The 143,831-nt window shown below is 42.8% G+C and overlaps 3 protein-coding genes, 2 long non-coding RNA genes and 1 pseudogene across 12 annotated transcripts; 1 reads left to right on the forward strand and 5 right to left on the reverse strand.

Annotated features, from left to right (window-relative positions):
• Positions 1-8,562: 8,562 nt before the first annotated feature.
• Positions 8,563-41,999, reverse strand: GPAT4 (glycerol-3-phosphate acyltransferase 4). Of its 4 annotated transcripts, none has more exons than XM_036102274.2 (13): positions 41,870-41,999; positions 28,755-29,754; positions 19,745-19,814; positions 19,107-19,365; positions 18,204-18,278; positions 17,222-17,311; positions 16,976-17,069; positions 16,262-16,377; positions 15,368-15,423; positions 15,097-15,182; positions 11,708-11,836; positions 11,541-11,620; positions 8,563-9,597 (listed from the first exon to the last, which is right to left on the reverse strand). In XM_036102274.2, the coding sequence occupies exons 2-13, from the start codon at positions 28,917-28,919 to the stop codon at positions 9,489-9,491; spliced, it is 1,329 nt and encodes a 442-aa protein (XP_035958167.1). In that variant the 5' UTR covers positions 28,920-29,754; positions 41,870-41,999; the 3' UTR covers positions 8,563-9,488. The 4 variants fall into 4 exon arrangements, with proteins under 4 accessions (XP_035958167.1, XP_035958164.1, XP_035958165.1 ...); XM_036102271.2 differs by having other exon boundaries at positions 19,065-19,365; XM_036102272.2 differs by lacking the exon at positions 41,870-41,999 and adding an exon at positions 30,665-30,684 and having other exon boundaries at positions 19,065-19,365.
• Positions 14,286-14,418, reverse strand: LOC118542300 (U4 spliceosomal RNA; annotated as a pseudogene).
• A 3,656-nt stretch (positions 42,000-45,655) lies between the features above and the next one.
• LOC118542266 (uncharacterized) lies at positions 45,656-49,897 on the reverse strand. The gene is made up of 3 exons (XR_004920505.2): positions 49,743-49,897; positions 46,628-46,727; positions 45,656-46,032 (listed from the first exon to the last, which is right to left on the reverse strand). It is a non-coding gene; the product is annotated as an uncharacterized LOC118542266 (long non-coding RNA).
• A 22,214-nt stretch (positions 49,898-72,111) lies between these two features.
• GINS4 (GINS complex subunit 4) lies at positions 72,112-85,459 on the reverse strand. Of its 3 annotated transcripts, none has more exons than XM_036102276.2 (8): positions 85,287-85,459; positions 84,561-84,674; positions 80,318-80,404; positions 79,511-79,549; positions 76,581-76,678; positions 76,326-76,414; positions 73,375-73,465; positions 72,112-73,285 (listed from the first exon to the last, which is right to left on the reverse strand). In XM_036102276.2, exons 2-8 carry the CDS (start codon positions 84,654-84,656, stop codon positions 73,189-73,191), a joined length of 597 nt encoding a protein of 198 aa, XP_035958169.1. In that variant the 5' UTR covers positions 84,657-84,674; positions 85,287-85,459; the 3' UTR covers positions 72,112-73,188. The 3 variants fall into 3 exon arrangements, with proteins under 3 accessions (XP_035958169.1, XP_035958168.1, XP_035958170.1); XM_036102275.2 differs by having other exon boundaries at positions 79,436-79,549; XM_036102277.2 differs by lacking the exon at positions 80,318-80,404 and having other exon boundaries at positions 79,436-79,549.
• A 201-nt stretch (positions 85,460-85,660) lies between these two features.
• On the forward strand, positions 85,661-97,385 carry LOC118542265 (uncharacterized). The gene is made up of 3 exons (XR_004920503.2): positions 85,661-86,042; positions 89,843-90,084; positions 94,596-97,385. It is a non-coding gene; the product is annotated as an uncharacterized LOC118542265 (long non-coding RNA).
• Positions 97,386-98,822: 1,437 nt separating this feature from the next.
• Positions 98,823-116,382, reverse strand: GOLGA7 (golgin A7). 3 transcript variants are annotated; one of them, XM_036102278.2, is made up of 6 exons: positions 116,242-116,382; positions 115,884-116,015; positions 110,553-110,705; positions 103,962-104,063; positions 102,644-102,706; positions 98,823-100,231 (listed from the first exon to the last, which is right to left on the reverse strand). In XM_036102278.2, the coding sequence occupies exons 2-5, from the start codon at positions 115,992-115,994 to the stop codon at positions 102,659-102,661; spliced, it is 414 nt and encodes a 137-aa protein (XP_035958171.1). In that variant the 5' UTR covers positions 115,995-116,015; positions 116,242-116,382; the 3' UTR covers positions 98,823-100,231; positions 102,644-102,658. The 3 variants fall into 3 exon arrangements, with proteins under 3 accessions (XP_035958171.1, XP_035958174.1, XP_035958172.1); XM_036102281.2 differs by having other exon boundaries at positions 102,644-102,711; XM_036102279.1 differs by having other exon boundaries at positions 116,293-116,311.
• Between the last annotated feature and the right edge of the window lie 27,449 nt (positions 116,383-143,831).

The following is a 143,831-nucleotide window of genomic DNA, read 5'->3' on the forward strand; positions in this document are numbered from 1 at the left end:
TTAACAGCAAGAACACGAACAGCAAAAATAAATGGACAACCCTGTTGTTTGCTTACGGGCTGGTCCTTCAGGGGGCCTGCCACATGGGGGTACGTGGACAAAGGGGACCCGCCCTGGGCGAGAGTTCCCCAGCGTTCCTTCCCTCCCAGCCCGGACCGAGAGCTGGCTCCTACCCTTTCCCTCTCTTTACTCCCCGCTTCCCCGCGCAGCTCGGATGGCCAGGTTGTAATGAATGGACCATCCTTAGTGCCAGAATGGGGCTGGATTAAGCGTTTCCTCCCCTCCTCGGCGATTATTGGTTCGGAGTCCTGCTCAGATTCCTGCAGAGAGCAGCGCCTGGCTCTCGTGGGTGGGGAATGACACTTGAGCTCCTTGGAGGGTCTGCCGGTGAGGAAATCTGCGGAGCCCCCTGCAGAGCCCCCCACAGTGCATGGCTTCATACCTGCAGGGCCCAGCACCACCCTCCCCGCCATCCGCCTGGGCTGTGCTGCCCAGAAGGGTCACGCTGTCGGGCTCCTTCTTGCCCTGTTTGGGCTGTGCCGAGCCTGGAGCGTCACGCACAGAAGCCGCTCGGTACCAGTCTAGTGACCCCGTCACTTACAGGAGTCTGCTCCCCTGGCGGCAGTGGGCACCCTCCCTTGTCCTGAGGCTCCTCGGACAGCGGCCCCTCCTTAGAAGCCCTGGCCTGGCCAACCGCATTTGTTGCTCTTCAGGCCCCGACCTTTGACAACCCCCGGGTGTGCAAACGGCGCAAGGCCCCAGGTGGGAAGAGAGCTTCAGGTGATAGATAGGCAGGGCAGGGGAGGGGCGGGCCGGCCGCAACCCCGTGGGCAGGTGTGTTGAGAAGGTGTCCTTGTCAGTAACAACCCCATGGGGGCAGGACACAAACAGCTCATACTCTTTAACCAATAATGCTTTTGTCCCTGCTTCTTCCAGGGAAGGCCCCAGCGCCTGAATAGGGACACGACGACATTGGAAGTGGGGGAAGAAGCTGTTCTCCTTGGTGTAGAGCAGTTTGCCAGCCTCTTTCCCCACAGCCAAGCCAGGAGGCGTGCCGTTCACAAACCCCTCATTAGGGCCTCTCTGAGCAGGCAAACAAACATCATTAATCTTGGCAAAGTGAGTGAAAGCACATTCACCTGTCCAAGCAAGAGAATTAATGTTGTGTCAATAGGAAATTAGTGTTTGCCTCTGGCCTTTACATCATCCCCTTGCTACAAAAAGCCCAGGGCGGACCAGCCCAAACGCAGGACCAGAGTCAGAGGAAAGAAAACAACGCCCCCCCCCCGCCCCCTGTCCCCCTCCCCCCAGGCCCAGGGCCCGGCCCGGGGCGGCTGTGTCGGATGGGATGTCGGGTGACGGGAGAGGCCCGGCTCGGAGGGAGGTCTCTGCTGCAGGGGGAGCGGGGGAGATGTTGCCAGCCTCAGACGAGGGGAGTGGTGCCCGCAGTGCCTTGGGGCCAAGGTTCTCACTGGACTGTGAGCCCCAAGGAGACACGCACCCCTCACCGTGCATGGACAGACGTGGCCTCGGGTGACTGTTTCTCTCCGGTACGCGGGGCTGTGATCTCTCACGCCAGGCGGGCAGCGCACCGTAGCTGCACAGGCTGAATGAGGCCCCGTTACTGGCCAAGGGGCTGCTGCTTATTGAGCACCTGCTAAGGGCCGGACACGGAGTGTGGTGATTGACAGTGCTTCCCTAAGTGTCCTGCAAAGAAGGTCTCAAGGATGATACTGCAGGGCAGAAGATCCAATAGGTTCGCCTCCAGGCCACATACAGGCAAGAGGTGGATTTGAACCCAGGTCTGACCCCGGAGTCAGTGTTTCCCCCCAGGAATGGTCACACACACTTTCACACCAGGAAGGATCAGCCCACTGCAGGTGAGGTCAAGTGTAAAGACCGGGAGTCTCTGAGGAAGCCTTCTGGGTCATTCCGTGTTCCTGCTATCCGCCAGGAGGGCCTCGCTGTTGGGGGGTGGGTCAGAGAGAGGCCGGGCCGGGCCGGCCAACTTGAGAGCGCGAGGGTGTGTGCGTGCCTGTGTGCCCCAGGAAAAGAAACTAAACAAGCCGATCAGATCTCTCATTTCCAGAGCAAAGCACCAATTAAACACAAGGCAGATGTGAGCAAATAAAGCTGTGGCGTCCAGAGAGAAAATCAATACTAGATTATATGCCCTAGCCCAATCAAATGCCAATTAATACAGAGCGGGTGGGGCTGGGTGCTGGGGGAAGATAAGTCCGGCCGGCCAGCATGTAGGGGCTGACCGTGTTTGCCCCCAACGTCCCCACAACTTGGGGCTCCTGCCCTTTTCCTCCTCAGGTGGGGGCTGCCAGCCCTGATTCGCCTGAGGTGTCTGGGGGGCAGCTTGTGTGAGCGCTGCAGGGGGTTTGGGGGGGTGGGTAAGAAGAGCTGCCCTTTAGTCCTGGGAGCAGCTCAGAAGGAAGGAAGAAGGGCACGGAGATGCTCGGGGAGGGCGGCGCCGGGAGGGCACACACAGTTCGGAGCCTGCACACGGGCTGTTGGATGTTTAGTTCGCCACATAAAAAATAAGGCACTTGCTTTTGGAGAGTGATAGAAAGTCAGGCAAAAATGGGAAAACCGGAAATCAAATTTCTACCCCTAAGAAGTGATACTCAAGCCCCTGGTTATTCTGTCTGTGTTTTTATTTAATTCAGAAAGTACAGCCAAGCAGTTAATAAATAATTTTCGGGAGGGGTGATAAAAGATAGATGGCAAAGGCTTTGCAGCAGAGGACCTGGTGACTGTGGGGGTGGGGTTGTCCAGAACATTCTGTGGAAAGGCTTCAGTTCATCACCAGGGTGCCAGGGACAAGGCGGTGTGACACACAGCCACCTGCCAATAGAGAGAGTTTACCAAGTTTAGCAGGCCCCCTGCCGCAGGGAGGTGGCTTTGGCAACATCAGAAGGACAAATCAAAGGTGCCGACGTCCCAGGGAGAGGAAATCTGGCTGTGGGCTGGGTGCCCGGCTGCAGAACAGTTACAGACCATGAATTCCTGCCCTTGTGGGGGTCAGGACACATGGTCGCAGAGCGAGTGTGCCCTTCCACCAAAATTCCCAGCGCTCTTGGGGAAAGGAAACCCAGTTGTGTGGGAAGCAGAAAACAAAAGTGGAAGGAAAGGTGGCAAATCAGCGCTGAAAAGGGCACCTGCTTCCATTTCCCCCACAGGAAGCCTCTCTGGCCAGGGTCCCTCCTGTACCCTGAATACTCCCAGAGGTCCTTTGCAAGTGCGAGCTCTGTGGGCCAAGGACTGTTGCATGCCAAAGAAAACGAAATTTGCTAGCCGAATATTTTTTAGACATTTTGCAAGATGCACGGCCTCCCTGACAATTTTTAATGTACTAACTGCCTGGTCCAGTGAACTGATTAATTGGTGCTGGAGAGATCAATAAAAAACAGAAAATTAAAACAATTTTAAAGTGATTAAGTAGTTTAACACCTGTCTCCCATCACGTCAGCGCAGGAAGAAAAATAAAGCAGGTGTCGAAGGGGCCTCCTGAAGCAAGAGAAAACAGCGCCTGCCTCGGAGAAATGACAAATCACAGCTGGTGGATCAATCGGAGTGCAGGCAGCCCTTCCCCAAGCCCACTGCAGCAGCGGCGGGAACCAGAGACCCCAAGAGGCTGGGCACCTCCCCCGGCCGCTCCTTCAGAGCCAGTCCTCAGCGAGGGAGGAACAGTGCAAACAGGGCAGGAGGGAGCACGGGGAGCCGAGGACCGTCTTGGCCTGGAACTCTGGGTGCGATGAGATGGGAAAGCACCAGCTAACCTTCTCCTGACCTCACTTCCAGCCAGTCAGAGCTGAATCTGTGCTGCATGGAGGGGTTCAAAGGCAATGAATATGCATTTGGGGAGCTGTGGGGTCAAGGGAGGGAAATCCATTGTCCTAGCTCTCTAGGATTACCAAATCCTCCATTCTGGAAGCTTCAGCTCTGCACCCTGACTCCCTCCCAACCTCCACCTTCCCCTGGCCTCTACTGCCTGGCTGTATCTACAGGTGTGCATGTACCCGCTGTGATGGCCCCAAAGTCCCTTGTAACTCCTCTGGGTCAGCCTCACACCCCTAACCCCCAACTAGCTGCCCAGCAGTGAGAGTCACCCCCGTCCCAGAGTTTAATGTATTTGATTCCGAAGCACCAGAAGTAAACTCAGGGAGCTCAAGAAACTCTAAGATGATTCTCCTCCAACTTTCCTCACCAGAGTCCTAAAAACAGAGTGGAAACAATATGGACAGGTCAAGGGAAGTGAGGGGCAATGAACAGAGGCTAGAGGTAAACTCCCCAAGTGAAACATTTCACAGGTCTCCTGTTTTACCTTGAAAGTGGACTTGAATTTTGCACATATCAAGTACAGAATATACTCAATATTACTCGTGTTCTAGAAAGCTAGGTGCATGCTGCCCTGTGGCTCTCCTGCCTGGGCCACCACTACATGCCCCCCTCCCCGGGGGGGGGTTGGGGTGAGGCTCAAGCCTCAGGCACAGGCTCTGAGCTCCTTGGAAGGGGGAGCCCGGCTCCTTGGCCAACCTCCTGCGTGTGGGGGCAGAATGGGCCACGCCCCTGAGAACCCGCATCAGTACTCACCTGCCCGGTGTGTCAAGCGTTTGTTTTCTGCTCCCCAACTTCCTGTTCCCCTTTGAGGTTCCCTTGAAGCTTTCCCCGCCAAGACCAGGACAGAAAAGGAACTCCAAGCAACAACAGAGAAGTCTTGCAGCGGGTTTAAAACATTACATTTTAAAAACATTTAAAAATGTAATTTAAACATTAAATAACCTACAATGTTTAAAAACATTAAAGCCCTCACCTGAACTTCTTACTAGCGGTCCCCACTTTGCACGTCTTCCTGTTAACACCTGTCACACTGACCAGGAAGGGAAAAAGAGTCACAGTAGTAGCCTGGATAGGGCCAGAGTCAAGGAGTTCCACCCGTGAGCTTTAATAAAAACATTTTACTAGCCACATTCTCCCCCTTTCTCCTGCTTCCGTCGGGGCTGGGCGTTCTGCTTCTGTATTCAGTGCTTGGGCCTCTGTATCCATGACAAACCCTGTGGGGTATTATTCGTATTAGCCTCAACGAAAACTTGTCAACCCTTTACAGCAAATTTTAATGCCACTGACCATCTCACAAAAAAAGACCTCCAGTCTTCAGCTATTGGCCCACTTTTAAAAAATCATCCATACAGCCAGATCTCTACATAAAATGTAACATATCTCTTGGCATTTCCTGTCACAAGATGGGACCTGGGAGATTCGGTGGGGATGGAAGCCGAAAGGCCCTGCAGTCCAACTTTTCTCATGGGTCCCCGATGCCTGCTTGTCAAGGGTGCCTAGCCGGGGGGGCAGCAGGTGGGGTGGCCTGCGGGACGGCGCAGGCTCTGTGCTGCCCCCGGGTGCGTGTGCGGGTGCGTGTGCGTGTGCGTTGTGTGCGCGCGCGCACGCGGGGCCCGGCCAAGGTACCTCACCGCTCTCGGAAGCAAACAAAGTTCTTGACACGGCGCCCTCCGGCCCGCCGCTGCTCCCTGCAGAGGAAAGGATCAGACTGACGAAGATAAAGTTTCCCCGGGCTCAAGTTCCAAACTCGGCTGTTTTGTTTCTGTTAAAATGCAATTGTTTTTCTCTGGAGTGTGCGGTGACTGCTCGGCGTCAGGAAGATGTATGAAAGCCTCCACTTCAATTCAGCATCCCTTTTCTCCCAGACAAACACGGTCGGATTTTAATAAATCAAAGAGCCACACTGTTTAATAAAAATTTATTGACTTACAAGTGATTATTTATCAAAAGACCATTAATAGCAGGTACTGAAATGATGTGTTACTGGGTGGTGCTGGGGAGACTAATAGAAAATCAATGCAGCTGGCCGGCCGGAATGCATATGAGAAGCCCCCCGCCCCCCCCCCCACGCCTGGCGCGATTGCACTGGCAAAATACACCAGACGCTACCCCGGCTGCAATGAAAAGTCCCCCCTTTTTATTTATCGTTTACGAATGAAATGATCAATACTTTTAATCTAGAGCAAAATTTATTAACTTTCCCATCGGAGAGAGACATATTGACTGGGGGGGAGAGGGGCTGTTAGCGCCACGGAAGATGGATGGCCGGACGGCCGTCTCCTAGCCGGTCCGAGAGCCAGAGTGCGTGCCGCTGCCCTTCCGGCCCGCAGGTCCCAGGCCACACAGCACGCGTGCGCCCCGGAGGCACACCACGGCGGGCTCGCTGTCGCTGCTGTGGCCCGGACGCGGGGGCACCCACCCCACGGACCACGGGGCTCGGGGGCAGTTCCCCGAAGGAACGGCAGGCTCTCCAGACCCAGAACACCTCTGCGGGTGGGCAGGGTTGGCGCCCGCTGTCGGCGCTGTCGGCGGGGTGCTGCTGCCAAGGGCTGGGCACTCGGGGCACCGCGGGGCGCTCCCTGCCCCCTCACGGCCAGCCTCTTTTCCCCTCGGAAGGGCAGCCGCAGGGAGTAAAGAAGCAAGTGCTCAAGTTGGTTCTCCTGTCCCAAGGCCACCATCTCAAACTGCTCCATCAGGCTGAGCTTGCGGAGCTCTGGCCTGGCTGACGGCCTTCTGCTGAGCTCCCTCTGACCGGGGAACTTTACTAGCCTTTCTGGAAAGCTCCTTCTCTAACTAGCTGGAACAACATACCTCCCGGTTGAATGGAAACAGCTTGCCGAGATCCACACTCAAACCCACACAGCCCCACTTCACCTAAAACACTGAGGGACAGCCTCTACTGGAGTGTCCACTAGCCCTATGTTCTAGAGGGACTAAACCGATACAAACGGACTTACTTCTGAACCAGATGACTTTAGAACCCAGAACTAAAGTTTGAACCAGGGTTTTTTAAATTACGGACATTTGAGGTGGAAAGAGCTCTGGAGGCCATCTAGCCCAAGTCCTTAATTGTGGATCAGGAAATGGAGAAATAAAGTCAAAACAGCAAATGAGCAGCAGGTTTGGAAGTGGGATTAGAAGCTGGCCAGTGCTCATCCCACCAATCGATGCCGTTGGTTTTATTCCCGAATCATCCTCGTTGTTGCGAGGATCCTAAGCATGAGAGTATTCCGTACTTGACATTGCTTTACATTGATCTGTCGTTCCTGCGTGTTGTAAGGCTTTACCACCTAAGACCTGTCCAGTTATCCCAAATCAAGCATCTGACTTAGGGGTAATGCGGGGCCTGCAGGTCCCCAATTAAAAAGGATGGCTGTGTAGTTTGATGAGTCTTCATACTTACGACAAGCACTAAATGAAAATTTTAGAAATTGCTTTTCTGGGGGTGTAATTCACATCTCTTCTCTTAGTAAAACAGTGAAATAATCCTTGCTTAGTGTCCACAAGTATTTCTTTACACAGCAGCTGATTCTAACCCAGGCTCTTGCAATCCTCTGCTAGGTCATCAACAGATAGGCATATTTTTAATACTCTGTTTTGATCTTTTCAGCACACCTGTGAAAATCATGATACAAACGTACTAAACAACAGAGCTTTTTAAAAAAGAACTTCTAAAAAAGGGAACTTGATCTTCAAAACCGATTTTAAAGATCATTCTGGATGGTCTTTAAACACTATAAACATATTGCCTCCTCTAAAGGCTGAAAACCACTGTTTACTCTTCGTAAAACAGTTCATAAGAGGCTGTTCCTTACAGTCAAAACAGGGTTTTTATTGGAAAGAAAAATCGTTTTTCACTGGTTAGCAATAGGGCAGGTAAGAGGAAATGGAAGGCTAGCAAGGGAGGCAAAGGAACCGGAAGCAGTCAGGGCAGGGAAGGCCAAGTGCTATCAAGTCAGTGCCTCAGGAGCAGGGCTGCCCTCCACCTCATCCCTAGGCACAGGCCAGAGGGCAGTCTGGGAGAGGTGACGCTTACCACGGCTGGTGCAAATCCTGAAAGGGGCCACAGCTGTGCCATGCTGGAGCCAGTGGGTGGGAGTGGGGAGGGACGGAGAGATGGGTAAATGGTTGTGGGGGAAGGCAACTCTCTCTTGTTAGGGATGTGAAACTGGTACACCCTCGGAGCCAGAAGTGGTGAGGGTTGCTTGGCTTTGGATCCGCCTTCATGGTGACTGTAGGTGGGCGCAGGGGACCCAGGAAGCCCACAGTTTTCCTCCGGCTGTGTGGAAGCCCACAGTGCACCCAAGAGCCACCTGCCCATCCTGTCCCCTCACTAACCCTTCCAGAGCCTCTGTTCCTACCTTGCCCGCCTATTTCCTTGCTGCTTCCCACTGTCCTTACATCCAGACTGCCCTGCCCTTGTCCCCAACAAATGGTGCCTCTTCACACGCCTCTAATCCCAGGGACCCATCGGTGGAGAAACCCACATTTCAGTCTGTGCTGGAAGTTCTAAGTTAATCAGAGAGATAGGCAAACATCTGATACGAGGAGGAGCTTCTTCTGAACACTACTATTCCTCATTCCAGAAGTCAAGTGGATTCCCTACAGTCTCGGGGCTTTGGTCGAGTCAGAGAACTGTAACTGCGGTACGAAGCGTGTTGCCTAGGGCTACATCCGGGGGACAAAGAGTGAAGGGGAAAACCCCTCAATTAATTGACCATCAAAGACAATTTTATTTACTCAGAAAAACAAACTCAAAGCCCTTTGCAGCAGCTCTGAGTTCAGACCTTTTCCTGCCACGTTTCATGGACCTATACTTGTAACACTGAACAACTTGTCCTTTAAAGTAGCACTTCAATCCCCACAACAACCCTGTGAGGTAGGTATCACCACCCTTCCCCTCCTGATCCAGGTTACAGATGGGGAAACTGAGGCACCAGTTAACAAAGAGCAAGTCACATGGGAGTTCAGGGTTAGCAGTGGAGTTTGAACACAAAATGACTCTTGGTTCCCACCACACCCTAGTCACCGGTCCACCTCGCTTCTTGCCATCCCCTCTGGTGACTGCCCGTGGGCAGGAGCGCAAGAATTAAAACCTCATTTTGCCGCAAGCCCCCGCAGACAGCGGTTTTCCTTTTATCCAGTCTGCAGAGCTCCGAGGCTTCGGGGGGTGATGTTTAGGCTGAAGCAAGTCACACTGCCTCGGCAGTGCCTCTCCTCACAAACGGGGGGACCCTTTCCCCAACAAAGTCCCTGGCATGTGGCATCTGTAACAGACTGACATCCTAATGTCCTGAACACGGGAACGTGGCTGCTTCTCCCCAACCACTCAGCCCCACACACGTACAGGTGGAGAGGTGACTTTAATGGCATTCCTCCAACGGACTTAGTGTAAAAGAGACAAGAAGGCATCTCATCCCGGGCAGCAGCCCCAGCAGCGTCCACTTCAGACGGTGCGCCCAGGGATCTCTGGGGCGGGTCTGAAGAAGCTGGAGTCCTGGGATCCAGAGCGGCCTGAGGAGCCCCGGAGTTGGAAAGGGTGCAGCGGCGGGGGCGGCGGGGGCGCGGGAGCAGCAACTCCAGCTGGCTCGCGGGTCAGGATCTGCAGGTGGCGGCTCCAGCCAGCGCGAGGCGCAGGCTCAGGACCGGCTCCTGTCCTCGTGGTTCCCAACGATCATCTTGCTGTACAGCTTCTGCTGCTCCTCTTTGAACGTGTCCTTCACCTTCTCCCTCTTCAGACCACCATCCCTGATGAGAGAAAGTGTGGTGTAATAGCAAAGACGGCCTCCTACCCACCCTTACATCACAGCACCACGCTGCTCAAAACCCCAGAAGAACCTGTCAGAAACAAAAGCACTCCATGGTTCTCTCCCCCGTGAGGGTGACCTCAGATACTGACCCGGCACTCCCCAATTCCACCGTTTCTACCTTAAATCTCTCACTCTTGCCCTGGGGTCAGAAGTCACTACTCACGTTCAACGTACTTTGTAATCGCTCAAACCTACCTACCAAGGAGTTTACAACGCTTTCTACTCAAACATTCACCCTCACCCGACAACAGATAAAGGAGCTATTCTGGCATCACGAAAGGTGAGCCAAGCTTTAAGAACTACTGAGAATGTAATGCATCTGTAAATCTGATCTGTGAAATAAAGTCTGTTAAGATTCAGACCCAGAGATGCACGCCAACAACGAACACAAGGGGAACTGCGAGTCCTTACTTCTTCCATGCTTGAAGGATGGTGCTGGAGAGAAATCCAAGTCACTCTCAGACTCCTGGGCTGACGACGACCTCTACACTGGGATCTGCTTCTTCAAAGTCCCATTCCTAACTGGCACCCCAACTGCTCGCCTACACCCTAGAATTAGCATCACCTACCTTCAGTGCCTGACGGAAACCCCAGTCCACCTTCAGGCTTTCTGCTACACCTACACTTCCCCCTCTGAGTTATGCAGGTGGAGGTGGCAGGGAAAGTCTGACGAAGCACAACCCCCCCCCCCGCCCCATCACTGGACAGACCTCACAGCGAACGCTCTCCTATGTGCGATGCCCTTTACAATCCACAGCAAAGGTGCCTTTTTAAAGGTAGCCCCGCGGACAGGGAATGTGGAACAGTGGTTAAACATTCCAGCTCTAGCAGCCTGTCAGACCTGGGTTCAAAGTCTGGTGCCCTGATTCCTCTGCAACTCTGAGAAAGTTTCCGGACCCCTTCGAGTTCTGCTGTCTCATCTGTGAAATGGGAGTAACAGTTCTTACACTGCATGGGTTTACTGTGAGGATGGGGTGAGGTCATCCCCGGCAGCGGCACAGTGCCTGGCTCACAATGAGTGCTTGAGGACCATGCCATCACCTGAGGACCCACATGTCAGTTTAAAATGTGAATCCCTACTACATCCTTTTCCCATAATGCCCACTTTAGTCAAGTGCCCCATAGAGCTGACCCTTGTGCTTAAAACGAAGGGTCCTAGAGGGTGGAATGATTTCCCTGAACCAGCACTCCTCCCAAGTCAGCTCCTGTTATTTGGGGTCTAACCATCTCATACTCTAGCGTAAGGGTCCACAACTATGGCCCGTGGGCCCAACCTAGCCTGACACCTGTTCTGAGAACATTTTACTGGAACCCAGGCATGCTCGTGTGTTTCCATATGGTCTCGGGTGCTGTCACATGAGTGGCAGATTGAAGCAGTCACGACAGTGGCCGCATGACCCACAAAGTCTACAGTATTTACTGACTTCACAGAGAGAGCTCGCCAACTCCTGCTCTAGTAGGAACAACTAAATGTAATAAATGAAACTTCTGCCTTTCTAAGGATGGTCCAGTTTTACCAAATATATAAGATTAGAGAGCCCAGTTTAGGCAGCTTCCAGACCAGCATCAGGTCACCCCTACCTAAAGAGACAAGGACTGTCTGGGTGCCCTGGCAGACGGGTACAGACCCCAGAAGGTACAGAGAATCAACTGCTTCAGACCAAGCATGCTGGGCTCTGTGTGCCCAAGGTCAAGGCAGCATGGGACACTTCTGAGCTGGAACTAGGAGAAAGGAGTCACACTGCTCACTCTCCAAGGCTGGCGAGCTTAATTCTCCACACCAGGGAGAGGCGGATTCTTCATAAAAGGAGACAATTCAGCATCTGCTTCAGAAATTCACATCCTGCTAGACTCTGCAGATAAAACCCAGCTCTGACTCACCACAGCAGGTCCACGAGCCCTCCCTGCCTGGCAATGGCAGATTTCACCCTATTTGCAAACTGGACGGCATCTTCATCTGTCTGTAAGAAAGAATAAGTAAGACCACTCAACACAGGCTGGAGTCACACAGAAGGAAGCCAAGACCTCTGCACGGTGTGAGTACCCACCTCTCTGGTCATGGGAGGCAGGTACCAAACGCTGCAGACAATGGCCCAGCTGGTCATCATTCTCAGCAGGTACGTCACCATCCCATACTTGCTGCTGTTCCAGAAGGCATCACCAAATTGAGGGTCATACTGAAAAGCAGTGGAAAACTGGATGGTAAGAAGTCAGTAGTTCTAACAAAACGTGGGTGTCGCCAGCAGCTTTTGTGACCGCGTCACCTAGGGCAGTATCAGTTCCAGAAAGCCGCTCTCAGACCCCTCCACGAACACTTCTGAAGTAATTCTATGCCCGGGCAGTTCTGACCTCTAGCAACATGAACCTCCCAATGGACTCAAGATTCTGCTGTCGATCATCAGGGAGGACTCCCCGAACTGCTTTCCTCAAACAAATGAGCTCCCTCTTTGACCCATTTCACGCCTTCCTCACTCATAGGTGTATGTAATTCTTAACATGTTCAAGCATATCCCAAACCAGAGAGAACAGGGTAAGATACTCTCCTACCACCATTCCCCAGATTTAACCATTAGAACATTCCACCACACATGCTTCGCCTGTCTCCAACACTGCCTCATTCATTCATCCATACTTCTACAGTACCTCACCCAAAGATACCAACTTTTTAATATCATTTCTGGTGCCCCTGACCAAGGAGAAAACAACGACAAAGCTTCTGATATACTTCCGTGATGACAGCACGAACAAAGCTAGCTGTGAGCAGGAGGCTCTGGGCTGATGGCGTCACCAGCGTTCTTCAGAGCACCTGAGGCACGCACGACAGCTCACGAGGCCTCCGCCACGCACGTGCTGCGCTTCCCACCAAGCAGCAGGCTCACCAGATACTTTCTTTTGCCAATGACTCTACTGGAAGCGAAGGCTGCATTTTGTGGGCAACGTGGCTGAAGCTGTGACCCGCAGTCTCACCCACCAGAAGAGAAATCTAAGTGGCAGGTAAGCAGTGGGGGAGAGGTGAGGGAGGAAGTTACGTAAGAAGCAACCAAAGGAACTAAGTCCTCAAAGAGAATGCCCGGAGCGTCCTGCAACTGCTAGCGAATGTCTGAGGGGCTATCACACACACGACCTCAGGCTGTGACTATAAAGCAAAGACGGGGACCAGAGTGTGGAAAAACAAAAGGAGCTGGAATGGCAAGAGTGATCCCGCAGGGGCAAGCTGCTACCGGTGTGAGAAACGCCCTCTCCCTGGAGAAGCTCGAGAGCAGCACCGGCAGGGATGCTGGAGGAGTCGCCCTTGACGGAGTGGGGCTGGGTGTGAACCACAGGATCTTTCAGGCTCCTCAAGCCTAGATTTCATGATTCTCAGAACAGAAACTGTTCACAGCTTCTGATAAGTATGCCTAGCCGTGGACCTGACTACACAGGAAGGAAGACATTTAGATTAAATTACAGACTAAACTAAGAAATTTAAATTTAACTATAGAAAGTTCCATGAGCTTACATTATAATAGCAAAGGGAAATAAGGGAGAAGAATGAGTTTTAAACAGAAACGAATGCTTATGTTTTGAAGAAAATGGTGTTATATTTTATAAAGCACTATATGGATAAAATAGTTGACATCAAATGTGAGAGCCCTTTGTTTAGAGCTGAATCTCTGTTCCATGCTGGGCTGACACTATAGATAGAAAAAGGCCGCAGAAACTCAAAATTGCAATAAATTTCTCAAAATCAAATAATGGCCTAATTTTGGTGGAAATATAGTAAGAGCCTTGAAACTGCTAAGGTTATCCAAATTTGGTTACCAATGAAGGCTTTACACAACTAGCAACGTTGTTGTAGAGCAGTTCTTAATCCTAAGTGGCCTTAAATAAATCTGTGGACAGAATGAAATTATATGTAAAGCTGACATGACTTTTTCTTTGGAGAGGAGCCATAAGTGGCCTAGGGGTCCATGTCTCAAAACTGTTTAAGAACCACTGCTCCACAGCAGGGCTCCCCAAGTGTGGTTCCCAACCAGCCCATCTGGAGCACCCCGGAACAGGTTAGAAATGCAAGTTCAGAAACACCCAGCAATCTGCATTTTCCCAGTCCCTCCAGGGGATGCTGATACAACAAAAAGAACTGATGTTCTGAAGCAAACAGTAAGGAATGGCCTCTTCTAATACTGTTTTTACTGCCCATGTATGGGGAGCACTGGATACTGAAATGCAGGATGGGATGCAGGAGACATAGACACCACTCCCCAGGCTCTCCTCCCATGGCAGACACCGCTAACAGACTGTTCTCTTTCGTGCTGTTCCCAGAGACAGCATCCTCAACAGGTGGCCTGGGCAGCCCTAACCCATGGGTCAGCCAGTTCTCCTCCAGCCACCATGCATCTACCACTGCTGCCCCAGTGCTCGGCCTCCATGGCAAAGGGGAGTGCTGGTAAGCATTCGTCGCCCCAAGAGAGACCCCTCTTCCTGCACTGCACTGGCTGTGCTAAGTGACGCGGATCCTCTCCACAGAGTGCTCTGCAGATAACACGCGGACCCTTGCGAAAGGGTGGAGACTAAATTTTAAATAGAACTGGCACAAATGTACTTGCTGTTCTACCCTGATCCGAGATTTCAATGTAAGCACTAAACACACTGACAACAGCCTGTAGTGTTTAGAAGTAATAATGTGAGTAATAACATTCTTTTAGGAAAAGTTTTCAATTAGCAATAATCGCACCTCGGATAAACCTCATTGGCTACGATACTGCCAATAGAAACAGTACAACGTACGGATTTATAAAACCAGATGGATGTAAAGGCGGAGAGAGGAAACTGACTAACTGAATCCCATCTTCCCAGTGAGTTTGAAGTACAAGTTCCTAAAAGGTAGGGGACAGCCTAGACAAGCTCTTGATATGCATTTCATTTCATCAATAGTTCCTGGTGTTTACCACAACCCAATGATACCACAACCCAAAGAAGTGGAGCTGTTTCTTCCTTCAGTATTAAGGACACATCTGTAGCCATCCATGCTCCCCTCTCCACCAAATGTACACATCCAGCTGGGCCATACCCCCCACTCCCTACAGCAAGCCTCCTCTTCAAGTGGAGCACCTTCCACTCCTGAAAGATTTATGAAGATGTCATAAGCGGGGCACAACATGCAAAGCTTGTGAAAGAGTTTGCCATTTCCTGAATCTGGTGATGGCAGCGAGGTGTGGGCTAGAACGGGCTGGTCCTCATTCAGACACTCCCCTGTCCCTTCTAGCGGGCTGTGAACCGTGAACAATTCCTTTCTCCTCCTCTAGCACACTCTACCCACACTAGCCCAGCCCAAGCTGCTCCACCGGAGGACGGACCCGCTGGCCGGTGACACCACCTTCTTCCTCCCCTTTCTCTCGCTGTGTCCCATTCACGGCAGCTGTGACAATGACCACATGCGCCCTCAGAGGTCTTGTACCTTGATAGCAACAGGGTAAACCGTGGCTCCAATTTCAAAACTTCCCTTTTTGAACATCATCACTGATGTATTATTGATGCAGGTTCCTAAAACACAGGAGAGTAAAATGTGCAATTTCTTTTGGTCCTTTTACCTCAGAGATTAGGAGTTTAAGAACTAAATATATTAAGAAAAAATCTTCTAATGGCTCTTCAAACAGGATAAAACCATCCTGCATGGCCTCCGGACCCTCCCACACAGAAGCTCTCTATAGGGATCGACTCCTTCTTACCCTCTGGGAAGATGAGGATGGGTAGCTTGCTTTTATCCTGCACATGCTCAGTCAGTCTTTGGAAGGGAAAAAGAAAACAAAGGTTCAGACAGCCTTACATCCATCATCATCAAAATGCACTTATAAATAAGCTATGCAGATGTCACACCGGATGGCGTATGAAAGCAAGTTAACAAATATGATGATCTTTTATAAACCCACAGTCAATCTCATAAAGACAAAACTTATACAGACAGGGAGAATCAGATGACTATTTAACTAATCCAGCTGTTCAGTTAAGTATTAAGGTCTATGTAGAGGACACTGCTCAGACTCGGGACGACCTAAAGGATGTGCCTGCCACAGGGCCTTGCTAACAGCACCCTCAATAAACACTTGTTACTGGATTTCTGGGCTTCCTGACACCCGTGTTGGGTTAAACCTACAGTCCACCTGGCTTAGCACTGTCCCTGAGAGATGCAGTAAAGGGAATCCGGGGCAGGTTCACCTGTCCCTGTAGAAGATGGTCTCAGCTGAGTCTTCATTCCTCTCGGTTTCCTGCAAAGCTCTTGCTATTATGTACACCAGCTCTACCTTTTTTCCATTGCCTTAAGTTTGTTTTTATTTGTGATAATGAGTTCACCTTGAGATTTCAAATAGCCTTAAAAGTTCATATGTGGTTTATTACAATAAGTAGAAGGAACGAAAAAGGTTGAGAGATTACTAACTTGACAAATAATACCAAGGTTTCTATACCTTCTTATATTCCATGTCTTAGGGAAAAAAATGTTTTATTATGAAAGCAGTACAGGCTCAGTGTAGAAGACGCTATGATTCTACGGTGGAGGGATAACCACTCCTAAAACGCGTTCATTCTAACTGATCATACAGAGCAACGGCATTTTGTGGATTTACCTTTTAGCCACCAGGTGGCGATCTTTCACTTCAGAACGCTCAAACCAGACGTGTGGGCAGGCCTTCACCATGGCTCTCTGAATCACACCCATGAGTCCCCCGTGCACTTGACCCACCTAATCTCACAGAAAGGAATAACCGGGAGTGAAGCCATCCTCACACAAATCCCCCACTCTGTGGAGACAGCCCCAGATCCCAAAAGGAAAGTACCCCAACCTCTCACCCTCTAACATTTTGACAAGCATAGGTTTCTATTAAGAAACCATTATTAGACTCTCTGAATCTTAAATTTTGCCTTTTATTCAGTGATATCAAAGATACATCATTAAAAACATAGCTGAAAACCCAAAAAAGAAATAATGAAGAAATAATACCTTGTGTAAAAATGCTTTTCCTGGGCAAATTCTCCAATGCCCTTGAACCCAGTCCTTTCAAATCCTCCTTCCCTGTCCTTGGTCTGCCTAAACATCCAAAGTCTAATCTCCAACCACACTCTTAGTTAGTACCCTGCTCAGAATACCCCCTATCAAAGTCCCAAGGATTTCTCAAAGCAACAGAAACAAAGGCGACAATCTAGATTGGAACCCATGTGTAAAAACATGTTTCCACGTTTATATTCCTAAGTAAGGGCTTTCTGAAGGGTCCAGAAGCATCCCAGCCCTGAGCATTCTAAAGCTCTTACTTACCCAAGAAAGCAACAGAAAATGGTCTTACCATGGCATAATAACCATCACTGGCCAAAATGATGACGTCAATTGGAGAGGTGTGATTGGCCACACAGATGCCACCGTTTCTAGGCCTGTTTTCCCTGTGTTTAAAAAGAACGCAAAACAACAAAATCCATGTGAAACAACTGATCTGGAACTCAGCCCTTACCTCACCCACCTCATGGGCTCTGAGAGCCCAGAAGAGCCCTCGCTGGCCAATGCCATTTCCCCGTGTCACGCAAAGTGCCCTCACCTGTCGTGGTAGGTAATGATGGCTGTCAGGGCTCGCACACAGATCCGGTAACACATTAAGTGAACATGTTTACTCAGGAACTCCTTAAACCTGGTAGGACAGGATGAAGATTTTTATTTTTACTTTATACATAGGAAGTCGGGAAAAGTTACGGCCTCTAACAATGTAACTATCACTGCCTACAGCCCTTTACAACTGCAGATGTTTTTATAAGTATTACCGCATATGGTAAAACTCTACGGTGTACAAGTGTCTTTATGCCTATGTAATGAGGAAACAGAGAAATGACGAGAAGTGCTTCTATTTACTGAAGTGACTGGGTTTAGAATTTATAGCCCTCAAATTTCCAGCAAAGGTGAGCCTCCTCGATTCCTTTCCTTTCCAAGGACAGAGAGTCTAACCTCACCAGCCCAGGGAAGAAGAGAGCTAGCCCCAGAACTTCCAGAAGGAACAAATTTCTCCACAAAAAAAGCCCTACCTATATTTCTTTTCCTTTTACCAATTTATCAACACAGCAGAATGCTCAAAACTAAATGACATGCTGCAAAATCTGCTGGCCCTGGGCGCCTGGGTGGTTCAGTCATTGGGCGTTTGCCTTCGGCTCAGGTCATGATCCCGGGGTCCTGGATTTGAGCCCCACATTGGGCTCCCTGCCCTGCGGGGAGCCTGCTTCTCCCTCTCCCACTCCCTCTGCTTGTGTTCCCTCTCTCGCTGTGTCTCTGTCAAATAAATAAAATCTTAAAAAAAAAAAAAATCTGCTGGCCCTGGACTCCACGGTTGTGAGGTTCCTCCCTTGTCTTTAAAATGGGAAGTGCGTGACTGGTGAAAAATACAATCTTAATGCTGACGCCACTGTTATCAATGGGTTATCTTATCTATCTAAGATGCCGTGGGTCTGGCTGTCCCCAAAGGAGTGGTCTGGCTGGAGCTGCCATTGCAGAACTAAGTACCCTCCAGACACGGACTCTCGCAAACCACTCACCTCCCGTTTGGCAGGTATCCCACCACGGTCGTGCCTACCACCAGAAGGCTAATCCCAGTAAAAGCAAGAGCTATCCTGTAAGAAGAAGACATGTGAAAACATAGCAAACAAACCCTTGCACTACGGATAGACTGGAACGTGTGAAGATGAAAGTGAGCGTCACGAAAACCAACCCCAAGACCATCTGATCACCTAGGATCCAGGTAAGAGTTTCATCTAGAAAAGAGAGCAGAAATCATTTTAATTCCAAACTGACAGTGAGCTATGGATTTGGCTCTCAGTAGATGCTATCTCCTCAGCCATCAGGCAGCCAGAATGATGGAAAAGCCTACTGTTGGCTGCTCTGCCCTCAGGCACCTGCTGTCCTGCTGTCTTACCCTTCCCTTTGGCTCCGCACCCTGGCGGAAGCAGAGCTTCTCTAGGGAGCAACAGGAAGTAGAGCCTGAGGTACCGGCAGCCCGCAAGGCGTACTCAGAATAGCACGTGGTACAGAAAAACTGAGAGCTCAATATTGCCTCTGTATTAGAGAGGTAAGCTTGCAGGAAAGCATCAGCCATGCCCAGGGAGGAGTGGCCAGAAAGTACACCTTGTTCCCTGTCCCTGTTTAGGCCATCTAGATGAGTAGTCTGATTTTAAGAAACCCCACGATTTCTGTCTGATATGCAGAGAATCCAAGGGCCTTTAAAAGATAACCCCCAGCGTACCCTTCCAAGAGTCAGATGGACTGGCCGGTGACAGAATCAAACTATGCTCCTTTCTAAAATGGGAAAGCAAAGCAGAGCGACACAGGGAGGCCAACCATGCCCCGGGCTTAGGCAGCCAGCAGCTCAGGCCTTTAATCCCCATCCGGCCTGCCCTCACCTGAGTGGCAGAAGGAAGCAATAGCGAATCAGCACTCCTAACCCCCATAAGACGGTGAGCCGAAGGCTGATGTACTGGAAGTTATAGTTGGTTCTACTCAGCAGGTTCCAGGACTCCAATTCCTCTGCTGAGAATCTCTTTGTCACCTCATCATCCATAATGGTCTCCATTCCTTTCCGGCAAAAGTAGAAAATGTCAGAGAGCTCAAACTCTGGAGTATTATCCAGAGCCCTACTACTACCACTTCGACGAATTTCTTTGATCTCTTCTTCTAGTGAAGTGGGATCTTTTGCAATGATTCCTGCAAAAGAGAATATCCATGTCAAGCAGCATGCTGGGAGGAAGCATGCTAAAAATATTCAGAGTCCAGGGGTGCCTGGGTGGCTCAGTCAGTCAAGCATCCAATTCTTTGGTTTCAGCTCAGGTCATGATCTCAGGGTCCTGGGATCGAACCCCTCATTGGTCTCTGTGCTTAGCATGGAGTCTGCTTGTCGCTCTCCCTCTGGTCCTCCCCCTGCCCGCACTCTCTCTCCCAATAAATAAATAAATAAAAATCATTAAAAAATATTCAGAGTCCATATCCTCCCTTTGATATAGTGAAGAGTATGTGTGGAATTAAAAGCACTTAGGAACATGTTTCAAAGGGACTGTTTGGGATAAGAAGGAAGAGCCAATCTTACCATTGGTATAGGGCTTGTAAAGTTGGTGGTTTTTCTCCTTGGCGCCTCTCTCCATCCTCAAGGTGGCCCACTGTGGGGAGAAACAGCAACACACAGAATGAGATCCTTCTTCATACAGTGAATGACTCCATTTCCATTCTGGGAAAGCCTCAATCCCAAGTCACCTGAGATCGGACTGTAGCTGAGAAAGCACCCACTCTAAAAGGAAAGTCAAAGCCTTCTCCTTCTAGAGCAGTCCCCCTCCTTGATGACAAGGAACAAAAGATGAGTCACCTATAGTAAAGGCCTAGAGACTCAAGAAACTTGGGTAAATTTCTCGGGCCTAGGTTCTCTCTGCCCAAAGCTGTCTTCAGGGTACCTAAGGAATTCACTAGCTGACGGCAGACCTCTCGTGTTTCTTCTTCACTGCCAAAGAGCAGCTATTCACAAACAGCAAAATCAAGCATCCTTTCAGCAACTGCCTACCACCTGATGCTGCCTACCCCCCAAATTATTCCAGAAGCAACAATTTTAGTTTTTGAGTATTTAAATAATATACATGTCTAGACTGTCCATCCACCTCTGAGTAGCCTTGTAATAGGAGGACCCCACAACATGATATAGAAGGGCATAGTGTTAAACAAAAACACACAAAAACACCATATGGAGATTTCAAAAAAAAATCTGGGGCGCCTGGGTGGCTCAGATGGTTAGGCGTCTGCCTTCGGCTCAGGTCATGATCCCGGGGTCCTGGGATCGAGCCCCACATCGGGCTCCCTGCTCTGCGGGAGGCCTGCTTCTCCCTCTCCCACTCCCCCTGCTTGTGTTCCCTCTCTCACTGTGTCTCTCTCTGTCAAATAAATAAAATCTTAAAAAAAAAAAAAATCTAATTGAACACTTATGCTAAGTCCCTTAAGCAACTCATCCCAACACTCTTTTCTATCTACAAAATAGGACTGATGGTACATCAAACTCCTGCTTCATGGGGTTGCTTAGGATCAAATGAGATCATATATGTGACAGAACGTGGGAAACTGCAAAACACCCTAACTGTCCTCACTGTGACTGAAATAATGACTCTAGAAGAGATCTAGAAAAGAAGCCTCTTCCTAGAGTCTCCCTTCCTTAACACCCATCTAACTACACTGAGCCAGGGTCTCTTCCCACTATCCCATAATGAAAGGTGAAAACGAGCTCACTTATCCCTAACGAGCTCACTTATCCCTAACCTCTTATGGGGGTTAGGAGTGCCATTATCACTGCATAAAAAGTTATGTCCAGGGGCGCCTGGGTGGCTCAGTCGTTAAGCATCTGCCTTCGGCTCAGGTCATGATCCCAGGATCCTGGGATCGAGTTCCGCATCGGGCTCCCTGCTCAGCGGCGAGTCTGCTTCTTCCTCTCTCACTACCCCCTGCTTGTGTTCCCTCTCTCGCTGTCTCTCTGTCAAATAAATAAATAAAATCTTAAAAAAAAAAAAAGTTATGTCCATGGCAAGTCAAAGAAATAGAATAGATATTTTAAAAGGTGTCTTTTCAAACTTGTTTCCACAGTTACGTAAGGTGAGAGAGAACCCTATCATTCTGTGATGCAGCAAACCCCACACAGCCCAAAGCATTTGGTGTAGATTCTGTTGGCAGAGCCTCAAGTATCAGCAAGACTGCTCTGGATGGTCCAGCAGAGCCAAAAGCAGGACATGAGTTTAATCAGTGATCTGACCTCATCTGGAAATTTCTTCAAACACCACTGTCTAAGAAAAAAAGACAGCTTAGAGTCACCCACTGAGAAGAGGTCTAAGGCAAGAAAACCCACATAGCCCATTTCCTATACTTCGGATATTTAGCACTGATGTTTTTTGGCTCTATGCATGGATGATCTTTTCTAGAAAAAAATGTAAAAGAAATGCCTACAATGGAGGAAGGTAGACTCCACCTGGGAATTCCATCTAGGGAAGAGGAAAATAGGGGCAAGAGAGCTTATAGCAAGCCTGACATACAAACACAGGCCACTCAACTGGAGTTTGGGGTTTTCCATTCTGGCCAAGACTGCACTGGTACAGCAAGCACAGACAGAATCAGAAGAACGTGGTTCTGTACTGACAATTCTGATACTCAGATGAGGCTGCAATAGGCAGTTAATATATGACATCAAGCCTCTCGAGCACTAGAATTTAAGTCTGTGAGAACTGCTTCACTGCAAAATTCAAGATGGCTGAGGTGTTTTAACTGGAAAGGTACAGGTTAAATGAGACCCTACATCTTCTAGCTCTATCGCAGAGCTGTCATCAACATCGCCCTGCCCTCCTGCTCTGTACATCTAGCTTCGCTTTTTCACACTTCAGGTACATTACAAAATGTTTCTGTGTTTAGGAGAGAACTGTCCAGTCGCAAGGCCAGAGGGACCTGGCTGTTAGCTGGGAAGAGCCTGTTCAGGAGGAGAGCCTGATCAGTGAACCGGATCGCTCTGGCCCTGTGGAGAAGACTGAAGGAAAGGGGCGCTGCACATGAGCAATGTCTCATTAACTCCCCAGCTGGCTTCTCTGAGTGGTTACTTTCAGAAGATCCAGAATAAACGGAGAATCCTAGGTTCAGAGTTCATTCCTATAACCCTCCTCTCCTTCCCCTGACATGCGATGCCATTTACCATGCTATTCAGCATCAGATTACTCAATTATTCTCGTCTCAGCTTCTCCCGGACAGAGAAGAGACCAGTTAAGGGCATTAACGATGCTGCACTCTTAGGTAACATTAAACCAAGGCAGACCTTGGCAGGTGAAAGGCAGGCCCAGCTCCTAGAAAGGCAGAGGGTGCAATGTGTACTTTTGCTAGTTATTCATTCTACTGAACACTGCAATTTAGGAATTAATCACAAGTCACATCTAACAGACTTCGCAACCTAATCTCAGCAGAAACTGCCTCCTTTTCAGTCAGCCCTCACTGCACTGTCCCATGAACTAACCATGTATGCCCAAAGAACGAGACCCTTAGAAAATTCAGGCTCTCATCATCTAGTACTTCTACTCCCCTGCACACACTACCTCTTTGAACAACTCTCTTTTCTCTCCCTGCTTCAGCTATAACCTCTAAGTAGCTACCAGCAGATCCGCAAATCTTCATTTCACTGAAGTGCCAACCTCACATTTCCGAGCGCCTGCTGGTCATCTCCCATGCAAGTCCAACCAGCCCTCACCAGCATGTTGCAAATTAAAGACGGCACACCTCCCAACCCTGAAAGTGCTCCCCTCCCTCTGGCCCTCCCCCTGTGGCACTGGTCACCAAGCTTTCAGGCTTCCCATCTGTCACCAAGTCCTCTCGCTCCTCCCCTGAAAGGGGACTCTTTCACAGCTGCCTCCCGTGTGATGTCATTACCTCCGCTCTCTAGCTTATTCTCTTGCCTGTATTAATGCAAAGGCAATTCAACTGCTCTTTCCTCCCTTCAAGCCACCCAGACACATGCTGCCAGTCTGATCATGTCACTTCCTGGCTCAAAAAAACTTCAATGGCTTTTCAATGCCTAAAGAAACATTTGCTTCTATAATTGACCTCACTCGCTCCGTGCACCCAATGTTTTTGCTCCACTAAGCTATGTACAGTCTCTAAACAAGACTGTACTTTCTCACCCGTGCTTCTAGAATGCCTTTTCCTTTTTAAGATCCAATTCAAATGCCAACTCTTCTATGAAATGTTACCTACCCAATTCCTGCGGAGTTCATCTTTCCCGGTGTATCTGAATTAGCATCCAATTGTGATTTAGTTATTTATGCATATACTTGTCTTTCTTACTAGACTGTAAACACCTTGAGGAACAGGAGCCAGAACCCACCCATGTTCTCACTCCAGCAGAGTCTGATAGAAGGTCTTGCACTTAGTAGGTAGTCGCTAAGGGCTGCAAATTTAACTCCCAGTATTTCTCTCCATCAAGATCTCCGTGTGAAAAGATACAACCTACAACTACTTCCCATCACCTTCCCTGCCAGAGTCATATTCTCACCTTCTTCAGTTCATCCTCTCAGCTCGTCAGGGTTCTGTTAAAGTCACCCTTCTCGCTGGAGTAGGGAGGACATGCCTGGTTGACATGACCGCTTTCACTACAAGCACATGAAGCAGGGGTTACGACTTGCACTCTGTAGATGAGGAAGCACATGGGAAAGTCTGATGACTTAGGTCAAGTTTCAGAGCTCATCGAAGAGCCCTGGATTTCAAGCTAAGGGCCACTGACTCAAAAACTCATGTCCATCCCACTACACACTCCCACTGTACAGCCTCTTCAATTTCCTCACAACTACCACTTTCTAGGACTCTCCAGCGGCATGTTTACAACTGTTGTAACATTTACAACGGTCTCTGACCTGACCTGATCAAGCCCTTGCTGCCCATGAGGCAAAATCACCCAGGTCATTTCTTTCCATCTCTCTATTTCCAGGCTTTCTACTTCCTTCTTTTCCAAATCATTCTCAACTCTGTGGAAAGCCACTCCCAGGACTTCTACTCCAAATAATACCATCATCACTGTATTGAGGGTAAATCTGAAGCACAAACATTAAGAAAACAAAAACACTTTTAAAGAACACTGCTGCCCTCTGCACATGAATATCTGCTGCAACTCAGCATTGACAGGACCTACACCGAGTCAAGTCTTTCAGGACGGGGAACCGAGAAGACAATGACCCACCCATATTCTCCCCTTGGCAGGGATACCGAGGTTCTTCTATATAGGATGCACTAATTATGGGAAACTAGCTGTTAAGCTAGGGCTTGCTTAGTTCTGCCGAAAGCACAAGTATAGGTACTGCATGGACCAAGAGGATATGCAGTTTTAATCATCTTTATGCAGATTACCTATTAAAAATGGCTGACAAAATCCCGAAAGAAAATATGGATACAAAACTATATATACATGCTATTAACACAACCATAAAATATGAATGCAGTGCCAAAGACTGAAAGGTAATGCACGTACAAAAATGTTAAGGTATTAGAAGCTGTGTAAACATGAATGAATGTTTAAAATTCTTTAATATTATATTATTTGTCTGCTTATCTATTGCTACATAGCAAACCACCCCCTAGCTTAGAGGCTTAAAACACCACCACCATTTATTTCGCTCATGAATCTGCAAGTTGCACGAGGTCTGACATTGGCTGCGTGGCTCAAAGGCTAAGGGGATCCTCTTCATACTTGCTCACTCCTGTGTGCGGCAGTCGATGCTGGTTGTCAGGGTCTCCCTGGGGTTGTGAGCTGGAATACCTAACACATGGCCTGGGCTTCCTCACAACATGGTGGCTGGGTGCCAGGGGCAAGCATCCCAAGAGTCAGAAGTTATACTGCCATTTCTAACCTAATCTCACCTATTACACAGTATAATTCATGTCCACTACATTCTTTTTTTTTTTTTTAAAGATTTTTATTTATTTATTCATGAGAGACAGAGAGAGAAAGAGAGAGAGGCAGAGGGAGAAGCAGGCTCCTTGCTAGCAGGGAGCCCGACGCGGGACTCGATCCCAGGACTCTGGGATCATGACCTGAGCTGAAGGCAGACACTTAACCATCTGAGCCACCCAGGCACCCTGTCCACTACATTCTATTTGTTAGAAACAAGTCATAAAGCAGGCCCCCCTATTCACAAGGAAGTCGATCAGACTCTACCTTTTGATAGCAGACCTCAGAATCACTTCGGGAGTTTTAAAAATATACCCATCCAGACCAATTAAGTCGGAATCTCTGGGGAGATTCTAGTGCTCCCAAATAAGTACTTTTATTTTTTTATTTTTTAAGATTTTATTTACTTATTTGAGAGAGAGAGCGAGCGAGCACGAGCAGGGTGAAGGGCAGAGGGAGAAGCAGACTCCCCGCTGAACAGGGAGCCTGATGTGGGACTCGATCCCAGGACTCCGGGATCATGACCTGAGCCGAAGGCAGATGCTTAACTGACTGAGCCACCCAGGTGCCCCCAAATAAGTACTTTTATTGAATTCCCCAGGTAATTCAAATGTGTAGTTGGGGGATAGACCCACAGAATTAAGATGATCTCTGAGCTTTCTACAGCTCCAAAATTATACATAGCAGCCTGATTTAGGAAGGATGAAGAGGCTAAAAAAGGTAAAATAAAAGTCTATTAAAAAACACCCACAAGTGGGGCATCTGGGTGGCTCAGCTGGTTGAGCGTCTGCTTTCGGCTCAGGTCATAATCCCAGGCTTCTGGGATCGAGTCCTGCGTTGGGCTCCTTGCTCAGCAGGGAGCCTGCTTCTCCCTCTGCCTGCCACTCCCCCTGCTTGTGCTCTCTCTCTCTGACCAATAAATAAAATCTTTAAAAAATAAAAAATAAAAGATAAAATAAAATAAAACAAAACCAGTTTGGCCAAATCCAACTTGTGTCTAATACTAATGATGATATATATAGCATTCAGTTCTTACTGTCCATTAAAGGTCAACTCAGAATAGTAATAGAGTCAGAAAAGACCAGACATTCTTGCAGAGCCACCTATAACCTTGCTGGAATGGTATCAGTCCTTTCTAGCCCACCCCTGACTCTAGCTTATAGCCAAGTTGTAATTATCCATGCAGCTCAACAGGACAGCACCCAGAGTACCCAGAACCCTTTTAGTGCCTGATGTACACATCTCTAGGAAATAAGAAGTGTAAATCCAGTTCTTGAAATCCTAAATCTTGGGGTAAAAAACGGGTACATACATAAATATACACACATATACACACATTATTTCCATAATCACTTCTAAATCACTGTGCCTCAAACTAGTGATTTTCAAGATGTGGTTGGCAAAGAAAGACTCTGACGGGCCAATATTACCTATATCATGGATTGGCCCAACAATATATATTTAATGAATTTCAGCTATGTAATTATAATGTACACTGAAAGTCACAAGAATATAATTTAAAAATACAGTCACAATTAGAAGGATTTTAATTGACTATGAACTTTAAAATATTAATTTGGGGGAGATATTCAAAATGGAATAGAGAATATGCATGGATTCTAGGCCTTCTGTGGCCCAAAGTGATCCAAGTTAGAAAATTTTAGTTACTACAGAATAACTCAAAAGGCTGATAACTCTATGATTTCTATGTTTTAAAACAGGATTTCCATAGATCTATGAGTTAACCACTTGCTTCTAAACTTGAATGAAAGCTAGCCATCACTCAGTGTTGTCTCCTAAAAGTTTACTAGCTGTTCTACTGACCCTCTAACTGGTTTTCCACAGTGGCAAAAGGGCATGAGTAGTAAGTTATACAGTCCACAGGAATCCTGGGCTCTAATGAAGATTTTCTTGGACTGAAATTTAAGAAAATTACATTTCCTGATTAATTAAAAGAAATACTACACATAAGCAAAGTAGCTGGTCCAAAGACTGACTAGATTACCACTTCTCAAACTTCAGTGTGCATATGAATCGCCTGGATCTTGCGGCAATGCAGATTCTAATTTAGCAGGTGTGGAGTGGGCCTGAGAGTTCCATTTCTAACCAGCTCTTACGTGACACTCAAGCTGCTGGCATCCATACTACTCCCCGAGTAGGAAGGAACTAGATACCTCAGACCATCCGTAGGGCTCAAAAATCATACTACGGAAAACAGGCACTTAAACACAAACAGGTACACTCTAGCAACACTACTGACAACAGCCACAAGGTGGAAACAGCCCAGCCATGTCCGCCACTGGATGAATGGATAAGCAAATCATGGTACAGACACACAATAGAATACTATTCAGCCATTAAAAAAAGTACTGAAATATGTTATAATGTGGATGAATCTCAAAAATACACTAAATGAAAGAAGGCAGTCATAAGAGAGCACATTTTATATGATTCCACGAATATGGAATATCCAGCATAGGCAAATCCAGAGCTGGAACATAATAAACTCACGGTGGCGGGGTGGGGGAGGGGGGAATGGAGGGCCATTGCTTCATGAGTGTGGGGTTTCCCTCCCCAGTGATGAAAGCGTTAGGGAACTAGGCAGAAGTGATGGCTGTACAACACTGTGAATATAATAAATGCCACTCTTAAACGTGACAAAAATCATATTCTTACAGGAATATTAAATACCCAAACCCAATATTCAATAATACACATAAAAAATATTTCCCACCATAAAGTAACACTTCATACAGCTCAATCTTTCAGAGTCTCTATTTTTTCACTGACAAAATGTAGATACCCTGTCCACTGAAGAATTATAAGGAACCAAAGGAAAATGAATGAATTTATTCTGAACCATAAGATACTATATGAATAAGTAACTTCTCCAATTTTTGACTTCTCAAATTATATATGGTCTCAGCTATGAACAAGAATAACTGAAGATTTGGTGACTACTGAACTCAGATATTGCTAATAAAGTACCAACTCTCTGGATAGATATTAAAAGTCCTGTGGCAAAAATCAACTTCCAGGAACGGTTCCTTTACACTGTGGCCAGTTTTGTTCAGCAGTATAATTAGCTAAGTTCTGACGTATGTTAAGAAATTGATTGTCCTTCTCCTCTGTCTTTAAGAAAATAAAACAATTCACCAAATGCCCTGCCCTGTTAATTTCTTCTGTCTGAAATGCAAGAATCTATTTAAGATATTTAAGTCTAAACAAGAGAAAAGTCTCTCCCAAACTTATTAGTGAGGGAATATGTGAGCAGCAGCTCCGTGTTTCATTATCTGTTACATAAGCAGAGGCAGAGTCTGGCAGTGATTTTTTCTTAAATTCTAAGCCCCTCTCTTTGAAATTATAAATAGGCAAGGTGTGGAGTTATGGAATAGGTTCCCTTGCTCAGAAGAATCAAGCATACAAGGACCTTAGCTCGAAAAGAAAGTCTGCTAAAGGCTTTCACAAGTACACATTTAGGGAAGTTTTTGTTTTTTGTTTTTTTTTTTTTACTAAAAATGCTACTTCCCATTCTCCCAATTTTCTCCATATGCAATAGAGAGATAATAATCTGCCAGGTAAGAAAAACTCTTTACTAATAACAGCATTTCCTCCATCCTCCGTGAAGCAACCATTTGTAAACAGCACAACTTACCGCAAAGATTTTTAACAAAGTTTTCATGTAAAGCTTTCGGATGCCAAAGGAGACTCCAAAAATGGCAGGGACTATGATGAAAACAAGAAGGAGGGTGAAGAGGACAGTCAGGGAGATGCCCAGAAGGTTGACAATCAGGCTATCAAAAGGCAGCAACAGGAACATGGTGGAAGATCCAGGCAAGGCCAGTGCCCTCCACCCCAAGAACAAACCACCGTCTTCAGATGGTCCTGTCAGTTAGCACCGGCCTGGGAAAGAAAGCGAGTCCCCAAAGGATAGCAAACCCCGTTCCAAGTTCACATCATTCGACTGCCTGGGGGCAGGACAGTAAAAAGGGCCACAGGGGGCAGCCCAAAAACGCCAGCTCTCCCCAGAACCGATGGACTTTGGAGGTGAATGTGGCGGGACCAATCTTCAGTACAAGCATCCGAATCCAGGCAGAGTTTCTGTGAAAGTGAGTAGTGAGGGAGGGATCTCTGCTCTGCTACCCTTCTGCTCCTTCCAGAAGTTTTACTTTTTCTTTCCTGCTCAAGAGCATTTAGTAGATAAATCTGTCCTGAAGATCTGTCATTGCCAGAAGTACCAAGAAGAGTTCAACTTGGTGCCAGAACAATCCTGATAACTTCTGTGGAGGGGGGTGACTGCTGGCCTTCACACAGAAGGCTATTGAACTTGAATATGTGGAAATTAAATAATTGTTTTACTTAAAACTCCTTCATAAGCTGAAAACTGTGTTCATTGTAGTGAGTTCACATCTGGCCCCATTCTTCCTCTAGAGAGGTTCCTGGTGCATGCTGCTTCCAGGACCCTCCAACCTGGAGAGCTACAGTCTTTGCCAGCAGGACCCAGGGGCTGGCACAGAATGTCTCATGCTGCCTGCGCTGAGCGTTAACTCCAGACGTGTCTGGCATTGGTTTCCTCTGGACAGTCTTCTCCCTAAGGCCCCCTTCTCAGCGGTGACCTGGGTTTTTGGCAAGAAGTTGCTTACATGCTGCCAAAGCTGGGGGTGGAAACAGAAACACCATCAGTCACACAAATCAAGAGGAGAAACATCAATATGCTTTGGGGGTGAGGGGGACTGTTTTAGAGTAAGCCTAGAGTCAGTGCCAGCTTCTCGAGTCATCAAGGTCAAAGGGAGCAGGCACAGCGACAGGTGTCTGGCAGACGGAGAGGCGGGAGGCAAACGGAGATGTTTCGTATAGCTTTCGATTCCAACGATATCATCTGTGGCCAAGTTTTTGAAGAGAAAATATATGGATATATGCCACATTTTAGAAGTTTGGACAAAAGATCCATCATATACGGATATATGCCACATTTCATTTATACTACAAAAAGTAGATTTCCCTCCTACTTGTCCCCAGATACCCAGCAGATGCAGCCATGTTACCAGCTTCATATTCTCCCCAAGGTGTTCTGCACTTACGTGAGGAAATCCTAACTTACCTTTACTACTCACCCCCTCACCCTGGCAACAATAATGATGCCATATTCTGCACACTGTTCTTCAACTTGCGTTTTGGGTTTGTGTCTCTAGCTTACCATATCTTGGAAGAGTACTCCATCAGCACATGCAGGGCTCCCTCTCTTTATAGGTGCATAGTTTTCAACTTTAAGCCTATACCATAGGGGCGCCAGGGTGGCTCAATCTGAATCGTATTTTCAAATTGGCTTTTTCCAATTAACATAGCCACTCGTGAACTACACTACTTTAAATACCTTACAAAAGTATTTCAATTTTATATTACTTATCTCTAACCACAAGTTACCAATGCAAGTCCTGCACTTGGGAACGTCCTTTCAAATCTCTGGCAAACTCTGCGGCTTCACACCAACCACCTTCTGGCTCCGCTCCTATACATTTATAGAAGGTTGAGAAATTGAACAAATAAGCAGGTTACTACCTTTACCTTAAATTTTGTCCAGTGCCTTTTTAGAACTCGTAGAGCCTCTTCACAGGTTCTTTCATAACCTGTCAACAGTATTATTTCTGTTTTACCAATTAGGAAACAAAGGCAGACAGAGACAGATCCAGTTCTTCAGACTCCTAACCTAGTACTGCTCCCATTACATTCCCACGCATTTAGTGATTAAATCAACAGGACATGCTATTCCGTGGCACTGAGTCACAAATACTAGTTCCTATTTTGGATCCTCCAGTTCTTCCATTTTAACATGATCATCATCACTGCTAACGTTTATTGAATACTAACAACACGAAAGACCCTGAGCTCCCATAACAAACATTTTACATATCTGACCCTCACCTAAGTCTCACAAGCGTATGGTGGAGTTCTTACTACCATTGCTATTTGACACAGGATGAAGAAATCGAGGCTTAGAGAATTAAGTAAGTTACCCAGAATGACACAGCTACTAAGTAGCAGAGTAGGTATGGAGCAGGGGATCTGTCTCACAGCCCATGCTCTTTAACCACTATGCCCTCCTAACTCCCAAACTACCCTGAAATAAATTAACACTTCCTTCATGCCAGGCCTGCTCTACAGAACTTCTTGTGGTCAGAGAAAAACCACAAGGCCAATCTGGATTCATGTATCAGAATTTGGTGTTCTCAGAATCCAAGGTACAAACCTACCCTTTCATTTTTATAAACCGGCCAAACTGACTCTACATGCCAGATTTCTAACAACATCCCAGCAGAGGCTGAGGAAATTAGAAATATTTCTGAGACTTAATTTGCTGAGTCACTGTATTCTTTAAACCTGTTTAATTCCAGCCTAATTCTAGGGCCACATCTCTGTCCCACTCTTCCGTCCCTGTCCCCCTTGTCCAGCATTCCCGTGGAAAAGAAGCAGCAAAATCCCTCCGTCCCACTAGCCATGGTTACCCTGAGTTCCATGGACTCAAGATGACGGACACTGGGGTCACTGTGACTTCCCATCCCAGAGTTTAGATCTCTTTTCTTCGAATCACAATCAACTGAGAATTCCCAAGGTTATTCTGGGTTCATGTCCCCAAAACATTAAACATATTATTGCTATAAACTAATTTCCTCTCTTAGTTCAGGGGTTGGCGAACCATGGCCCATAGGCCAAATCTGGCTTTGGACTGTTTTTCTAAGACTCTTAGCTAGGAATCATTTTTACATCTTTAAAGAATTGTAAAAAACAAAGAATAATTTGTGACAGAGACCATGGCCAGCAAAGCCTAAAATACTTACTATCTGACCCTACAGTTTGCCAACCCATGATCCAGCCACTCCTTTCTCCCCCCAGAGGCACTGAACTCCCCTCTACGGTCCTGCCCCACCCCTTGAGTTCATGTTCATGAGTGCCAGACTCCAGAACAGAGAGAACAGTAACCTAGCCAAACAAGTTATCTGGCCAATGCTAAACAATCCTCACATAAATTCTTAGAAGTAAAGAGAAAAAGCAAGCCAACTGCAGTTATCAGACAGAGTTCCAAACATCTTGCTGGATTAGCCGAGCGGCCATTAAAGCCAGAAGACTGGTGTCTTAGGCGTCCTTAACACAAACTTTGATCTCTGGAAATATTATCAGAAAATTAGTCACAGCAGAGCTCTACCACACCACAATTTCCAGATAACTGCTCATTTAGGAGAGGGTATCACTTTGCTTCAAGTAAATATAACCATGACTCCATAAGCATGAGGTAGTATTTGCTCATTCTCTTAATTTCCACAGCTTTCAGCCAAACTTACGGAGAGTTATTTGGACCAAAGTTCCCCTAACAGCCCAAAGGGTCCAGAGAAAAACCTAAGAACCAAGTAGTTCTCAGCCTTTTAGAAGGGAATATGACAGAGCCCATCACTAAGCTAACTAAACTCTTCAACCCACTGAATGGCACATCTGGGCCTTTAAGCCCCCAAACGACCCAATTTCCAGTGCTCCTCAGTTCTCAGAGTGACGAGTTCATTCATTCAACAAATATTCACTGGGCACATACTATGTGCCACACACTATGTCAGGCGGTATTTAGTAGTGAACAAATATGCCTAGAGACAAGCATTAAGCAAACAAGCATACAAAAATCATAATTTTACACTCTAATGATTGTTAGCAAGAAAAAGAGGATCCTGGAAGAAAAAATAACAGGGAACTCCATTTAAATCAGTTCTGACCCAATCACAAGACAGGCACTATTATGATTCTAACTGCAGAATCAAATACAGTTGACCCTTGAACAGCAGTACAGGTTTAATTGTGCAGGTCCACTTATATATGGATTTTTTTGATAACCACAGTACCATAAATGTATTTTCTCTTCCTTATGATTTTTTAAAAATTTTATTTATTTTGAGGCAGAGTCCGTGCACACACGCACGCACAAACGAGGGAGCAGAGGGGCAGAGGGGGAGGGAGAGGGAAAGGGAGAGAACCTCAAACAGACTCCATGCTCAGGGCAGAGTCCAATGCAGGGCTTGATCTCACAACCCTGAGATCACGACCTGAGCCGAAACTAAGAGTCAGACACTTAACCAACCAAATGAGCCACCCAGGCATCCCTCGTTATGATTTCCTTAGTAACATTTTCTTTTTCTAGCTTACTTTTTTATAAGAACACAGCATATGACACATACACAGAAAATACGTGTTAACCTAATCGACTGTATCCGTAAGACTTCTGGTCAACAGTAGGCGATTAGTTAAGTTTTAGGAAGGTTAAAAGTTACACGTAGATTTTAGACTGTACAGGGAATCGGAGTCTTTAAAGCCCATGTTGTTCAAGGGCCAATTGCATTTCTTTTCAGCTAGCTCTCTGTGACACGTCCTACTTCAGGAGACCATAACTACCAGAATATGTCTAGAGAGATGTCACATACCAACTCAAAGAAAGTATACCATTTCATTAAACATAAATGCTTAGGCAACAAAGGGATAATGCATTTTTTAAGCACACCAAGCACAATGTCTGTCACATATTAGATTTCAATAAATGGTATGTACCATCATTCCATTGGGATCAGAAGAAACCCAGGGTATTGTCTTCAGTTTTTTTCTTTAAAGATTTATTTATCGATTTTAGAGAGAGCACGCGCATGCGCAAAAGAGAGCGAGAGCACGTCCATGAGTGGGGGGCGGGGCAGAGGGAGAGAGAGAGAACCCCAGACTCCCTGCTGAGCCCAGAGTCTAACATGGGGCTCGATCCCAGGACCCTGAGATCATGACCTGAGCCAAAAATCAAGAGTCGGCCGCTCAACTGACTGAGCCACCCAGGGGCCCCTGTCTTCAGTTCTAAATACCAAACTTTAAGAGAGCTAGATAGAGAGGAAAGCATTTCAAAGTATGTCACAAAACCCACAGGCCAAAAAATACTACATGCCTAACAAGCACTAGGTGCTCAGTAAAAAGGTTAGTTGTAAAGCACATCAATGTTAATTAAAACTAGTGAGATGGCAAAAAAAAATTATTTTATAAACCACCATACTGGTGACGATGAGAAAATATTCTCAAATACTGCTGGCTAGAGTATAAAAATGGTACAACCTCTTTAGAGAACAACTCAGTAAAGGCTATCAGAATTTCACTTTTTTAAGATTTTATTTATTTATTTGATGGCAAGAGAGGGAACACAAGCAGGGGGAGTGGGAGAGGGAGAAGCAGGCTTCCTGCTGAGCAGGGAGCCTGATGCAGGTGATCGATCCCAGCACCCTGGGATCATGACCTGAGCTGAAGGCAGATGCTTAACTGACCAAGCCACCCAGGCGCCCCGGCCATCAGAATTTTAAATGCACATAACCTTAGCTCCAGCAATCCTACCTCTAAAAATGTATCCTAAAGATAAACTAGAGGGGTGCTTGGGTGGCCTAGTCAGTTGACCATCCAACTCTTGATTTCGGCTCAGGTCATGATCTCAGGGTCCTGAGATTGAGCCCCCCGTCAGGCTCCATGATGGGCGTGTAGCCTGCTTAAGATTCTCTCTCTCCTTCTCTCTCCGCCCCTCCCTGCTTGCACACACTCTAAAAAAACAAAAAACAAACGAACAAAAAACAGGTAAATTAGAACAGTAGTTTTCAACCAGGGGTCATTTGCCCCCCAACCTCTCCCCTCTCCCCCAACACTCCCCCTACCATTTGGTAATGTTTGTAGACCTTGTTAGCTGTCAGGACTTGGGATGGGGAGCTACTGGCAACGAGTACAAAGACGACAGGGATACTGCTAAACATCCTGTAATACGTAGGTCACCTCTTACGGCAAAGAATTATCCAGCCCCAAATGACAATGGTGCTGAGGCTGAGAAACCCTGTACTGATGCATATACAAGACAATGTACGTGCACGGTTACTGACTGCAGCACTGTTTTGTAATATCCAAAGAAACATCAACGTCCACAATTAACAGAAGATACAATGGAATGCTATTCATCTGTTAAATGAAAAAAGACATTTACTTGTGCACTGATAAAGAAACAATCTACCAGTTAGATGCAGAACAATGTCCACAGTAAATACCAATTAAGAGGAAGGAAAAGGAAAAATATACAGTTTATATGTATTTGCAAAGATACAGATCTCTGGAAAGATACAAGAATGGCTACAGCTGCTGCCTCTAGGAGTGTGAGGGCGAGGTCACTTTATCTTTGCTACCTTTAAAATTTTATTTACCATTTTGAATAGGTAATAGTGCTGGGGGGAACTGAATGTCACGTGTATCAGAGTAGTGGAGTATAAGAAATTTGCTTGAATGGAATGCTGGTGCTTAGGAGAAAGTATACAGTGTTTCCAAGGAAACAGGTTAGCACTCAGAGCTACTAGGTTGAAGTGAACCTGAAGTGCTAAAAAATCAAGACTATACATAGAGCTGACATCAATCCTAGATAAAATAAATGGTTCAAGACAAAGTCAAGATAGAGTAAGCTAAAGGATAACTCAACTCACCAGAAAGACGACAGTAATAGGGTCAGTTTTGGGGTCTTGATCTTAGCTAAGGTCACCCTGACCTTACGTACTTTTCCCCTTGCCTACAAAGGACTAACTTGAGTTGGAACTGGGTAGTAAGAAACCTGGTACCAAGTTCCCCCAGAGCAACATGAAGTCTTCGAAGCTGGAAAAGAAAAAAAGGACAAAGGACACAGGATATTTTGATATTCAGGGGCAATCAGCCTAAAAAAGGACAATTTAACTTTCTGGGGTTTTTAAGACCCAAGAAGTTTCATTACCCAACCTGAATGCTGCTCTGCGAGCTCCATCTCAGAGATGGTGTTTTTACATTTGAGTACTGTATATGTAATTGGAAGCAACTTTCTGGCCTTTTTTTTTTTAATCTTTTTTTGTCTGGCTTATTTCATTCAGCACAATTATTCTGAGAGTCATTCATATTGCGGCACATGTCACGAGTTCATTCCTTTTTACTGCTGAGCTGTAGCCCAAGGTATGGATATACCACATTCGCTTATGCATTCACCTACTGATGAACAACTGGATTGTTCCAGTTTGGGCCTGTTACAAATAAAGCTGCTATCTACAAGTCTTGATATGGACATACATTTTAATTTCTCTTGGGTAAATACCTAGGAGTGGAATGACGGAGTCTAAAGCAGGTGTATGTTTACCTGCCAAACTGTTTTTTTTTTTTTTTTTAAAGATTTTATTTATCTGTCAGAGAGAGAAAGAGCACAAGCAGGGGAATGGCAGGCAGAGGGAGAAGCAGGCTGCCCACTAAACAAGGAGCTCAATGCGGGACTCGATCCCAGGACCCTGGGATCATGAACTGAGCCAAAGGCAGACGCTTAACTGACTGAGCCCCCCAGGCATCCCGCCAAACTGCTTTCTAAACTGGTTGTACCATCATTTTGCATCCTCACCAGCAGTGTATGAAAGTTCCATTTGCTCTACAACCTTACCGCCACTTGATAGGATCAGTCTTTTTTTTTTTTTTAAGATTTTATTTATTTATTTGACTGATAGAGATACAGTGAGAGCGGGAACACAAGCAGGGGAGGTGGGAGAGGGAGAAGCAGGCTTCCCGCGGAGCAGGGAGCCCAATGCGGGGCTTGATCCCAGGACCCTGGGATCATGACCTGAGCCAAAGGCAGATGCTTAACAACTGAGCCACCCAGGCGCCCCAGGATCAGTCTTTTTAATTTTAGACACACTAATCGATGTGAAGTGGTATCTCATAGTTTTGACTTGCATTTCCCCAATGACCAATGATATTGAGCATCTTGTTTGCTTATTCACCATCCATCTATCTTCTTTGGTGAAGTGTTCAAATCCTTACCTATTTTTTATTAGGTTATTTTATTACTTAGTTTTGTTACTGTCTTTTTTTTAAAAAAAATCAAGCTTTTTTCCCCCCAATGACTAAATAGTGTTAAAATGAGAAAGCATTATTACTGGACTACACACTTAAAAATGGTCAAGATGGTTAAAAAAAGAGAGAGAGAAAAGATTGATCCCACAGACCAAAAGAGAGAGAGAGCATTTCATCACAAAGGTACAAAATTTGTGGACCATCAGACTTCTTTGTTCAACTTGCTACAAATTTGAAACAATCCTAATTATGCAAAGAAAAATCACTAAGACATGAAACAAAAAAAACCAATGAATACAACCACAAACTATTTTAACCTCAGAATTATTACTAAGAGCCTAAAATGCTCCTTTATCTTTATGCTCAGCTGACAGTGATTCTGTTGTCCAACATAGCAGCCACTAACCACATATAACTCTTGAGCACTTGAAATGTGGGTAGTCCAAATTGAAATATGCTGTAAATGTAAATAAGATACACAGTGGATTTGAATGTTCTCTGAAAAACTGAATGTAATCCTTAATAATCTATATATTGATTACATGTTGAAGTGATATTCTGGATAATTTGGATTAAATAAAATACATGATTAAAATTATTTTCGTGTGTTTCTTTGTACTTTTTAAAAAGTGGCTCTTACACAGGATGCCTGGGTGGCTCAGCTGGTTAAGTGTCTGCCTTCGGCTCAGGTCATGATCCCAGAGTCCTGGGATCAAGTTCCGCATCAGGCTCCTTGCTCAGTGGGAAGCCTGCTTCTTTCTCTGCCTGCCACTCCCCCTGCTTGTGCTCTGACAAATAAATACTTCGTGAAAAAAAAATTAAAAAAAATAAAAGTGGCTATTACAAAATGTAAAATCATATATATGGTGTGTATTGTATTTCTATTGGACAGCACCGATCAAAAACGTTTATTTTTTATTTATTTTATTTAAGTAGGCTCCACACCCAGCGTGGAGCCCAACACAGGGCTCGAATTCACGATCCTGAGATCAAGACCTGTGCTGAGATCAAGAGCCGGATGCTTAACTGACTGAGCCACCCAGGTGCCCCTGATCAAAAACTTTTAAAGCAGACCCTGAAAATAAAATATGTGTAACTGGTAAAGAAAAAAACATATACATAAATATTTTTTCCCTCCCCATTCCTCTGCTGTGTGAAGAAAATGATACCATAGAGGAACTTAGAATTGGAACTCAGGAGTCTCCTTAGCTAAGAGTTCAGGCACAGCTTTGTTACTATCTGGTCTGTAAGTCATTCAGCTTCCCTGGATTTCAATTTCCTCATCAGTTTTTTGGTATTTTAATTCAAAAGGTCAACAAAAATTTATTATGCTCCTACTTTTTACAAAGCATTATTCTAATATTGCAGATCTTGGGCTTATAGTTTAAAAGGAGGTGCAATGCAAACACAAGGCAAACTAAAAGAGTGCCCAAAGAAAGGAGACAAGGCCCTGTGACTGGGTGGCAGGTGCACAGGTATGCATGTTTTACAGGACAGAGAGTACCTTTAAAGGAGTTAGGAAAAACTGCAAGCTTTATAACATTCCTATTAACTCCAAAATTCGGTGCTTTTAAAAAGCATTCATCATGCTATCCTAAGTATTTTGTAGTTTAGTGATACACGAAATTGATGATATTTGGTCAAGTCCTCCCCTGAGCATAATGATACAGAAAGACGTAAATGCCACTCCATAATGAGGTTCTACTTTACTTGAAAAAACAATTTTGTAGTACAGTTCAACCAGGATCAAATAATCTCAGCTTCTAGCTCCAGAAAGCAAGTGATTTTTAATAAAAGGTAACATTTTGTGACGTGCATACAGATAAGTGGTTTATTCTTCAGCAGAAACCAGTTACTAGGCTAGAATCCTAGCTAACCACCGTACTCTTTCCGATACCACAAACACACAAAAAACCCACACAAGGGGTGGGTGACTCAGTTAAGTGCTGACTTTTGATTTCGGCTCAGGTCATGATCTCAAGGTCCTGAGTGTAAGGCTCTGCACTTGGTATGGAGCCTGCTTAAGATTCTCTCTCCCTCTTCTCCCTCCCTCTACTAAAAAAACAAAACAAAAAAACAAAAAACCCACAAAACCCACACAAAATATAAAAGTTCTCCCTGCACCCATGTCTGTAGGGTAATGATTTACCAAGACACCCCAATGCTGTTATCTCAGCAGTGATTTCCATAAGCTGGATGCATGTGACGACCACTGTATTTAAGGCACAAGCTGACAAAAGTCCATCCTGAAAATAATTTATAAACAACTATGTTACGTCATATAAACCAAACTTAAAAGCAAACTCAATGAACTCTATATACAAAGATTCCTTTGCTCACAGCATTCCTTGGAGGTACAATATCCCCTCCAATTTTAAGGGTGAAGACTGAGGTACAAGTACTGAATTTACCTGTCTTTCCTGAGATAAGGAAACTTAACAGCACAAAATGTGCTAAGAAATACATACTACGGTTTTGTAAAAAACAAAAAAAGAAAAGAAGGCAAACACCTAATCCATGTTACACCCAGCCTAGGATTTTTATCTGTTAATGGCAAGAAAGGATGTTCTATGGAAGGGTACTATCGTTCTCTCTTCTATCAAGAGCAAAACTTCAGGAGTGCATGCCAAATCATCCCAGTTTCCCTTAGTTACTCTTTCTTAAATAGCTGTGAATGTTATCTACATCTGTTAAAGTTTGTAATTATTCAGTCTGGTATTCCCCTTCTAAGGTCACAATTTTCCCATGTTTACTAAAAGCTGTGATTAGAATTTCTCATTTGTCCCATATCTGGCTTAAGAAATATTTTAAGACATATCCCCTAGTTTTATTATTCCAGAATTTGATGGGAAAGTTCCTATTAACCCATCCAAACCTTTCATTGTAAAAGTCTTCATTATAGCCCTCCCACACACTTCCCTTTCCTGAAAGAAACAACTTAAAGGTAGTACTATGGTACAGGAGAAAAAAGACTGAATGTGGAGTTGGGAGAGGTTTCCAGCCTCTTTGGACTCTTATTCCCGGTTGATCTGGACAAATCTCTGAACATCTATGGACCCTGAGGGTGCATTAAAAATGAAAAAGTTGGGGCGCCTGGGTGGCTCAGTCGTTAAGCGTCTGCCTTCGGCTCATGTCATGATCCCAGGGTCCTGGGATCGAGTCCCGCATCGGGCTCCCTGCTCAGCGGGGAGTCTGCTTCTCCCTCTCCCACTCCCCCTGCTTGTGTTCCCTCTCTTGTTGTGTCTCTCTCTGTCAAATAAATAAAATCTTAAAAAAAAAAAAAAAAATGAAAAAGTTAGGGGCGCCTGGGTGGCTCAGTCGTTAAGTGTCTGCTTTTGGCTCAGGTCATGATCCCAGGGTCCTGCTCCCTGCTTCACGGGAAGCCTGCTTCTCCCTCTCCCACTCCCCCTGCTTGTGTTCCCTCTCTCGCTGTCTCTCTCTCTGTCAAATAAATAAAAAAAATTAAAAAAAAAAAAAGTTAGAAAGATGACCTGGAAGTTCTCATCCACATCTGAAGACTTTTTGTTTCAACCTGTCCTCCAGCACTTTGATCATTTTAGGTGTCCTTTTCTGGCCCTTCTCCAATGCTATTACGTATTTCTTAGTTGAAGAACTTCCAACAGTAGACTATGCCCCGAAAAAGTACATTATGATTTTACACAACAGTACGATTTTTATTTTGAATCTCAAGCTACTTTTGACATCAAGGATTTATCCCAGAGCTTAGGGAAGGGGGACATGGATGGGACAGGCTTAACCTGAAGATCAGTTGTTGAGGCTGGATGACGGACACATGCTGGCTCACTAATTTATCTATTTTTCTATGTCTGAAAGTCTCCATAATACAAAGGCCTGGCACGCATAATACAAAAAAACAAACAAACAAAAAAACTCTATCAAAGTGAGAAGAGAATACCAGACTGGCATTATTACAGGACTCATTTCTACAGTCTCTGGCATACGGTAACTGCTTTCACACCATTTCCCTTGGGTTGAGAGAGAATCTACAGGAGATGAAACTAAGCAGAGGCACTCAAAGTTCAGTCAAAATTAAGGAAAATGAACCAGAAAGGAAATGCTGTCAAGAAGGTTATCACTGAGAAGATCCATGGCACTGAGGGCATGAGCAGTGAGAGGCACTTATATCTAGTACAGTATGGAACTTATTTCCACAGAGTAATACCATATATTTCAAACAGTATGTTTTCTCTAACTTTGAAACTGCAGAAGTTAAAACCCTACGTGAAACGAAGTGAGTAAATAAACAAGACCCTCTGGTAGGAGGATGCCTTGCAGGGCGTGAAATCAAAACGGAAAGATAAGGGATTTCGGGGGTTAAGAAATTCTAAAGAAAGAAAAATGGGTTCCTCTGGAGAACAAGCGAGAAAATCTACATCCCAGCGAAGCCAAAGGACATAAGAAAAGAAATTACAGGAGAAGGCGCCTCCTCGTGATCTCTAATACCCCCTCAGCCCTCCCGAGCTCCACTCCTCCACGCTCGGGGAGGACGGGCTGCGGAGCACCTGGGATGCGGGAGAAGCCCGGAGAGCCCATCCGGAGGGGACCGGACCGAGCAGGGAGTGGCGGGAGCCGCCCGACACCGGCCTCCGGGGCGCTGCGGCGGGACCCGAGGGCGGCGCGGCGAGCTCGCCCGGGGAGGGGCGCGGACTGTTCCACTGCGGTCGAGGGGGCGGAACGTTCCGACGGGCCGGGAAACCCCAGGAAGCGGCAATGGTGTCTCCTGACGCCGCAGCGGCGTAGGGACGGGGTTCCCAGACCGCAGGCCGCTCGCGGGGTGCCTGGCCCCGAACCCCCGGGCCCGCTGTCGGCTCCCCTGGGGCCAGTGACCTTCAGGACCGGCGGGAACTCGGTCATACTCACCGACCGCGAGCCTCCGGAGCTCCCAATCCCTCCGTGGACGATCCCTCCCGCCCTTGGCCGCCGCCGCTGGCCGAGGCGTGCGTAAAGACGTGCGCGCGCCCGCCCTTTGTCTACGCCGCTTTGACGTGACCCCTCGCGTCCCATCCCCACCCCTCCCGCCGTTTAATCTCTCGCCCGGCACCCGCGCGCCGGGCGCGCGCCGGGCGGGGACCCCGAAGGGCGGGGCGCCGCGTCACCTGCCCGCGGTCGGAAGCGCCTGGGACGGACCGAGGCGCCCCCTGGCGGGCGAGGAGCCGTTACCGCGGGCTGGCGGAGCGCTACGGAGGCTGATGCTGTGCTTCGAGGGCCCTGGTCCCCTGCCCCTCACCGCGGCGCGCATCCCTCGGGATTCCTGTTCCAATAAGGAGAGCGCTTCCGAAAGAGGGGTCTCCACGTTTCTGAGCTGTGCCCGGGTCCGAATACTGGTTACTTCCCCCAAGGTGCACTCGTGTAGGTTCTAGAGAGGGTGAAATCTGTCCTGATCAGCGAGAAAGGCTTGAGTCACAAAATTATCTTGTCGTCTTGGGGCTGTTGTGAGTATGCGGTGAGATAGGGTTCTGTATGTAAAGAACCTAGCTCAAGGCCTGGCACGCTTAAGAAACATTAGCTGCCATTACATCACCATTACTTCCACCACCATCACCATCACCATCATCGAAACCATCGTCATCATCCCTGAGTGTCATTTGTCTTACTAATGAAGCCGCGGAGTGCAAGGGGTTTGTGTGGACAATCTCCCTGTTCCCTCACAGCTGAAACTTTGCAACGTCCACCTCAACTCGGAAGGGATCTCTCTGCTTAAGTCTAGCTGGTGCCTGCTGGAGTTTGCCTGTGTATTTCTCACCAGCACTTCAGACTTCAAATGCCTAACCCAAGGACCCAAGTTTATCATCTTCTCTCAAATGGATTCTCCTTAGGAAAAAAAATAGCCCTTCTCCTTGTTCTTAAAAGACATTTTTACCTCCAATACCAAGCCCCCCCCCCCCGCCCCAGTTTATTCTGTGTACTAGTGTCGGATTGCCATTCCTTGCTAAATAACTTGATAATAAATCTTCAGGGTAAAGTCCACATTCTTAAGCCTCAAAATCTGACGATAAGAATGACGGCTCTACTCCAAAACACTGGACCACTCATTTCCACTCATCACCACACCTGTTTGGGATTTATCACATATTTTAAACTTAATCATTTATCTATTCATTTAACAAATCTTCACCAAGTCCTTCCCATGCGGCCAGTTTTTGCCGTTGTCCCAATGGCAATACAAAGTTGAATAATTCATGGCCTTGGAAAATCTTCAACTAGATTAAATTCCATAAAGGAAACTGGACATCATACATTTTTGTGTCCTCCTCAGTGCTAGGGCTAGAGTTTTAAAGTGGTCACTACCATCTTAAATGCTTTTGGATTCTGATATCTGGTCTCCTTTCCCGCCTCCAGAACCAGTCAAAACTTAGAAGTAGTCTGTGCTCTGCTTTTGTGTATTTTGTTTATGTTTTCTTACAATTCCCACCATATATTACTGTTCTTTCTATATGATAATTTTGAAATTAAAAAATGTTTCACACATTTTAGAGACTCAACACAAATGACATTGATTGATTCTTTGCCCAGCCAAGTAGTAGACTCAGTTGTTGGGTATCAACACACACACACACACACACACATACACACACACACATTCCTTGACACATTCTCTAAACTTCTTTAGTGCAGGAAGGCAATCCCAAACTTCCTTTTGAAGACGGAGCCAAAAAGAACTGGGTTAATATGGTTCCCTCAGGTTCCAGAATTTTGTTTTCAAAGGTCAATGATATAGGCAAATCTCTGTCATTCCCATTTCTAGGCAGAGGAATACAAATGAGAGAGATAAGATGAGCAAATAATGCTTGAAAAGTTGGACACAAAGTACCTTTATCTATAGAGAAGGCCCACTGCCTATAGCATGACTAGGCTTACATCCAACACTAAATTCCTTGTCACTCCGAATTTGGACTGTCTTTAGATTATTGTTGAGGTATTTCCCCATTTTAGAATGAAAATACTCTTAATACAAAAACTATGTGAGTAATCTTAAAAACCTGATGGATAGTCCATTAAGAAAGGGGGATCTTGGAGCACCTGGGTGGCTTAGTTGGTTGAATGTCTGGCTCTTGATTTGGGCTCAGGTCATGATCTCAGGGTCATGAGATGGAGCCCCGCCTGGGCTCTGCTATCAGCAGGAGTCTGCTTGAAATTCTCTCTCTCCCTCAGCCTCTCCCCTCCCCCAATCCGGGCACACACATTCTGTCTCTCTCAAATGAATAAATAAATCTTTAAAAATATATAAATAAAAAAATTTAAAAGGGGGATCACAGTGTTAACAACCCCCACGTCATTCTGACTTTGAGCTAATTTCCCAAAATGTGCCTCTATAATCATTGTGTTTGCTGTGTGTGTGGCAAATGGGAAGATATTCCTTTTAAAAGATGCTCTTTCCCCCAGTAGAATATTCCCATAAGTGTGCTGCATAACTTCTTTCCCTTCCACAGATACCTTTTCATGTATAAAGCCTTTGACATTAAGAGGTGAACCACAACTATTTACTAAACAACTAGCAATACCAATGCTCATTTCCAAGCACCAAGAGAAAAAGACAAATTAAGCAAAAGGTGTATTCTTTTTATTTATTTATTTTTCTTTTTTAAAGATTTTATTTATTTATTTGAGAGAGAGGGAGCACAAGCAGGGTGAGGGGCAGAGGGAGAGGGAGAAGCAGGCTCCCCGCTGAGCAGGGAGCCCAGGACCCTGGGATCATGACCTGAGCCGAAGGCAGATGCCTAACTGACAGCTACGCAGGCGCCCCGAGGTGTGTTCTTTATAAAAAAATTTTTAATTGTGGCAAAATACACATAAAATTTACCATCTTAACCATTTCTAAGTGTACAGTTCAGTGGTGTTAAGTATATTCACATTATTGTGCAATCAGTCTTTACAAATTTTTTGTCTTGAAAAACCAAAACGTATACCCATTAAACAAAAACTCCCCATTCCTTCTCCCCTCAGCCTAGGCAACCACCATTCTACTTCTGTTTCTGAGTTTAATTACTCATGCCTCATACTCATATCTAAGTGAAATCCTATAATATTTGTCTTTTCGGGACTGGCATATTTCACTTAGTCTAATGCCTTCCAGGTTCATCCATGTTGCAAGGTGTCAGAATTTCCTTCCTTTTGAAGGCTGAATAATGTTGTGTTGTAGGTATATGCCACATTTACTTTACCCACTCATCCACTGATGGGCATTTGAGTTGCTTCCCCCTTTTGGCTGTTATGAATAATGCTGCTGTGAAAATGAATGTACAAACATCTGAGATGCTGCCGTCGGTACATTTGGATCTATTCCCCAAAGTGGGATTGCCAGATCATGTTGTAATTCTGTTTTTAATTTTGGGGGGAACCACCATTTGTGATGCTGGTGTTTGATATAGGAGTCTAAATTTGGGAGGAGAGATCCAGTGATTTAAATCTGAGAGTCATCGGAATATGGCTGATACACATGTTGGATCAGATCAATACAAGAACACTCTGACTTAAGAAGTAGAGACTTTGTAGTTAAGAGCAAAATGAAGAAGACAAGTTTTTCAGTCTGCACCCACACTGTGGTCCTCAACTTGAAAATTCACAGACCCAACTTTGTCAGTTCACAGCAAGATGATCTGTTTCTGGGGACTGATTTATAGTAATCAAATCTGCAGGAGACACTGATAAAGGGGACTTATTTATTAAATTAGGTGGATCATTAAAAATGCAAAATTAACTGGAATAATAGAATCCATAGGTCAGTTCATACCCTTATAGCAGTGTCTACTTGGGAAATCAAATCAGCATCAATAGGTTGATGATAAAGTTCAAAAAAAAAAGAGAAAAGGAAATGTATGTCTCTAAAGGCTCTGGCAATTTGATATACCTTGTGCTTCTATGGGGCTCTAGCTGCTAAACAGCCAAAAACACTTGGCTGAGCAGAACGTCCTCTTGGATGAATATGGCCATACCCTCCTCTTTGCCCAGCTCTCCGTTTTCCAAAATTCACTCCTGCCGGCCATTATCACCTCCATTAAAACAATGGCTGACTTCCTGGGATCCTCAGGGGAGCAAAAGAGAAGTTTCCAATTAGTGGAACAATAATTCAAAAGTCTTGTGGAAATCACATACATAAATAAGGCCATTTAAGCTAACTGAAATGTAATTTCTGGCAAACATCTACTCATCTTTTAGGCACTCACTTTGGGGGTCAGCTCCAAGAAGACATTTTCTCTGATTTCTTCCTAGGTGCTCATTCTCTGTGTGTGTGTGTGTGTATGTGTGTGTGTGTTTTCTTCTTCTTTTTTTCCTTTTTTTTTTTTTTTTTTCCCTCCATGTGTTTCTCACACTGCCTGGTGCCTCTAGAATTATTTTTATCAATCATCTGTATGTATGGCTCCCTTCAATGGACTGTGAATTTTGTTTTATTCATCTTTCTAGCCCCAATATTTAATATGATGTCTGGCACAGTGTAGTTGCTCAGTAAATGTTTGTTGAATGACTCAAAACTACACGATGACTACCAGAAACTTGACAAAGTATGCATGTATTTAATAAAATCATGAATGAACTAGTACTTAATGCATGAAATTTGGTAGACAATACAGGGTGTGTTTGGGAAAGACAGTAAAAGGGGTCACTGAATGGAAAAATTACCTGCATAGGAAAGGTTGTCATAAATTAAACCAGTTTATCTTAGTCTGGACGTTTGAGAGGTCAAGAGTCCTGGGCCACTTTTGTTTTTCTGAGATTATCACTATAAAAAAGAAAAAAAAGGAATTACAGGATTACATAACTGTGGCATATAGTACATGTGTGTATTTCCAAAAGTCACAATTAAACACTGTTACGCTGTTTATAAGATAAGGCTTTATAAAAATATCAAATATTAATTCAATAGTTTTCTGAAATCTCATTGATGAGCTTCTAAGAAAATACCGTTGAGGTCAGGGCCTCAACTTTGTGATCTGGCGCTGAAACATGTGAAACTCAAAGATGACTAACAAGCAGCATCTCTTTTCAATCCTGCTGGTTGTCTCTGTGGTTGCAGGAGTATAATATCCTAAGTCTAGATTCCTCAGCCCCCCCAAACTGTTAGACCTGACCTATGTGGTCTTCCAAGACTTCCCTTCTCCAGTGGTGGGCCCTGACCTCAACTGTATTTTCTTAGAAGCTCATCAATGAGATTTCAGAAAACCCTGGTTTTATGAGAACTATATTACAACACATTCTGGGAATAAGTCACCTTTACAGCTGACTGCTCATTTTTTTTCTGTTCTTACCAGCTTTAATTTCAGAGACTGACTCCCAATCCGGACAGCTTACCCAGTGGGGACCACCCACCCTATTCCCGATCATCTCTTAATGAGTCAAGACTGGAAGCCTGGAGTGGGGGGCGGGGAGGAAACAGTGGCGGTACTGTCGCATCCCTTATCAGACGAGGAAGCTGCAGCTGTGTCCTCTCTGTCCTGGAAGCTTGCTTGTTCGGCTCCTTCTATCTTTACCCTGTTAACCACCTGGCTGTCATACACACAGAGGGAGTCAGCCGGGGGCAGGCCCTCTAAGGGACAAAAATAAATAAAGCGAATGTTGCTTGCTCAACCATTATGATTGCGTGTATTAGCCTACCACTGGCACAAACAAACGTAGCCCAAGAAGTCAAGGATGAGAGGAAATAAAGATTAAAAAACAAAAACAAAAACAACACTTTTGTTAAAAATTTGTCACCTATGAACGATAATCTGAGAGAATGAACAGTCTCTGAAAAGAGGTTAAGATCTTCCAAAGGCTAAGGATCTCAGAACATTATAAATTGAAGCTGGGGGCATACCTGGCATGAATACTCATGCATTATTTCAAACCATATGTCTTGAGTGTCTCAGGGGTGGCCAGCCTATGGGCCAGCAATGTACATAGTTGGGCCTGCCCCAGCCTCTCCCAGGCTCTGAGGGGAGCAAACAGTTCAATAAGCAGTTTCAGTACAGGGGGATAAATACAACAGGGAAAGTGTGGGGGGGGCGGCGCGCAAATAGGAACAAAGGTCTGGCTTCTGGGTTTAGGTAAATTACACTTAAAAGAATGTGCTAAACAGTTAAAAATGTTTGTTTTTTAAGTACATTTATTTGGAGGTAGACAGAGTTTTCCTAGACTCTTATCTGCTGGAAGAGGGGGAAAGGTCAGGTGTTGGTAGACAATACAAGATGAACTCCTGTAACAAACTTTTTTTTTTTTTGGCAAAAGTTGAAGAGGCAAGACGACTTTGAGTTACCAGACAACTAGCCCTTTCTGGATAGAGAGGAAAGTAAAAGAGCACATTTCTGTGCTGCATCTCTATCTTCAATGTAAAGAGCTCCTCCTGACCTCTGCCACACACCCGCCCAACCCTAAGGGACACTCTCTGCCAGGCCTTTTAAAGAATTACATTTAAAAGCTTTATTTACGTTTCTCCTGTTTCACATTCCAAAGGCTTCCTTCCCTGTGAAGGGTAAAAGGTGCCATACCGAGCATCTTCAGGAAGGATATCTCATCCCTTCGGTCAGGAAGTGAGCCTGCTCCCCAGAAAGAAGAATGCAACGCATTCAAGGCTTGGGGACCCCCGAGGAAGGGGGCGTGGCTGGGAGTTGCCCCAGTCCGGTTTCCCCACTATGAATCCCGGAGCAAAAACAGTCTGGGGGAAGCTCCTGGAGAGAGAGGAAACACGCACCACCTGGGTAAGAAAATCAAGCTCTGCCTGTGCAGAAAAAGTAATCCCAGAGGGCTCTCAGCCTGTGGGCCCTCGAGAGAGTTCAATTTCAGTCTGATGAGCAGGACTGTGAACTGGGCACCACGCAACAGTTCTGTCCTTGACTGTTGTTCCCCAAAAGCTGCTGAGCACACCCTAAAGAGATGCAGAACCGGATGGCGTCCTCAGGGCCCAGGGACACTAGTGGCCTCGCCACCTGGAAGCCGAAGCTGTCAGTCTCGCTTCTGCAAGGACCGGCCGTGTGAACACAGGGCGCTTCTGGGAAGGCAGCTATGCTCACCACTATACCACCAACGCTGGGGCGCTTTTTGGAACGAGTCGCTGGCATCAAAGGTCGTGCGCATCTGCACTGCCTTCTGGAAAGCCAGAGTGCGCACCCGCACGGTGCCTCGCAGGCAGCCCCCCGGCCCCGCGCTCTGCTCCCGGCACACGCTCCGGTTCTGCTGGCGCCTCCGGAAACCCCGAGTCCGGCCCAGGGGCCGAGAGGCCCGGGGCGCAGAGGGTTGGGGGGGATGCGGGGCGCGGGAAGCTGGACGGGTGACACGAGCCCTCCTCAGAGTCTCCGCCCACAGGATCCTCAAACAGGTGCACAGATGTCAACGAGAGCCCCTTCGTGTCTGCAAACACCACCTGCTTCTTGGGGCCCTGGGGTTTAGGAGGTCGTGCCAGGCAGGAGCGTAAGGACCGCAGGGGCCGCAGCTGGGCTCCGCCAGACCGCAGGGGCTGCTGCGGGGACGGGCTGTGGCAGAGGCAGAGGTGCATGGGGCGGTGCACAGGAGACGGGCCGGCAGCACTGGGACCTTCGACAAGAGGGCAACGACGTTCTGAGGACAGGGCAGAAGGACCTGGCATTCTCCGCTGCAGCCCAGCCTGCCCCTCCTCCCTGCCCCATCGCGCGCCTCTCCTCCCCTGGGGTCCCCCGCCCGCAAATGTCTGACAAAAGTGGGAAAAAGGAAGCACAGGCAAGCGGTGGCTGTGGGCTGGGCGCCAACGGGGAGCCCGGCAATTGCTGAAGGCGGGCGCACTTACCCCACGCGGCTCCGGGCAGCGGCGCGCGCGGCAGCTCGCCTAGTCTGAGGCCACTCTCGGCAGCCGGAAGTATTTAGGGACTCCTGACCCCCAGCCGGCCAGCCGCAGCGGGGCGCGGGCCCCTGGAGGCAGCCAATCCGAAAGGCCTTTCGCGTCGGAACCACTTGGGGAAGTGAAAGGATGTGACAAGAAGTGTGACTCAGACACTTTGCCCTGGGCCGCCAGCACTCCACCCCTGACCAGACAGCCCTAGGGGTCACTCTGGGGTTATCTGTGGCTGTGGTCGGGGACGAGGAGGGGCAGGGCAATGACACAGACCCAGGCTTCCAGGGAGGGGAGGGTTTCCCGCACTGCGGCTCCTTTCCCCAGGGGAGACAGACTTTTCTCGGCCTCTCCCTTGACAGAGTCGGCTTTGGGGCTTTTCCCTGTGCAGTGACCTGCTGCCCACTTTTGGGGCTGATCTCTCCATCTCACGGTTTCTTCCCAATCACGTTTCGCCACTGCTTTCTTTCTATGTTTCTGTTTCTGTGTTGATGTATTACTCTGTAAGCCGTGTGTGTGTGTGTGTGTGTGTGTGTGTGTGTGTGTGTGTGTGACAACCAAAGAGAGAGGAGGGTCCCTGGATGAGGCACTCATTGACCAATATCGCTCCTACAGGGCCTGGGGCTCGGATCTCTCGTTCAGTCAGTTGTGGCCAGAGCGACAGGGTCACAGGCCACAAAGTACCTCCATAAGGAATCCCACCGGGCCGGCGGGCATGGCGCTCCTGCGCCAGATGTGATCAGATTGCCTCAGGGGCTGTGTTCTTACCTCCCGCATCCTTCTCCGAGTCCCTGCTGCAGACCACTGTATTCTCTCTGTCACTTCAACCGTAATGCACCCCAAGTCCTCAGCCCTTTGCATTTTTCACCTTAGACCTTTTCCTCCGAGATCCTGATCCAATTCTGACAATTATTCAATGACTTTCATATGCTAACTCACACATCTGGATCTAGCTTAGACCTTTCTCTCATCGCACTCCAGGCTCCTAGATAATGGTTCTACTTCTAGATCTGGGCGGTGGTACCAAAGGTGAGTTTCCTGTGTAATTTTCTGTATGTATGTTTTACTTCAATCAATCAAAGGTTTATTTAAAGGAAAAACACGGGCGCCTGGGTGACTCAGTTAAGCGTCTGCCTTCTGCTCAGGTCATGATCCCAGGGTCCCGTGATTGAGTCCCACATCTGGTTCCCTGCTCAGTGGGATGTCTGCTTGTCCCTCTCCCTCTGCCCCTGCCCCCTGCTTGTGCTCATGCTCTCTCTCAAATAAATAAATAAAATCTTAAAAAAGAAATAAGAAAACCAGCAAGGAGGTAAAATTGTTAATTATATAGAGGTTTGGAGATTTTATTCTTACAAAAATGGCCTCAGAATGAATATATATAAAGGCAATATGTATTTTACACTTAATATATATATAGCTGTGAACATCTTTTCATATTATAGATGTGGCTTATTTTTCACCCATGGTGCATGGTATTCTGTCATATGGGTCCACCATACTCTACTATACACATTTAGGTGATTCTAAATATTTTAAAAAGATTATTTAATTTAGAGAGAGAGAGCACGAGCATGAGTGGGGGAGGGGTAGAGGGAGAGGGAGAGAAGCAGACTCTCCATTGAGCTCAGAGCCTGAGGTGGGGCTCAATCTCACAACCCCGAGATCATGACCTGAGCTGAAACCAAGAGTTGGAAGCTTAACCGACTGAGCCACCCAGGCGCCCCATAGGTGATTCTCAAATTTTTTGCCAATAAAATAGTGCAACTAAAACGGTTGGATACTGGGGCACCTGGGTGGCTCTGTCAGTTAAGTGTCTGCCTTCGGCTGCGGTCATGATCCCAGGGTTCTGGGATCGAGCCCCACATTGGGCTCCCTGCTTAGTAGGGAGCCTGCTTCTCCTCCCTCTGCAGCTCCCCTGCTAGTGCTCTCTCTCTGTCAAATAAATAAATAAAATCTTTAAAAAAAAACGAAGCCCCCTAAAAAACTCTTGCATACATACATTTGTGTACATGTGTGAGAATTTCTCCATGACAGATATTTAGAATGAGAACTGTTAGTTCAAAGGGTACCCATATTTAAAACTTTGATAAGTACCACCATATTGCTTCCAGAAAGGCTGTGTAAGTTTATAATTTCACCAATAATCTTCAAGAGTTGCCCTATTTCCATAGCTTCACCATCACTAGAATGATCACACTTTAAAATATTTTCCAATATGATAGGTGAAAAACAGTATCTCATGATTTTTTTTTAAAGATTTTATTTATTTATTTGACAGAGACACAGTGAGAGAAGGAACACAAGCAGGGGGAGTAGGAGAGGGAGAAGCAGGCTTCCTGCGGGGCAGGGAGCCCGATGCGGGGCTTGATCCCAGGACCCTGGGATCATGACCTGAGCTGAAGGCAGATGCTTAAAGACTGAGCCACCCAGGCGCCCCTCTCATGATTGTTTTGATTGTTCCTTTTTAAAATATTTATTTATTTATTTTAGAGAGAGAGAGAAAATGGCGGGGGTGGGGAGGGGCAGAGGGAGAGAGAGAATCTTAAGCAGGTTCCTTACCCAGAGCAGAACCCCATGTGGGGCTCAATCTCACGACCCTGAGATCATGACCTGAGCTGTAATCAAGAGTCAGACACTTAACCGACTGAGCCACCCAGGCGGCCCTGATTATATTTTTAAATGAAAATGGTATGTAGTATTTTTTTCATATATTTTCTGCCATTTCCATTTTCTTCTCAGTGAGATGCATAATCAAATCTCTTGTCAAGTTTTATAGTAAGCCATTTGTGTATATATATATATTTTTAAAGATTTTATTTATTTATTTGACAGAGAGAGAGAGATAGTGAGAGAGGGAACACAAGCAGGGGGAATGGGAGAGGGAGAAGCAGGCTTCCCGCGGAGCAGGGAACCCGATGCGGGGCTCGATCCCAGGACCCTGGGATCATGACCTGAGCCGAAGGCAGACGCTTAACGACTGAGCCACCCAGGTGCCCTGCCATTTGTATATTTTTAAATGAAGTAGTAGTTCTTGGGTTAATAATGTTGGTGCCGTGGGCTACCTTTTTTTTTTTTTTTTGATTTTATTTATTTATTTGAGAGAGACAGAGATAGCGACAGAGATAGCGAGAGAGAGCATGAGGGCGGAGGAGAGGGAGAAGCAGGCTCCCTGCTGAGCAGGGAGCTTGCCAAAGTGGGGCTGGATCCCAGGACCCTGAGATCATGACCTGAGCTGAAGGCAGACACTTAGTGGACTAAGCCATCCAGGCGCCCCCGTGAGAATTATTCTTAAGCATGTTATTGAAATTTCTAAGGGATGATCCTGGGGGAGGATATATTTTTCATGTTGATTTAGAGTTATATTATGGGTCACCTTTCCTTTCTTTCTTATGCACCAATACTCTGGATCCCTACAATGTGGTAAAGGATGTGTTAGGTGCTGAGGTACAAAGGTGAACAGAAATGGCAAGGTTGCTGACCACATGGGGTTTAATTTTTAGCATTCAGAAAATGTGGTCTTTATTACATTTATTTTGGGGGAATTTATTGAGATTTTCTTTGTTGGTCAAAATGTGAACAAATTTTCTTAAAAAAAGTATTTTCTTATTTTGTTAAAATAAAATTCCCTCACTTGAATTCAAATTCTGAGAAACGAGTGTTCAAATCTTCTATGATGATAGTGATTTTCTCAAATTCATATACTCTCTGATAACTATGCTTTATATTATTGCAATACTATCTTGTTTGGTGCATGAAAACTCAGCACTATTGTACCTTCTTAGTGAGTCTATCTTATATCAACGAATGATAACCCTCTTTATCCTATTAAATTTTTTTTGCCTTGCAGTCTACATTGATAATTCTATCTGTACCCCATTTTGCTTCATTAATATCAGTCTGTTATAGCTGTATTTAGTACTTACTAAATCCACTTTTCTGTTATTTTAAGTGTGAGGTTATTTGGGAGGAACAGAAATAGCTAGACTGTGTTTTTCTATATTTCTCTTCTTTTCTTCTTGCTCTTGGTCCTTTTCAATAAGCTCTAGGTTTTCAATTGACCTACATTGCCTAAGAGTTGGTTTTTCTCCATCCTCATTGTCTAATGCCAAGCATCTAGTTCAACGAGATCCTAGCATTGCTTTCAAAGCTAATGTGGACTGAAAGATGAGTTTCTGGCTATTATTCAGACCTCCTTCTATCAGGATTGTGTGTATTTATCCTGTACACCTAAATTTCCCAAATCTGGTAAACACAGAAACACACCATGTGCATGCAGGCATGCAAAAGTCTCAAAGATTTTAAAAACCTTCACCCACAAAAAAAACATTGAGATTTTAAAAACCTTCACCCACAAAAAAACATATTGAACCAAAGTTAGAAGTGGAAAAGATCTACCACAAGATAAGCAACCTTACTACTTAACACAGAACACGGAAACTGGGGAGCTGGGGTGGTGTTTTCTGTAGTGACTACCATCTGAAGAGCACAAGGCTAGAACATATTTCTGTTGGACAGGTGATGTGGGGTCAAGGAAAGATAACTGGTTTTCTGCGTCAGAAGTGCTAGGTTCCAGTCTTGGCCAAATCACTTACTGGTAATTATGAACAGCCATGATAGTCTACAAATGAGATAGGGATCTCTGCCTACATCAATGTACTGTAGAAGAAGACAGCAATAAACGAACAATTTATATATGTATTAATATTTAAGAATTTTCTAAAACCTTTTCACACCTCATCTCACTTTTTCCTTCTGACAACCCTGTTATGTTGGTGTTACTATTCTCCCTATTTTACATATAAGGAAGTGATTTCTCCAATGTTCCTGAGTTGATAAAAATGCAGATTCCGGGGACACCTGGTGGCTTGGTTGGTTAAGCGTCTGCCTTAGGCTCAGGTCATGATCCCAGGGGCCCGGGATTGAGCCCCTTGTTGGGCTCCCTCCTCAGCAGGAAGCCTGCTTCTCCCTCTCCCTCTGCCACTACCCCTGCTTGTGCCCTCTCATTCTGTCAAATAAATAAATAAAATCTTTAAAAAAATGCAGATTCAGGACTTGAGCCTAGTTTTGACTCCAAATCCCAGCATCATTTCATGGTAACCTGTTCCTTGTGAAAACATTTTGATAAACAAAAAGCACCTTGCAAATGTAAGGGTTTAGTGTTAATTTTCTGAAAGAGGCCATGTGTGGGTCTGGGCATAAATCTTCAGAAGACTGCTGGGCTGCTGGCAGACTGAAAACTGCCAGGGAACTTGGGAGATTTTCTGGTCCAAGCCTTTGCAAGCTTTAGGCAAGCAAGTGTTGAAAGCTTTCAGGAACAGAAAAGTATTTATGACTTTTTTTGCATCTCCAAGATCTTAGCTTCTACAAACTTCTTTGGTAGACCAATCCAGTGTTATGACAAAAAGCCTTTTCTTCATGATACCATATAGGTCTCTTCCCTCTTGGTAAAAAATTCTGTCTTTGTCACTTGTCATTTTTCTGATTCTTTTGTTCTTTATATATGTTCCTGAATGTGCCGACTTATACTTTAGAAAAGCGGCTTGATTTTTATGAGTCTCCATTTCTTTTCCATTGTTTTCCTCCTGCTAATCATAATACTAGAGAATTTTGGTCTTTTAACATTCATTTTTTTTAAAAAAAGCTGCTTAATTCCTTCCTTCTTCCTTTCAATTAAATAATTTCCCAGCCATTTCTTCCTGCTTTCTTTATCCCATAAAACTAACTTATCCCTTAAAAACCAAGATCAAATCGGTCATCAGATCTAGTTTATGCCTCTAATTACCACATACAAATTGATGGCTTCATCATTGTTCATCGTGTCCAGACTCCTGTCTGTTCTGTTTAATTCACGAAACTTAAGCAGTTTCATTTAAAAAAAATTTTAATACTAGTATAATTAGCACATAGTGTTATATTAGTTTCAGGTGTACAGTATAGTGATTCAACGATTCTATACATTGTTTAGTGCTCATCAAGATAAGTGTGCTCTTAATCCCCTTCACCTGTTTCACCCATCCACCATCCACTGACCCTCTGGTAAACATCAGTTTGTTCTCTGTAGTTAAAAGTCTGTTTTTTTTTTTTTAAGATTTTATTTATTTATTTGACAGAGAGAGAGACAGGGAGAGAGGGAACACAAGCAGGGGGAGTGGGAGAGGGAGAAGCAGGCTTCCCGCTGAGCAGGGAGCCTGATGCGGGGCTTGATCCCAGGACTCTGGGATCATGACCCGAGCTGAAGGCAGACGCTCAATGACTGAGCCACCCAGGCGTAAAAGTCTGTTTTTTTGTCTCTTTTTTTCCTTTGTTTGTTTTGTTTCCTAAATTCCACATATGAGTGAAAGCATACGGTATTTGTCTTTCTCTGACTCACCATAGATCTATCCATTTTGTTGCAAATGGCAAGATTTCATTCTTTTTTATGGCTGAGTAATATTCCATTGTGTATAGCTATCACGTCTTCTTTATCCATTCCTCTATAGATGGACGCTTGGGATGCTTCCATAATTTGACTGTTGTAAATAATGCTGCAATAAACATAAAGATGCATATATCTTTCCAAATTAGCATTTTCGTATTCTTTGGGAAAACACCCAGTAGTGGAATTATTGGATCATATGGTAGTTCTATTTTTAATTTTTTGAGGAACCTCCACACTGTTTTCCACAGTGGCTGCAGCAGTTTGCATTCCCACCAACAGTGCATGAGGATTCCTTTTTCTCCACATCCTTGCCAACACTTGTTGTTTCTTGTGGTTCTGATTTTAGCCTTTCTTTTTTTTTTAAATTAAGATTTTATTTATTTATTTGACAGAGAGAGACACAGAGAGAGAGGGAACACAAGCAGGGGGAGTGGGAGGGGGAGAAGCAGGCTTCCCTCTGAGCATGGAGCCCGACATGGGGCTCGATCCCAGGACCCCGGAATCATGACCCGAGCCGAAGGCAGATGCCTAACAACTGAGCCAACTAGGGGCCCCTGATTTTCGCCTTCCTAACAGGTGTGAGGTCATATCTCATTCTGTTTTTTATTTGCATTTATGTCTTTGTTGGAAAAATATCTGTTCATGTCTTCTGACCATTTTTAAATTGGATTATTTGGGGTTTTTTGGTGTTGCTTTGTACAAGTTCTTTATACATTTTGAATACTAACCCTTTGTTGGAGATATCATTTGTAAATATCTTCTCCCATTCAGGAGGTTGTCTTTTAGTTTTGATTATTTCCTTTGCTGTGCAGAAATTTTTTATTTTGATGTAGTCCCAATAGTTTATTTTTAAGCAGTTTCATTTTAAAGGTCATTGGAGTCTAAAGCATCTTGATTGGCTGTGAATCACAAGCAGCAAGGAAGTCCCAATTTCCCATTGACAGAGGACACAGCTACATCTTTCTCAGAGACTCCCAGGATGGAAATTCCATGGAACTTTTGTATGCTGTTTTAGTTCAGGCTGCCAAAACGAATACCATAATCTGGGTGGCTTAAAAAACAGACAACTATTTCTCATAGGTCTGGAGGCTGGAAGTCTGAGATCAAGATGCCAGCATGGATGGATTCTAGTGAGAGCCTACTTCTTGGCTTGTAGTTGGTTACCTCCTTGCTCCTTGCAGTGTCCTCCCATGGTGGAAAGGGAGGTATCTCTGATCTCCTCCTCTTCTTATAAGGACACTAATCCCATCATTGAAGTCTCACCCTCATGACCTCATCTAACCTTATTACGTCTCAAAGACCCCACTTCCAAACAGCATCACCTTGGAGGGGTGGGACTTGAACATGTGAATTCACTACGCTGGAGTGGAGTAACCACGAAGCTGTCTGCGTTCTATTTCCTGCTCAGGAGAAACCCCATCTGCAGGAGAGATTAAGGTCAAAAGACATGGAGACGCAGGAGAAAAGATAGAGACTGGTACACACACACACACACACACACACGCACACATATACTGGTACACACACACACACACACACACACACGCACACATATCCTTCTCAACGTACTGTTGGAATCTGTAGACCTAGTTGGTCATTGGAGGCCAGCTGCCATTTTCGGTTACAGGAGCCAGGAAATTCCTTTTCCTGAAGTTAACTCAGGTTGAGTTTCATCACTTGTAACGAGAATCCCTGATCTATGGCACTCTCTTCACACCCTGTAGTCTACACTTGTCCTTTGGTTATCTCATCTGCTCCTTCAACTTCACCCAAGTACTGATGACTTCCATGTTATATTCCATGCCAGACCTCCTGTCTGAGCTGCAGCCAGTCATTTTTCTGCAGGAATTTCCACTTTCATATCCCATGAATACATTAAGCTCCATACGTCCATGACATCATCATTTCCTTCACTCTACTTCCAACTAACAAGATTTTTCTATATTTTCCTATCCCAATTAATGTAATTTTTGTTTTCACAGTTACCCAGATTGGATGTCATTCTAGACTTCTCTCTCTTCTACTGTAATTTCCACTCACCTCCAATCTAAATGGTCATTTCCTTCTTTAGACTTGCTCATTGCTAACCCCCCCCCTTTTTTTTTCAAATCTGCAATGTTATTTTGTACTGCTTCTAGTTCCTCCCTGAAATTTTGGAGTTCATCTTTTATCCCCACGAATATGGCTGTTTTATAGTCTGTGCCTATTAATTCCACCATTTGGAATACCTGACTTTCTGTTATCTGTTGCTTCTATTGATTCTCACACACATTATCTTTTCTCTTTATATGCCTAGTTAATTTTATGTTAGACATTGCATTTGAAAAATTATTTATAGAAATCATTTGAGGCCTAGGATGTTCTCTTTCCTCAGAGATGATTTTTGTTCTGTTCACCAGCATAAATTGGATTGCTTTAATCCAATTTACAAGTTTGAAATTTTCAGGACCATCCACATGATTCAAAGCTGACCTAAAATCTGTGTGTGAGGGCTTGGTTTACTTCTAATTCTCCTTTACTCCCTGAATCCTGATCCCAAAGGAGGATGGTTTACCAGAACTCTCAATCTTCGCAGGCACTGAACTCTAACTTTTGTGCCACTGGTTCCACTAGGCAAGAGGTGCTTAACCTTTTTTGTCCTTTGACAATCTGATGGCTACGGACTCCTTGGAACAATGTTTTGTTTTGTCTTGTTTTTAAGTTTTTTAAGTAGGTGTGGAGCTCAACACAGGGCCCAAGGCCATGACCCTGAGATCAAGACCTGAGCTGAGATCAAAAGTCAGACACCTAACTGACTGAGCCACCCAGGTGCCCCTAAAATCATAAAATATATAGGATTACAAAGGAAACTTATTATATTGAAATAAAGTTATCAAAACACTGATTAAAAATTTGTGATAAGGTAATACATGTGCTTCTCTATTAATGTATTAAATAGCAAGTTCTTGCAGCAGGTCTAATACCAACTGTAATTTCGCATAGTGATGAACGTAAATGACATTTTGAGGTATCTGCAACAACTGTAAATGTTGATGGAAACATTTGATTTCTGTTGATGACAAAGTCACAAGTACTGTGACTATTACTATGGCTTGCAGCCTAGATTAGTAACAGAAGAAAAGTCTAAGCTTCATTTAGTGGTTAAGGAAAAGAAAGATGTAATTTTTTTCTTAACCAAGGTCATAGACCCCCTGAATTGAACGGTCTGTGGACCTCAGATTTAGGATCACTGCATTTGGCTGTTTGGCTTTTGGCGGTGCTATTCAGTCTCTTGGCTAACACCTGGCCTGGCCAAATGCTGAACTCACTTCTCTGGACTTGTTTTCTCCTAGATCTTGGTGCAACAATTCTTCACTACCTCATTAGCAATTTGATGTCTTCAGAAAAATGTTTTTATATTTTATCCAATTTTTAAATGTCTTCAGTGTGGATTGACCCAAATTACTTAGTCTGCCATTACAGGAAGCAGAGCTGCCTGCCCATTGCCATGCCATCCCCACCTTTATGTGCTATGGGGTCCTTATTTCTTCTCACTTGGACTGCCAGCATAGCCACTGATTTCTAACCCTGTGATGTGGCCTCCATTCTCCATAGTCACCAGAAGCATCTTTCTAAATGCAAATCAGATTTTAAAATATAATTCTAATCATTTCAGACCTTAGCTTCAAGTCCTCCAGAAGCTCCCAGGGCTCTCCTATGGGACCCTAAAAGACAGGAAGCTGTCCTCCTCCCACAACCCACTCTTATCCTAACATATTACCCTGCCCAGCTTCTTAGAGTGCCCACAGTGCTGTATGTACCCTATGGCTTTGTGCCTTGCTCATGGTATTTCTACCCAAAATAGCCATCTCCTCTTCCCTCCTTGGCCTGGCTAACTGCTCTAGTGTTTCAAGTCTTGGCTTAGGCCCCCCTTTCCAGGAAGCTTTTGTGATTTCTTGTCCTTGGAGTCCTTCCTGTGTTCTTTTGTACCATTTCTTGCCCATCCCTACTTTTACAAAAACATATTATTCTGTGATTGTGTTCTTGTTGGTCTCCCTCACTGAGTGATACAATTTCTTCCTCTGATGCACGGGTTACATGCAGGTTACGCACCACAGTGTCTGACCTTATGTTTGTTTACCAAACTGAGAGGAGTTGTACTTGGCATACTACTATTTTTTTTAATTTTAATTTTTTAAACTTCACACCTTTTTTTACTATTGAATTTTAGATGAAGCACACAGCATACTGCTATTTTTATTGTGTCATTTATATGATCTAGTCACTCTGTAAAATTCTAGCGTGACAGGACACTACGACTCTTGCCTTCATTACAACTTTTGTTTTTTTTTTTTTTAAAGATTTTATTTATTTGAGAGAGAGAATGAGATAGAGAGAGAGCATGAGAAGGGGGAGGGTCAGAGGGAGAAGCAGACTCCCCGCCAAGCAGGGAGTCCGATGTGGGACTCGATCCTGGGACTCCAGGATCATGACCTGAGCCGAAGGCAGTGGCTTAACCAACTGAGCCACCCAGGCGCCCATTACAACTTTTGTTTTTGTTCCTCACCTAGGAATTCATATTCCATGAAACGCTCATTCCTACGCGTTTTAAAAACTGGGAACACTAGGTTGCTAATACATGTCCAAGTTACTACTATGTACTTATTTATTCTTAATTCTCCTCAAGATTTGACATAGCTTTTTAAATTTAGACAAAACAGTAAAATTGTAGGTATAAAAAGATCAGAAACTATTTAAGGAAAGACTCAGGGCAATGTGATGGGAAGCCATGGTGAGGCAATGGACACAGTAACTGGCTCTGAGCTCCCTGGTAGGAAGCCTAAAAATGGGAACCAGTAGGACTCCTCTGTCTGATACAATGAATCATAGAAGTTTGAAGAGACAAATTTTTACTTGTACTAAATTTTGAGAAAAATTTCTTACATGGATCCTATAAGACAACAGAAGGTAACATAATTGAGACTGTCTTTGACTATAATTTTTGGAAGACATGGAGATGTTATTCACACAGCTATTTCTCTGCTAAAATCAAGGAACTAATACATTCCCATTAGCCCAGGGTAAGTGCTTTCTGGGACCAAGTTTGATACAGAACTAAAAGTTGTGCAACCAAGAGAAAGAGACTGATGATATGGCCGTTAGTATCTCTCTTGTTTTGTTTATTAAACTGTCGACACACCATTGTTGGCAGTCCATTACTCATGACTGAGTTCACTCAAGTGGAGACATGTGATATTGTTGATTGCAGGTCAGAAAGCTTTAGATACAAGGAGATGGCAAAGTTGATGATCTCTTATTGCAGTCTCACTGAGACTGAAGGCCCGCTGCCACGTCTGGAGGTTGAGGGCAGCCATGCCTGCAAACACAGCCAAGTGGGTGCACACATGCCGGGTCTGTTAACGAACGAAATTAGATGAGGCATATGCCATTTCTCCTTATGTTATTTTCATGATCTATTCAGGAAATTAGATTGCCGTCATGCTTAAAACATCTTGTTTGTTCCAGTGTTCCTAATATAAAAGTATTTATACCTTCCTCAGTTCTCCGAAGAATTTTGGTGCGATTTTAATGAACAGAAAATAGTAAAACTGTAAGTATAAAAAGATTGGAAACCATTTAGGGAAAGGGAAAGGGTGATTTAACCAGGAAGCTGGGAGGCAATGTATGAGGATTAAACAAGGTCATTTGTGGAGGGCAGTTTGTACATTGTCCTGGACACAGGTGCACAAAAAATATTAATCTCCTTTACTCCCTTCCTTTTCTGTAGGCAGTGGGTAGCCACTGAAGCTTTTTAAGAGAGACAATGAAATGGTCAGAATCATACTTGAGGAAAATTGCAACTTCAGAGATAACAGGAGCTGCAACTTGAAGTTTAAAAAAATTTACATTTGAGCTGGGAACAACTTTGGGTCCCAAGGAATACCGCACTTACGAGGCTTAAAACATCCTCTCATACACAAAGCTTTGAACCCAAGCAGATAATTTCCTTTCAAACTTCATAGTCCTGGCTCTTAAGACAATCTTTTTCCTGAGTCAAACAATCTCATATTTTCAGATTTACACTTAGGTGGTTCTCTTAGGATTCATTGTAATTCCTCGGGGGCAGAAATAGTCATTTATTTTTTTTTAAATTTTTATTGTTATGTTAATCACCATACATTACATCATTAGTTTTTGGCGTAGTGTTCCATGATTCATTGTTTGTGTATAACACCCAGTGCTCCATGCAGAATGTGCCCTCTTTAATACCCATCATCAAGCTAACCCATCCTCCCACCCCCCTCCCCTCTAGAACCCTCAGTTTGTTTTTCAGAGTCCATCGTCTCTCATGGTTCATCTCATCCCTCCGATTTCCCCCCCTTCATTCTTCCCCTCCTATCATCTTCCTTTTTTTTTTTTTTTAACATATATTGTATTATTTGTTTCAGAGGTACAGGTCTGTGATTCAACAGTCTTGCACAATTCACAGCGCTCACCATAGCACATACCCTCCCCAATGTCTATCACCCAGCCACCCCATCCCTCCCACCCCCCACCACTCCAGCAACCCTCAGTTTGTTTCCTGAGATTAAGAATTCCTCATATTAGTGAGGTCATATGATACATGTCTTTCTCTGATTGACTTATTTCACTCAGCAATAGTCATTTACTTTTATTCTCATAGAACCTAATAGAACTGGGACAAAAAGCAAAGTTTAGGTAATTGTGTGAATTTATTTTGAATAGTTTTCCTTAACAAGTTAGAAGAATTTGTAAGCAAATAAGGTTGCTGTGAAAAAAAAAAGTTGCTGTGAAGATTTACAAATTTATCCTACTGAAGGCATAGAATAGTATGACTCATAGTACATACTTGATCAACATTATTGCCTTCAGAAACTGTAGTACATTCCTTTGAATACCCTGTTAATCTTAAAAAACTAAAACAGTTATTTTACCAGCAAAAATGGGCTTACTCGGGAATAACAGAAAGTTGCAATTTAGGAATATGCAAGCTAGGGTAAAACCATAGGCATGTCCAACAAAGTAAGGAGAGGCATGTTATATTATGGAGAATGAGAAAGCTGGGGGGTGTTGTTTTGAATGAAAGTCTCTTGGAAAAAAGTAAGAGTCCAGGGTGATGACAGTTTCCCACTGGGTGAGCTGCAGGGGTAGTAGAGGTCTTGTGGGAGATGCAATGTACATCTTTCCCTACTGGGACTTGGAATTGATGATTCTTTCCTGTTGGGAACTGTTCTGTTGGTGTTTATAATTGATGTTGCACAGTACTGCTCTCTCTTCTGGCCTCCACTTCAGTGAGGTTTTCCTTTATTAATTTTCACAACACTCAGTAATTATTTTTCAGCCAGGGAAGGGATGTTCAAGTTTTTCGAAACAGCTACATTATTTGAAACCAAGCTGTAAATAAAGGATACTGATTTTGGTTTTTTAAAAATGAAGTTGTTTTGACAAGTGAGAGGATTTTCAGAGCTGGTTTATTAGATACATTAAAAAAAAAAATTGGGGCACCTGGGTGGCTCACTCGTTAAGCGTCTGCCTTCGGCTCAGGTCATGATCCCAGGGTCCTGGGATCGAGCCCCGCACTGGGCTTCCTGCTCCACGGGAAGCCTGCTTCTCCCTCTCCCACTCTCCCGCTTGTGTTCCCTCTCTCACCGTGTCTCTGTCAAATAAATAAATAAAATCTTAAAAAAAAAATAAATTCTCAGAGGATTCTGGGAAGATAGTAGAGTAGGAAGCACCAGGAATCTGTCTCTCTGCCGACACAATTACACTGGCAGAATCTCTTTTTTAACTATTTTGGAACTCTGGGGTCTGTTGAAGGCTTGCAACTTCTAGGGGAACTCTTGGATGGTAAATCACAGTTAATTTTGGTCAGTTTCAGCTCTTAGCTCTGTACCAGCTACCCATCCTTCACTCCTAGCCATGTGGCAGGTGGTTGTACAAATGTTCCTGGAGCAGCTTGCACTCTGCTTGTGGGAGATAGGGTGGGTAAAAAGGACCCAATCCTCTAAATACATGGGGTTCTGTGCTCTGATTGCTGATTGGTGCTGCTGATCACAGAGGTGCAAAGAGGCAGGCAGCCATTACTGGACCTCCCCTCATTGTTGCAATCCTCTTTCCCTCTGGTTGAGATGGACTTACAAGGTATTTAAAGGGCTGGTACCTTTTCTTTTCCTATTTGTTTTTCATTTTTTCCCTATTCAGGAGCCAGACTTAAAGACTAGGACATTCAAAAATAATTGCATATGCAGGGAAAATTAGAAAGTGGCTGTGCATGCCCAGGGAAAGGCTCAGAAAAGACCTGAGAAGACATGAAGTTTATACCTCAGGCCACACCTTGGCACTGAGACAGCCTACAACAAACAAAAAACCAAAACCAATAAACACAAACAATAACAAGAAAACAGCAAACCCTGGAAAAGGGAGTGTCTGATTTACTGTTACCCCATCATTAGTTTCAAAGGTCCAGTGTTCAATGCAAAATCACAAGGTATACAAAGAAACAGGAAATTATGACCTACTCAAAGGAAAAAATATATCAATAGAAACTGTTCCTGAAAAAGACCTAATAGTAATCTAAACAAAGACTTTAAAAACTGTCTTAAAGGTGCTCAAAGAACTAAAAGAAGATGTGTAGAAAGCCAAGAAAATGATGTATGAACAGAATGGAAATATCGAAGATAGAGAAAACTTAAAAAGAAACCAAAAAGAAACTCTGGAGCTGAAAAAATTCAATAACTGAAATGAAAAATTTACTGGCAGATTTAAAGGCAGATTTGAACAGCAGAAGATTCAGTGAATTGAAGACACGCCAATGGAAATTATTGAGGCCAAAGAACAGAAAAAAAAAAAAAAAATTGAAGAAAAGCAAACAAAACCTAAGGGACCTGTGGGACATGACACCATTGAGAGGACCAATGTATGCATCATGGGAGTCCGAGAAAGAAAAGAGAGACAGAAATGGACAGAGAGAACGCATTTGAAGAAATAATGGCTGAAAACTTCCCAAATTTGATGAAAGACATGAATATAAATATCCAAGAAGGTCAACAAACTTCAAGCAAGATGAATTCAAAGAGACTCACACTAAGACTCATTATAATCAAACTTTCAAAAGCCAAAGACAGAGAATCTTGAGAGCTGCAAGAGAGAAGCAAATCATCACATAACAAGGGATCTTCAATAAGATTATAAGTAGATTTTTTATCAGAAGTTTGGAAGCCAGAAGATGGTGGGTCAATATATCCAAAGTGCTAAAAGAAAAGAACTGTCAACAAAAAAACTATGCAACAAAACTGTTCTCCAAAAGTGAGGAAGAAATTATGACACTCCCAGATAAATAACAGCTAAGGGAGTCCGTGACCACTAGACCTGCCCCACAAGAAATGCTCAAGGGAGTCAGCAAGGTGAAATGAAATGCCACTAGTCAGTAAATCAAAACCATATGGAAAGATAAAAATCTAATAAAGGTAAACAAAAGGGCAATTATAAAAGCTAATATTATTGCAACTGTACCTTTTGTTTTCTACATGATTTAGAGACATGTATTTTAAGAAAAAACCCTCAATTTTATAGTGTCAAAGCTAGTATCACTGTAACTTTGGTTTGTAACTACAAATTGTGCTTTCTACATAATTTAGGAGACTAATGAATTTAGATGAATAATAAGTTTATATTTTTAGGAACACAATGTACACAGATGTAATTCTGTGACACCAATAACTGAAAGGGGTGGGGCAGAGCTGCAAATAAGCGAAGTTTTTATGTTACTGAAGTTAAGCTGCTATGAATTAAAATTAGAGTGTTATAACTTTGGGATATTAAATGTAATCCACATGGTGACCACAAAGTAGCTATAGAGTATACACAAAAGGAAATAATAAAGGAATTTAAACATTTTCTGCAAAAAAAAAAAAAAAAAAAAATCAACTAAACACAAAGGAAGAACAGAAATGCAGGAAATAAAGAACAAAATGGCTATAGGGCATATAAAAAACAAACAGCGCAATGACAGAACTAAGTCTCTCCTAATCAGTAATTACTTTAAATTTGTACATAAACTCTTCAATCAATAGATTGGCAGAATGGACAAAAACACATGACCCAACTATATGCTGTCCACAAGAAGCTCACTTGAGGTTCAAGGACACAAACAGGTTGAAAGGATAAGGATGGAAAAATATATTCCAAGTAAATAGTATCCAAGAGAGCACAGGAGGCTATGCTAATATCAGACAAAATAGACTTTAAATCAAAAAAGGTTAGAAGAGACAAAGAAGAACATTATATATCAATAAAAGGTTTAAAACAGCAAGAAGATATAATAATTATTAATATTTATGCATCTAATGACAGACCATCAAAAATATATGAAGCGGGCGCCTGGGTGGCTCAGTTGGTTAAGCAACTGCCTTCGGCTCAGGTCATGATCCTGGAGTCCCGGGATCGAGTCCCACATCGGGCTCCCTGCTCGGCAGGGAGTCTGCTTCTCCCTCTGACCCTCCCCCCTCTCATGTGCTCTCTCTCATTTTCTCTCTCTCAAATAAATAAATAAAATCTTAAAAAAAAAATATATATGAAGCAAAAACTGATAGAACTGAAGGGAGAAATAGACAGTTTTACAATAACCGTTGAAGACTTCAATAGCCCCCTCACAACAATGAACAGGAGAAACAGAAGTTAAGTAAGGAAACAGGGGACTTAACACAATAAAAGCAACTGGATCTAACAGACATATAGAGAACACTCTACCCAACAGCAGCGTACACCTTCTCAAGTGCACATGGAATATTTTCCAGAATAGACCACATTTTAGGCCACAAATTAAGTCTCAATAGATTTAAAAAGATAGATACCATACAAAGCATTTTCTCTGATCACAGCAGGATAGTGAGAAATCCATAAAAAGATGAAAAATTCACAAAATTGTTTAAGTTAAACAATACACTTCTTAACCACCACTGGCTCAAAGAAGAAATTCACAAAGGAAATTAGAAAACAGATGCAAATGAAAATGAGAACACGACATATGAAAACATTATGAGATGTAGCAAGAGCAGAGCTAATGGGAAAATTTATAGCCATAAATGTTTTACATTAAAAAACAAGAAAAATCTCAAATCAACAACCTAACTTTACAACTTTGGAAACTAGGAAAAGAAGAACTAATCCCAAACATGCAAAAAGGAAGAAAATAGTAAGGATTGGAGAAGAGATAAATGAAATATAGAATAGAAAAACAACAGAGCAAATCAATAAAGCCAAAAGTTGGTTCTTCAAAAAGATCAACAAAATTGACAAACCTTTGCCTAGATGGACTGAAAAAAAGAAGACACAGATTACCAAAATCAGAAATAAAAGTGGGGACATTACTACTGATTCCAGAGAGATAAAAAGGATTGTAAGAAAGTACATGAACCAAAATTGGTTAACCCAGAAGAAATGGACACATGCTTAGAAACACAGAACGCTACCAAGACTAAATCACAAAGAAATAGAGAATCTGAACAGATTTATAACGAGTAAGGTGACTGAATATGTAATCAAAAATATTCCATCCAAAAAAAAAAGCCCTGAACTTGATGGCTTCACTGGTGAATCCTACCAAACAATTAAAGAAGAAGTGATACCAATCCTTCTCAAATTTTTCCAAAATATGTAAGAGGAGAGAACACTTCTTCACTCATTCAATGCCAGTATAACCCTGATACCAGAGCCAGACAAAGACACTACAAGAAAAGTGCAGACCAATACCCCTTATGAGCACTGATGCAAAAAGGGCACAATGACCAAGTGGGATTTATTTCTGGGATGCAAGGATGGGTCAATATATGAAACTTGGTCAGTGTAATAGGCCACATCAATAAAAATGAAGGAAAAAAATCACAAGATCATCTCAGTTAATGCAGAAAAAGCATTTGACAAAATTCAACACCCTTTCATGATAAAAACAGTCAACAAAATAGGAAGAGACGTAAACTACCTCCACATAATAAAAGCCACAGCAAACACCATATTCAATGGTGAAAGGCTGAAAGCTTCTCCTCTAAGATCAGGAACTTGACAAGGATGTCCACTTCCACCGCTTGTATTTAACATAGTACTGGAAGTTCTGGTCAGAGTAATTAGGCAAGAAAAAGAAATAAAGGTAGCCAAATTGGAAAGGAAGAAGTGAAATTATCTCTGCTTGCAGATGATATGATCTTAAAAGTAGAAAACCTTAGACTTCACAAGCTGTTAGAATACATAAATTCAGCAAAGTAGCAGGATACAAACACACAAAAATTAGTTACATTTCTATACATGAACAATGAAAAGTTATAAAGATGGTTCCATTTACAATAGCATCATAAAAAATAAAACACTTAGGAGTTAACCAAGGAGGTGAAAGCTTTGTACAATGAAAACTACACAGTATTGCTGTAAGAAATTAAAGACCTAAGTAAATGAAAACACACTCTATGCTCATGGAATAGGAGACTTAATATTGTTAAAATGTCAATACTACCTAAAGTGATCTACAGATTCAGTGCAATCTCTATCAAAATCCCAATGATATTTTTTGCAAAAATAGAAAAAATATATCCTAAAACCCACATGTAAACTCAGGAAAATCTTGAATAACTAGAACAGTCTTGAAAAAACAAAACTGAAGGATTCACACTTTCTTGATGATACACTTACTATGAAGTTACAGTAATCAAAATAGTGTGGTATTGGCATAAAGCCAGACATATAGACCAATGGAACAGAGTACAGCACCCAGAAATAAGCCCTCACATAAATGGTCAAATGATTTTTGACAAGGGTACCAAGACCATTCAATGGGAAAAGGACAGTCTTTTCAACAAATGGTGTGTGTGTGTGTGTGTGTGTGAGGGGGGACTGGATATCCACATGCAAAAAAAAAGTTGAACCCTTACCTAACACCATATATAAAATTTAACTCAAAATAAATCAAGGACCTGAATGTAAGACATAAAACAATAAAACTCTGAGAAGAAAACATAGAACAAAAGCTTCATGACAGTGGATTTCATGATGATTTGTTGGCTATGACACCAAAGGCGCAGATAACAAAAGAAAAAAAATGACAGATTGGACGTCACGAAAATTTGTAAGTTGTGTACATCAAAAGACACTATCCACAGAGTAAAAAGGCAACCCACAGAATGGGAGAAAATGTTTGCAAATCATAAATCTGATAAGGGGTTAATAACCAGAATGTATAGAGAACTCTGACAACTCAACAACAAAAAACCCAGCAACCCGATTAAAAAATGGGTGAAGAACTTGAATAGACATTTCTCCAAAGAAGATAGAGGAATGGCAAGTAAACACATGGAAAGATGCTCAACATCACCAATAATTAGGGAAATGCAAATCAAAACTATGAGATACCACCTCACACACATTTGGATGGTCATTATAAAACAAAAATAGAAAACAGTGGGATGATGTAGAGAAACTGGAGACTGGAACACTTCTGCACTGTTGGTGGGAATGTAAAATGGTACAGTGGCCGCGGAAAACACTAGAACGGTTCCAAAATGTTAAACAGAATTACCATAGGATCCAATTCCACTTCTGGGTTTACAGAATTGAAAGCAGGGTCTCAAAGAGATATTTGTACTTCCATGTTGATGGTATTATTCTTTATTTATTTACTTATTTATTTGAGAGAGCGAGCGAGCGAGTGCATGAGTGAGGGGAAGGTCAAAGAGAGGGAGAAGCACGCTCACTGCTGAGCAGGGAACCCAACGCAGGGCTGGATCCCAAGGCAGATGTTTAACCAACTGAGCCACCCAGGTGCCCCTATATAGTATTATTCTTAATAGCTGAAAAGTGGAGCAACCCATGTTGAACACACCCTGTTCAATGATGGATGAATGAATAAGCAAAGGTGATCTATACATATACAATGCGATATTATTCGCCTTAAAATGGAAAGAAATTCTGGGGCGCCTGGGTGGCTCAGTCGATTAAGTGTCTGCCTTCAGCTCAGCTCATGATCCCAGAGGCCTGGGATCAAGCCCCATGTTGGGCTCCCTGCTCAGCTGAGAGTTGGCTTCTCCCTTTCTCTCTCCCTCTGCCTTTCCCCCTGCTCGTGCTCTCTCTCAAATAAATGAAATCTTAAAAAAAAAAGGAAAGAAATTCTGACACATAATACGTACAACATGGATGAACTTCGAGGACGCTATGCTAAGTGAAATAAGCTGGTCACAAAGAGAAATACTCTGATTCCACTTATATGAGGTACTTAAGAGTAGTCAAAACCATAAAGACTGAAAGTACAATGGTGGCTTTCAGGGGCTGGCAGGGAGGGGAGATAAAGGGGAGCTATTGTCAAAGAGGTGAAGAGTTCCAGGTTTACAAGATGAAAAGTTATGGAGTTGGATGGTGGTGCGGGCTGCACAATGTGAATCTCTTTAATACGCTGAGCCGTACACTTAGAAACGGTCAAGATGGTAGATTTTATGTTATGTGTCTTTTACCACAATATATAAAAAAATCAATTCTAGAAGAATTCCAAATGTTTGGAATTTTAGCTTCCCAAGAAAAATTAAAGAACATTATATTAAGAATGGATAAACAATGTGCATGCTTAACAGTTTACTCTGAAAGCTCTATGGTTAACTTGTGTACCTCACACAAGGAAGTCTGACGGCACCAAAGTCACATTGCTTGCTGGAGCCTGAGCACAGAGTAAAAACAGCTGACCTTGTTGTAAGGTCACAGCTGAATCATGATTGCTGTGGCTGGAAAAACCCAGATCTGGACCTGCCAGCACTTCTCAGGAAGAGCCATCTTGCTAGCAACAAGCTTATGATGAGGTATGATGCAATTATTTGAAAAACCATCTCTCAGGCTTTCATGATGAGTTCTTATCAATGGAGCAAAATACCACAAACTGGAAAAGTTGAAGTCAATGTCACACTAAGCCACTTCATTTCCTTTCCTACTTGGTTTTGAAATTGAACTTCCCCTTTATCTTAAAACAACTGATTTAAACCCGTCTTCCTTTAAAGTGGTGGCCTAGGAAATGGAGCAATGCACTCTGTGGTTTTGTAGAGACCTTTAAGTCTTCTGTGCGGCCTGGCACGTACATGGTGGGAGCTGGTGACGGCGTAGAGCTCTACCGCTCCAAGTGGGTTCCTGGGTCAGTATCAACGGCACAGCCTGGGAGCTCCTCAGAAACGCAGAACTCTCGGCCCCATCCTAGTCTTCCCGAATCAGGATCGGCATCTTAACAAGATCTCTGGGCGATCGGTGTTCGTATCAAGGCTCTGGAGGCACCGTTCTAGGTAACAGCGTAATAGCCCACATCCCTCTCCAGGCTGCTCAGCACAAGGGAGGCAGTGGGGAGAGAGCTCGTATACGTGTGATTAGGAGGGAGCTGTGGGTTCTAGTCTCAGATTTACCACTAAACATCCACTTTAACATCCATTTCCCACCTATTACTGCCAGCCCTGTCAACTTCTCAGGACTGCTGTGAGAACCAAATGGGATCCTTGCTAACAAAGACCTACGTGATCTTGGCCCAGACTGCCTCTTAGACTCTACTGAGGGCCCATTGTGTTTTAGGACCGTGGGCAGACCTCGTTTCTGCTTCAAGGCCTTTGTATAAGCTGTCTTCTCTGTCTAGAATGACCTTCCTTTTGATCTGTGTCTGGCTCCTTGGTATTCAGATCTTGGCCCAATTTAGTGAGATTCACTGAATTAGGTAAGAACCTCTCAAACCCTCACTCTAGTTACTCTTTAGTGAAGTCGCCCTGTTCCAATTCTCTGACTTATGCTCGGTTGGAGCCTCAGTGCCTTGAACTGTGCCCGGCACCCTACATACTCAATACATACTTGTTTTATAAATAGCTGAAGAAGGTAAAAACACTGTGGAAAAAGTAAAGCACTGCATGAAATATAAAATGCTTTTATTAACAAATAAACCCTTCTTGCTTTAACTTAGTGATTTCTCTTGGAAATGATAGCCATATTACATTGATTACTCTAATAGCCTATATTATATAAATGAAAATCTGCTGCCTTCTCATCAGCAAGAAAAGACTGGAATGCAGGTTCCTTTTTATCATGTTTCAGGGAAAGACAATTCATTCACTGTCTCTACATCCTTCCTTCAGGTATCACTGTGATACTCTCTGCTCATGTTAATTTCATCCACTTCCCTTGAGAAAGGAGAGCTAAAAACAGAAACGCTGTTACTAAGGTCACAAGATAGGATAGTTAATGTTGCTGTTAGCAGATCCCTGGCCAAGAATGGCCAGATGGCCTGGAGGTTGGCTTGGCAAAGCTGCCCGAGATTCGGGGAAGGCTGCAGGTTAGCAGCAGGGAGTACATACTTCATTAGGCTATAAACTGAGAACTGGCCGGAGGCTCCTTTTGGCACAAAACTGAAACTCAGTAATGGTTTCTTGGTTTAGTTGTGCTTCTCAGTACCCACCAGGGCAGAAATTGGTTTTAAGTCCAGTATCAGAGGTTCCAGAAGGTTAGTTCACACAATCCAGTGAGATAATCTAGAAGATAAATCTAGAAGATATTTCATCTTCTGTTATTCTACTGCATTTATCCTCTCCTTACTGGGGAGGTGAAAGAGCTGTCCGGTCACCCTCAGGTCAGGGCTAACTACTGCCCCCTAATCATAGGCAGCGAGGCTTGTTTATGAACTGTGGTTGCCTCACTTCCTTTAGCTCAAGAAATACCACGAAGGAAAAAGGCGCACAAAGTGAGCGTCTCAGAGGGCTCGGCCAGAGCGGCCAGCACGCGGAATCAGCAGAGCGATGGCTCCATCTGCTGACTGTGGCTAGGATGGCAGTGAGGACGTGTGGCAAGTTAGGAATCTTGCCTTGAGCTCCTCAATGCCCAGGTGACCCACAGCACTGCCGGGAAAGTCTGCCGTCTGCAGGCACAAAGAGGTAAGGAGATCTTACACATTATCTTTAGGGTTCCATGCTGTCATTGTATTTACTTTTGATTTTATATCAGCTGAACTGCTCCAGAAGCAACCAGGGGTGCAATGGTTTTGTATCGGATCAAGTGCTGCGAGCCTTCCTCTAAGTCAATCACATAGTCCCTGAAAAAAGAGGAAAAAATGTATGCAGAGCTGAGCTGGTGCCCCCAGTGGAGGCAGATTTCCCACCGTCAAGGTCACATGTTGCTCACCTTTGCTCATCTGTTTCTGGTTCTACCAGGATGTTTTCCTGTCGTTCTTTCACTCTCAGAAACACGTATGAATCTAGATCTGGTTTGGGAACTGCCAGAGAAATGATAATGCAGTCAGAAAATGCTCAGCCAACAAGACCAATCTGGGAAAGCTGCTGGGATTCACTGTACCGAGCACTAAGGGACCCCTGATGTGACAGCATTTTGCGGGGAGGGTGACTTGAGGAGAGATCTGGCTCCTTACAGAAATAGCACACTTCCCATCCAGGGCCTCACACAGCAATGGCTCATTCAACAGACGCCAAGTATGTAAAATGTGCACATTGTGGAAGATACAAGGAAGCGTGACACAGAGTCACTCTGAAAAGGGCTACCGGCAGCATTTGATAAAGCCTCACACTGGTAGCACAGTCCCTCAGGCAAGTGGGGAGGAAGACGTCAATGCAGACTCAACGAGGGAAGTTAGCCTGGGAGCTAACAGCAAGGGCCAAGGCAGAAATATGCACGCAGTTTTGGGAGGTCAAGAGTGTATAAATCTAGTGAGAAAATATTTTTATACATAGTAGTAGCAGCAGAGAGCATTAGAAAGATTGGGTCACATGGGGATAGTCTTGAGTGCCAGATGACGGAATATAGGTTTTCACCGTAAGCGGTCCTTCCCTGGTTGATTCCGGGTGAGACACTGCTGCCTCTTCTACCACCAGCCAACACTGCACGTAAGGAGTGCCCCAGGCTGGGCTGCTCGACAGCTCTTCATTTCTTGGAGCTCCATGTGTACCCAGAGGACTCCATCAACTGCAGGTTCTGAGAACCTACTGGATAACTCTCAGTTCTAAAAGCCTAGCTCAGCATTCATATTGCCCTTGATTTCCTCATCCACAGGTGGGGGTTCAGGATAACTGGCTCCAAAGGTCTAAGGGGGTCCCTTGAGCCGCTTTAGGGTCTGGGGCCTGCCACAGACACTCCAACTTCACAGGGCCAGTTGACCCGGCTGGGCAGCTACTTATTCCAGGAAACCCAGCTTGGATTTCAACATGCCTTCCCCCACTCTGCCCGCAGGGTCTACAATGCTCCAGAGGCCTGAAGGGGACTCAGGGCATCTGGGCTAACCAAGCAAGATTGATTTCACTGAGGCAGGTTGATCCCCTCCACAAGTTTCCAATTCCAGGGACCTGGCTCTAGTCCTTGGAAGGGATCTGGGACAAGTGACATGTGTTTTAGGAGGTGTCGGCCAGCATCTAGTAGAATTCAGTTAGATTCATGGTTGCTTTAATCAACTAGGTACGATAGCACTGGGCAATGATTAGGGATGCGGTCCTGGCTTCACTCCTCTTTTTCCAAGATGTAGACAAAAAGTGGTGGAACTGGACATGGACCGGGCCTTTTGTTTCCCTCAGGTAGGTTCACCAAAATGACCAGTTCAGAGTTCCACAAATCTGCTATGGGTTTACCTTGCTCCTGGTGTTATCGGCTGCACCTGCCCCCGCCTTCCCCACAAATGCATATGTTGACACCCTAACCCCAGTACTTCAGGATGGAAATATATTTGGAAATAGGGCCTTTAAGGAGGTAATTAAGTTGAAACGAGACCGTCAGGGTAGGGCCCAGTCCAATCGGACTGGTGTCCTTATAAAGAAGAGGAAGAGACATGAGGGGTGCACGAGCACAGACGGGCAACCATGGGAGAGGCCCCAGAGGAAACCAACCCTGCTAGCACCTCGATCATAGACTTCTGGCCTCCAGAGAAGAAATGTTTGCTCTAGTCTGTGGTACTTCATTATAGCAGCCTGAGCTGACTGACACAGCCGGGGAACCATGTCTCCATCCGTCCTGTTCTAACTCTTCCACCTGCCACCTGCCACCCTGTGACCCCCAGCACAGGCTAGGTGGGAGATCAATTCCCAGGGCTCAGTTGTACTTGAACTTGTGGCCTCAATGCATTACATTTAGGCTGTGAATAAGGTGGATCCCGGTCCCCCGGAGAACTGTTTGATTTGGTCTGGCAATTTTGCCTGATGAGGTCCTGCTGGGATTAGGGCACACTATGAACGACTGAGGGGTATGGACTTTGACCTGGATGTCAGGGGGTCCCCAGCTGGCTCATCCGAGGTTGAGAGTGACTACCGTAACTCCCTTCCCTCGGCTCAGCAGGATGTTAAGGGGACTGTGCCAGGCGAGCACAAAGGTGGCTTTGGCTGTGTCCCCCCCGCTGCCTTCTCTTTCTCCTCCTGCTCTTAGCCCTGCCCCTCTTTCCATGAGATGCCCCACACAACAAAAATATTGGGGGCCCTTCCTCCAGGTGGCCGGGAAGTGACTGGGAGTCATTGAAGGTCTCTAGCCTCCTGTTTGACTCCTGGATAGCTAGATGGTCCCTGCATGGGCTGGAATCCGTGAGGAAAAGCGTGCTAGCCCCTTGAGAGCAGACCCCTTTGCTCCTCAGTGCTCAGAAGGGCCTAGCCCGGAGTGGATGCCCAGTAGATACCGGCTAAAGGAATGAATGACTGCGTATGTGAATGAGTTTGCATTTTTAATGGCAGTCATAAGAATTTCAACCTAAGCTAAAGACCACAAAAGTAACGCTGAAAAGGCTACCCTTATACCTGCTTTTAATGATTTTTTTTAAAAGATGTTATTTATTTGAGAGAGAGCACAAGCAGTAGGGATTGGGAGTGGGCAGAGGGACAAGCAGACTCTCTGCTGAGCGCAGAGCCCAACACAGGGCTCGATCCCAGGACTCTGAGATCATGACCTGAGCTGAAGTCAGACACTTAACCAACTGAGCCACCCAGGAGCTGCAATGATTTTTTGTTTGTTTGTTTTTAAACCAAACGACATCCTTTCTTCTCTTTTTTGCTTATCTATATATTTATTTTTCCAGGCTAGAGAGTAAAGATGAAGATCTTATTCTAAGGCACCTGAAGATAGGTCTGAAAAGAGAGTGCTCTGCTCACCTGACCTCAGGAGGTCCACCGTCTGTAAGTTAGGAGGCATATGCTTTAAGGCAACATTCTTGAGGTAGGTCTCTGTGTTAGCCATGTACCTGAAAGAGAGGAACTCAAATCGCTGTGACTACCCTCCTGGCAGGAGTCGCCAGGCTGTCAGACACACAACAGTGGTCCAGCCATCAGCTTCATGGAGACAACCACCAAAACTCATGCTCACAAGCCACGGAAAGAAAGCAGTCCCCACGCGTCCTGCTTACTCACTGTTTGGCAAAGACCAGCTCCTCTGGAGAAAGGCTAGACAGCTCCCCCTCGTGGAGTGTTTTCTCCTTTTCAAGGATATGAGGGAAAAACTTCTCTATCTGAGGATAAATAAAAAGCATTGTGTAAATGTGTCAGGATGCGAGAGTCAAATATACTAATTTTCTGAAATAGGTTGAGGTTAACCTAGAATTGACTTCAAAAATGGCAAGTCTTCACAGTCAAGACCCTTTCTAGACTTCCAAGATTTCAAGGAGGCAGGTTTCAAAGAATGCAGAGCAAAGATAAGGACTCTAAAAAGGAAGACCACTTAAAAAGGATGAGAGGCTTTCATAAAAGAAAATATGAAAATGTAACTGTAAATGATATTAATGAGGGAGAGAAGGGGATATCATTTAACATTTCCAGGCAACTGCACAGGTTGTTCTATGAGATGAAGCATGTACAAAAGCTGGGAAGACACATATAGAATACACAAGCAGAGAGAATGGTGACTTAAAAAAAAAAAATTATTTATTTATTTGAGAGAGAAAGAGAGCATGACTAGGGGGAGGGGCAGGGGGAGAGGGACAAGCAGACTCCTAGTAGAGCAAGGAGCGTGATGCGGGGCTCGATCCCAGGACCCTGGGACCCTGGCAGATGCTTAACCAACTGAGCCACCCAGCTGCCCGAGAACAGTGACTCTTAATTGTAAGAATATAACCAGCAAGGGGGCGCCTGGGTGGCTCAGCCGTTAAGCGTCTGCCTTCGGCTCAGGTCATGATCTCAGGGTCCTGGGATCGAGCCCCACATCGGGCTCCCTGCTCTGCGGGAAGCCTGCTTCTCCCTCTCCCACTCCCCCGGCTTGTGTTCTCTCTCTCGCTGTGTCTCTCTCTGTCAAATAAATAAATAAAATCTTTAAAAAAAGAAAAAAAAGAATATAACCAGCAAGGATGAAGTCCATAGTGAGGCAAGGCTAGGAAAAAATAAGAACTACCAGGAAAAAACACAAACAAAACAGAAAAAAAAATAAAACGCTAAAAGCTACATGAAGATAAGTGGTCAGGAACTGCATAGGGATTAGGCCACCACTCAGAGTCAGTGCTGTTACGGCTCTCTGTGGAAGGAAATGTAAGTAGGGAAATGACAATGGGAACGAGGACCCAGGCCAAGACAGAGGAGTCCTTATCTGCTTAAAGGAGTTCATGTCTTTGGCCTGGACCAATTACATTCCAGGATAAATGAACGTCTGTGCGGTGTTTCGGAGCATGAAGCGCTCTGCGCTGGCGCACGCCAACCGCCCTCTGTCACTTAGCGCACCTCCGATGCAAGCAGTCTCACGGTCTCAGAATCGCTGCGCTCACAGACGTGAGAAATAGCGGAGGCGGGCCGATTTCCCAACTTCCAAAAATACAAAGAAGGTGGGGAAACCTTCAAATACAGATTAATGGCCTTCACATGGGTATGTGGCATTATATTAGAACAGATCATTTAAGAGTTGGTTTGTGAACTCAAACAAAATTAAGTGGTTAACATGAAGAGGATTTATCCAACTTAAGAAAAAAAAGAAAAAGGAGTGGCCTGGTAGTTGAGGGTGGGGTGGAGAGGCATATTTTTTTTTAAATCTCCATTTTGTCAAAACACACGACACCACTGTTATGACATCCTTGGGGGCAAAGTGTAAAGCCGGGCTGTGAGAGTATAGATCAGTATAGACTCAGAAGCAGCTGAAGAAACGACACTGATTCAACAGACAGATGTTGACTTGTAGGGAAGTCTCTGGTGGACTCTTCTGTCGTTGGCCCAGTCCTACTAATGAATCAGATAAGACCTTTGATGACATACTTGTCAAACTTGACATAAGGTGACGATATCAAATGTTAGAGACAGCCAATATATTAAATGACAAGATCAGGATCCAGAGAACAGGGAAACGGCCCACTTTAATAAGATGAAGCATAAGAGGGGTAAGTATCAAGTCCCACACTTAGGGGTCGAAAAATCAAACCATTCAAAAATAGGATAGTGACAAGATGGGAAAATGGTAACTCAAAAACTTCAGAGGTTAGAGTTCATGGCAAGTGCAGAATGAACAGTGTGATGTGTCTGTGAAATACACTAATGTGATACTGGGTGGCATTACTACAGTTTAATATCCAGAATAAGGGAAGTGATCATCCTGTTTTTCACAAAAGTGGCCAAACTACAAATGGAATATTGTACTCAGTTGCAGGTGGTATGATTTAAGGATAAATCTGGTTTGTCAGAACCAGGAGAGCAAACGGAAACAAAGGGTTGAGATGTTTAATTGAGAGCACTCTCATGTAGGAGAGGATGTATTCATTTTGAAATAACTAAGGGAACAAGAGGAACCAAATGAGAAGATACCTCAAAGAAGTAAGAACTTTCCGAGTTAAAATAAACATCATATAAAACAAGACTGTTTTGCAGTTTCACTTTCATCAGTTAGATGGCCTCATGACTATGGCTGCATGTCAAGTTATCACGGTCAGTTTGACACGGGCTACACAACGGCTGCAAAGTAATTTCTGAAACTATTCGCCTCTGGTCAGTATTCCCTAGTCAACCAATGCAAACGACTCTTCGGCACCGCTGTGCTGTAATTCCAGGGGCACCTTTCACACAGCAGACAAAGACTACAAACATGTCCCCAGAGGTGTGCAATGTATGTTCCATCTAGGCTTCTCCAGAATAATCTCTTGCCCTCCTTATTCTTTAGCTACCCTGATATTGGGGCTTTGCAGCATCTTCAGGCCCTGGATTCTCCCAGGCCCCAGCCCAACGTCTCCCCAAGACGCTCAGTCCATATTACACACTGCATTGCCTTAACGCTAACTAGAGGTATCTCCGTGTCAAACCTTCATGAGCCGACACCGCAAGTAGCTGCTAAGGACATAGCGGATCCTCTCCATCTCCATTCGATGGATACTGACCTTCAGATCCCCCTTCTTGGCTCTCCTGAGATTTTCTTCCTATTAAAAGAGAAAATGAAGTATATAAAAAACATGATATTCAGAAGAAGGACGTTTCTCATTCAGTCTGCACAACTGCACAGGGACCACCATCACCGGCAATGTTGAGCACTCAAAGACTACATTTAGGTCAAAGGAGAACCAAAAAACTACAGCCTCATTATAAAAAGTTCAAACAATACTCATTTACTTTTAGAAAACAACCATCTGAATAGAATCTGAATACGGTGAGTGGGAAAGGCCTAGAAGAACTCCGGCCCAATTGTAAAGGAGATAATACAGCAGACAGAAGACATGTCTAAGGGCAGTGTTAAATCACCAATTGAGAAACTGCAAAATACCAATGTTGTAAAGCTACTCTGAGGCTAATAATGACTTAAGCCCAGCCCATCTAAGCCAAAGGCCACAGACTCAAGCGTCTATGGGGGCTAGGCAGGCAAGCTATCTGAGAAAGGTGGGTAGGTAGGGACTGTGGGGAACAGAGCACATGAAAGGGGGTGGCCCTTACCCTGCTCTGGTCAGCTGTTCTCTAACAGAAACATGGGCCCAGTATTGACAGGGTTTTAGACTTTTCAGGGGAAGCTGATGTGCAGATAGTCATAGGAACGCTCATGCTTTATAAACGCAGGTAACTAATTCAATATTAAAAAAACCCACTAGGCTGGGCCAAACAAAACAGATTTGGTATCATACTTCAACCTCTCACTATGCTGACAAAACCCTTCTAAAGTTCTCCTCGTTTGTAATCCCGAGATAAGCAACTCTTACCATGTGATCTAGCTGTTCCATGACACACTCTACAATCTCAGACTTGCTTTCCAGCAGCTCAGGGGCAAACTTTTCATTCATCCAGGCCTAAAACACAATGTCCCCCGCCAAATATATATATATCAGTATCATTCACAATGGAGCAAAATAACCCTGTGAGTTCGTACATATCCCGTGAAAATCACAGCTATTTCCGGCAAAGAAAATTATTTGCCTATCAGTTGGAAATACTGGAAATGCTTTGTAAACAAGCTATGTTCATGATGGCTTTTCTATTTCTTTTAGTGGGAAGGCTGTGCTTACAATTTTATATTTAACCAAAATTGCAAAAAAAATCACTGTTCACTTCAAAAATTTTGTCAGTTTGCCTCTGCAGTTCCCTAATACCATTTATTTAAAAAAAAAAAAATGTCGCCAGTATGATGCCTACTAGTGAGAGCAACACCACCTGGTGTTCAAACAGTACCTTTCACCAAATAGCATCAACACGTTCCTACGACTTCACGGGCCATTTCCCACGAGGGGGCGCCAGCACCCTTCTATTTTGAGAGATGAAGTAACCTAAATCTACCCATCTCATGTGGGAAGCTTAGAGTACTTTACAAATATTTTTTCATTCATTATTATAATATGAGAGGAATGGATACAGTTATCCTTATCTTATTAATGAGAAAACACAGATTATTTACTAACTGCCTAAGAGTATAAAGGATCATAATATAAAAGGATCAACTATTAAATAGTTTTGGAACAAGAGATTAAATCCTTAATTTATGACTCAGGCCCAGATATTTGGTACATTTCAGAAATTACCAAGGCCTAGAGAACTGAAATATCCACAGGTGACTGACGAAAACTAATCTTGTCTTTCAATTACAGTTAGTTTCAAGCAAAGCTCAGAATTACATGGCAATCAGGCTCACTTTATTCCTTTCGACATCCTTGAGTCTCTGCGTCTCCAATTACCACCATGAAGACATATTATTAAATAGTAGGTATTGCTACTATCATAAATTTTTTTTCCACGGGCTCAAGCTCCTATATTAGTGCTGTAAAAGTTAACTAGAAAGAAAAGTCTGTATTTTCAAGGAGCATTACAAATGAGAAAAGACTGAACTGCCATAGAGGACTTACAAAGCAGAAGTTTTTCTTTTTAACTGATCTTATTAAATACTGAATAAGTACAGAAATATTTATTACATATAACATGAATAGAGATATAAACCCCTGTGTACACATAACTTCATTAACAAGTCTTATCATTATTTTAAAAGTCCCTGTGTTTTTCTCCCTCTTCAAAGGTAATCATTAGCCTGATCTTAGTATTTAATTTTCTATAGTCTCACTACATTTGTTTGTATTTCTACATGATGATTCCCAATGATTTCAAAGAAAATGATAGCACTTGTTGGGTACACTGGGGTAAAACGGGGTAGATTTGAGGGGGATTTCTCATTGACATTATGAAATTATTTTGGTAAAAATTTTAAAACATTAGGAAAAATTTATATTATTATAAAACTTTCAAACAAAATGTTTTCAAAATATTTAGTGAGAAACTTGCATTTAAATCCATGGTCTTTTTTTTTTTTTTTTAAATAATCAGGTTCTATGTTTGAAATAGCTACATCTGATTCCTGATCCAAATTTTTAATGACAATCTGTTCATTGTTATGGGCTAAACTGTGTTCCTCTCTACTCCCAATTTGTATGTTGAAGTCCTAATTCCTAGTACCTCAACATGTGCCTGCATTTGGAAACAGGGTCTTTAAAGAGGTAATTAAGTTAAAATGAGATCATTAGGTGGGCTCTAATTCAATGACTGGTGTCCTTCTTCTTCTTCCTTTTTTTTTTTAATTAAAGATTTTATTTATTTGACAGAGAGAGACACAGCGAGAGAGGGAACACAAGCAGGGGGAGTGGGAGAGGGAGAAGCAGGCCTCCCGCCGAGCAGGGAGCCCGCCGATGCGGGGCTGGATCCCAGGACCCTGGGATCATGACCTGAGCCGAAGGCAGATGCTTAACGACTGAGCCACCCAGGCGCCCCAGACTGGTGTCCTTCTAAGAGGAGGAAATTTGAACGCAGACACACATGGAAGACCATGTGAAGACAAGGGAGAACATGGCCATCTACAAGCCCGAGAGAAGCCTCAGAAGAAACCTACGGTGCTAGCACCTTGATTTCAGACTTCCAGCATCCAGAGTTGAGAAAATACATGTCTGTTGTTTAATCCACCCAGTCTATGATGCTTCATTATACAGCCTTAGCAAATGAATACAATTATTAAAGTGAGAAACTTTGCACTGTAGGTAATAACTTTTAAATCATTTTTTTAACAGGCATTCATGAGTATCCTCTATCTGCTCCTGGAGCTGATTATCAGGGGCCCTGTCAGGTGGCTCCTCAGGCTATGCTCCGGCCACAGCAGCTGTCCAGGCTATGGACCAACTCTTCGGCTGCACTCAGGGCACTGCAACAGAGCTTCAGGCCCGAGATGTAACTCCTGCTCACCCACTGCCAAGCTGAGGCTGTGCTGCCTTCCAAGGAGCCCCTCATGGCCACGAGAGGCAGCCAGTCTGGGGGCTCCCCCTGTCCCAGAGGACAGATGTCAACATTGTGACGCACTGCAGCATACCAGCATGTGCCATGAGCTCTGCCTCGAACAGTTTTGCAAGTGCTTGAGCTTAGCATAAGTGGTTTCTTCAGAAACTTATTTTTTATTGTTCTACACCATGCTCTTGACAGTCATCCATGTTGTTGCAGGAGCTATCTTTCATTCATTTTATTGCTGTTTTTTTTTTTCTCATTGTGTGTATAGATTGTAATTTTTATTTATTCTATTGTTGACAGATATTTGGGTTACTTTTGGTTTTTAACTGTTGCAAGCAATACTATGAACATTTTGTGCATGCCTCCTGGAAGTTTTTTCTAGGGTATGTACCTGGGAGTAGAAAGACTGGGACACAAGATACGTGTGCCTTCAACTTGATAAGACAATAACAAAATTATTTTTCAAAGTGCACCAATTCACCAGAGTAAACAAGTGTGCAAATGACTCCACAATCCTTTATGTTGTTTTATTTATATGTTGCTTTATATTGTTCATCTTTTTCATTTTTGCCTATCTGATGGGTATGAAGTGGTATCTCCTTGGGATTTAAATTTTTATGTTCCTGATTACTAAAAAGATTGAACATCTTTTCCATATGATGGCCAGTAAGCCATCCTGGTTTCCACTTCTGGGAGATGCCTGTTAAGACTTCATTTTTTTGGGCGCCTGGGTGGCTCAGTCGTTGGGCGTCTGCCTTCAGCTTGGGTCGTGATCCTGGGGTCCTGGGATCGAGCCCCGCGTTGGGCTCCCTGCTCGGCGGGAGGCCTGCTTCTCCCTCTCCCACTCCCCCTGCTTGTGTTCCCTCTCTCACTGTGTCTCTCTCTGTCAAATGGATAAAATCTTAAAAAAAAAAAAAAAAAAAAGACTTCATTTTTTCCTACTGGGTAGTTTGTAAAGTTTGTTTATATAGTGTGGATACTAATATTGCAAATATTTTCTCCCAGTTTTGCAGCATGTCTTTTTACTGTCATCAAGGTGTAAAAACAAAAGTTCTCAAGTTTAACATAGTTGAATGTATCCATTTTTTCCTTTATGCTTTGTGCTTTAGGATTTTTGTTTCATGAATCCTTTCCTAATAAAGCAGAGGCTCTTAAACTAGGTGGGCAGATTTCAGGGTGTCTGTGAATCTCCCGAAATTACATGCAAAATTTCTGGATGTGTGTGTATACATACATTATTCTGGGAAAAAGGGCCAGTTTTCACCAGCTTTTCAGAAAGGTCTGTGGTATAAATACAAATGAAGAATTACTCATACAGTAAGAATTATCATGTAAGATATAATTTTAAAATTATCTTCCTTTTGTCACTCATGATGACATGCATGGTAGGACAGAATGAAGAATACTAGAGTAACAAACAGAATTCCAGAAAGGGGCTGTGAAAGAGAGAAGGCAAGAATAAGGCAGCAGGTGTAGTACATTAAGAGCAGGTATTTTGGAGTCAAAGAGACTTGGTTCATGTTGGGCAGTAATACTTGCCTCATTGGGTTGTTGTAAGGATTATTACTCCTCACAGCTAACACTGAGTGCTTATCGTGGGTCAAACAATATGCTAAGCAAGCATTCTACATATATTATCTCATTTACCCCTCACAATGACTCTGTGAAATAACCACTATTATTAATGCTTACCTGCTCCAGCCTTTCAATGAGCTCTGCAGGAGTTAGGACCACCTCTTCACTACCCACATCAGAGTCCTGTCCTGTGAGGTCCAGTTCCTCCGTCATGTTCTCTGAAACCGGTACCTAATGAAAATAAAAGAACCAATACCCTGCAGTGTGGTTTCCATTTATTTGCAAGAATAGGCAACTGTCTATCTACCGCGGGTGTTGTAGAGGCTCACTAGCAGTCGCCAGTCAATTCACAGGCTTTGATTCTTTTCAATTCTTTGCCTCTTCCTTCGAAACTTAGGTCAGATATCAGTTTCTCAAAGAGGTCACCCCTTAAAAGTGTTTCCCCATACCCCTCGAACTGAGCATCTGTCACGCCACGTAATACCTGTCTTCCTGGTAGAGTCCTTTCCTTAGGGGCTGTGTTCACTTCAGTTCAAATAGGAATCACGCATCTGCTTTGTTCCCGGCACTCGTAAGTACTGGGACATAATTACCTGTGCTTAACTCACAGCAGGTACTTTTAACTTGCTGCAAGAACTAATCAGCCAGAGCCACAAGGCCCAGCACCATCAGACCAGTGATCCCAAATGCTAAGAAGGTGGGTGGTGGGAACGAGAGGCTGTCCTCGGAGCATTGGGGAAACAGAGCATACTCCTCCCGCTCCTCTCCTGTCTGGGGGCCAGGAGCACATTAATCCCCTCCCCCAACACACACACACTACAGAGGTCCCACTCGGACGCTCACCTGAGCACCAGGGAGGCAGAGAGGCACTCCGACGTAACAGGCGGCTAGTACCGAAAAGTCGTGAGGAAGCAGCCCCCGTTTCCCAAGGAGCACCTGGCAGCGGAACAATCTTAAGGCCTTTCCCGGACGTAGCAGACCCTGGACTTCCCAGCTCTCGCGCTCTTCAAACAAACTTTCCGCCCCGGCCTCACGTCACCGCGCTCGGGCGGCGTTGACCAATCACGGCTCGGGGGCGGGGACTCGGATCTCCGAGGTCGGTTCTCCCAACAGCCTCACAAAGGGAGGTTAGCCCCGCCCACCTCGGCCGGCCGCCTGAGCGTGCGTTCTCGGATGACATTACCCGGGACGGTCGGGAGGGGGCGCGTCGCTACCGCGGCTGCAGCGGCGCGGCGGAGTCAGCCTTGGGCGGGGAACGGGCTCGCGGTGCAATGGCCCGAGCGTGCCCGGGCCTGCAGGGGGACCAACAGGAGAAATGGGGTCTGTTAAAATCAGGCCACTTCCGTCCCGTGGGTCATCTTCCCCGCCCACCACTCTTGTGGCGCTTCTGGTTCCTTCATCCTTGCCAGGGCTTCAGCTGTGGCCACTACTTCCAGGTTAAAAACCTTTGGGCTAGTGGTTCTTAAAGCGTGGTGCCAGACCACAAACAGCGGCGTCCCGGAACTCGTGAGAAATGCAGATTCTCAGGCCCGACCCAGACCTGCTGGGTCAGCAGCTCTGGGGGTGTTTCGACAGGCTCTCCAAGTGATTCTGATGCAGGTGAGGTTGGAGAACACTGCTTTAGGCTATGCTTCCATCCCAGCTGCTTCATTCTCAAGGTTGTTTTGACGTTTACTGTACTGCTATACCTTCTACCTTTAATGTAGGACAAATACATACGTATATATGTGTATATATATATATATATATTTTTTTTCTTTGATGTCAGTTTTTCTCAGAATTGCTGATGTTTTCTGTCTGCTCTGTTTTCTATGCAAGGTACCACTTGTGGCTCCCCTGAGGGGTCACTTCCCCATCAGTCTGAAGACTCTTAAATTGTGATGTTTCCTATGCTATACTGATTGATTTGAAAAAGAAGTTTGGCTAATTGACAGGTTGATAGTACCTGCCTGATTACAATCATGTTTTGAAAATAAAACATCCTGATGGCAGAGTGGGCATATTTACAAAGGGCTATGGAAGCTGGGGGACATCGAAGAGGAATTCCAAAAGGATGGGACAATTACGTTTGAGCTCATCTTGCAGAATGAGTTTTGTTAGTGACAAACGGATGGCCTTTTCAAGGGCTGTTTCAATGGTTTGGTAATCCCGTGGTTTTCAGTTGTGGCAGATTGTGTTTTCCAAAGACAGCTGCTCTGATATAAATCTCATCCCATGTACTCTTCTTGCAATATGATGTTGACACTCATCCATCGAGAGAGGGGGTGTCTATATCCTTGCCTCTGGGAAGACATTCTGAAACGGCTATAGAAACATAAAGAGGGCTGGAAATCAAGATGGACACACTAGTGCTTCAGCAAGGCTTGACATCAAACTAAACAGATGTTTCTCTTCCTAATTCTTGGAGCCTCCTCCTCCCTTTCACTTGTTTTTCTGTAGAATTCTTTGTTCCAGGAATGCGGTGTCAATATTGACATCTCGCTGATCTCAGTGTATACGTAGTAACAAGGCAGGGATGGCCAGCGCTAGTCATGAGACCAGCTTGAAGACATAACGAACGCGGCTGGCAGCAAGTACCAGTTTCCTACTGATACCACCCAGATCCTGTTTTTTCTTATAAAACCCCTCAGCCTTTTACTGTGGGTGGGTTTGCAGTCCTGGAGGCATTAGCCTGCTGCAGCCTCCTTTGCCTGGCAAAGTTTATTACTATGTGTAAAATCTGTCTTCGTGGTACATACTTTGGCCCCAGAGCACAGAGGTCGGTTTTCAACGGCACTTTGTAATCGCCTTGCCCAGGAGAATGTGGCAGAAGTGATGCTGTATGACTTCATAAAAGGCTTCTACCTGACTCTCTTTCTTGAGCTACATCCCTTGGGAGCAATGAGCTTCTATGTAAGAAGTTTGACTATCCTGCCGCTGCCATGCTGAAAGGTCCATATGGAGAGGTCACATGGAGGTACAGAGTGATGTCTCTGGATGGAGCCCTGGCAGCCCCATATTCTGTCCTCCACATGTCTGAGTTGAGTAGGCCTTCAGATGATTCTAACTCTCAGACTGTGAGCAATCCCAGCTAACCTGGAGGGAGTGGAGATGAGCTGTCCCTGCAGAGCTCTGCCTGGATTGCAGATTTGTGAGCAAAATATTGTTTGAAACCCCTAAGTTTTGGGGTAGTTTGTTGTGCAGCATTAGATGATCGGAACATTAGATGATTGGAACATTAGTTGTTGAGCACAATTCCATTCTTCCGTAATTTTCATTCCTACATAGCTCTTCAGTGGTTGTTATTAATATTCCTTTTTTAAAAAATTTTTTTATTGTTATGTTAATCCCCATACATTACATCATTAGTTTTAGATATAGTGTTCCATGATTCATTGTTTGTGCATAACACCCAGTGCTCCATGCAGAACGTGCCCTCCTCAATACCCATCACCAGGCTAACCCATCCTCCCACCCGTTATTAATATTCCTTAAGTGTTATAGATTTGAGTCCAAGCACTGGTAACTTCTCCATCCAAGTACCAGTTGATTACTTTACTGACTCAGAGACTTCCCTTCTCCAGGGCCAACTGCCTTTTCCAGTCTCCCACCGTTCCTCAACTGGGGAGCAGGGGTCCAGCTTCTGCTTCCTTAATAAAGGTGTGGCCATAAACAAGTCCCTTCTCTGGACTTCAGTGGCGCCACCTGTTCGTGAAAGCAGTATGTATCTTCTTAAAGGCAGAGAGATAGATAAAAAATCGAGGGGCCCTCTTTCACTTCTAAGATCTTTGATTCCAACTAATATGCATCAGACGAAACCACATTAGAGTAAAATGAATTTTTAGAGAAAGACTTCTACTATGTAAAAAAGGAGGATTTAAGGAGATGTCCAGACAGAATATATAGAACTACCTGGGGAGAAACCTGTGATGAAGCTGTTGGTCACATGGCACTGTCAAGTTCAGGAAGGTGGGAGAAAAGACGTGTCTTAAGTTACATTATGGAGAATGAAGAGAAAAATCAGGTTGATGTGTACCTATTGTCAAGAAATGTAAAAAAAATGACTACACAGCCATGTAAATGGAATGCCATTCATTAAAACAGTCACATAGAAGAGAATCACAGAGGTTATGATACCAGGAGGGTGCAAGTTTGATGGTGGTGAATGGAACCGCGGGGCAGAGTTTGTAGGCAAGTTCTGATGATTGAAAGGGCAAGACACACATGCTAACCTGGACTCAGACAAGTACAACGAAGTACAGTGGAGCCAGAAACATGGCAAAAGAAGGGAAAAGCTACTGCCCGACGTTACGGAAAACATCACCCTGTGCAACTGAAGAAGCTGAGAAGTTAGTGGGATTTCCCGATACTGCTCAATGAAGAAATTAATTGCACTTACAGACACAGCAAATAGAAACAGCCAAAATATTTGTGGGTAGCTATGGAAATACACGTTAATAAGAATGAATCTAATTTTTTTTCGATCGCCGAGGATTAAGAGACAAAATCTGTGTAATCTACACAGCACTTCGAGCCTTTTGCAGAAAGGTGCTTTTGAAATACAAGGTCATACTATCATTGTTCTCATATCATCCCTGCCCTTGTTCATTTGGTCAACAGCTGTTCCTCGCTGTTTCCTTCCTCTAAATTCCATCACATTCTTGGTCTCCTTGCCCTGAGAAGCAGAGCCTTATGTTTTGGGGAGTATATTAAGTGAAGTTGAACTCCCAGTTGTTCTGAATGAATGACAATTTGGACTAAGGATAGGAAGGTAAGCATTTTTAGGCAACTTGCATTATTAAGGAAGAGTACAGAGAAGTGCTGTTAGGATGTTTCCTTAGCCGCTCAAGGAAAGCTATTGATGGGTGAACTTACAAGTGTTTTTCTAGCCAATGGTAAAACACCATACGCGCTTGTATGGGCAGATGCTGGAAAACTCCGGAGGCCAGGGTCTGCTTTGGATCTCCCTGGCAAATGTAAGATCTGGGCAATTCAGGGTAATCTGAATTCCTTTTCCCCCCTCAGATTTCTTTCCTCATCCTGTACCCTTTTTGATTTCAAGCACATTAAATTAACACAGAAATGTCTCCAGCAAAGATAGACGCTTTTCAGATCTCTTCTAAGTTCTTCTTTTCTAACTTTTGAGATCACGGTTTCAAGAGTTTTAACAGGTACCAGCAAATTATATGATTGGTAATAAACAATTTATAATATTGTTCAAGCATGCACAAAGCGTCAGTGCCATGTTCTCCGTCTTGTCTCTGCCCTCCCCTGTAGCAACATGGTGTGACTCTCTTCCTTTAGTTTGGTCCTAATGTATGCCTAATGTATGTTTCTGGCACAGACACATAACTCCTACTTTCACCTCTGTGCTTTGTTTCCTCGTGGTTAATGGGAGGATGTTTTTTTCATGACTATAGAATCAGCCTCAGAATATCAAAGAAGAGGCAGATTGCTATGGATGGGTACTAATCTTCTGGAGGGAGCGTGGACCCAGGAAAGAGATCATGTGGCTCCAAATTTCAGCTTGAACACAAGCTTCCCAAGCCTGAGCAAAGACCGGTAGAGGCCATCTCCCTCCTGACCCCCCTGCCTCAACTTTGTCCCTAAGGCAGCAGAGGTGCTGATCCTGGTCAGAGGCTGCTGACTCCTCAAGCAAAGCGTAAGATGATGACCTTTCATTTCAGTGTCCCTATTTTACACTTTTTAAAAAGTTTTTATTTAAATTCCAGATAGTTAAGATACAGTGTTATATTAGTTTCAGGTGCGCAGTATAGTGATTCTACACTTCCATACATCATCCTGTGCTCATCATACCAAGCATACTCCTGAATCCCCATCACCTATTTCATCCATCTCCCCGCTCATCTGCCCTCTGGTAACCATCGGTTTGTTCTCTACAGTTTGTTCTCTACGGTTTAAGTCTGTTTCTTGGTTTCTCTCTCTCTCTCTTTCCCCTTTGTTCGTTTGTTTTGTTTCTTATATTCTGCATATGAGTGAAATCATATGGTATTTGTCCTTCCCTGACTGACTTATTTCACTTAGCATAATACTCTCTAGCTCCATTCATGTTGTTGTAAATGGCAATATGTCATTCTTTTCTATGGCTGAATAGTATTCAGATATGATATATATATATATCATATCTTCTTGATGCATTCATCAATTGATGGACACTTGGACTGCTTCCATATCTTGGCTATTGTAAATAATGCTGCTATAAACATAGGGATGCATGTATCCTTTTGGATTTGTGTTCTTATATTTTTTGGGTAAAGCCCCGGTAGTGTGATTGCTGGACCGTAGGGTAGTTCTATTTTTAACTTTCTGAGGAAACTCCATGCTGTTTTCCACAGTGGCTACAGCAGTTTGCATTCCCACCAACAGTGCATGAGGGTTCCTTTTTCTCCACATCCTCATCAAAACCTGTTGTTTCTTGTGTTGTTGATCTTAGCCATTCTGAAAGGTGTGGTGTGATATCTCATTGTAGTTTTGATTTGCATTTCCCAGACAGTAAGTGATGATGAGCATCTTTTTAGTGTCTGTTGGCCTCTGCGTGTCTTTTTTGGAAAAAGTCTGTTCATGTCTTTTGCCCATTTTTAAATTGGATTATCTGGGGTTTTTTGGGTGTTGAGTTGTCTCAGTTCTCTCTCTATTTTGGATACTAGCACTTTATTGGATATGTCATTTGCAAATATCTTCTACTCCGTAGGTTTCCTTTTAGTTTTGTTGATTGTTCCCTTTGCTGTGTAGAAGCTTTTTATTTTTATATAGTCCCAGTATTTTATTTTTGCTTTTGTTTCCCTTGCCTTAGGAGACCTATCTTGAAAGAAGTTGCTGTGGCCGATGTCAAAGAAGTTATTGTGTCTGTGCTCTCTTCTAGGATTCTAGGCCATTTAGGATTTTGATGGTTTCATGTCTCACATTTAGGTCTTGCATCCATTTTAAATTTATTTTTGTGCGTGGTGACAGAAAGTGGTCAGTTTCATTCTTTGACATGTGGCTGTCCAGTTTTCCCAACACCATTTGTTGAAGAGATTTCTTTTTCCCATTGCATGTTCTTTCCTGCTTTGTAGAAGATCAATTGACCATATAGTTGTGGGTTTATTTCTGGGTTTTCTATTCTGCTATTTTGCACTCTTGACATTTTCCTTAGAAGAGAGTGAGCGGAACACCTGTAGGCTAGCAACTCGTTGCTCTTAGGCCTAGACAGCTGCGCTGGAGGTGCAGGACAATGTAGATTCCCTGGAGAGAAGCAGGGAGGCTCGCAGGCACTGGTGTGATTTTAGTCGCTCTCTTGGGGAACAGTGCTGCTGATTTCCTTGTAGTATAGATCTTCCTCCCTTACACCCTCTTTGCTCCACTCCTTTTGAACTACTCAAGGACACGAGGGATTTTGTCTCCTTTGCACATGCTATTCCCTCTTTCTAGGCTTTTCTTTATTTCTCCTTACCCAGTGAACTCTTCTGCATCCTTCAAGACCCAGCTGAAGTAACTCTTCCTCTGTGAGAGCATCCCTAATCTATCCACCCGTTCTTTAGGTCACCCATATGCCTTATACTCTTCTGGTATAACAATTATCATGCTATATTGCACATTTTACGTGTCTGTTCCTTCCATTAGGTTGTGCATTCCCCGAAGGTAACCCTCAAATCCATCACAGCGCCCATCATTCATGAGTGCATTTATTTCTTCATTCAACAAATATGTCTTGAGCATCTAGTGATGTTTGAGTATCTACTGCCAGGCTCTGTGTAAGTGCTAAAGAAAAAGCAGTGAATAGAAAACACAGACTCTGATGGGAGATAGACAATAAACAAATAATTATTTGTCAGGTGGTGTAAAATAAAGCTGGGTAACAGAATGTTGCGGGTGGGGACATTTCAGAAGGTTGCAGTAGGCATCTGTCTTAGTCCATTTGGGCTGCTATAATAAAATACCATAGGCTCTGTGGCTTCTAAACAGCAGAAACTTATATTTCACAGTTATGGAGACTGAGATGTCCCAGATCGTGGTGCCGACAGAGTCAGTGTCTGGTGAGCACCCACTTCCTAGAAGGCTGTCTTTCCGTTGTAAGCTCACGTGGTAGAAGGGGCAAAGGAGCTTTCTGGGCTGCTTGTATAAGGGCACTGATCTCATTCATGAGGGCTTTGAATTAGGGACTAGGGCTCTAGGATTTTAATATATGAATTTTGAGGGGACGCAGTCATTCAGCCTATAGCAGCTTCCCTGAGGAGGTGACATGTGACAGGAAGCGTGAATGAATTCCAGGAGAGATGAGCGGGCAACACTGTGAAGAGAAACAAAAACTGTATTGACCACGCCTTTTCCTTTTCTAAAAAATGTAATTTATCTTCTGAAAAACTGTGGCCATTTAGCAGGTTACAGAAAACTGTTTTCTTAATGATTTTCTGGATGAGTCAGCAAAGAGAAATGTGGTCTTTCCATCAAAAAATTCATGTGACTTTATGTCAGGGGCATCTAAGTGCTGGCAGGTCTTCATGTTTATTAGGGTCCATGTAATTTAGGGAATTGTCTTTAGGTCTAAATGAAAACCAGGCCAAAGTCAGTATTTCTAAGTACCTACAGTTTGGGACAGTACTCTTTCTTGTTTTTAAGTATGTAGCCACAGGTAAAGGTTTGATTATGGTCATAGGAAGAGGCTTAGAGGGTAGTCTTGATCGAGTCCACCCTGTATCAAAATTCCATTCACTGGTTTTCATTTTAATGCCTTACCTTTTTTGGTGTTAATGGATCATAGACATGGCACCGTGTTGAGAACTTCATATAACTAACAAAATGGGTCATTCCACTTCAGAGTAAAGTTTATTGAAATAATTTTTCTGTGTAGGGACAACTCTTAGAATACAATTGAGACTCATCTGTATATGGGCATCAGTTTCCCTGAGATGACAAGATAAATGAAGATTTATTTTAAACCTTTAAGTTCCAAACTTTCTGGTTCAAGTTACAGAGATGGAATTAGATTGTCATTATTACCATTCTCTTATTTTTTATATGGAGCATGTATACATTAAACATCTCTCGAGATGTCAGTGCTTAAAATAATAAGGAATAAGAGGCCTGGATTAATATAAAAATGTGAAATTTAAAAATCTGTCACATCTTAAAAGCTTCTGGCATTTTGTCTAGGTTTTTTCATTTAAACACTTCTTACAGGTTTCTTTTTGGTGAGCTAATCATTTTAATTGAGCTTAGTATTCATCCTCTATGAGAAGACTGGCGAATAGATCATTTTTAACTGGGTTCCATGTCCCAGAACATTATCTGGGTATTTTACTACTAAATTAGCTAGAGCAGATAATGTAATAATTCTACCTTTAGAGTATCCCACAGTGATAAACCCCACGAAATTGTCAGTTTCTGTTATGTCCAGTTTAGTTATGAAAATGTTTTCAGCTGGAAATACTGAAATTTGGTCATGAAATTGTGTTAACTGTTGATATTTTTGGAGACAAGAACCAGAAGCTTTGGGCTACTTGCTGATCTTGCTGTGAGCGTTATCATTATCATTCTATGCGTTGCCAACTTGTTAGGGTCAGTAAGCTTTGGATGTGACCCGTGGAGCTCTGGGAAGGCTGAAGTGACTTTGGACTTATCCCTGTTTATGGGGAAGTGAGATCATAAGTTTCCTAGTTAGCTTCTCTTTCTCTCATCTTCAACATGTTTACATGAGAAATTCAGCTGGACCCTGAACTTTACCCTCGGCTCTATGCTGCTTCTAGGCTAGAAATTTAATTCATTTATTTTAAAAGGGGTACTCACATATCTATAAGCAGGAAAAAGCCCTTTGTCCATATTTTTCACTTTTTTGGTATATTTAGAAGTAGCAGAACTCAGAGGTTAGTGCTTCTTGACAGTGAAACCAACGAGACAAATAGGCCTGAACCCTTAGAGGAAATTGGAAATAGAGACCTGAGTGAAATCCGAGGGGGTGTGTCCAAATTATCAAAGCCCATAATGACATTGAAGATGCTAACTGGTGTGTATAATACTTAGATATAGTATGGACATATATAGGTGTTTGTTTTTGTAATAAAATTTTTTAAATTTGAAAATGTATAGAAAATAAAAAGCCATTTAATATTACAAATTCAATCTAAGCTCTGTGCTCCTCTTTCTGACCCCATTCTCTTTCCTCCCTCTCTACAGGTAACCACCAGCTACAGTCAACTTAGTGTTCATTGTTTCCAGGCAGATGGACGTATTTTACCATAGATGCATGTATCCAAAAATAATATGGTAATAATATACAAATTGTGTGTATGTGTATCAGTTAGGAGAACTCATGGAATGTAATCGTAAAGCAACTTTATTTTTGTCTCCAATTTATTTTTGTCCCTTTACATTGATTTGTTGGGTGGGTATAGTTCTTCCCCTATCCTGGATGAAAACTGAGGAAGGTCCATGATTATTTTTGTCACTCTTCAGTTGGAAAAAAAAAAGTCCCATGATCTTTATAAGTCACAAAACACAGTGCCCATTCAGTAATTAAAATGTCCAGTTTGTTCTCATCAAAACCGCCTCTGGAGAATAGTGCCACCTTGGGGGCTTAGCAATGGCCTCTGTTGGCCATTTGGGCACTGGGCAGTGGCAGTAGCCGGATCCATCATAATGAGTGGAAGTCGATGCTGTTGAGTCACGTGTAGCCTCCATCCTTGCTGCCATGACCATTTTACATGGTCCCAATGAGCAAGCACCAGGGGGGCTGGGAAGAGGCTGACTGACATCAGAGAACTTTCCACAGTGAGACCCTCTCTGCAGTGGGTACTCTCTCATGGGCATTCACATGGCATATGGATTTCTTCACACTCTGAATCTGTTCCTGGAGGTTCTTCCACAGAGCGTTCCTCTACTCTTCACCAGCTTTCCACTTTTGTCCTCCCAGGTCCCTAAGCAGATGGCCAGCTAGCCGCTCCCATGAATCAGTGTACTATGCTCAGATTTCCTGCTCAGTCATTTCTCCCATTGGCTGAATCCTACTGGAAGCCACAGGCCAAGGGAACCTGGTGGAGGCCTTCCGCAGAGATCAGTTTTCTAGAACCTAAAGTTGCACATGGAGGAGAAAGGCTCTGGAGGGGCAAGAGGACAGCCAACTGGACAAGCTTGAGTCTGCATATCTTGGTCTCTATTCTGTTTCATTATTCCGTGAGCTAATCCTCATACCAATGCCCCATGTTAAGCATTACAACTTAATCTATCTTGCTAGTTGTAGGGCAGGTCTCTTCACTTTTTCTAGAATCAGCATGTCAAGTTCCATAAAAAAACCTTATTAGGACTTAGGCAAATAATTTTTTAAGTTCTTAATAAGCCTGTCTGTAGAATGAATTGATTAGACCAAATTTTACCCTAAATGCTTCCTCCAGTCCCAGAGGGATTTTTACTTTCTGCCTTTAACTGTTACATAGAGTTAATATGCAGCTGCGGTATTATCCTGACACTGCACATTACCTTGATAAGTAGAAAAATTGTGGTCACTTCAAAACCTACATAGTACTTGGGAATAGAAATCAATGTACACAAGCAACTTTCTTTCCCCCTCAGAGTTTTCTGAGTCTCTATCAAGGATCTGATTATTTTTAATATGTAGCTCTTGCCATCAGGGGTTGGTAAAGTTTCTGTCAATATGGTTTCTGTTGGGAATTCTGATTACTTAAAAAGGTGATTTTTCCCATCCTGATGTAGTCCCTCCATATCATTAGACGTTAAGTGAAGATCTTTTTCTGCAATATTAAAAATGCCCACAACGTGCTGTTAGGCCTTTCCTTTCCTAATTGTTTAACTGAAGCATCACTCATTTTAAAAGTAGATAGTCACATCTATAATAATGTTGCTTTTTCAAGCATATAATCCTTCAAACATCTAAGAAATTAGGAATTGGACTAAATAAAACATTTGTGCGTTGTATGAGATACACAAAGATATGCAAATGGGCCCAGCAATCCTTTAATTGGGAAGAAAAGGTCACATTACATGTTTCTGAGTCCTTGTATATCACAGAATCTGAGCTTCTACAGTTGTTGTTTGGCATTTGGTTGTTCCCAGAGACTAATTGCCAAAACATTTTGAATACAAATTATTATGTTCATTTCCTGGCAATAGGTCTGTGAAAATATGAGGTAAGAAAATATAATATATAAGAACAAAAACATTAAGATCAAGAACGACAGATTTGGCAGCCAATGAACTGATTTTTAGCCTCCCCCCTTTTTTTTAAAGATTTATTTTATTTTAGAGAGACAGCGAGCATGAGTGGGAGGGGCAGAGGAAGGAGAGTCTCAAGCAGACTCCCCGCTGTGTGCAGAGCCTGACATGAGGCTCGATTTCATGACCCCTGAGATCACAACCTGAGCCGAAACCAAGAGTCATACGCTTAACTGCCTAAGCCACCCAGGCGACCCGCCACTTCTTTTTTTTTTTTTAAATCTTTGTAGCTGAAACAAAAGAAATAAATTCTTCAAAGGCAAAAATCATTTATGGTTCCGACGGTTAAAGATTTCACATAAAAAAAGTGACAGCACAAAGTTAAGTTCTTACAAGGTCAATAAACACTTATATTGCTCAGATGCTCTTTTTAAAAAATCAGAAAATTCTGCTGGCATAAACTCATTTTGACAATGACCCTTAACCAAAATCTTTGATTGTGCCTGATTCATAAAATTATTTCTTTTTGCAAAGTGGAGGTTTTTTTTTTTTTTTTTTAAAGTAGGCATTCAATTCCTACAGGGCTTGTAGGCAGAATTTCACAGAACCTCACATCTGCACCATTTGAAATATGTAAGAACTTGGGATGTAAGACAAGAAGAGCTATAGCCTTTATTATAGTCATGTAATTCTATGTTTATTCATTTTGAAGTAAACTATCCTAGAACTTAGGGGGCACAGAACCTACATTTTGGCATTCACAATTCACTGTACATATTTGCTATCTTGTACACTTTTCCAAGTTTTGAGTACTGTGGAGTACTGTTGTAAAACCACTCACTACAGCTTTGGTGGGAGGAAGAATAAAATCCTTCACACCTTACACATTTGCAGCTTAAAGTGGGTCACTGTGTAATGCTTATATTTATTGGTTTATCCTCCAACCAAGCACAGATGAGGATGGGGATCACTTATTGGCAATGTCAGTGATCTACAGAATAAAAAAAGGACAAAGGACGAGTTGGAGGCTTACTCATTATTTACAGATCTACGTACTTTAGATTTTTTTTTTTTTTAATGTAATTCCTTTCCTTACCCTGGGAATTCCTATGTACAGGAAAAAGGTCACCGGAATCCTCAAGAGTAGTTATCTCTGTGCAGAAGTCTATTCTGATGGAGTTTAAGCCACAAATATCTTTCCAGTCTTAGAACTTTACAAGGGGGAGTATACAAGTCACTATCTTACGAAGTTAAACACCTTACTAATCAAGATGTAGTGAAGTAACTCTGCTAGTGACCCGTCAGCCTGTATCTTACTCACTTAGCAAATATGAGTGTTAAGTTGATGTGTCCCCTGCAAGGATGATGCTTGGGAGTTAGGGATAGATGCAAGGGTAACTAGAAACAACCTCTGCCCTCATGGAATTAGAAGGATTAGGGTGGGGAAGGAGACACATGGCAAGGGGAAGGGGAGTTCAGTGTATAAATCATATATAGCACTAATACTCTTGACCTCCTGAAAAACAAAGCATGTTACTCTTGAGAAACCATGTCTTAATGCTAGGAGCCAGGCAGGGTCTTATGACCTTCTGTATGAGTACCATTTACTGTCAGTGTAAATTGGGTAGGAAAGAGAAGCTGAAATTTTTTTTTTTAAAAAGATTTTTTTTTATTTGACAGAGAGAGAGCACAAGCAGGGGGAGTAGCAGAGGGAAAGGGAGAAGCAGGCTCCCCGCTGAGCAGGGAGCCCGATGTGGGGCTCGATCCCAGGACCCCGGGATCATGACCTTAGCCGAAGGCAGATGCTTAACCGTCTGAGCCACCCAGGCGCCCCTGAAAATTTTATAAAGAAAAATAATCTCACAAAAGTCAGAATATGGACTATATTTTATAAGTGGTTATTCTCTACTAATGCACTTCATCTTAAAAAAGAGTCATCAGATGATCCAAGATAGTAACAATAACTGGTATTTTATTCCTAATGAAACATCCTAATCTTTTATTTCTTTAATTGAATACATTTTTGACTCTCAGGGATGATTTCTTGGTTTTTATCTATTTAGCTAACATATCTGCCTCTTATGAGATAAAGCATGTAAAAAACTGGAAAGTGTGATGAGTGTAAGATGTTTGTTGGAAAATATTAAGCCGCACCGATTCTAGTAGTGTTGTTTATCTGCGAAATTTAATGCCATATCACTTTACCAAACCACACCAAATATGATACAGAGACAATTTGTTTAAGAAAAGTTTTACTAATGTGTTCTTATTTCAGCAAAGTTATTGCAACAGGTTTAAAAGGCAGACAGACACACTATTACAGGCTCTAAAGTAACAAAGGAATTTTATACAAATAAAATATTACACAGACCAATGAGATTTACTGAATAACAGATCCATAAAAGAAACTAAATCTGAAAGATTAAATCCAGTATTAGCACCTACAGTATCTCTGAAAGTAAAACTTTTAACTGTTTCATTCTTTCCTAATATATTTCTGAACTTTCTCCCAAAAACAGTGCTCTCAAACCCCAAAGATGAAGGAAGGGCATAAGAAACCCGGATACTAAGAACATACAGCCAAAAGAACTAGAAACACTGACTCAGACTTGAAAGTTTTAGTTGGAAATCACTGAACTTACTGTACTTGAACCAATCATAAGACTTCTGTGCACTGAATACTGTATATGAGGAAAGTCTATGAATCATAAGATTTGCCAGTAGGGACAGTTAAAAATTAGCAATATACAGTATTATTCCTATCAAATTTTTTTCTCATAAGTTATATTTATAACAAAACTATAATTAAAATATTTATTATACTTGCTTATTACACATTCAGGGACACAGCAGGGACATTTATGTGTTTGATGGTTTAGCATCCACTTTATTGTGCTTACTTATTTTTGTAATGAACACGCAACACATACTACATCTTCCCAACATTCAAGGTAATGCAATAATAACAAAATTCTCCAAAGAAAAATAACTGGAAATTGCATTAAATACTGCTTTAATTAGGAATAATTGCTATCATAAAACAAATAACATTATACATTATTTTTCCAATGAGTTTCAGTTTGAGAAACTGAACAGAAACAGATCTTTAAGATTTTAGTCATGGCAAAACTGGTAGTTCTTCGAAATCTGGGAGATGCATTAGCAAAACCACAGACACAGCCTACCTTTCACCAAAATCCTGGAGAATAGCATTTTATGAATTTGGGGGAGATAAGACTGAATACTGGTTGAGATATGACTTGGAAGTCGAGAGCCACCTGGGAAGCTGGCCCAAGGAATGAAGAGAACCACTGGTACTGGTGGCAGATAAGAGAGAAACTTTGTGTTGGGCTAACCAACGGCCTATTTTATTAATGGCTTTGAATAAAAAAAGTGAAATGCATCATTGTGTTTTCTCAGAAACTAATCAAAAGATTACAGAGTCCTACACAATTTGGAGACACAAAGTGGATGCTGAGCGACTAGAGGTCACTCCAGGTGTGGAATTTTAGAAAGTTAGTCCTTGGAGTAAATGGCACCGTGGCTCTGGCAGCAGATACAAAGGAATGATGCTCTGGAGAGGAGGTAGGGGACACTCTGCGATCGGCCAGTGGATAGATGAGGGTCCCAGCTGGAGGTGGGATCTGCAGTTAGATGCAAAAAGAAGTTTTAGAAAGGGATGCTAAAATAACCTCTACAACATCTCTCCTACACCAGCTCAGAGGAGCTCCTCATAAGTGGGCTAGTTCTAATAGAATACTTGGATCTGTACTAACTGACAAGTGAGGACATAGCTCAACAGTCTAGAAATGCAAGCCCTGGATATTTCAGTCTCTGAACGATCCTGTCACAAGAGGTAGGTAGCACAGCACAGGCTGAAGTGGCGAATCTGGGGCCAGGCCACCTCGACTGCTACCTACTAGTCTTCAGCCTCAGACAAGTAACTTGGGTTCTCTGCGCCTGACTCTCCTCATCTGAGAAAACTGGGATAACAGTACGTACCTTGTTGGGCCACTGTGATGATCAGTACTAAGCATTTAGAACAGTGCAGGCACATAGTGAGCACCCACAAAAGCTGGCTATTTTCCTCAGCACTCATTTATTGTGACCGGGTAATGACATGTTCCAATTTTTAAATAAAAAAGACAATCCAAAGAGAAAACACCATCAGTCTTTAATAGAGCTATTTTAAACATTTTTAATAAAGGCCATCTGCATGATTTGTGTATTTTTTGGTTAAATCATTAACTCTCATGTAATACTTCAACCTGCAGAAACCTTAGAGACTTAAGAAAAACCACAGAGCTGAATTAATTATTCTTACAGTTTCTCCCCCTCCTCCAAGACTTCCGCCCACACTAGATCCTGGGCCTGAGGAACACACAGCTCTAAATTGAACAGAAATATTTGCATTCATGAAACTATCCAGAAGTTCTTAATGTAAATCTTTCCCATTTCAAAATTTCACAGTTGCCTGACTATTGATAGATTAGTCTCTGGTGTGTAATTGCTCAAAACCCCACACCGCCTCAGAAAAACATTACAGTTAGCAATAATAGCTGCAAAATGAGTCATGACAAATGGGTTGTGCCAAGTCAACGCAGCTGCAATTGATAAAACAAACTTATTGCAATGGCACATAACAAAAACCACACATTAAGGCTCCTGGTTGCTCCACTGAGAAGTGTCAGTTTGGAAACTGTACATGACAAAGTCTATGAGCAAGTAACACTAAGTGTTCCCAAACAAGACCTTTTTAAAGAAAAGAAAACACATGGCAGAGGATATCATGATTTAGATTTTTGGCTTTCAAAGTCAAAGAATTCAGGTGACACTTTCACTAGTGCTACAAGACAGCAGCTTTGGAATGTTGGTTGGTTTATAGGATTTGATAAATTGTACGGGGCAGACAAAATGTATCTTTTAAGAAAGTCTTGAAAAAGAAAAGGGGAGGATAAACACTTAGAATAATCTGAATCTGATGAACTCTTCCCTCTCCCCATGTTTTCTGCTGCTGCAAGTACTTATAGGAAGTATGGGTTTGTGGTCCACAAAACAGGTTTTGTGGTCCATCGAACTTGGGTTCGTATCCCAAAATGTGTTAAACTGTATGACTTTGAGAACACCATTTCATCTGTTTGTACCTCGGTTTGCTCATCTCTAAAATGGAGGAAATACTCCGCACACTTTTTGTAAGAATGAGACATACCATTTGTAGAACACCTGGCACAGAGCAGGTGCCCTCGAAATGGCAGTTATTATTACTGTTGCCCCGGGAAGGAGGAGGAGGTCTGCTTTGGCAGAATCTGTGTCTGTGCTGCCTGTCAGTGACAAACACCTGCAAACAGTCACATAGGAAAGTACAGCAGCAGAACACTCTCGGTAGAAAGTGTAAATGACTGGAATCGGCAGAAACAGTGCAGTACGATTTTCTGTTACTTAGAAGCCTGTGCTAATGGACTATGGTTTCCACATGATTCTGCGTCTACACTCCTATCAGTATTAACTATTTGTTTCTCACTTCTTCAAGGTCATTATATGGATATAGAAGAACATAAATGTTCTAAACAAAAGAATTAAATTTATGGTTTTAACCACCAGGGTAAGTTTTCTTCTACAGGGCAATGAAGCCACTTAAATAAATGAAATATTCAAAATCTCCCCCTCCACTCTGAAATGTTTCTTTCGTTATTAAAGCCATTCATCATACAGGCAGGGCAATCGCTGAAATGATTTTTATATGCAAAATCCAAAATGATTTTTATATGCAAAATGCCTAGGATTGCTCTGAAATATTAAAACAAGACCTCCTCCCCTGAAAAAACATCTGCCAAAACAAAGTAACAACAAAACAGTCTGAAAACAATATAGAGGGGAAAAATCAGGATTAAATTCTAGATCACTGAATAGAACTTTGGGTTAAATACACATTTTAAATCTCAAGCCAATACAGAGAATATGCCATTCCCTAACGATTTATTTACCATGCAGGGAAGAAAATTCACCCGTGCTACATATGATAAAAACTACATATAAACCATGTAATTTTTTCTTACCTTTAGTTCTATGGTTTATCTTCCACTGCTCATGCCTCTGTCTTCATAAATGGTGATTTCAATCTAAACAGCATAGCTGTTAAGAAAACACACTGGAGAATGGAACATATAAGAGGGGACTGTGGCAAGATGATGTGTACGATCCGCACAGACTTTGCTTTCAATTTCCTTTTGCTCATTTTTTTATTAAGAATTTCTCCTACTTAAGTTAAACATGATGCTCTCCACCTTGCAAAAAACTTTAAGAAATGTAATTGCCTGTAGTAATCTACATGTAATTCCCCTCCCCCCCCAAACATTATTTATTTTTTGGAAAAAAAAAATTCTGAAAAAAGATGCTATATTGTAGGACTAGGGGGTTGTTAGCTGAGAATCGAAGAAGGTAATGAATTCAAGGGTTTAAAATGCCCTCTAATTATTTGCAAACTTTTTCTTGGGAGAGGGTTCATGACCTCTAAAAGTTTAAGAACCACTGCTGCAGAGTATAATAAAACTGCTGAAATTATTATCAGCCGGAAGGCCTGGGATTATCTGACCTAGGTTTTTAAAAAAAATTTATTTTACTCATTACTCCAGTTATCAAGCTAAATTAGTTTTTTTGCAATTCTATTTACCAAATTCACTTAGTGAGTTTCAAAGCTTACTGCCTCTAAAAATATGCACAGTATGTCAAAGGTAATGAAATTATACATCTGGCAGCTGTAACTGATTTCAACCAGTCAGATGAACCCATGGAACTGCAATTCATTTGGATGACAAGTCTCACCACACATTATGAGTTTATGCATTTCAAAGAGGCTTTAGGTTCAGAGTTTCTGCAGCTGAAATGCATTACTCATGCCACCCTCATTATTACTACAAGATGCCCTCAGAACCACCAAGAAAGACAGTAACCAGAATATTAAACAATCTGGAGACCTGCACAACACAAAGGAAGGAGATGTGCTTTAAGAAAAATGTTGGGAGATAGGAGCTTGTGGTAGGTATGCAATTCACACAGAAGATTCCCAGGGCAGGGGCGCCTGGGTGGCTCAGTCGTTAAGGGTCTGCCTTCGGCTCAGGTCATGATCCCAGGTCTTGGGATCGAGCCCTGCATCGGGCTCCCTGCTCGGCGGGAGGCCTGCTTCTCCCTCTCCCACTACCCCTGCTTGTGTTCCTGCTTTAGCTGTCTCTGTCAAATAAATAAATAAAAAAAAAAAAAAAAAAAAAAGATTCCCAGGGCAAATACAAGAGAAGGGAGTTAAATCCTCTCTAGTTGTACCATCAAAATTTTCTTTTTATAGATATTTAGACCTTATAATCTGGACAAAAAAGATACAACTCGAAGTCCTCTCTCAATGGGATCTGTCAGGAGGAGGCCTTGGGGAGCATATATCTTCTCATTCTGCTCTTGAATGTATTTGGACACTTTCTTCAGAACCTGACAAAAAGAAACACCATAGCTTTTAACAAATGTCATCAGATTTCCCATTAAGTATCAGCTGGATCTCAAAATACTCAGGCAGTGGAATTAGCTTTTAAAACAAGAAATGGATATCCATATGAAGGGATACAGCTGTGAGTATTTGGCACACACCGGTTGTGTACGACATACAGCACAGCCTGATGGACTCTGCAAGTCACTTAAGTACCAATGCATACAAAAGCATGAGCACCAGCCCCTCCTTCTTACCTGCTGTCGTCTCAATCCTGGATATACAGAAATAAGTAGGTGATTCTGTACACAAAAGTTGGTTGTACTTTTCTCTTTCCCACTCATCAAATGTTAATGTGACACCAAGGTAGCTCTTGGCCATTCCCTTTAACACTTAAGAACTGCCGCTTCTCTCCTTTGAATGTCTTTGTCAACTTTAAGTAATGATACAAAGTTGGCCCATTAACAAGAAATAGCCCAGTTAGTTTAAAACTGAGTTTATTTCCTTTGTAAGGCATGTGACAGCTGCCAAGGAGTTTCTGATGACAAGTGTCTTACATCATTTCCACCACTGCATATAATGCTACTCTGTAGTTTGCTCTTGTGTCCTTGATGGGAACTTTGGTTTATAAGTTTAGCACTAAGGTTGTAAAAGTCAAAGCAAATGCAGACAAAAGCCAGATAGGATACAAAGGAACTTCTGGAAATTGCCAAATCTCTAGCTTTAATAAGGTCAATTTTGAGACAGATAAGCTAGAAGAAAATAAATCTTAATAGCTATATACAAAATCAGAGAGTTACATGTTTTATTTCAGATTCAAAGTCATCATAACCCTTTTTTGGCTCTAGTGTTCAAAAAGGCTTTGATCCAGTTCTTTAATTACTATATATTTTCTTAAATTCATACGACCAGCATATGCTATAGTCTTGGATAAATGTGATCACAACGTAAGGGGAAAAAAAGAACTGTATGAGAATCAGGTTAGAGATTAAGAAACAACTTAAGTGTGGGTCTATAATGTACCAGGGCAAACTAACAAAATTAGGATGCTACAATTTAGGTGCTGTAGTATAAGCTGATTTAGAATTTAAAACACTAGGTAGTTTGCATAACGAATTTTCTTTTTTTTTTCACTCTTAAGGTGAATTGCATTATTTGTATCTTTTGAATTTTCTTATTGAAGGAAAATAAAATTTAAATAAGTTTATTCAAGTTGCATCTTTGGGAATACTGTAATTTGGGAATACTAAAATTCAAGTTGCATACTTTAGGAATACTATAAGTTCTAAAAGAGCATGATGTTATTAAAAGAGCAATCTGCAGGGTTCTTTAGGTAGAATTAAGAATACCACTTCTAAAGAAAACATTTTTTTTCATCTAATTACCTGAAATAATACAAGTATCATTCTCCTATTTTCAATTCTCAAAGAACTCGAGTGATTCTTGGTCTTTATGAGCTAAAAAGAAATCTTAGGTACTATCTTTCTATCAGAGTTTGTCAATCATGCTAAAATAACAAATAGAAGGAAGTAGCCCATAAAGGTGCCCAACTCAGGACCCTCAGTCTTCTCTCCAATTTCTTTCTCAGCTCACCTGCCAGAACTGGAAATTGGAGAGTCGGTCTACCCTCACTCCAGTCCATTTCCACTAGGGGGGACAGTCAGAAAAGTGCTTGCACGACTGGTTTCAAAGAAAGGACTCCTTCAGAACAGCTTTCCTTCCTCTCTCCTTGGGTACAGGTTACCAGCAAAGAAATAGCATGCCTTTATTTGATTTAAGCATAACTTTGTTGTGCAAGGTTTTTATTTAAACTTTAATAACATTCATGTGCACTTAGGTATCAGTTCAGAAAGAAAACAAAGTTTTCTTTTTGCATAAGCTCCAAATCCTCTTATACCACTCTGGTGAAGGCAGGACTGTCTTAAATAAGACGCTCTTAAACTTAGTCTCTTTAGCAACAAGAAAGCATTAACATGAGTAAACTCATAATGCATCCCAGGCAGGACAAAGCAGCATTCTTACTCCCAAAAAACTTTATGTTGACATTTTAGTCATAGTTTATTATTTTTGGAAATCAATGTCAAAACAAACTATAATATTGAACAAAATTATCTGTTATCCTCAAACCCTCAACAAAGCCTCAATCTGTATAATATTTACAAAGCTAAACACAATCAAACCTCAGTAAAGACTATTATCCTCCTTGAGAATATTAAACTGGAGAGACCCTTAAGAAAAAATACAGACGTTCAAGAAAAAATATCCTAAGTGAGGCTAAGCGAGAACAGCAGGATCTTAGTATTTTCAGAAAATATCTAAGTTGCTTCTAATTTGTTCCTTTTGCAGATTAAAGCACGTAAGCAGAAGGGATGTTTTGAACAAGACAGACAGCTACTGAGCGGAGAAGCTTCTACAAGCCTATTTGTTCCCTAATTATAATGGGCAGCAACAATAGAGAAATAACACTGAAGTCTTTATCTTCATTTTAAATCAATAAATAGCACATTATAGGAAAAAAAAAAGCATGATTGTTCTAATGAGTTTTAAAAGGCTTATTTACAATTTCAAAAAATTTAACCCACATGACAAAGTGTAAGCACTATTATATTTGGCTTACTGTTTGTAGACTGAAAATTTTAGTGTTTAAAGTATAAGTACATGTCTTAATTATGACCATTCCAGTTATTCACTTGGCACAATCTAGTTATTCATGTCCAGTTTCTAAAATAAAATTACCTACTTAAAAAATGTGGCCACACCTTAAATTTTGGTTTCTTGACTAATTTTATTTCGTCTTTTTTTTTTTTAAAAGATTTTATTTATTTATTTATTTGAGAGAATGCAGAGCAAGAGAGTGCACATGAGTGGGGTGGGAGGGAGAGGGAGTAGCAGGCTTCCCACTGAGCAGGGAGCCCGATGTGGGCTTGATCCCAGGACCCCGAGATCATGACCTGAGCCGAAGGCAGATGCTTAACCAACTGCGCCACCCAGGCATCCCTAATTTTATTTGGTCTTTACTTGCTTTATAATACTCCATAAAAAGAAAGAAACCTTGATAAGACTTACAAAGTAGTACCTTCTACATTGCCTATGAATCCAAGTTAAAACATATATTGGGATCAATTTCCACTCTATTTCTGATACAGAGAACTACCTTTCAAGATTAATAATCAAAGGGATGATGACTGATTGTAGGCTCCACGCCCAAGGTGGGACTTGAACTTACAACCCTGATATCACAAGTTGCATGCTCTACCAACTGAGCCAGCCAGGTGCCCCAATAGTCAAAGGGATTTTAATTAAAAGCTGCTAAATGTTTTAAGCAGCTAAATAAGTTAGCAGATGCAAAAAAAGATGACTTATACCTGAAAAACACTGTTCACAAATATCTAATTAAAACACGTGTGTGTGTATATATATAGGTAAACACATTAGTGTGTGTATATACATATAAAAATATGTATATACACTAACTTAATTTTTAAATTTGTCTTAAGAGAACACTATTTATTAGGCACCTACCATATGTAAGGAAATACATTAATTCTAATGTATTTTATAGTTGAGAGAACTCAGAGAGATTAATTTGTCCATGATCCCATAATTAATGTAATTGACTTGGCTGGCAACCAATTACCAATTTCTTTTTACAACTGACATTAGAAGGAGGTATCTATCTATTTCAGCAAATGCACATGGATAAATAAAAGTTAATTAAAATCTTATCAACAAATGTAAAAGCTATAGGGAAATGACAACTCAATTTTCTAATACTCCACTAAGCATGAACAAAATTCTCTAGAGGATATAATTCTACCTTAAATTGGTAGCATCCTATACTTCTTTAAATGACCATCCCCGGATGGCCTAGTTTCTATCCATATGAATTCAGCCTTATCCCCTCCTACATTCAGCTTCTCATGAAATCTTGGTTCCACTATCACCATATTCCTTGAATTTGTTCATCTCCTTCCATCTCTACTGCTCCATTCCCTGTCCAAGCTATCATCATCTCTTCCTGATTTCTATGGAGCATCCCACCTGGTTTCCCTACTTCCATTTTTATATCTTTTTTCCCCCCTAGAATAAAGAGATTGCTTTAAAATGAAAATCTGATCATATCACTCTTCTGCTTAAAATCTTTGAGTAGCTTCCCCGCTGCACTGAAAATAAATTATGAACATCTTTCCAGGGACTACATACTCCTACATGATACAGCTCCTCCTTACCTCTCCAAACTCACCTCTGGACCCTCTCTCCACTCCTCTCCTTCCACACCGACCTTCTTACAGCTCCCAGGACACATCACGCTCTCTGGGCCTTTGCACACACTTATCTCTCTACCTGAATGAATGGTCCCAGGATTTGCATCCTTCATGTAGCCGCTTATAGGTTATCACTTCAGAGGCCTTTTCTGACCACACAATCTAAATTAGGTCTCTCCTATTATTTTCTATCACAGGAAAGTTTGTTTTCTTCAAGACACTTATCATCATTTATAATTTAGTTGGTTTTGTTTCCTTTGCATCAGTTGTTACCACTAAATTATAAACACAAGGTCAGCAATCATGTTTGCCCTATTCTGTTATATCCCCTGCACACTGTTTAGCACATGGTAGGCTTTCAATAAATATTTACCAAATGAATGGACTCCTTTGTCCCTTCACTCAGCAAATGTACTATTAAAGAGAAGCTGCTAAGACAAAACACAGACTGAAAGCTGATACTGATCCTCTAAAACTTCTGATTTTGAATGTTAAACAGGAATGAAAGCTGCTTCTCTGTATGATATGGAAAAAAATATAAACTACTCATTTAGTTATTTAAATACACCCTTTTAGTAACACTAAGACAATTCATGTCAGGATGCTAATGAAGCATATGGCAGCATTTTCAGCCAGTAACTCACAAAAATACTTCAGTTGCAACTGTATCTGCTTTCCACTATATAGAGTCCAAGACAACCATAGGGACACTTCTATTAGGTGGGGTATAATCTGTAACATAGATATCCTTATAGCATTTCAGTTGCTAAACATTACTGTGATTAACTTAAATTCATTCAACACACATTCAGTGAGTGCCTAATACACCCAGGGCATGGTGTTGGGCACAAAGAGGGACACAAAATGGTTAAGGCACTGTCCTTGATCTCAAGAAAAACACATACTTGAAGGGCAAATAATGCAAACTGCTACATTCCAAAGTCAAGAGAGGTAAGTGCCAGGAAAAGAGACATAAATAAAATGTTGTGGGAATACAAAGTCGAGAAAGAATTATGATTAGAAGAGTAAGGAAAAGTGAGATGACAGTAGGACCTAAAGGACTGGTGAGATTTGAACATGGGAAGAATGGCACTGTAGGTGGAGGAAAACCTCGGAGGGTGTGCTTGGGGCCCGGCGAGGGAATGAGTTTGGCTGAAAGACTGAGTGAAGAAGGGGTGGGAGACAAAGCTGGAAAGGTAAGTTGGAGGTCACTTGGAGAAAGGGCTTGAACTTTACTCATTGGCAGTAAATGGGAAGCCAGGGAAAGCCTCTGGCTTCGTAAGAGTGCTAGAGGAAGTAATACAGTGTTGTTGTTATTGTTTTTTTTTTTAAAGATTTTATTTTATTTATTTTAGAGAGAGAGAGAAAGAGTGCATGTGAGTGGGGAGAGGGGCAGATCAGGAAAGAGACAGAATCTCAAGCAGACTGTGCTGAGTGCAGAGCCCGACACAGGGCTCAATCTCAGGACCCTGAGAGATCATGACCTGAGCCGAAATCAAGAGCTGGAGGCTCAAGTGACTGAGCCACCCAGGCACCCCAGTAACGCAGTATTTTATGAAGGCAGCAGCAGATGGTTTAGAAAAATAAAAGAATGGAAGAGATGAAACTCGTCAGACTACTTCAATAGTCTAAGAGACAGGTAGTAAGGGCACATGTTAGAACACTGGCAGAGGAAATCATGAAAAGTTAATGAATGAGAAACTGTAAGATATTTCAGTCTTTGACAACTGATAAATTTTCCCCTTCTTCATCCTCTACACCTTAAGATGGTACTGAAAAAGGCAGGGCGCTATTAAAAAAATGGGGAGGTGTGAGGTTTGCCTTTTGGAAATCTAAGTTGAGAAGCTGGCAACTCCAGGTCTAGCATGCAGCTGGAAAGAGAAGTGGCAGGATAAGATTGAAGATAGAGACCTGGGGGGAAAAAGTAAGAGGATTCTCAGAAAGCTAGACAGAATGAGAATATAGATTTTCCACAGTCTTCTTAAGTGTAAGCCAATTTGAACATTGGTATGTCACCTTCATGTGGACAGATCAATTTTGACCAGTTTCTGAAAGACTCAGGACTCTTTCTTTACCATGTGCTCTAGATATAGGAGCAACAACAAAATTTGAATTATTATTATTATACATGCCCCTTTAAGTTTTATGGCAACTGTCACCATGTAAACATGTCAACAACTCACCTTTTTTTATGATTTTGAGATTTTGCGAAAACAAAGGTAGCCTTACCTTCTCATAATGAGTTTCCATGCATAAGAAGATGGTGTATGCTGTTAAACAAGCCAAACAGCCTTCAAGATAGGACTGGCCCCCAAGCTTCTCTGCTTCTGCATAAAGGTTATTTAGAGTTCGAACTGTTTCTTCAAACTGCTGTCTATCAATCTGTACGGAAAAAAGAATTTAAAAATAAGTTTTGGAAAAAAAGATCAACCACTCACTGATGCTTGCTACCACTAAATTATTCTGCTATTTTGTCAACATTCTTATCCACTAGGTGGCAAACATTTTAGGTGATGAAATCGGGACCTATGTTACTGGAACTGCGTAGTCTTTGTTTATTCTCATCCCTCTTATGGACACTGGGTATCTTCAAGACTCAATATGGTATCTCTTTATTCTCTATACTGAGTATCAAGTAACTTAATAAAATTATACAATCCTGGGGTACCTCGGTGGCTCAGTTGGTTGAGTGTCCGACTCTTGGTTTCGGCTCAGATTATGATCTCATGGGTCATGGGATGGAGCCCCATGTTGGGCTCTGTGCTCAGCAGGGAGTCTGCTGGATTCTCTCTCTCCCTCTGCCCTTCCTCCCCTCCCCGCCCCCCAGCTCGTGCTCTCTCTCTCTCAAATAAATAAATCTTTTAAAAAAATTATACAATCCTTCCATCTTTCCATTCACTTATATTCACATTTACTGAGCATCTACCATCAGACAGATGTTAGGACAGGCCTTAGAGAAAGATGAATAACCGTTTCAGTCCTCCAGGAGTTGGCAGTCATGAAAGCAGAATAGGTATGTAAACATATAAACGTAATAAATTGACAAAGTACTACAGTGGAGGCATATTTAAAATATGGTGGGGGCACAAAAGGAAGGAGACGTTCTCTTTATCTGGAAAGAGCAGGTAATCTTATTATTTTTTTAATGTTTTTATCTAAATTCCAGTTAACTAACATACAATGTAATATTAGTTTCAGGTGTACAAAAGAGTAATTCAACACTTTCATACAACACCCGATGCTCATCACAAGTGCACTCCTTAATCCCCATCACCTATTTCACCCATCCCTCCCCCCCCAATCCACCTCCCCTCTGGTAACCATCAGCTTGTTCTCTACAGTTAAGAGTCTGTCTCTCGGTTTGCCTCTCTCGCTCTTAAGAGCAAGTAACCTTAAATTGAGTCCCTAAACACTGGAATCTACTGAAAGCTCACACTAAACAAGACAAAATCTCAAACTATCACACAATTCTTCACACCAAGTCATTCCTATCACCTTTCTATTCAGTGACACCATTATCTCACATTTACACTAATACTACCACTGTCATCCATTTTCACTCTTATCTCCTGTTTTCACTTTTTCCCCCTAACTTTGTAGATTTTAAAACTCAATGCTCTACCCTAGGACTTTCACCCCATTAGTAGAGTATTTCATGCAACACTACCATTCTTGGCAAAAAAGGACAATTTATCTGTCCTTACTCTAGGCCTCTTCTCACACATCTGCCTTATTCCTGAAAGGAGTAACTCCTTACATATAAATTTTATCTTTTATGAAGGCTTTTCTTTTTCTTTTGAGAGAGACTCTTAAGCAGGTTCCATGCTCAGCGTGGAGCCTGACACGGGGCTCGATCTCACAACCCTGAAATCATGACCTGAGCCGAAATCAAGAGTCAGAGGCTTAACTGACTGAGCCACCCAGGTGCCCCACTTTTGTGAAGTCTTTATATAGAAACAGACTTGGAAAAAAAGTTAAAGAACTTCGATATACAGTTTGAGACAAAACAGTTCCAAGAACATAATTTTTTAAAATGTAAAACGATATGATCATCACCTTTAAGCTATTAAAATCCTTTAGGTTAGAGGCAGTTGCAATTATTTTTTTGTCCTTTGTGTGGAAGAACTATTGAGGACCCAATGGGCAGATGGCATGAAAAACTTTAATGTGAACTTTAAAGTGGTGGCAGTTCTTCTGTTTTTCAAAAGGAGCTACTTTTAATTTCCCAGAATATTCAGAGTTTCTGACAAGGGTTGGGTGGGTGGAGATGGTGCTAGGAGCCAGGGTAGCATTCCTGCACTGAGCCACCACTTGAAGAATGGTCATCTGGGGAATCTATGTCAGAGTTCTCATTCCCTGAAAACGGACTTTGTTCACTCCATGAACAAATATTTATAACAAATTGTTATCTTTACTAATTATGCCCAATTAACACCTTCAGTTTGTCACATCAGCAAGTCCACAAAAGTCTAAATAATTTCAAACACGCACATTTGATCTACCTAAAATGTTATGATCTGATAAGGAAAGTTCTTTGAATTATTTACATTTCTCTAGACATAGTATGATTCAAAACCAAGGGATCCAACCGAGAAACATTTCTTTCAGGTCAGAATTACTGGTCATACCAGAAACATGAATTCTTAAAAAAGTTATTCCAAGATTATAAGGCTTTATAGGATGGAGGTAAATCATAGATCATTAAAAAGAAAAAATCCAAGGTGAAGGATTTTTTAAAAAAAGTTTAATAAAAATGAAATTTAAGAAGTCAATAATTTCTTTGAAAGGCTATTAAAAAAGGGGGTAAAAAGCATGCTAGCCAGCAGTGAAGGCAAAGGACATAACATACAAGGGGTCAACAGAACAAATGTGGGCATTTTCCTCTCACTCACTTCACTAGGAAGAACATCTGTCAGTGTTCTTCCTTGGGTACTTGAAGACTGATACTGAAGCTATACAAAATTGGGAGATTTGTGAAGTGGGAGCCAAATATAAATTTGGAGTAATGAACATTGAAAATCAGAAGGAAATAGGAATCAGACTCATTTTCCCAGAATTTTTGTTTCCTGAACTATGTGGTAGAAAGCATGGAGCTGAAGCTTAAAGTGATCATAAGTCAAAGGTAACAAGTCAAAGGTAATTTCTACCAACCAGATGTAGACACATTTTTTTAAAGGTATGTAAGGGAACAAATGCTTCAATTATAGTTCACTCATTTCTCTCCTACCCAGACCAAGGGTGCCTAACATGACTATTTTTGCTAAAGTGAGAATAAAGCTTTCTTTAGGAACTGTCCTGGCAACAAAGTACTTAAGCATCTAAGTATTACATTCTAAGAGGCAACAGAAAAAGTAAACTTGTTAATAGGCAGAATTTGTCCTCACTCCCAGATTAAAGGGTACAAATGTATGTGTGTTTAATGCTTTAAAGTAACACAAAACATTTGTATATTAGTTTCTTCCTCTATTAAATTGCCAAGTGTGATGTTCTCACAAAAGGAAAATCAGCCCCAGTGGCAGAGCAATCAGTACAATTTCTAGGGTAAGTAGTAGAGAAACAAAGAAACCTTTCAATTTTCCATCAAACAAAGCAAGGAAAATTTAAACCTGTAATTGAAATTTGATTTCAACGCACTAAAAGAAAAATCAAAGCTCTCCCAAGCAGTTTAAAGTATAAACTAGTATTTTAACCCAAACATTTAAAAAAAGGAAAAAACAAACAAACAAACAAAACCTCAAAGACACAATTGAACAGCACCAAATAACACTCCATCTAGTACTCAGAGTCACAAGCAGTTCTAGGCTATAATCTGAAGTCAAAGAAATAAAAGGACTCCAGAATTTAGAAACATCAATTTCCTATAAGTATCAGTGGAGTACTGTGACTACACTGTGTTTCTGTATTCAGACTATAAAATAAAGGCTCTACCACACACGGAGTGGAAGGCTAATGTCTGATTCTGCATACATATATTTGGCTCAGTTATGAGTTGGAAGTTTGACTTTAAAACCTCTAAACAAAAGAATCTTGTAACATCCAAGTAAGTGTGGTAAAAAGAATAGTTTACACTCTGATTTGAAAGTACATAAATAGTATAAGTCAGAGTTTCCATAACAAGCTTACAAACAAAACATTTGCTTCATTTCATACAAGCCGTAACATGTAAAACATGTTAACTGTGATGTTAAATTATTTTAAAAATAACATTCAGTAGCTCTAGCCAACAGGCAACTTGCTCAATTTCTACTTCTTCAAACCACGGTGGAAATGTCCACCCAGTGTCAAGCTGAGTTAACCCAACATGGAGACAATAAACTGCAGCATTTATGTGGCATTTCACAGACAAGCTAATCTACAAACCATCTTTATAAAGCATACCTGATCTTTCATTTGCACTTAAAGAAACATACTTAGGTCACTAACCTGACCATAGTTATAAATTAAGTCGAAGGACACTACAATTGATATACATTGATTTTCCAAACTTGGCCATCAGGTAGAACCACCCACCTGTTACAAGTTGATTTTAAAGGGCTGCTACACATTTCTCTAGTACAGACTCATCTACACCCACTTATCGCATGACCAGTATTTCTTACTCCCACACCCACAGCACACCTAATCACCTCAGTCCCTCACCCTCCCCATCAAGGTGAAAAGAGCACAAAACCTGCTCCATCTAACCAGAAACCGATCTCTAAAAAGGAAACAGAATGTAAGGTAACATGGCTCAAGACCAAAAGATCTTTCTTTGGGGGGGTAAACACTTGCGGGTATAAGAAAACACACACATATGCTCACTTCATTGTACTTTTAGAATAAAATAACAATGATTCCCACCCCCCCCCCCAAGTCTGAAGAAAGAGGAAAAAGCCCATTCTTCCATTTCTGTATGCAAGGTTGCCTAAGGGACCTATATCCTGATGCCAATTTTGATATGCAAGCCAACAAAACACAGGTGGCTCCCAGTGATGGTAACTGGGAATGACAAGCCTAAGGCCTTGTTCTGAGATCTTCCCCTGTCCAGGCCGATCTAATGCTCTGCGTTTTTCAGGTTCAAAAAAGGCCTGTCTGTACTGCCTGGCACAGCAACTTAATAAACCCTTTCTGCCGAGCAGTGCGACCAGCACAATGGCCACAAACGCCAGTCACGAGAATGATGATTACTCCTGCCTGGGGAGGTAGGAGGATATAGCTTCCAACACGCTGAGTTAGGTGGCTTGGAACCTCAGGAATTAGTTCCTCATCACTGCTGTCAATAACCCGGGGTGGGGGTGGGGGGACAGCCGGGAAGAAGACGGCTGGCTGGGTACAGATTCCCAGCACTGGGCACCACAGAGTTCTATAAGGTCATTACACCGGGGGCTTGGCCTTATTCGTCCTCCTCCAAGCACCGTGTCTTGCTTAGTGGCCCTCTTCTGACCAAGGCTCCTTCTTTGCCTTCCCCTCCCCAGAGCCATGAGACACACTGCGAGCCCGGTGTCGGCCCATACTCCCTCCCGTCCCTGAAGAGCCCCCCTCCCTCGCCCCAGAGCAGGTGCGGGGAGCCAGTCTGCGTACCCGGTTCTCCAGCTCCGCGGGGAACTTGGTCTGGAACTGGCACCGTGTGCCACTGCTGTAGTCTCGCTGAATGAATACCTTCCCGGACACCGGCGCCTGCTGCGGCCTCATGGCGAGGACAGGACGCGCGCGCTGCGGGTTCGGTGGTGGGGGGGGAACACCAACCACGGGTCAAAGCCCCGGCCTGGACCCAAGACTCCAGCCCGCCAGACCCCCAGCCCCACCCACCGGCCAAAGCGGCCCAAGGCCTCCCCCGCCCCACTCCCCTTCACCCATACTGTCACCGCGGGCTTTTAACTACAGCCCCGGCCCAGGCCCCGCGCCCCCCACAGCCCGGTTCGGCCCGGGAAACACGAACCCGCCTCCTCTGCCCTCCAGCTGCAGTCGTACCGCCCACGCCGTCACTTACGTCCTGCCGCAAAAGGCCTCTTTCCCCGCCCCACAGCTCGGCCTCCTACCTCAAGGCCGGGGCCCACCCTCTCCCCGGCCGTAAAGCGACTCTGGTGAGGCTGCGCGTTGCTGCGTGGAGGCGCGCCCAGAGGGCGGGGCCCGGCCCGATACCGCCTCTCGCCCCGCCGGGAGGAGTCAACACGGAAGGAAAAGGCTGGGCTGGGGGAGGGGGGTTGGTGTGGGGGATAACTGTGGAGGCTGGACTCTCCCGGTGGTTGCAGAGGTCTAAGACTCGGGATTTCCCCGTTGTGTCATATCCGTGTTGTGTCATTTCCCTAGGGATGGTCGAGGTAGTTTTTGATCACTGATGTAAGGCGTTATTTTCACTCTTGATTGGATGTCCTAGCTTACACGTGGGACACCGCCCGACTCTACAAAACAAACTGCTCACACAAATTTGGAAATAGAAAGCAGACGTCTAGGGATCCTTTTGGCAATGGGGCGGGAGAAAGAGAGGACAAAGAACCTGCTTGGGCTTTATTATCAAGCATCCCTCCTCCAATTCTCTGAGGTGTTACCGTTTCTCTTACCCCAAAGATTTTCATCCAGCACCCCAGTCTACATCCCTCAGGTGGCCTGAGAGGACAAGCAGTTCTCCTTTCCTTGACCACAGGCGCTTTCACTTAACTCAGCATACTTTTGCAAGGCAAAGAAACCCCACGTTACCCTTGTCTGCTGGTGCCTGGCTGATAGAATTTGTTTGCACCACTGTCTCATCCTGCCTTTTATATATTTTTAAAAATTTCTCTTACTGTATTTTAAAAACAGTTTTATGGAAGTATAAATAGCATACAATAAACGGAACATATTTGAAGTGAACAATGTAAAAAGTTCTGACATATATATACAACCATGAAATCATCATCTCAATCAAGATTGTGAACATTCATCGCCCTCAAAATGTTCCTTATGCTCCTTTGTAATCCCTCTGTCCTGACCTTACTTACCCAGCTCCTTTTCCCCAGGCATCTGCTTTCTGTTACTATATATTAGTTTACATTTCCTTGAATGTTATATAAAATGAATCACACAGTATTTTTTTTTGGGGGGGGTTGGCTTCTTTCACATAGACATTATTTTGAGATTCATCTGTTGTTGTGTTATCAAGAATTCATTCATTTTTGTTGCTGGATAGTATTCCATTGTATGGGTGTCCTATAGTTTGTTTATTCATTCATCCATCCATTGATGGACTTTTAAGTTGCTTCCTGTTTGGGGCTATTACAGATAAAGCTGCTATTGGACATTCATCTACAAGTCTTTGTATGGACATATGATTTCATTTCTCTTGGGTAAATATCTAGTGTTTAACTTTTTAGAAAACTGCCAAACTGTTTTCCAAAGTGGTTGTACCATTTTACATTCCCACCAGCAGCGTATGAGAGTTGCTCCACTTCTTTGCCAGCACTTGTATAGAGGTATCTTCTTGTGGTTATAAATTTCATTTTCTATGACTAATGATTTTGAACATCTTTTCATGTACTTATTTGCCATCCCTATATCTTCTTTGGTGAAGTATCTGTTCAAGTCTTTTGCAATTTGCTTGTGTTTGTTTTCCTATTATTGAAATTTGAGAGTTTTTTATGTAATCTAGAGAAGAGTCCTATATCAGATATATGATTTGAAATCTTTCTTTTTCCTATTCTGTGGCTTGCATTTTCACTCTCTTAACATATCCTTGGGCCTGGGGGCATTAGGATGTGGACAGATCTTGGGGAAGGCATTATTCTGCCTACCACAGGTATGGATTTAAGCTCATTTTTTCTCCTGATATGAATGTCCAGTTATTCTAGCACCATTTGTTGAAAAGACTCTCCTTTCTTCACTTCATTGCCTTTGTAGCTGTGTCAAAAATCAGTTGTTTATATGTGTGTGTGTGTGTGTGTGTGTGTGGCTATTTCTGGATTTTCTATTCCATTCCATCGTCTGACCCTGTTTTACATTACATGTCTACTAGTGTTTGTCTCTAAAGTTGATGTTTCTTTACTGATTCAGTAAGATCCCCTAGGAGTTTTTTTCCTACATGTTCAATATTTGCAGTTGGAAACATCCTCAAACAGATAGAACAATCTCAACTCTTGAACTATCAGTCTAGGGGAGTAGAAAAAACAGCTTTCATACATTGTGTAAAAGGTAGTATTTTTGAAATATTTTTCTGTGTACTTTGTCTTTAACTTGGGGTTTTCCCTGTAGCCCCTGACCACTAAGGCTAGGTGGTGAAACAGTTCATTCACTCATTCATTTTTTGCCCCAGGAAATGGGAGGGAAAGTACAATCCAACTGTTGATACTTGAGAAGAAGAACCTGGGTGAAATAGGAATAGAAAAACAGTAAGTCATATTAGTGTCATGTCTACACCCCTCCCCATACATTCATATGTCTATATTCTTTCAGGAAGAACCTGGGAGTAAGGATAGTGGACACAACCAGAATGCTAGGGCAGGGTACCTTGCTCAATGCTTCTCAAGCTTTAGGCCAGAAGTCCCTCTTTCAGCATAGAACTGGGAACCAGAGCAACACAGGTGCCATACAGGTGGCAGATGAGAGAGCCAAGGCTGGTGGGCCAGAGATGGTGCCTCCAAATATCCAGTTCTGTAGTCTGGGGAAATCAGAGCACCCTATGTGGAAGTGCCAAGAGATCCAGTGACATGGAAGAAGCCTGGGATGGGAATGAGGAGGTTGCAGAATGGAAGGACCTATGGCTGGCCATGCAGACTTCTACATTGCTGGCAGCAGGATGTTCAAAAGGACCAGGTGGGTCTTGCCACGCCTTACTGAATAGCAGCACAAGATGCCCAGAGACTAGGCAGTGGAAGCTAGACCCAGGAGGATGCCAGAACAGGAACCCAGTTCTCCTTCCCACAAATCAAAACGCTATACAAAGTCCTCTAGGACTTGGATTTCCTCCAGAAGAAGGAGGAACTCATAATTGACTGAGCCTGAAACCCACCTCATATTTAAAAAATGCTTGGAAGGGAAGTTTTCTTGAATGGACCCCCTCTTGCTACAAAATAGGAGGAAAGAGAATAAAGAGAAAATAAAGTTCTATTTCTTTAGCCCACCTGTCCTAGCCTATAAATTTCATCTCTCACAACCCACACCTGGAAAGCTATCCTCCAAAGATGTGAAATCTGATCTTCCATATAAATAGGCTTTAGCTGGGTGAGGTGGGCTCTCTACTGAATGTTTCTTTTGGGCCTGGTGATTGGGGTTGAGGTTCTATTCTACCAAATTACTGAGGGAGGTAGAAAGGTGACTATGAAACTGTTTTTCTCCAAGCAAAATTGGTTAAGACCGATCAGTGATTTACTTTTATCCAGTGGCTCCCAAGCTGCTTTTCTGCCTGATACACCTGATAGATGCCAATCACATTGATGAAACACTTTCTTGGGTATGCTTAGATGAAGGACCATGGTATAGATAAAACATTTCAATTTCTATTGGTCTTCATTTTCCTCCTCCTTCTCCCTCTTCCTTTCCTCTGTCTCTTCTCCTTCAGTTGATTTACTGTTAGTGGTATTGAATGGTCTAGAATGGTTCCAACCTATTCTAGGCGGTTGAACACATTTTGGAATTCTGCACTACTAATTCATATTTAGTTAGCATATTCAGTTTTAGTTATCAGAGAAACCAATAACCATGGTGTGAAAGTGCCCTTAAAAAAGATATCTAATTCCCTTGCCTCATAGCAGAAACTTCACTGATAGATTTCTAAGGACTCTAGGAAATAAACTTTTCACATACTGGCCTTTTAATGCCTAATCTAGTTTCCCTTCTCTGGTTTAAGCCATTTCCCTTTAAAATGTATTTAGCTGGGAGCTTCAATTGTCTGTTTATTTCTGAAGATTAGTCTTTCTATATTCCAGTCATAGCCTTGCTCCCCTGCTTGGAAAACTAGAACATCTTCCTAACATCTACTGGATCTAACTCTGGTGTTATGTCAACTAATTTTACATAATTTAACCACATGGCTCTCTTTTTCTCTTACACAGTCCCTTCATTTTTAGTCAGACTACTGTGTTTACTGACTTGTTGGGACCCTCTCCTGTTCCCACTACTGTATCTTTACTTCTCTGTTCCTTCTTTCTTCCTTCTTTCTTTTAAATACAGTGTTCTATTAGTTTCAGGTGTACAATATAGTGATTCAACAATTCTGTACATTTCTCAGTGTTCATCATAATAAGTGTATTCTTTTTTTTTTTTTTTTTTTTTAGAGAGAGCGCGCATGCATGCACATGTGCATGCAAGCCGGTGGGGGGGGGGGCGGTTTGGGAGGAGGGCAGAGTGAGAGGGAGAGAGAGAATCTTAAGCAGGCTCCATGCCCAGCCCTGAGCCCCATGTGGGGCTTGATCTGACCACCCCAAGATCAAGATCTGAGCTGAAATCAAGAGTTGGACGCTTAACGGACTGAGCCAGCCAGGTGCCCCCATGATAAGTGTACTCTTAATCCCCTTCACCTATTTAACCCATCCCCCCATGAATTGGGGCTATTTTTGTAATTAGTCTTCCCACTGCCTCATATGAGGTAAAGAAATAAGTGTGTTAATATATAGAAGGTGCTTAAATTGTATCTGGCACATAGTAAGTCACAGAGCTTATGTAAGTTACAAGAAATATTAGCTATTATTGATAATATTCACTAATTGGCAAACAGGGTCTGGGATAGATCCCTTCCTCACCTCTAAAAAAAATGAATGAATGAATGAATGGATTAATGAGTGAATATCACTAGAGAACTCCTAAGGTTGACATCAATATACTGATTAGTATTCCTGGATGGCAAAAGATAAGCCAGCTGTAAATCTATGGACCAGTTTACATGTTTAAGAGCATGGGCTTTGGAGTCGGACCTGTGCTGGGATGTGAGTTCTGCACTTTCCTAGCTTTGTGTCCTTGGACAAGATGTATAATAACCTCTCTACATCTCAGGGTCCTTACTGTAAGTGAATATAATATTGAATCACTGTATTAGTTTCCTAGGGTCACCACAACACTACCACAAATTGGGTGGCTTAAAAAAACAAAAAAATATTCTCTTACAGTCTGGAGGCTAAGAGTTCAAAATCAAGGTATTAGCAGGAACTTGCTCTATTTGAAGGCTCTAGGGAAGGATCCTCCTTTGCCTCTTCTAGCTTCTGGTGATTGCTGACAATCCAGTTAACTGAAACTGGGTGCACCTCTTGGTGGATGTTGAGCCAGAAGACACAACCAAGCCAAAGAATAGGAAAAAGGAGAGTTCTACTTGCAACAAGAAAAGGAGAACACTGGGGATATTTCCTAAAACAGTATCTCCTTGAATAACAAAACTGGGGAAGTTTTAAGCTAAGGGTGCATACATACTCATGAAGGGGCTTGTGCAATGGGGCATTCAGACTCTGAGCCATCTAGGTGCCCCCATTTTTTTATAAAGATTTATTTATTTGAGAGAAAGAGAGCGGAGAGGGGGGCAGAGGGAAAGAATCTCAAGCAGATTCCCACTGAGCATGGAGCCCCATGTGGGGCTTGATCTTATGACCCTGAGATCATGACCTGAGCCAAAACCAAGAGTCGGTCGCTCAACTGACTGAGCCACCGAGACACCCCAAAAGTCATCTTAAGGTGATAGAGTCCAGGTCTTAGTTTGTCAGAGTCCTGAAGGCCGGCAAGGGTCAGTATCATCAATTCCCTGGTTCCAGTTGGTCTGGTATCTGAGTTCTCAAGGGAGTTCAGATCTTGCAGAGATAACTCAAGAATGTACTCAGGTCAATCTTGCTTTTGAATCAGCACTGGGAGTTTGACCACTGATAAATTGTCCCTGATATGATTATGCTATCTCCTGGCTTGATAGTGGCAGTTTGGTCTACATTCTTTTGTTCCCTTAAAATAATTAGCTGATGAAGTCTATTCTTCTGCAGTTTCATCGTCTTGGAAAGTTCTGCAAGACATGTGCTTTGGCCAAGTAGTGCTGGTAAAGCATAGATTACAAAATGACTGGAGGCCTAAAATGACTTTTCTTGTGTCAAGAAAGCTATGTCTCAGGGCACCTGGGTGGCTCAGTCGGTTAAGTGAGCAACTCTTGGTTAAGTGTCTGGCTCTTGGTTTCAGCTCAGGTGGTGATCTCAGGGTCATGAGATCGAGCCCTGTGTCCGGCTCACACTGGGCTTGGAGTCTGCTTAAGTTTCTCTCTCTCCCTCAGCCCCCACCCCCACCCCCACCCCCATGTGCGTGTACTCATTCTCTCTCTCAGAAAAAAAAAAGAAAAAAGCTATGTCTTGGACCCCTAACTCCTTCTGCTTAGAATCCATGGCATTCCTTGGCTTGTGGCAGCATAACTCCAATCTCTTTATACAAACTTCTCCTCTGTGTGTCCTCCATGTCTTCAAATCTCTCTCCTGCTAGGACACCAACCATTGGATTTAAGGCCCACCTTAATCCAGTATGACCTCGTCTAAACTTGATTACAGTTGCAAAGGCCCTATTTCCACATAAGGTCACATTCTGAGGTTCCTGATGGACATGACTATTTAGGGACACTATTCAACCCAGTATGCCTAATTGCAGAGTTTCAATGTGATATCGTATGTAAAGCACTTAGGACGTGTTTGCCGCATAATAAATAATAAATAGTAATCATTGTTTTCATTATTATTACGGTTATATTGTTAGAGATAATCAAATATCTTGCTAAAATCAACATAATAATACTAATAGCTATAACTTGTTGAGTTATTAGTGTCAGGAACTAGGCTGAGTAGTCTATATGCATTATCTCATATAATCTTTACTAAATCTATGAATCTAGTAACCCTGGCCAAATAATGATAATAATATGAATCAGACACTATCAGTGATCCATGAACCTATGCTAGCTCCAAATGATCATTTTATTCTTTTATGTGTTTTAAAAATCTTTTAATATTTTAAGGTGCTAAAATCAAGCTGTCACTAGCTAGACCTAAGACCTGAGCTTTACTGCCCACCTGCTTTTACTCTCCTACCTTTGTCCCACATTTTTCCTTAAGCTATTCTTCCCAGCTTCTCTCTCTCTTTTTAAAGATTTACTTATTTTAGAGAGAGAATGAGAGAGCACTGTGGGGAGGGACAAAAGGGAGGGAGAGAAAATCTCAAGCATACTCCACACTGAGTGCAGAGCCCCATGTGGGGCTTGCTCCCATGACCCTGAGATCATGACCTGAGATGAAACCAAGAGTCGGATGCTTAACCAACTGCGCCACCCAGGCGCCCCTTCCTGGCTTATCTCTTAACTCAGGCAAATGGAAAGCAAAACTATCCCTGGATGTAACAACTGCCCTGACAAGACCTTCAGTTGGCTGAGACCACCCCGACCAGTTTGAGCCTAACTCCTGACTCACACCTACGCAGATGGACCATGGAGTGACCTCTAAAATGACCGATCACTACCTTTACCTCAATATAATACTAAAATCTCCATCTAAGGAGGAGCCTCAGCCTCATTTACATAACATGCAATGTGTGTATAGGCATGTTTCCATAAGGCACGTGAGCGATCTGATGCCCGTCTCTACCTACCATGACAGGGCTTTCCTATCTGAATGTTCACCCTAGACTTAAATTGAAGGAACCCATTCACCCTTAGTCAGAGAGTCACAGCTTTGGAAGTTATTCCCTGTGATCTCCTTATTTGCTGCAAATCAAGTTTTCCTTGTGTGACAACTCCACCTTGTGCAGCTTCTGACTTACCAAGGAGCCAACTCCTGCTGGTTTGGTTATAAAGCTACTGGTCTATAGTCTTAAAAATGCATTCTTTCCTCCTTTTTAAAATTTGAGTCCTTTGTGTCTAGTTTCTTTGAGTCCTACATATTTATTGTATTACTCTGTTCATGATAGATTTTCAAGAAATGATTTGAAAATGAATTCATTCAACAAATATTTACTGAGTGCTTACTCATAAGAGCTGGGGATGAAGTTTCTTGTTTCTGGGGTGCGCTCACACAACGGACAGAACTCCAAGGACTGTTGTCTCTTCGTTTTCACACATTTGTTGGTAATTTCTAGTCAGCTTCTGTTTCAGAAGCTTGTGTGTCTCCACTGCATTTTGAGATAATACTGTTAGTATACTTGAGTTGACAAAATCTGCTCCTCCCTATTTAAATCCCACCATCCAGAGCAACATGTGTCCCAATTTCAGGAAACAGGCTGAACAGATGCCTGACTATTGTACTGAACACTTTCCTCATGAAAGAGCTCTGTTGCCTGCATTTTTGTTTCTTTTACTGTGAGGTAAAAGAGTGGGTTGAGCAATGTCATTTATAGGAGTCCTTTGCCTTTACTGTTTGGGCTAATATTGCAGCCCTCTTGTGTCTGCAGTGGCTGGCTGTAGAGAGGGTTTGGAGGTTTGACCCTCTTCACCAGCACAGTGCAGAGTCACAGAGCTGGAAGCAAGTCTGGCTTTGTGGGCCCGTAGCTTGCGTGGTCTCACAAAGCTTCACACCTACAGGGACCCCACGCTTGGCTTTATATTCTGCTGTCGTCATCTAGAAATTCTTAATTTTTGAATGTGTGGTCACATTTTCATTTTGTGCTGGATGTCACAGATTATGGGTGGTAAGAATAAAAGGGCATCTGGTAGGAACACACCATCACTACCTGGGATAGATGATTCAGCTTCCATATCTCTGTGGAAGCTGATTCAATGTGAATTTTGACAAAGTAAGAAAGAAAAACAAATCTCTCTTAGAATTGTGTCTTCCTAGAGTTGGAAGGGCCCATCAAGCATGTGGTTTTCCTTCTCAGACTCTGGCACTGTTTAAATTGTTTTTGTGGCTTCTAGGGCTATGGATTGGCACAACTCCCTAGAGGGTCCTTTCAAGTTCACTGCAGATTATGCCTTGTTGTCTTATAAAGGACAGACATCCATCAAGCATGGAGGAACTTTTAATCACAAAGGTATCTTTATAGTAACATGCATGCCAGGGCATTGGCAAAATGCGAATTGAGAGCATCTGTAAATTTAAGAAATTATTTTTCCCCTGAGAACTAGCCTGCCTAAGAAGGGATGTATATTTAGATCTTGGCTTTTAGGGAAGTGAATTACTCTCCTCTTGACATTTGGCCATGGAAATGTATTTATAGAGGGAAGGAGTTGGACAACTCATGGCTGGAAAAGAATCAAGAAGAATGAATAAGTGAAGAACCCCCTGAAAAAGAACAGAGAAGATGGAAGGCCTTGAAGAGGGTGTTTTGAGAAGGCTACATCCGTGGCCACAGACTCAGAATTCTGTTTGGTATGTTTGAGAATCCTCTCTGCTTTCTAAACCATCCATCCATACATTATTGAACCCTTCTCTGTAGGATGCACTGCGTGCTCAGCTCACCCTGTGAGCCCCTCACACATTTTCCTGCTGAGTGATATTGAACCATGTGATCTTCATATTGTTTGTGCTATGTTTTTAGTTCTTTAATATAAGACTTGCATCATGTCCCTATTAAATTCCATTTTACCCTTGACAATGGGTCTCATTTGTACCTAATTTAGTGAATCCCCTGCATTTAATCAGCAGGATTTCTATTCCATCATTTAAGTTCACTGATAGGCAGGGTTATTGAGTAATAGAGGCTTAAAAAATCACTATGTAACTGAAGAAATGGCCCAAGGCCCTCCTACCCAAAATACTAGATTTACTTCTTTGATCTTAAACCTTTTAACCAGAAACACATAAGTGTTGAATGCAAATTTCTTCCCCAGGCACGTTTACATTCATGAATGTGTTGACTTAGACTGATTTTTCTTTTTTTTTTTTTTTAAGATTTTTTATTTTTAAGTAATCTCTACAGCCAATGTAGGGCCCAAATGCACAACCCTGAGATTGAGTCGCATGCTCTTCTGACTGAGACAGCCAGGCGCCCCTGATTTCTCTTTTTCCTGGAAGCCTGGAGGGTCTTGGAGGGTACAACAGGTTGTGAGTGAGTTTTCTTTCTGTGGAGAAGTGTGAAGGGGAATAGTTGGGGCACAGAGACTAGCCCAAAGGAGCTCCCAGAAGGTTTCTTGAGTGGCCCAATACTGCTAAAGGTAGGGTACGTGGGAAAAGGCATGAACATCTGGGATGTCAGCACCCAGTCACAATTTTGCTAAAAGCTAGTCCAGGACAAGGCATTTACCCTGTAATGTGTTGAATTGGCAGAGAAGTTACCTTTCTCCACTATGCCTTAGTAGCTGTCAGATTAGTCAGTGACCAGGCAGGTCCATGGAGAATAGGACAAAGTTCAGGTGAGCCTGGACTCGGCAGAGGAAGTGGGAGAGGTTTGAAGTAGGTGGTGGGCTTCTGTGTGATGGTCCCTAATAGGTAGGTAGGGGAAGGACTTGGGAAGGGAAAATGGGGGGGGTGGAAGCCCTCAAGATAAATTTTTCCTACTTTTACTGGAGTTGTTGTGCTGTTAAGTGATAGGATCATTTCAAAGGTGAGCAGACATCAGAATCAACTGCTTCAAGATTTAGTGGCATTGAGAAGGGGTGACCAAGTTTGTAGGTCTTAAAAACCAGGTGTTCTCTGATATGTTGTATATCTAGCCAGGTGAGACATACATTTCTCCTGTCCTGGAGAAAAATGGGCTCTTCCTCCTATGCTTCTGAGGACGAGGAGAGTCCTTCCCCTTGGTCCATCTCTAAGCAATACCTATTCCTTAAGATTTGTCCACTTTTCCTTCCTTCCTTCCTTCCTTCCTTCCTTCCTTCCTTCCTTCCTTCCTTCCTTCCTTCCTTCCTTCCTTTTTCTTCTTCTTTCTTTTCCTTCCAATCCATCCAGCATGTTTTAATGGACAAAAACTTTATACCCTTAATTTTCTTATGTGAAATCAGAAACCATTAATTACTGGCCTCACAGGTTGTAATGAGGATGAAATGAGGTAATTAAGGTAAGTTTCCTAACTCTGGTAAATCACTAGATGTTAGTTTGGTTCCTCTTCTAACATTACTTTTCATTCATTCTTTCACAAGTATTTGTTGGGTGCCTATATGTGTCAGGCACTGTTTTGAATTCCTTTAAATAATTATTGCCTTAAAAAAATCTAAAGTACTAGATTAGTTGTAGATTAGCTGATATTATGTGTCAATATTAATTGTACAACCAATTAATAACACAATTATTATCATGTTAATAGCACAACTGATAATTATACAATTAATAGTACTATTGATAATTACACTATAGTTCTGTAAGAAGGTGATATTTGCAGGAGTTAGGTGAAAGATATATTAAGATTGTTTTTACAACCCTTTATGTAATTATTTCAAAATGGAAAGGTAAAATATTCTAAGAAATACTAGGATCCCTGGTAAGTAGCAATGAGCGTGTACTTATCTCTTTGTCATTAGGTGATGCTAGATGAGGATATTGTAAATTATCCAGGATCTCACTGACTGGGTAGAGATCCAGAGAGAGAGCTATTGGGGCACAAGACAACTTGACTTATGCAAGCCCCATACTGAGCTAATCATCTTCTTTTACCTGTTCTCCTTTCTGTAATTCTCTAAATTATTAACTCTCATCCCTTCTCAAATTAGTGAATATCAATTAGTCATTGCATCTTTGCCTGCCTACCTCCAAAACATCACTATTCTTTTTTCATTCCCACTGCCTTTGTTTGGGGCTCCTGACCTCTTACCTGGACCCACCTCAGCTTCCTTCATCAGTCATACATGCTTCCATTCCACCTTTCACACTTCTACCAGAATGATCTCTCTAAAATGCAAATTTGATTATGTCATACTCTTATTTAAAGGGCCTATCTGTCTACAGGATAAGTTTCAAAGCCCCTAGATGAGTATGGTGGGTTGAACCAGACCACCTTTGCCTCCTAAAATGTTAGAGTCCTAATCCCCAGTACCTTAGAATGTGACATTATTTAGAGATGGAGTTTTATAGAGGTAATCAAATTAAAATGAAGTCATTAGGGTAGGCCCTAATCCAATATGACTGGTGTCTTTATAAAAGGGAAAATTAGACACAGAGACAGACAGGCACACAGAAAGAAGATTGGAATTAGGCTGCCCCAAGCCAAGGAACTACCAGAAGCTAGGAGAGAGGCCTGGAACATCCTTCCCTAGCACCTTCAGAGGGAGCATGGTCCTGCCGACACCTTGATCACTAGCCTGCAGAACTGTAAGACAATACACTTCTGTTGTTCAAGTCACACCCCACTTGTGGTACTTTGTTACAGCATCCTGAGCAAACTAATATGAGGAGTTTCTGTCTCATCTTCCAGTACTTACTTCATTTATTCATGCAACAAATATTTGTTGAGAGGTGATAATATTCCAGGTACTGTGCTAGATGTTGGGATACAGTTGGAAATAAGGCAGGTGGCTCCTGCCTCATGGAACTTGTGCTCAAGTGAGGTCCATGATAAGTGCTCGGGCCATCAGAATGAAGTGTGAGAAGTCTCTGGTACAGTACAGAGTGCACAAAAGCAGGCGTTAAATCAGTACTTGGAGGGCTAGAGAAAGCTTTCTGGAAGAAGCAACATCTAAATGTGGTATCATAACTCCACCTCCTCTACAAATGTTTGAGTTAGTCTATAGCTATAGATTTTTATTTTCATTTTTATTTAAAACATTTTTTAAAAAGATTTTTTATTTATTTATTTGACAGAGACAGAGAGAACACAAGCAGGGGGAGCAGGAGAGGGAGAAGCAGACTCCCCGCTGAGCAAGGAGCCCAATGTGGGACTCGATCCCAGGACTCTGGGATCATGACTTGAGCTGAAGGCAGATGCTTAACTGACTGAGCCACCCAGGTGTCCCAGATTTTTTTTTTTTTTTAAATAAGCTCTACACCCAACGTGGGGCTTGACCTCATGACCCCAAGATCAAGGTGGCTCTACCAACTGAGCCAGCCAGGTGCCCCATTTGAGATGAACTATGGGAATAAAGGGCAAAAGAGAGGAAACCAAGGCAAATGGTGTTAACCATCCCAGCCATCCCTCTAAGACTTCCATATACTCTCTGAAATGAGTTTTCCCATATGGTGTGGGCAATTTGTTTTAGTACTTTTATCCACACCTTGGGTATATATACTAGAACATATATACTGAGACAGAACTGTGCCGTATACTACCTTCCCCTTCTCCTCTACTGGCCACTCTTCCATTATGCTCCCTTCAAGGGATATGATTTGATTTGTGATTTATTTTCCTCTTCAAAGTTGATCATGTTCATTTTAAGCATTTTAAAAACATGATCAAGAGAATGAAAAGACAAGCCACAGAATGAGAGAAAATATTTGCAAAAGACACATTTGATAAAGGACTGTTATCCAAAATATACAAAGAACTCTTAAAACTTAATAAGAAAACAAACAACCCAATTCAAAGATGGGCAAAATACCTGAACAGACATCTCACCAAAGAAGATACACAGATGGTAAGTAAGCATATGAAAAGATATTCCACATCATATGTCATTAGGGAATTGCAAGTCAAAACAAGATACCACTGTATATCTAGTAAAATGGCCATAATCGAAAATACTGACAGCACCAAATGCTGGTGAGGTTTGAAGGAACATGAACTCTCATTCATTACTGGTAGGAATGCAAAATGTACAGTCACTTTGGAAGAGAATTTGGAAGTTTCTCACAAAACTAACCATATTCTTACTGTTTGATCCAGCAATCATACTCCTTGGTATTTATTTACCCAAATGAATTGAGAATTTATGTCCTTACAAAAACCTGCACATGGGTATTTATAGCAGCTTTATTCATAATTGCCAAAACTTGGAAGCAAGAAAGATGTCCTTCAGTAAGTGAATCGTTATATAAACTGTGGTGCATCCAGATGACGGAATTTTAGTCCAAGGCAAAAAGAAATGAACTATCAGGTAACAGCATGGAGAAACCCAAAATGCACATTATTAAGTGAAAGAAGGCAATCTGAAAAGACTAGATTCGGTATGATTCCAACTACATGACATTCTGGAAAAAGCAAAACCATGGAGACAGTAAAAAGATAAAGTGGTTGCCAGGAGTTAGGGGGGCAGGGAGGGCTGAATAGGCAGAGCATAGAGGATTTTTAGGATAGTGAGACTATTCTTCGTGATGCTACCATGGTGGGTACATGTCATTACACATTCGTCAAAAACCCATAGAATGTACAGCCCTGGGAGCGAACCCTAATGCTGTGAAGTGTGGGTGTAAGGGTGTGTCAGTGTGGGTTCCCCAGTTACAGCAAATGCCCCATTCCAGTGCAGGATGTCGATAGTAGGGGACGTTGTGTGTGTGTGAGGACAGGGGGCATATGGGAACTCTGTATTTTCTGTGAACCTAAAACTGCTCTAACAAAGTTTATTGATTTTAAAAAACTAAAACCAAAACCCATGGGTAAATGTGAGTTGTGGCTAGGAATTGTCATCTGCTCCAGATTTTGTGCCTCTTTCTCTCCCTCCAAATCCCCAGGGATGGCGTTCCCAACCATTTCTTCTCTTTTACCTCTGGCTTTGTTTTCTTATTTTTTCTTACTTCTTTTTACTCTGTCAGAGTACATGGAATGCTGATTTCCTATCATGATGTTTCTGCTAACATCCAATTTTCATTGAAAATACCCTCTTACTTTTCTGATGCCCAATAAACTTTAACTCCCTCCCCAAATCTCTCAAAGCATTAGGCTTTCCAGTCTCACCATTCACTGGTTTAATTCTATGTAATTGGGTCTGTCCTTTATACATTGCCATATGGCTTCAATATGTATGTTGTCAGTATCTCCTAAAATGTTATCTCCTAGACCCAGAGCATTTATAAAGATGTCGCAAATGGAATTTAATTAAAAACAGATGGATCCCCTTTGAATGGCTTCCTTATCAATTAACAATACCAACTGTCTCACTAATGCAATCCTAGAAAAGAGAGAAACCATCTAAGTCCCTTCTTTTATAGATGAAGAAGCTAGAGACCAGAGATGTTTATGTGACCTTCTAAAGGTCATACAGCTAGATAGTGACAACACTGTGCTTTGAGTCAGGAGACCTGAGCTCCAGGCCCAGTTTCTATCAGCAGAGGCTGTTCTCCACTTGTGATGTGTGTTTGCAGGGACCCCCCTGTCAAATGTTCCCTCGTAGGGTGCTCCAGCCAAGACTAGGGCAGCAACTCTTGCATGAAAGAAAGTTCATGCATTTCCTGCTGGCTCTCTCCTTCTTCCTCCTCCTTCACCTCTTCTTTTGTCAGACAAATAAAACTTAAATGCATTTTTCTGTGTTTTTTTTTTTAAGATTTTATTTATTTATTTGAGAGAGAGCGAATGGAGAGAGAGAGAGCTGGGGGAGGAAAAGAAGGAGAGGGAAAGAGAGAGAGAATCTCAAGCAGACTCCCCACTGAGTAGGGAGCCCCATGTGGGGCTCAGTCTCGCCACCCTGAGATCATGACCTGAGCCGAAATCAAGAGTCGGACGCTTAACCGACTGAGCCATCCAGGTACCCCTTAAATGCATTTTTCAAGATCTTGCATCTTTTCCTTTTAAAAAACAAGATTATAGGGGTGTCTGGGTGGCTCAGTCGGTTAAGCACCTGCCTCCGGCTCAGGTCATGATCCCAGGGTCCTGGGTTCCAGCCCCACATCAGGCTCCTTGCTCAGTGGGGAGCCTGCTTCTCCCTCTCTCTCTGCCTGCCGCTCCCCCTGCTTGTGCTCTCTCTCTGTCAAATAAATAAATAAAATCTTAAAAAAAAAAAAAGAATATGAAGCTCATTGCAAAGAGTTAAGAGGTCTTTGGGTCTTAGCCTGTTAATTTTACAGATGAGAAAATGGAGGCCCAGAGAGTTAATTTGCCTCAGATCACGCAGAAGATGGGAAATCAGAAATTTGAACCCAGCTTCACAAACTTCTAATAGAGTGCCCGTCTATAGTGACCTAGAGCAGCCTGGCTCCCTTTTTTTTTTTTTTTTTTTTTTAGCAAGCGATGGGTGGAAGGCGGGTTGGAAGCAACAGGGAGGAGGCACTTAGGAAAGATTTGAAAATACCCCATTAATTAATTTCGTGTGAAGAGGAGCCAATGCTTCTAAAAACATGTCCCTGGGTCAGAGATAGCACTGTTGAGCTGGACTACTCTGAAGATGAAAAGCAGAAGTTTGTATTGGCACAGTCCTTGTCCGTGCACGAAAAAGGAAAAATGTCCTTTTTTGTGTGAAGACTGCATGGATTGTCAATTTCATTGTGTTTTTCTAGGAATTTGAGACAGTGAGAACAGATCGGCTTTTACTCACACGTTATTTCTCAGTTTATTTTGCTCATAAACATACTATCATTTCCAGACCAATTAACCTTTGACCTCCAGAATCCTGCCTTCACAAGACACGAGCAAGATGAAAGGTTATTTTGTTCAATGGAACATTGAGATGGGTTGTTATTCCAACCAACTCAGCTGCTCCAAAATGTGTTTCATTCCCCTTCTTACATCTGTTTTTAGAGGTTTCCTTTTTAAAACCAACACTCATCAGATTTTTATAAAGAGAGGCAATATTAATTACTTGTGAATTACGGCATTCTTTGGTAATAAATTTGAACACAGATTTTAAGGGCTTGCAAATAGCTTTTCTTAGAAACTTTTCTGCATTTATAACCCAAAAGATATTTTGGATCTTAAAAAGCATTAAAAGTGCTTAATTAATGCTTAACTAGAAAGCTTAGTTTTTGTTTCCTGATTACCTTGATTTTATTCTAAATCAAGTAGCAATTTCAGCACTTTGGGGTAGGGAGAGTCTTGCATGATGAATTGTGTGCCACTCCCCCTGCCCCAACCAAATTCATATGGTCAAGTCCTAACCTCCAGTATCTTAGATGTGACTATATTTAGGGACTGGGTCTTTAAAAAGGTAATTATAAAATGAGGTCATTAGGTGGGTCGGTGTCCTTATAAGAGAAGGAACTTTGAACACAGACACATGGGAGACCATGTGAAGACTCAAGGAGAAGACCTCATCTGCAAGCCCTAATCCAATGTGTTTTGGAATGCTCAGAAGCTAGGGTGCTCAGAAGCACAAGAAGCCCTTTGTTCTCCCCCAGAAGGAGTACGGCATGTGGCTCTCACTTTCCTTCTAGGGCTGGTAAGTGCCCCAGGGTGATAATGTGTGTGAATATGGTTAGAAAACTATAAATCCCTGTCTAGCTCTGTGACCCTGGGCAAGTCTCCTCTGCCCCTGGGAATCAGTCTCTTGTCTTGGAGAGTCCCTCCATACTCTGACGGAGGCTGCGCAGGGCTGCCCACTGCGCTACCCCCTCCAGCTGGGCCCCCAAGGGAGCTTGGTAAAAACACAAATTCTCAGGCCCACCTGCAGACCTACTCAATCAAAATCTCTGCAAGTGGTGCACAGGAATCTTTATTTTTATTTTCTTAAAAAAGATTTTATTTATTTATTTGAGAGAGAGAGAGAGGAAGCATGAGTGGGGGGAGGGGCAGAGGGAGAAGCAGACTCCGCGCTGAGCAGGGAGCCCGATGCGGGACTCGATCCCAGGATCCCAGGATCCCAGGATCTCGACCTGAGCCAAAGGCAAACGCTTGACTGACTGAGCCATGCAGGCGCCCCAGGAATCTTTATTTTTAACAAACTCTCCAGCAGATTCTGACGGGAAGCCTAGTTTGGGAATCACTGGATTAGATCTTCTCAAGCTTTCTCTGCTCCATCTAGCATTCTGTGTTTCTGGGCAAAAGGTTTTGATTCCTGACCTCCAACAAAGAGGCTGGAACCTGGAAGAAAATGGGCAATGGAATCTTGTCTCTATCCCGCCCCAATTATGTCCTATTTTACTGCCTGCACTTTTCCCTGCCAGTCTCGGAAGTTTTGAAGCTTCATAGGACAGCCTGCGTTGTGAGGGGATCTCCTGGGAAGGGGAACTTGGGCCCTGGGGGCTGGCTGTTGAACTGCTGGCCTGCAGAATGGGGTTGGTTTGGGGTTCAGGGAAAGGGATCAGCTCTAGGCGTGGTGTGGAAAGAAGGCCCCGTGAAGCCCAGGGCCACGGTGGTACATGGATGGATGGGTTGAATTCTGTTTCCAGCTTTGGAATGTACTAGTTATGTGTCCTTGGCCAGGATAGTTTGGGCCTCAGTTTACTCACTTGCAAAATTCATTTATTTCCTGCTCTGCCTGTTTCGTGGGACTATTGGAATGATCAACTGAGATGAAGGTTATAGAAGTGCCTTGAAAATAGAAATCCTTTCCACCAGTCTCCGATTCTGTCGTTGGGATAGAGTAATAATGAGCCATGGCTGGATGTGGCTGAAACCAGCAGTGTGGCTGGGCCACAACACAGGTCTTTGGGAAGCTAGCAAGATGAACTGGCTAGTTCCTGATATACACTTTCTGATATAGATCTAATTAAACTATGCATCTTTGGTTAATGCCTAGCCAGTGCTTGTAATAAAATAAAACGACTCTGAATCCAACACAGGGAAAATGGGTTTCCATCAGATACTGGCCAAAAATATGGCAGAGTTAGAATGTCCATCCAGGTATACCTTGCCCATGTCACGTTGCTCTCCTTGAGTGTAAACGGCGTGCCACTCGTAGGGGTCTGACTCCACAGTCATACCCTAGGACGTGCAAATTCCAGAGAATCTGGCAAGAACTGCCACTTTTATTAAATCCCCTTCACACTCACACACTAATTTGTGGAAGAACTGTCCTGGTTTCTCTACATATCTCAGGGACGTTGATATTTGCACATCTGATTTTCATAATGATTTTCAACCTTACAGTATTTACGATGTTAACTAGTGAGTCCTCAGAGAGTCCCTCTGTGGCGTTGGCAGTTCTCATTTCAGTTTTATGAAAAGGGCAGCTGGGAAACAATGGGACTTTCTCCAAGCTCCTGTTAGTAGTGAGGCCCAAGGCTAGAAAACTGATTATTTTAGCCGAGACTATACAAACTCACCTGGTCTATCATCTAGTCCTTTAGTTACCTCTCAAGTGGCTTTGGATCAGTTGGAGAGATCAACTGAAGTAGTTGGTGTATCTGTTTTATTTTATTCTTTCTCTAAGTGTGTGTGTATGTGTACAAACACACACATATATAAAATTTTTCATTTAAAAAAAGATTTTATTTATTTGGGGGGGAAGGAGCAGAGGAAGAGGGACAAGCAGTCCCTGCGCTGAGCACTGAGCCCGATGTGGGGCTTGAACCCACCACCCCAAGATCACCACCTGAGCTGAAATCAAGAGTCAGATGTTTAACCTACTGAACCACTCAGATGCCCCATAAATAAAATTCTTATACAAACATACATTTCCCCTCACTTGTCCCACTGATGTCTTTTGTTGATTATTTTTCAACCAAGATTTAATTGAGATTAATACATTGCTTTTGGTTTTTAGTCCTGGCTCATCTAGAGCAGTCCTTTTACCTACTGACTTTTTCAGGATTTCAGTCCAGGTGTTTTATAGAATATCTGACATTCTGGATTTGTCTGTCTTTTCATGGTGTTTTAAATCTGTTCCTCTACCCCCTGCATTTCCTGTAAAATGAAAATCAGGACCCAGGCTTGATTAGATTCAGGTTAAACATTTTTGCAGGAATAAAGCATAGGTGATGCTGTGTCCCTTATATCACTCCATATCAGATATCAGGAAGCACATGGTAACAGGTTGTCCCCAGTCAGTGATGTGCATGATCACTTGGTTAAAGGTGATAACTGACATCTTGCAGTTGTGGGGCCCATTTCCACCCTTGCAATCTGAGAGGTGATACTTTGGCACCCTGGAAATCTTCTGCTCCCAATGTTTCACTGAATGGTTTTAGCACCTTTCAATGCTCCTCACCTTGACTCACTAAGGACTTTAGAGGTTACAAACTGGGGATTCCTTCCTTCCTTCCTTCCTTCCTTCCTTCCTTTTTCTTTTTTTCTTAAGAAAGAGAGGGAGAGAAAGAATCTTAAGCAGGCTCCACACCTAGGACGGAGCCCAATCTCATGACCCTGAGATCATGACATGAGCCAAAATTGAGAGCTGGTTGCTTAACCAACTGAACCACGCAGGTACCCTAAAGTGGGGATTTCTAAGTGTATCATTCTCCACTATTCTCTGGCCTTCTGTAAAGAACTTTCCTCCCTGGCTTCCCTCCCCTCCCCCCCACTTCTCTCTCCTTCTTTGAGGATCACTGTAGACTTCTGTGTTTTATTTATTTAATATGTTATAATAAGTTAGTCACTTTTTTGAGAGACAGAGATAGAGACAGAGACAGAGAGAGGAGGGGCACAGGGAGAGGGAGAGAGAGAATCTCAAGCAGACTCCATGCTCAGCCAGATGCAGGGCTCAATCTCACGATCCTGAGATCACAACCTGAGCTGAAGTCAAGAGTTGGACACTTAACCAGCTGAGCCACCCACGTGCCCCTACAGTCACTTTTGATGCTTACATTTCCCCAAATTTAGACAGTGGGAGTGACTTCAGGTTGGCTCCTGTGTCCTTCTAATCTGACCGTAGTGGTTTTAGAGTACTGTTCTTGCTTTTGGGCATGATAGCCCAGTCTCCTTTACTCTTTTTTTCACCTTGGGCCTGAAATTAGCCATTTCTCAGAGAGTCCTGATTTCTCAATGAGGAAGACTATTAAAATCCAAGATCTGACTTAACACTATGGAACTGTATGCTTAAAAATGGTTGATGGTGAAGGCTATATTGTGTATTTTACCACAACTAAAAAGAAAAACAAAAAACCAACCAAGATTCTGGTGCCAGGTAGGTATGTTTATAAACTTACTCTCACAGTTTCCCCATCCTTTCAGTAACTGAAACTAGGAAAGAATGTTTTAAAAAATGAGTTTATGTTGGTATTTCCAAATCTAATCTAACAGTGTAGGTTTTTCTTCACTTATTCTGTATAGGTATCTCTGCTCGCTTGTTCTGAAAATCTTGGTTTACAGAATAACTTATTTTAACTTATTCTCTTTATCTTGTTATATACATAAAATAATTTCATGATTATAATCACAATATTGCTATTAACAATAAATTTACCTACTAAAGTTTAGTATTTCCTTGCAGGGCTTTTTGTCCTTAGAATATAGTCATACAGAGAGAATAGAGCCATTGAAGATGTACAGAGTATAGTATTCAAAAATGACTCAAAATAATGTCACATTGTTCATTTGATAATCAGTTAAGCTAATTTGTTTGTTTGTGTTCCATTTAAGGTTTTAGATTTTTCTCCCCATTTTTGATTTAATTTTAGCTTTTGAATATATAAAATATTTGTAAAGTTTAAAGGTCAAAATAATATCAAAATTATGTTTGGAAAATCCTTGATCCTGTCCCTACCCCCTATTCTACAACTCCCCTTTTTCATTTGTTTCAGTTTATATTTCCTGTATATCTTTTTTAAAATTTTAAATTATTTTTATTTTTAATTTTTTAATTTTTTCTTTAAATTCAATCTAGTTAACATATAGTTTCAGGGGTAGAATTTAGTGATTCATCAGTTGCACATAATACCCAGTGCTCATTACATCAAGTGCCCTCCTTAATGCCTATCACCGTTACCCCATCCTCCCACCCACCTCCCTTCCAGCAACCATCAGTTTGTTCCGTATAGTTAAGAATCTCTTGGGGCGCCTGGGTGGCTCAGTCGGTTAAGCGACTGCCTTCGGCTCAGGTCATGATCCCAGGGTCCTGGGATCCAGCCCCGCATCGGGCTCCCGGCTCCGCGGGAAGCCTGCTTCTCCTCTCCCACTCCCCCTGCTTGTATTCCCTCTCTCGCTGTCTCTCTCTCTCTCTGTCAATTAAATAAATAAATAAAATCTTAAAAAAAAAAAAAAGAATCTCTTGTGATTTGCCTCCCTCTCTGTTTTCATCTTTTTTTTTCTTTTTTTAAAGATTTTATTTATTTATTTGACAGAGAGAGACACAGCGAGAGAGGGAACACAAGCAGGGGGAGTGGGAGAGGGAGAAGCAGGCTTCCCGCGGAGCAGGGAGCCCGATGTGGGGCTCGATCCCAGGACCCTGAGATCATGACCTGAGCCGAAGGCAGACGCTTAACAACTGAGCCACCCAGGCGCCCCTCTCTGTTTTCATCTTATTTTATTTTTCCTTCCCTTCCTTATATTCATCTGTTTTGTTTCTTAAATTCCACATGTGAGTGGAATTCCACATACGGTATTTGTTTTTATCTAACTTATTTCGCTTAGCGTAATACCCTCTAGGTCCATCCACATCGTTGTAAATGGCAAGATTTCATCAATTTTTTTTTAATTTTTTTATTGTTATGTTAATCCCCATACATTACATCATTAGTTTTAGATATAGTGTTCCATGATTCATTGTTTGTGCATAACACCCAGTGCTCCATGCAGAACGTGCCCTCCTCAATACCCATCACCAGGCTAACCCATCCTCCCAACCCCCTCCCCTCTAGAACCCTCAGTTTGTTTTTCAGAGTCCATTGTCTCTCATGGTTCTTCTCCCCCTCCGATTTCCCCCCCTTCATTCTTCCCCTCCTGCTACATTCTTTTTCTTCTTTTTTTCTTTCTTAACATATATTGCATTATTTGTTTCAGAGGTACAGATCTGAGATTCAACAGTCTTGCACAATTCACAGCGCTTACCAGAACACATACCCTCCCCAGTGTCCATCACCCAGTCACCCCATCCCTCCCACCCCACCCCCCACTCCAGCAACCCTCAGTTTGTTTCCTAAGATTAAGAATTCCTCATATCAGTGAGGTCATATGATACATGTCTTTCTCTGTTTGACTTATTTTGCTCAGCATAATACCCTCCAGTTCCATCCACGTCGTTGCAAATGGCAAGATCTTATTCCTTTTGATGGCTGCATAATATTCCATTGTATATATAGACCACATCTTCTTTATCCATTCATCTGTTGATGGACATCTTGGCTCTTTCCACAGTTTGGCTATTGTGGACATTGCTGCTATAAACATCGGGGTGCACGTAGCCTTTTGGGTCCCTACTTTTGTATCTTTGGGGTAAATACCCAGTAGTGCAATTGCTGGATCATATGGTAGCTCTATTTTCAACTTTTTGAGGAACCTCCATACTGTTTTCCAGAGTGGCTGCACCAGCTTGCATTCCCACCAACAGTGTAGGAGGGTTCCCCTTTCTCCGCATCCCCGCCAACATCTGTCCTTTCCTGACTTGTTAATTTTAGCCATTCTGACTGGTGTGAGGTGGTATCTCATTGAGGTTTTGATTTGGATTTCCCTGATGCCGAGCGATATTGAACACTTTTTCGTGTGTCTGTTGGCCATTTGGATGTCTTCTTTGGAAAAATGTCTGTTCATATCTTCTGCCCATTTCTTGATTGGATTCTTTGTTCTTTTGGTGTTGAGTTTGATGAGTTCTTTATAGATTTTGGATACTAGCCCTTTATCTGATATGTCATTTGCAAATATCTTCTCCCATTCTGTCAGTTGTCTTTTGGTTTTGTTGACTGTTTCCTTTGCTTTGCAAAAGCTTTTTATCTTGATGAAGTCCCAATAGTTCATTTTTGCCCTTGCTTCCCTTGCCTTTGGCGATGTTTCTAGGAAGAAGTTGCTGCGGCTGAGGTCGAATAGGTTGCTGCCTGTGTTCTCCTTTAGGATTTTGATGGACTCCTGTCTCACATTGAGGTCTTTCAACCATTTTGAGTCTATTTTTGTGTGTGGTGTAAGGAAATGGTCCAGTTTCATTCTTCTGCATGTGGCTGTCCAATTTTCCCAACACCATTTGTTGAAGAGACTGTCTTTTTTCCATTGGACATTCTTTCCTGCTTTGTCAAAGATTAGTTGACCATATAGTTGAGGGTCCATTTCTGGGCTCTCTATTCTGTTCCATTGATCTATGTGTCTGTTTTTGTGCCAGTACCATACTGTCTTGATGATGACAGCTTTGTAGTAGAGCTGGAAGTCTGGAATTGTGATGCCGCCAGCTTTGCTTTTCTTTTTCAACATTCCTCTGGCTATGCGGGGTCTTTTCTGGTTCCATACAAATTTTAGGATTATTTGTTCCATTTCTTTGAAGAAAGTGGATGGTATTTTGATGGGGATTGCATTGAATGTGTAGATTGCTCTAGGTAGGGTTGACATCTTCACAATATTTGTTCTTCCAATCCATGAGCATGGAACGTTTCTCCATTTCTTTGTGTCTTCCTCAATTTCTTTCATGAGTATTTTATAGTTTTCTGAGTACAGATCCTTTGCCTCTTTGGTTAGATTTATTCCTAGGTATCTTATGGTTTTGGGTGCAATTGTAAATGGGATCGACTCCTTAATTTCTCTTTCTTCTGACTTGTTGTTGGTGTATAGGAATGCCACTGACTTCTGTGCATTGATTTTTTTTTTTAATTTTTTTATTGTTATGTTAATCCCCATACATTACATCATTAGTTTTAGATATAGTGTTCCATGATTCATTGTTTGTGCATAACACCCAGTGCTCCATGCAGAACGTGCCCTCCTCAATACCCATCACCAGGCTAACCCATCCTCCCAACCCCCTCCCCTCTAGAACCCTCAGTTTGTTTTTCAGAGTCCATTGTCTCTCATGGTTCTTCTAGTGCATTGATTTTATATCCTGCCACTTTACTGAATTCCTGTATGAGTTCTAGCCGTTTTGGGGTGGAGTCTTTGGGATTTTCCACATAAAGTATCATATCATCTGCAAAGAGTGAGAGTTTGACTTCTTCTTTGCCAATTTGGATGCCTTTGATTTCTTTTTGTTGTCTGATTGCTGTGGCTAGGACTTCCAATACTATGTTGAATAGCAGTGGTGATAGTGGACATCCCTGCCGCGTTCCTGACCTTAGGGGGAAAGCTCTCAGTTTTTCCCCATTGAGAATGATATTCGCTGTAGATTTTTCATAGATGGCTTTTATGATATTGAGGTATGTACCCTCTATCCCTATACTCTGAAGAGTTTTGATCAAGAAAGGATGCTGTACTTTGTCAAATGCTTTTTCTGCATCTATTGAGAGGATCATATGATTCTTGTTCTTTCTTTTGTTAATGTATTGTATCACGTTGATTGATTTGCGGATGTTGAACCAACCTTGCAGCCCAGGGATAAATCCGACTTGGTCGTGGTGAATAATCCTTTTAATGTACTGTTGGATCCTATTGGCTAGTATTTTGGTGAGAATTTTTGCATCCATGTTCATCAGGGATATTGGTCTGTAATTCTCCTTTTGGATGGGGTCTTTGTCTGGTTTTGGGATCAAGGTAATGCTGGCCTCATAAAATGAGTTTGGAAGTTTTCCTTCCATTTCTATTTTTTGGAACAGTTTCAGAAGGATAGGTATTAATTCTTTTTGAAATGTTTGGTAGAATTCCCCTGGGAAGCCATCTGGCCCTGGGCTTTTGTGTTTTGGGAGATTTTTGATGACTGCTTCTATTTCCTTAGTGGTTATAGGTCTGTTCAGGTTTTCTATTTCTTCCTGGTTCAGTTTTGGTAGTTGATACATCTCTAGGAATGCATCCATTAATTCCAGGTTATCTAATTTGCTGGCATAGAGTTGCTCATAATATGTTCTTATAATTGTTTGTATTTCTTTGGTGTTGGTTGTGATTTCTCCTCTTTCATTCATGATTTTGTTGATTTGGGTCATTTCTCTTTTCTTTTTGATAAGTCTGGCCAGGGGCTTATCAATCTCGTTAATTCTTTCAAAGAACCAGCTCCTAGTTTCGTTGATCTGTTCTACTGTTCTTTTGGTTTCTATTTCATTGATTTCTGCTCTGATCTTTATTATTTCTCTTCTCCTGCTGGGTTTAGGCTTTATTTGCTGTTCTTTCTCCAGCTCCTTTAGGTGTAGGGTTAGGTTGTGTACTTGAGACCTTTCTTGTTTCTTGAGAAAGGCTTGTATTGCTATATACTTTCCTCTTAGGACTGCCTTTGCTGTATCCCAAAGATTTTGAATAGTTGTGTTTTCATTTTCATTGGTTTCCATGAATTTTTTTAATTCTTCTTTAATTTCCTGGTTGACCCATTCATTCTTCAGTAGGATGCTCTTTAGCCTCCATGTATTTGAGTTCTTTCTGACTTTCCTCTTGTGATTGAGTTCTAGTTTCAAAGCATTGTGGTCTGAAAATAGGCAGGGGATGATCCCAATCTTCTGGTACCGGTTGAGACCTGATTTATGACCTAGGATGTGATCTATTCTGGAGAATGTTCCATGGGCACTAGAGAAGAATGTGTATTCCGTTGCTTTGGGATGGAATGTTCTGAATATGTCTGTGAAGTCCATTTGGTCCAGTGTGTCATTTAAAGTCTTTATTTCCTTGTTGATCTTTTGCTTAGACGATCTGTCCATTTCAGTGAGGGGGGTGTTAAAGTCCCCCACTATTATTGTACTGTTGTCGATGTGTTTCTTTGCTTTTGTTATTAATTGCCTTATATAATTGGCTGCTCCCATGTTAGGGGCATAGATATTTACAATTGTTAGATCTTCTTGTTGGATAGACCCTTTAAGTATGATATAGTGTCCTTCCTCATCTCTTATTACAGTCTTTGGTTTAAAATCTAATTTGTCTGATATAAGGATTGCCACCCCAGCTTTCTTTTGGTGTCCATTAGCATGGTAAATGGTTTTCCACCCCCTCACTTTCAATCTGGGGGGTCTTTGGGTCTAAAATGAGTCTCTTGCAGACAGCATATCAATGGGTCTTGTTTTTTAATCCAATCTGATAGCCTGTGTCTTTTCATTGGGGCATTTAGCCCATTTACATTCAGGGTAACTATTGAAAGATAGGAATTCAGTGCCATTGTATTGCCTGTAAAGTGACTGTTACTGTATATTGTTTGTGTTCCTTTCTGGTCTATGTTGCTTTTAGGCTCTCTCTTTGCTTAGAGGACCCCTTTCAATATTTGTTGTAGGGCTGGTTTCGTGTTTGCAAATTCCTTTAGTTTTTGTTTGTCCTGGAAGCTTTTTATCTCTCCTTCAATTTTCAATGACAGCCTAGCTGGATATAGTATTCTTGGCTGCATATTTTTCTCATTTAGTGCTCTGAATATGTCCTGCCAGTCCTTTCTGGCCTGCCAGGTCTCTGTGGATAAGTCTGTTGCCAATCTAATGTTTCTACCATTGTAGGTTACATATCTCTTCTCCTGAGCTGCTTTCAGGATTTTCTCTTTGTCTCTGAGACTCGTAAGTTTTACTATTAGATGTCGGGGTGTTGACCTATTTTTATCGATTTTGAGAGGGGTTCTCTGTGCTTCCTGGATTTTGATGCCTGTTTCCTTCCCCAAATTAGGGAAGTTCTCTGCTATAATTTGCTCCATTATACCTTCTGCCCCTCTCTCTCTTTCTTCTTCTTCTGGGATCCCAATTATTCTAATGTTGTTTCGTCTTATGGTATCGGTTATCTCTCGAATTCTGCCCTCGTGATCCAATAGTTGTTTCTCTCTCTTTTTCTCAGCTTCTTTATTTTCCATCATTTGGTCTTCTATCTCACTGATTCTTTCTTCTGCCTCATTTATCCTAGCAGTTAGCACCCCCATATTTGATTGCACCTCATTGATAGCCTTTTTGATTTCTACTTGGTTAGATTTTAGTTCTTTTACTTCTCCAGAAAGGG

Source organism: Halichoerus grypus, chromosome 3 (genome assembly GCF_964656455.1).
Source record: "Halichoerus grypus chromosome 3, mHalGry1.hap1.1, whole genome shotgun sequence".
Lineage (NCBI taxonomy): Eukaryota > Metazoa > Chordata > Mammalia > Carnivora > Phocidae > Halichoerus > Halichoerus grypus.

What these genes read in the sequence shown, in the direction of transcription:
- GOLGA7 (XM_036102278.2), bottom strand. Translation starts at nt 115,994, where the DNA reads ATGAGGCCGCAGCAGGCGCCGGTGTCCGGGAAGGTATTCATTCAGCGA. An exon ending in TGGAAACTCATTATGAGAAG is followed by an intron (nt 104,064 to 110,552) that starts GTAAGGCTACCT and finishes TCTTTTTGTCAG; the next exon opens with GTTCTGAAGAAAGTGTCCAA. An exon ending in TTGAGAGAGGACTTCGAGTT is followed by an intron (nt 102,707 to 103,961) that starts GTATCTTTTTTG and finishes TATGCTGTTTAG; the next exon opens with ATTGAAATCACCATTTATGA.
- GINS4 (XM_036102275.2), bottom strand. Translation starts at nt 84,656, where the DNA reads ATGACGGAGGAACTGGACCTCACAGGACAGGACTCTGATGTGGGTAGT. An exon ending in GAGCTGGTCTTTGCCAAACA is followed by an intron (nt 76,415 to 76,580) that starts GTGAGTAAGCAG and finishes CCTCTCTTTCAG; the next exon opens with GTACATGGCTAACACAGAGA. An exon ending in CCAGAAACAGATGAGCAAAG is followed by an intron (nt 73,286 to 73,374) that starts GTGAGCAACATG and finishes CTCTTTTTTCAG; the next exon opens with GGACTATGTGATTGACTTAG.
- GPAT4 (XM_036102271.2), bottom strand. Translation starts at nt 28,919, where the DNA reads ATGTTCCTGTTGCTGCCTTTTGATAGCCTGATTGTCAACCTTCTGGGC. An exon ending in TTACAAGCCCTATACCAATG is followed by an intron (nt 19,366 to 19,744) that starts GTAAGATTGGCT and finishes TCTCTTTTGCAG; the next exon opens with GAATCATTGCAAAAGATCCC. An exon ending in GGGCTCGTGGACCTGCTGTG is followed by an intron (nt 9,598 to 11,540) that starts GTGAGTCAGAGC and finishes TTCTCTCATCAG; the next exon opens with GGATGGTGGTCTGAAGAGGG.